A 144,179-nucleotide genomic window follows, 5' to 3' on the forward strand; every position below is an offset into this window, starting at 1 on the left:
AAAGAAGCATCTGCGGGAGAGCTGGTGGGGTTAAGGGGGAGGAGAGGAATGGCCAGCTTTAAAGGCAATCTTTTGTAGGCAACTATTTCTGTGATTTCTATCTGAACAGCTGGAGGACAGTTTCTTTCCCCTTGTTCTCCCAGCCTGACAAGTATTTGGAGCCCTGGGACTTTGAGAGAATCACTCCGCAGCTGTCCCTGACATTTGAAAATCTGTTCCCAGTTTGAATTAAGTGGAATCTTCAGTCTTGGTTATGAAAGCTATTGCCAAAAAAAAAAAAAAAAAAAAAAAAAAAAAAAAAAAAAAAAAAAAAAAGTGGTAGAGAGCAGTTTATTTAAACTTTTCTTTCTTGTTGCAACGCAATCCAAACAGACCACTCCATCTCCGGGGCGGGGGGGGGGGGGGGGGGGTTGGGGGGAAAGATCCAGAGCCAGATAAAGTTCAGTAGCTTCGTATCTAACTCTGACTTTTTCCCTAAAGGACCAATGCCATGGTCACACTTGAGGTTAAGCTAATAATGTATGAGTCCTGCTTCCTAAAGCTCCATCCTTAAGGAAAATGCAAATGCTAGGATATGCTCAGGAAAGGTGTATTTCTTCTGTTCAATAAAGGAATTGGTATTTATGTAGTTCTACAATTTACATTTTAACAAAGATGTGTTGATTTATTTGAGTATTTTTCTGACCAGTTTTAACATCTTATGTTCATCTTCCAAGGACAAATCACTACAGCAGCAAAACATCCTCCTCTTAACAGAAATCAGAAAAAAAATTGATCACTTTCAAAGCTCCTCTTGTTACTGAAAGCATGAAAATTAGAGAAACAATACTGGCGCTTCTACAACAGGAAGCTCACTTTGAAGACCCTGTAGATATTCTCTTTGCTTAGAGGAAATCATAGTAAAAGTGAAAGTAACAAACTCTACTTGCAATGACTAGTCAAACACAGTTGTAGAATGGTCTTCTTAAATTACACTAGTGCTGTGGGGTCACTGTAAAAGACATAAATGTGTATATGGACCACATCTTCCTTATCCATTTGTCCGTTGAAGGGCATCTTGGTTCTTTCCACTGTTTGGCGACCGTGGCCATTGCTGCTATAAACATTGGGGTAGAGATGGCCCTTCTTTTCACTACATCTGTATCTTTGGGGTAAATACCCAGGAGTGCAATTGCAGGGTCATAGGGAAGCTTTATTTTTAATTTCTTGAGGAATCTCCACAGTGTTCCCCAAAGAGGCTGCACCAACTTGCATTCCCTCCAAAGGGTAAGAGGGTTCCCCTTTCTCCACATCCCCTCCAACACATGTTGTTTCCTGTCGTGCTAATTTTGGCCATTCTAACTGGTGTAAGGTGATATCTCAATGTGGCTTTAATTTGAATCTCCCTGAGAGCTAGTGATGATGAACATTTTTTCATGTGTCTGATAGCCATTTGTATGTCTTCATTGGATAAGTGTCTGCTCATATCTTCTGCCCATTTTTGATATGATTGTCTGTTTTGTGTGTGTTGAGTTTGAGGGGTTCTTTATAGATCCTGGATATCAACCTTTTGTCTGTACTGTCATTTGCAAATATCTTCTACCATTCCATAGGTTGCCTCTTTGTTTTCTTGACTGTTTCCTTTGCTGTGCAGAAGCTTTTTATTTTGATGAAGTCCCAAAAGTTCATTTTCACTTTTGTTTCCTTTGCCTTTGGAGACATATCTTGAAAGAAGTTGCTGTGGCTGATATCGAAGAGATTACTGCCTATGTTCTCCTCTAGGATTCTGATGGATTCCTGTCTCACGTTGAGGTCTTTTATCCATTTTGAGTTTATCTTTGTGTACGGTGTAAGAGAATGGTCGAGTTTCATTCTTCTACATATAGCTGCCCAGTTTTCCCAGCACCATTTATTGAAGAGACTTTTTCCCACTGTATATTTTTTCCTGTTTTGTCGAAGATTATTTGCCCATAGAGTTGAGGGTCCATATCTGGGCTCTCTACTCTGTTCCACTGGTCTATGTGTCTGTTTTTATGCCAGTACCATGCTGTCTTGGTGATCACAGCTTTGTAGTAAAGCTTGAAATCAGGTAGCATGATGCCCCATTTGTTGTTGTTGTTGTTGTTTTTCAACATTTCATTAGCGATTCGGGGTCTCTTCTGGTTCCATTTTTGTTTTTCAACATTTCATTAGCGATTCAGGGTCTCTTCTGGTTCCATACAAATTTTTGGATTATTTGCTCTAGCTCTTTGAAGAATACCAGGATGAATACCCAACTTTTGTAGCAACGTGGACGGGACTGGAAGAGATTATGCTGAGTGAAATAAGTCAAGCAGAGAGAGTCAATTATCATATGATTTCATTTATTTGTGGAGCATAACAAATAGCATGGAGGACATGGGGAGTTAGAGAAGAGAAGGGAGTTGGGGGAAATTGGGGGGGGAGGTGAACCATGAGAGACTATGGACTCTGAAAAACAATCTGAGGGTTTTGAAGGGGCGGGGGGTGCGAGGTTGGGGTACCAGGGTGGTGGGTATTATAGAGGGCACAGATTGCATGGAGCACTAGGTGTGGTGCAAAAATAATGAATACTGTTATGATGAAAATAAATAAAAAATAAATTTTTAAAAAAGACATAAATGTTATGGAAATATACTTCTAGAATATTCCTTCCTTCACTGCCTATCATAGTTAATCAGACTGTTTTGAAAATCACATATAAACATTTCAACATAAAATGTATAATATATATTCCAGAGTTAATGTAAGGAATTTTGGATGGTGTTGGCTCTGGACCACTATAACATCACCCTGGTGTTATCAGCTCTGCTCAGAAAACCTTTCTGAGGGGTGCCTGGGTGGGTCAGTGGGTTAAGCCTCTGCCTTCTGCTCAGGTCATGATCTCAGGCTCCTGGGATCAAGTCCTGCATCAGGCTCTCTACTCAGTGGAGAGCCTGCTTCCCCCCTCGCTGCCTGCCTCAGTCTGATTGTGATTTCTCTCTGTCAAGTAAGTCAATAAAATCTTGAAAAAAGAAAAAGAAAACCTTTCTGAGGTGATGGGTAATGATTTTGATATATCTGACCACAAACATGAAGAGGTACAAAAAGGAAAGAATTTTTTTTAGACCCCAGCAGAATAAAAATAATATAAAATCAGTGTGAGGTTGTCAACTGTTTTGATTGTAAAGAGCTCTGTTTTAATCTGAGAATGTGTTTTTCTTTTCATTTTCTTGTTGTTAAAATTTCCATTCTTAAAAAACAATTTATAACAACAATAGGTGATTATTTGAGATTTGTTTCTAATATCATTTATTACAAAGTAGAAAGTTAGCAATAGTAGTTTAGTTTTTTAAACCATTTTTAATCTTTTAAGTGTACAGTTAAGTGGCATTAAGTACATTTAACAATGTTGTGCAACCATCATCACCATTCCCAGAATTCTTCATCCCCCCAACAAGACAGTCTGTACCCATTAAATGGTGGCTCCCCATTTCCCCCTTCCCAGGGCCCGGTAACCTCTGTTCAATGTTCAGTCTCCATGAATTTGCCTATCTAGGAGACTCATATTAAAGATTTTATTTATTTATTTGACAGAGATCACAAGTAGGCAGAGAGGCAGGCAGAGAGAGACGGGGAAGCAGGCTCCCTGCCCAGCAAAGAGCCCGATGTGAGGCTCAATCCCAAGACCCTGGGATCATGAACTGAGCCAAAGTCAGAGGCTTAACCCACTGAGCCACCAAGGCACCCCTAGGAGACTCATATTAGATAAATCACATACTTGTCCTTTTGTGCCTGGCTTATTTTACTGAGCATAATGTTTTCAAGGTTTGTCCATGTTCTAGCCAATGCCAGAGTTTCCTTCCTTCTTAAGGCTAAATTACTCTATCCTATGGATGTGCTTGTTGATCTCAGTATTCATTTGTTAATAAACATGTGGGCTGCTGCTCACTTTTGGCTTTTGCAAACAATGGTGCTCCAATCCTTAAATCTTAATTAATTACATTTACAACAGTATAAAAAGAAAAAAATACTTAGAAATAAATTTGACCAAGGAAATGCAAGACTTATATGCTGAAAACTCCACAACATTTTGAAAAGAAACTAAAGAAGACATAAGTAAATGGAGAGACATCCCATGTTCATGGATTAAAAGACTCAATGTTGCTAAGACGTCAGTCCTATTCAAAAGGAGCTACAGAGTCCATGCAATCAATCCCTATCAAAATCCCAATGACATATTTGGCAGAAATTGCTCATCCTAAAATCTGTATGGAATCTCAAGAGACCTAAATAGACAAAACAATCTTAAAAAGGAAGACCAAAACCAAAGGACTCAAGTTTTCTGATTTTAAAACCTTATTTCAAAGCTACAGTCATCAAGACAATGTGGTACTGGCATAAAGTCAGACATATAGACCAGTTGCAATAGGATAGAGAGTGCAGAAATAAACCCTCCCATACCCAGTGAATTTTGACAGGAATGCCAACACCGATCATAGGGAAATGACAGGGTTTTCATCACATGGGGCTGTAAAAAGTAGTTATCCACATGTAAAAGGATAAATTCAGACCTCTACCTTATATCATATGCAAAAATCAAGTCAAAGTGGATCAAAGACTTAAATGTAGGCATGTAAACTATAAAACTCTTAGAAGAAAACATGAGGGGAAATCTTCATGACGTAGGATTTGACAATGGTTTCTTGGATATAACACCAAAAGCACAAGTAAGAAAATAAAAATTAGACAAATACAGTTCATCAGAATTTTTAAAAAGGTGCATCAAGTTATGCTAACAATAGAATGAAACACTGAATGGGAGAAAATATTTGCAAATTGTATATCTGATGAGGGATTAATATCTAAAATATATAACGAACTTCTGCAATTCAACAACAAAACAAACCAACTCCAAAAAGGACAAAGGATTCGAAAAGGTGTTTCTCCAAAGAAGATCTATGATACATGAAAAGAGGCTTATCATCACAGTCATTAGGAAAATTTAGGTCAAAACTACAGTGAATTACCACTTCACCCACATTAGGAGGACTATTATGTTTGTATTAAATGGCACAGGGGAAAATAACAAGAGTTGGTGAGAATGTGGAGTAATTTGAGCCCTTGGGCGCACCGTTGAGAATGTCATGATGCAGCTGCTGCAGAAAGCAGTTGGGCAGTTCTTCGAAAAGTTAAACGTGCAATTACCCAAGGATCCAGCAAAGCCACTCCTAGATGTGCAGCCAAGTGAATCAGAAGCAGAGAGTCTAGGGCACCTGGGTGGCTCAGTCAGTCAAGTGACTGCCTTCAGCTCAGGTCACGATCCCGGAATCCCAGGATGGAGCCCCGACTAGGGCTCCCAGCTCCACAGACAGTCTTCTCCCCCTGACATTCTTACCCTCTCATGCTCTCTCTTACTTGCTCTCTCTCTTAAATAAATAAATAAAATCCTTAAAAAAAAAAAAAAAGAAAAGAAAAAAGAAAGCAGACAGTCAGACAAACACTTCAGGACACACTAAAAGAAGTTCTTCAGTTTGAAGGGAAATAGTAATAGATGTAATTTAGGATTCTCACAAAAGAAAGAAAAGCACCAAAAATGGTAAATATGTGGATAAATGTGAAAGATCACTTTGTCTCTCATTTCTTCATTTCTTTCAAAAACAACTGACTGCCACAGAAAGAGGCAGTCGGCTGTGGGCCTTGAGCTTCCATGCATGTGCCAGATTGCAAGGCTAATCTGTCCTCTGAGAAGGAGTAGCCAATGTAGCTAATCAAAAAGGCAAGTAAGTCAGTCACAGCAGTGGCAGTGAATACTGGAGAATTGCTCTCTTACTAGAAATAGGAAGACTGGCTTGTTCTCTGTTGTCTATGTTTTCTGCAATGTTTACCTCTTGCTCAGAAAGTCTAGATCCTTGACCATGGACCTCCTAGCTGCATCACAAACCTTCTGGACATGCCACATCCATCTGGGCCCACCACACTGCTCAGGTTAGACTCGAAGGCAGGAGGAACAATGCAAATATGCTGATGTCCTTAGTACTCCTTACACTGTGAGTGATAAAGCCTTCCATCTCTGGCCCAGAAGTTTCATGGCTTCTACCAGTATTCATGAACCAATAACAGGTTAATTTATTAACTTGCAAGCAGGGTGATATCTCTGGAACTTCAGAGTTCTTAACATGGGTTCGGGCACAAAATAATGATAATATATTAAGAGATTTATAGCATACATAGAAGTTAAATGTTATAAAGAATGGAAGGGATCGAATGGAAATGCATTAGTGCAAGTTTCCTACAGATGCGTGCTAGAATCCCTCGAGCAGCACACCGTCTAAATAGAAATACAATAATATGCAAGCCATGTATGTAATTGTAAATTTCTGAGAGGCCACATTAAACACATATGATAAATCAAGAAAATTAATTTTGATATTTCATTTAACTCAGTATCCTTAAAATACTACAATTTCAACATGTGGTTCAACATCAAAATCATTAGCGAGATGTTTTACATCTTTATCCTATGCTCATTTTTCAGAGGCTTAGTGTGTATCTTAAACCATCAGCACATCTCAGTGTGGCCACACATCAGGTATGAAAACACACATCACTGCTTTAGAAAAACCATTAACAACATAAACAAGAAGGAAGAGCTGAAAAGCCAATAGATGAGATAAAATGAAGTACTAAAGAAATGCTGTTTTAATCCAGGAGAAGGCAGGAAAGAAGACAAAAATGTCAAAAAATAGGTAGAACAAAAAACATTTCTAGATACGGTGGATTAGTCTCTCATTACCTCCAGCTGGAATAGTGCACAGGAAAGGTAAGCACGAAAGCTCAAGTTGTGCAAACAGTTTTGTCCCAAAGCCACCATAATAAACTTTTAAAATTTATTCCTTTACTATATAGTTTATTTACCTATTTACCATAGCCACAGAGTGTTGTAGTTAAGAAGGTTGATTTGAGTACTAGCCCTGGATTTGAGTGTTGGCTCTACCACTATGTAAATCTTGGACAAATTACTTCATGGTTTCTTTATCTGCACAATGGATATTATATGATAACTACCTTAAATCCATGTCAAAAGGTGCCTGCCATCTTGGAATCCCTCAAAAATATTAGTTGTACATTATTATTATCCAGTCAACTAATTGTAAGGACCAATAACTATGGGCTTGACACCATTCAAGGCAGCAAGGATTCAAGGGTGAATGGCAAAATTCTTTTCTTCAACACAGAAGTGAGACATGTAATTTCTGACTGCCTACTTAAGTGGCCATCATGAAATGGAAATAAGAGGTACAGAGAAACAGTAGAGTAAATATACAAATGTTGCTATGTCAGTGTTCACATTACGATGTGTAATCTGTTTTCCTTGACAAAACTCAGTAACCAAGGAACCTGGAAAAACCACAAGTAGAGTTCTCTTCCAGTCATTCTTTCCAAAAATTAATCAGCTTTATTCTACTAGTGAATGGAAACGAAATCACTCTCATTTAACTTAGAAGAACAGTTTATACTTTTTCACCAAAAAGTTCAAGTCTTTTTACTCCTAATACTATTAGAAACTAGTATTTTATTGACAGTTGTCTCCACTAGCATCTTTTCTCAAAAGAATTTTGTTTGTTCACCCATATGACCCAACTTCTAATTCAGAGTTTTTGCCTAATGAGGACCACCAGGTTTTTAGTGACAACAATATAGCAAGCACTTTCCATACACATTTAATCTCACTCTGTGTTCAAGCCTGAAACATGGCGTTAGAAAGCTGCATTTTGCAAATGAGAGTCTGTGAGAAGCCAAGGTCACAGAGTGGTCCGTGCTGGGGACAGAATGTGGATGGTCAGTGACTCTGCCCACATCATGGAATCTCTTCCTTACATAGTTTCCTCTTCTGGTGGGTACTTAGGAGAGATGCTAAGTTATTGAGTTGCAGTATTTCCCATTTGTTCAAAGTATAAGGAATTGGTCACCCCTTTCTGACTGCTCTTACACAATATTCAGAGGCTTCCCAAGGAGACCACGCATTCCAAATGGGAGCAGCAGCCTGGCATCATGTATTTGCTGCCGAGAGTGGCAGCCAAAGCAAGGTGCCTGGGAACTCCCCTTTTCCCACACGACTTCTCCGTTAATCATCTACAAATATGAAGAAGTTTTCTCAGTTAATACAACACCTTATATCAAGACTCTTTTTCTTATTTGTGTTTTTTTTTTAAGATTTATTTGTTTGAGAGAGAGAACACAAGCAAGGGGAGGGAGGAGCACAGGGAGAGGGAGAAGCAGGCCCCCCGCTGAGCAGGGAGCCCGATGCGGGACTGGGTCCCAGGACCCTGAGATCATGACCTGAGCTGAAGGCTGATGCTTAACCCACTGAGCCACCCAGAGGCTCCTGTATTTCTATATTATAAGCACTGTTTATTTTACTAATAGTCTGTATCATCCTCTGAGTAAACTTAAGTCTCAAACAAATCTCACAGCAAAATCTTCTTCACCTATACCATCTCCTAACACAGTCTATCCAAGGATAAAGAGCACCATGGAAAAAGTTAACAATAAATGTTTGTCAGTTGGGTTTTCATGAAGGCCTACACTCAGCAGTCTCTTACTTGTTGTTTCTTTTGTTTCAATTTGAAATCATAGTAGAAAAATAGGCAATAGTCAGGTGCAGGGATTTACAAAATGACCAATAATAATGTGAAAAATGTTCAGCTGTATGAACTGAAGGAAAGAAAAATAAATACAAGGGGAAACCAGAATTTATCTACTCAATTGACAAAAACAATTTTAAGTAATAATGCCTACCTGCTGATGAGATCGTTACATTGTTCAATATATCTGAAAAACAATATATCTGAAAAACAATACCAAAAAATTTGGTAATTCTTTTCACCCAGCATTTAACTTTCAGGAATTTACTTTAGGAAAATAATCATGGCTGCACAAATAGAGAGCAATAAGGAAATTCACTATAGCATTTTCTCTTATTACATAGCTATTAATAGTCTAAATGTCTAAAATATAAATTAGTTAAATAAATCATAGTCAATCCATAGAGTAGAATACAATACAGTTATTAAAAGTTGTGTCTTGGAAGAACTCTAGATGATTAGTATTAGTGTAGTATGTGACAGTAGGTGTTGATTTGTACAATACAACCCTGGGGGGGGTGGACTCAAAGAAGATCTCACAAAATATCAGTAGTGGTTACCTCTGGGTATTGAGATTATGTATGATTATTTTTCCTTCTTTCCCAGCTTCCCTGTCCTATCTCCTACAAGGGACTATTATCCTAAATATCCTTAAAGTCCTTCAGTTAGCACATATTCCTTGAAGAATGAGAAGCAAAAAGAGAGAAAAAGGAAATTGTGAGGTACTTTTGGAAAAAGATGATATCACACTTTGCTAACTTCTTAAGGATCATAGACTCTCAGGGGAGGGACAGAGCTCCTCGCTTTGCCTTACTTATGAGAGCCCACCAAATCCAGAAGCCCAGCCACCAAGGCTAAAAAGACAAGATTTCTGGACCATCCCCATTCTCCACATTTCATCCATTTAGTCTAAAATATTTTACCGAGTCCCTATTATGTGCTAGGCACTGGACGTATTATAGTCAGGGGAAAAAGAGAAAGATGGAGGAATGGGAAGGAGGGAGGGACAAAGAAAGCTTCCCTAATATATTATGAGGGAATCTGACATTCACTGAGTGATGACCTATAAGCAGTGCTATGAAGAGGTGAGGTCCACTGGCTGCACAAGCCTATTTCAGGGACTTGCCAGGAGCTGAGCAGCTGTTTCTGGGAAGCCAGCATTAAGTCGAGCTCTAAAGGAAGCCTAGATATTAATTAATTAATTTAGTTTTTAGTGGGGCAAAGCACAGAGAGAGAGGCAGAGAGAATCTCAGGCAGACTCTTCACTGAACATGGAGTCCAAGATGAAGCTCAATGTCAGTACCCTGAGATCTGAGATCATGACCTAAGCTGAAATCAAGAGTCGGCCACTTAACCGACTGAGCCGTCCAGGCAGCCTGGAAGCACAGGTATCAAGTACAGGAAGGGGTTAAGAGAATTCCAGGGCAAGGTAAGAATTCCATGTGCTGGAGATGCCGGGCAGGAAAGAGCCAGATTGCTATAGGAGCTGAGGGAGAGCAGGAGCTGGAGAAAAGACCAAAGCAGGCAAGGCTTCATGGACATGTCCAGGGGGCACCACCAAAGGATCTTGGCAGGGAGTCTCTTCACAGAACTGCATCTCAGCAGGAAAACTGGGTGCCAACTGGAGCATGGATTTGAGAGAGGGCTGGGTGGATCCTGGGAGACCATGAGGGGCCTGTCTAGGGTCATAGCAGTCAGGATAGACAGATACAAATGGGATGAAAGCTTCTCTTGGTGATGGACAGACTATTTTTAAGTGACTTCATCTCTGAATCCCTGATGGGGAGTCTCCAATCTTACGGTTCAAAAGCTCGAGCAAAGGAAAGACCGGCTTTTTGAACAAAAAGTGACGACTCAGGGCCATGGCTTTTTAACACAATTAAATTCCAGGTGAGCAGAGGCCATAGCCATGGAAAGCACTGTTTTGCCTGAAAAGTACAAAGTGCCTTTTTCCCCTGCTTTATTCATCAATAACCTTACAATTGGAGCTGATATATCTAGTCTTCAAAGAAACAGCAAAGACCTCAATTTCTGATTATTAAGGGACTTGCCATGAAATCATCTGACCCTTTGTTTCAGCAGTGTTCAGAGAGGAAAGGTGCCATTCATTAGACTCCTTTGGGGGCTCATCATTTCACTGGCCACCTTCCATGGCCTCTCTCTTCTGGACTTTGAAAGTCCTGCTTTCTATTGTCACGTCACATTTCTAATGGGAAGATACTCTTCTAATGAGAAGATATTTGTGTCCTATATAGGTCTGTCCACTTAGTCACTAGTCATGAGGGATAGGGCCTGGCATTGGCTGAAGAGCAAAGTCTACAAGCAGTTTCCAAGTAGTGGAGGGTCATTTACTTTGATATCCCTAGAGGGGAAGATAAGTGAGCATAAAGAGACAGTAGTTAAGAGACCTTTTCCCAATGGTCAGGAACTTGGGTTCTGGATACTAACTGTCTGGCTTTCAACTCGGTCCTACCACATGTGTGATTCTGAACTAGTTACTAACTATGCCTCAGTTTCTTCTCTGGAGAACAAGGATCTTCACAGAATGAATCCGGAAATCCTTAACTAAAATCTTCGTGCACAGATGTATTTTAAAATTCAGAATTTCTTGATTTTAGAAAGGTAATAGGATTTATATTTTGTACCCACTTTCAGTGGGTCTAGTGCCTGTCCCCATCTCCCACTAATCAATCACATTAATGTTTCTGCAGCGAAACCCAGGTAGGTTAAATTAAAACTTTAAATTAAGAACAATGAGACTATGAACTCTCAGTTAGATTGATTTTTTTTTTAACCAAGAGTTAAAAAGAAAAAACTTTTCCTTTTTCAAGACTTAGGGATTTCTAAGTTGTGAATGGGGGATCATGGAGCTATAGGTACCCCCCAAAGAGGTTTTAAGGATTAAATAAATGAGAGGGAATATATATTCAAGTACTTAGAAGAGAGAGAGGAGACCAGCCAGAGTTGAATCCAAGAGTTGATGAAGACCATTTGCCATTGGAGGCAGCATGCGTCATCAGGGCGCCATGGTGAAGGGGGCTCTCTGCCATCGGCTGGCACATGAAATGTAGACAAAATTGGCCTGTGGACATGCAAAACCCACCCAAGACTGAGTCACTTTCCCAAGGGAGCTGTATTCCTGTGTCCTCAGAGTCTCAAATTTCATTCTTCAACATCAAGAGTTTTCTTCTTAACATCACTTTCAGTGTTCAGTGCTCTCAGCCAATAATGTTTAACTCTGCAAGAAAAGAAAGGCACCATCCCTAGGCAAACCTCGATGACAAAAAGCAACTTGAAACAAAGAGAAAGAATATTATCAAAAAAAGTCTAGCTTCTTTAGCTACAGTTGATGAGGCGTTGGAAGTCAATATGAGAGCCTGACAGTATCTTTGGTTACCATTTACTCATATTAAACCATATTTTATTTAACTATCATAAACGGGTCCTCATTTTATTTTATAGTTAGGAAACAGGACATTGCTAATGAACTATTTCGCTGTCTTTAAAAAGCTTCTAGTTAAAGAACTCTTCAAGACATTTTGGATTGCTTGAATTCAGCAAGCCATCATTGACGATTTCAGGCAAATCCTGGTTCTCCATAAGCAGAACTCGGTAGCGACAGTGGCTGATTCGACACTCCCATTTTGGGTGTACTATGAGTTATACAAAATGTAGTCTGCCCTTTAGCAGAAGAGTATTTGGATAAGGACCAAAATGATTTTAAAACAACACAAAACTGCATAGTTTGCAACAAATTAAATCTTAGAATCGGGAGTAGCAGAGTTCTCAGACCCCTGGACCAGAAGAAGCACTGGCATCCCCTGGGAACTTGTCAGAAATGCAGACTCTCAGGTCCCACCCGAGACTTCCTGGACCTATAACCTAGAAGCTCTGGGTTTGGAGCCTGGCAATCTTAAGCCCCCTCACTGATGCTAATGCCCTGAAGTCTGGCCTTCATTGCTCCAACCTTACCATGCCTCCAGAATCTCGCAGTACTCCATTTTGAATATATCCAAATTCCAGTGCAGTTCCTGAATCACGCTTCTTTTCACCACTAGGTCCTTTGGTTCACAATCTATGGCTTGGTCCTCATATGACATGGTTTCCTGTTGGCAGCCACTCACAGCTGATATTCTACCAGAATATCTGCTCTCTGTTTGGCCCTCCTGGGTCCTTCCAATGGTGTGCTGGTCGTGCCGGGCTCCGCAGGGGTGCAAAGGGATAACTTCAATTGCTCTGCTCATTTGCATTTCTAAAAAGCTCCTAGTTGAAGTTGTTGCTGTTGCCTGGGGACCACATTTTGGGAATCACTTGAAAGCCAGCATCACTAAATTATTTGTAGGGGAGTGCCTAAAAAGAAGAAGGAGGAGGAGGAGGAGAACCACCAACCCAGACCTTTGCCTTCCCCAAATGATTGCTCTGACATGTTTCCCAAGAAATCCTAAGTATTCATCAATTAAGTCAGTGTATTTGTTTTCACTGGTAATTAAATTCCACTTACTTCGAAAAAAGTCTGAGGTAACTGAAGTTAACCTATCAGCAGAAACAGTCAATTTACCCAGTGAGCTCAGAGAAGTGCTTTACCTCTTGCAGGGGAAATGGCATACTCTGTTGCTCCTCCAATCTGCTGGCCGTGGCCCTGACCCTGGTTCTCTCAAGCTAAGGTGGAGTGGAGTAGAGGTGGGAAACCAGGGCTGAGCAGATCAGCAAAGGTCGTGGAATAGGGGATAGACTCTAAGCTTTGGAAAGAAACTGGGATGTGACGTTAATAATCCTGCCAATGACCAACACAGTTAATGCCTTCACACACACACACACATCATCTTAAAAGGGAGGCTCTCACTTCCCCATCCTTCCCCACCGTTGGCCAAGCCAAGCCGGAAATAGAACACAGCTCACCTCTCAGGGACATCCCCTCCACTTCATCTCCAGAGACCGCATCTGCTGCTCCCAGAACAAGCTCTGTTCTCACAGCCACACAATTCACTGCTAAAACCCTAATCCTGAGAGTGGGGCTAGAGCCAGATGAGAGAAAATGCCAACAGGGCAAAAGCCTCATTCCAGATCCCAGATATGACTCTGCCACCTTCAAAATGGCAAGTGCTGCCTGCTGGCCCCAGCCAGGTCCACAGCCCACATCAGGAGCTTACGGAGACATTGGAGGGCTGTTGATGAAAACCACACCGTGGCCTGTGGCTTTTGCTTTCCTGAGTCCATTACTCCATCCGGGGGTGGGAGGCTCTAGGGAGGCTGTTTGGAGGGGCCACAGCATAAGGTCATGCATCACTTGCTGACTCCTCCCTGTGAAAGCAGAGAGTCAACATCCAGCCCACCGGAGACATGGGCCATTCTCACCCTGCTGATTAAAAAGGGTCAAAGGTCCTGGGGGAACAGGGCCTCAGTGAACTGCCTTTTGCATCTCACAGTGGTTCCTCAGGAGCGTAAAATAGGAGAAGTGAAACCGAACATTCACCGCTGTAGCAGAGGAGAGGAAGAGCCCAGAGGCCCCTTGTTTGGGGCCCGTTATTTTCCAGTAGGTCACATGCAGGGCCTGGCCATGAAGGGTCTCACGGTGGCCGTCGTCTTCTGGACTCTGATATCTCCCAGCAGCGGCAGCAAGGCCTGGCCCACGCACACGGTCTGCCGGAAGGGGAACCTGGAAGTGCTCTACCGGAGTTGTGGTAAGGTCTTTCAAAATATGCTATTTTGTGTTTACGGGGGAAATGGAGGCCCTCAGATGAGGGCTGTTGTAGTGTTGGGTTGGGATTGGGAAGGGGTGAGAGAACCAGGACCCAGAGGCTTTCTCCACTTGCAGTGGGTCTGCAAGGCCATCGAGAGCCCTTGGGAGAAGGAGGAATGCAGGGTGGGGAGGGGGAATGAGCTTGAAAGAGCCACAAAGAGGACAAGACAAAGGCATTGAGTCTGAATAGACCAATTCACTAAAATGGCAGAGCCCGAAATGACCAAGGAGTCTACCAGATCATGAAACCCCATTAGCTCAAAATTGAGAAAAGATGCTTCTATGAGTCACCTCCACCCCAAAATGTACACCCCGACTACCTTCCAGGTTATTGAGTTTGCAAACTGAGTGAAATGATCTCGTATGTCAAAAGAGAAGATTCCTGCCTTCCAGTGACCCTCCTCAGCGTCACTGCTCACTAATTCAGCACGTACTCAATGCCAAGGTTTTCTCTAGGGCCAGATATAACCAAAGAGCATACGCCATGGTTATTACCCCAATGGGGCCAACATCTTTACCAACAAACCGTGCAAGCTAATGAGTAGAATTCAGGAAACAGCAGCCGTAGGTATTTGAACCAACACTTTTGATTATATAATGGTCTACAAAGGCTGTTAGAGCAGAGTACCACAGACTGAAGTCTTAAACGGCAGATATTTATTTTATCACAACTCTGGAGGCTGGAAGTCCAAGATCAATGTGTTGGCAGGGTTGGTGTCTCCTGAGGCCTCTCTCCTTGGTTTGTAGGTGGCTGTCTTTTCCCTGTGTCCTCACACAGTCTGTCCTCTGTGCCTGACTGGATCCTGATCTCCTCTTCTTATGAGAACGCCACTCCTACTGGATTAGGGCTCACCCACAGGACATCATTTAACCTTAATCACCTCTTGAAAGACCCTATCTTCAAATAAAATCATATTCTAAGGTACTAAGGGGTAAGACTTCAACATATCAGTTTGGTGGGGACAGAGGTATGCTTCCGTCCACAAGGGGGGCCTGAGTGCAGGAAAGTGAGTTCAGCATCAGATCACATCTTGAATGAGGATGAGAGGGACAGCCTCATGGAAAAGCGTGCCAGTGTGAAATATGACACTTCGAGGTAGACAGGAAGCAAAATGCAGTTTGGACGGAAGGAGCTGGAAAAGTGATGCTCTTTCAGTATTTAAATTGGCCTCATGGTAAGCTGGGGATCAGAGGAGATGTTAAGCCTTGGACCCGATAGCTGACCTGGCAGCTGCTACCCAGGGAGTTGCCGTGGAGAGGTTGGGATGGTCAGGCTGGTCTCCGGGGCCATTTGTCTGACTTGATTTCACTCTTTGAAAAAGAAGGAACACTGAACGTTGAAATGCACAAAAACCTTTTTTCTGATGTACAAGCGAATGAATGGCGAAATGCTGTAGGTGCTGATCTCATTACTCTCGCTCTTCCATGGGGATGGGCCGCTTTCTGCTGGCATCTACGCATTGTAGGTGCAGCATGAGAAGCAAGAGTTGAAATGAATGGACTGCTCAGGATTTGTTTTTCCAATTCAACCTCCCATAAAAGGTTGCCATGGCTGGTCCCTCCCCCAGACCAGCCTGCAGCCTGCAGCCAAGCCTGGCACAGCCTTTCAAGTCACTGCCAAGAAAGACCAGAGAAGCGGATGCATCAGGAGAACAAAGCTTATCACCGGCCTCTGGGTATAACTCCACCCTCCCTGTAGCTGCTCTAGTCACCAAATGTCAACAAGCCCTGCTCCGGGCACTCAGAGGAAAGGGATGGAGGAAATGCAGCTCTCACTGAAGAGTAGTGGGAGGATCAGACCATTCAACAACAGGGTAAATGCTCTGTGTTTAGAGGGACAAAGGCATGTATCATGCACCAGGGGTCATGGTAGTTGGAAAGGGTTAGTTTGGGGGTCTAAACACTCCAAGGGAAGGGACATCAAGCTTGACCTCAACCTCGAAGAATGACAAAAATGGTAATTATAACGCCTTATGTCCGTGGGAGGTTTACAGGTATTCAGGACTTCCTATGCGTTCCTACTCTACCGATGTCTAAATCAGAGTTAGAGATGCCAGGGAACTCTTCCAAGGTCACACAGGTAATTGGGCAGAATTGTTTCCGGAGAGCACAGAGGAGGCAGGAAGTAAATATCTGCGGAATCAAAATGACTTGATCCCAGGCCCGGCTGACTCTGGAGCTTGTGTTTTAATCTCCTGCTGTCTGGAGTTTCGTCAAAAGGCAGGTGGATGGAAGTGGGGCATGGGAAGGATAACTTGGCACAGAGAATGGCATATTGACAGCAGGGAGAGGTGACCAGGCATAGAGTTCAGGTGGCTGCAGTAGGGCTGGAACACAAGGGGTAAAGTAGGAAGGGTGGGGAGAGCCCAGGTGTGATGGTGAATTTTATGTGTCACATTGATTGGGCCACAGGAGGCCCAGAGAACTGGTTAAACACTTTCTGGGTATGACTGTGAGAGTGTTTCTAACCATTAGCGCTGAAATCACTGACCTGTGTGAAAGCAGATCACCTTCCCCAGTGAGGGTGGTCACCATCCAATCTGTTGAGGGCCTGAAGAGAACAAAAAGGTGGAGGAAGGAAGGATTCACTCTCCGTCAGCCTGATTGTAAGCTGGGACTTTGACCTCCTGCTTGGAGCGCTCCTGGCTTTCAGGCTCGCCCTGGGATCTTCAGACACACCACCAGCCTTCCTGGGCTTCCAGTTTGCAAATAGCAGACCATAGGGCTTCTCAGCCTCCATAACCACATGAGCCAGTATCTTATGATAAATCTCTCTGATTATAAATATTTTTTTCTAGTATATATTTCCACTGGTTCTGTTTCTCTGGAGAACCCTAATACAATACGAGACAAGGTTGGGCTGCGTCCCCTTGGCAATGAGGAGATTACATTTGGAAAGATTCCCTCAGGGAATGGATGGAAGTTTGAATATTAGCTTGAAAGTTATTCGAGACCACAGCCAAGGTTTGTAGCCTATAGAATCAATAATCGAGGGGGTGCCTGGGTGGCTCAGTCAGTTAAGCCTTCAGCTCAGGTCATGATCCCAGTGTCCTGGGATCAAGCCCCATGTCCAGCTCTCTGCTCAACAGGGAGCCTGCTTTTCCCTCTCCCTCTGCCCCTCCCTCCTTTTTGTGCTCATGCACACATGTGCTTACTCTCTCTCTCTCTCTCTCTCTCTGTCAAATAAATCAATAAAATCTTTTAAAAATAATAATAATCCCGGAAAGAAGTATGACAGGTCAAACTAGTATCCTATCGAAAGCCTCAACATCAGAGGAAATCTTTGGTATACTCTGGTGTCAGCAGAGAAGAAAGAAAGCAGTGCCCTGAATTTTCTCCAAAAAGTGGGTCCTGGCTCATCTCCTGAAAGCCACTGAGCCATCAGAGACTGAATAATCGAATACCCTTCCCCAGATGGAGATGGTCCTCCCTGTAGCTGCTGGATTCACAGCAGGGCAACCCCCCCACCCCTGCTCCCTAGACTTTCACGCTGATAACACAGAACAAAGGCCATGTGTTTAGACCCTCTATCCAACCCTGGTGTTCAGATCTCTTCAGTGTGTGTCAGGGGCTTCTAGAGTCTCAACATACACACAGATGTGGGGGCATCATCTGGCAAAAATAGAGGATTTACTGTTTTCTGGGTTTAGTGCTTCATTTTTTCCTTCTTGTTTCATTTAATAATTTTAGTGGGAGGGGCAGCTCTTAGGCCAGACACTGTTCTAAATAATACAAAAATCCTTGAGGAAAAAGAAAGAAACTCACAGAAAGTTGCTGGGCTCTGAACACTGACCAGGAAGTGAGCATAATTTTCTGAGAAAGCGGATGTCCTGCTCTGTCCAACTGTTAATGCCACAGTAAAGACTGACAGAAGGGGGAACCAAAGCATCCTTTTATTAGATCATAAGACAATCCCCAGGGCTAGCAAAAGCCCAGGGACTTCACGCATTCCCATGCCACAAGTGTCCACCAGTGTATTTATTTATATTCTGTCTCTATCACACCAGCTCAGGAGATGGATTACAAAAGTCCACAGGTTTGGAGGATGAAGCAGGTTGTGGGAAAACAGGTTGGATGTCCTGGAGACATCAGGAAACATACAACAGATGAGGCAGTGTGAGGAGTAAGATCCGTGGGTCTGAGCTCAGCAAACCTCATTCCAGCCATTGGGCAATATTCTCTGTCTCCTTGATTGCAAAGTGGGCATATCAGTTTCCTATGGTGTACTAGTACTTACCACTTGGTGGCTTAAAATGACACACATGTATTCTTTTAGTGTCCCAGAGGTGAGAAATCCAAAGTCAACTTCACTTCGTGAAGGGCCACACTCCCTTGGAAACTCTAGGGGAGAATCTCTTTCTTGGACTTTTCTAGCTTCTACAACTATATTCCTTGGCTCATGGACCCTTCCTCCATCTTCAAAGCCAAAAGGCCAGCATCTTGCTTCAACATCTTGTTCTCATATTGCTTTCTTCTATGCCAAATCTCTCTCCACCTCCCTCTCTGAAGGGAACACTGAGATTAGGATAATCTCCCCATCTCAAGATCCTTAAATTAATCGCATCTACAAATTCTCTTTTGCTGTGTAAGATGACATCAGCAGATTCTGGGAATTAGGACATGGATATCTTTGGGAGCCCTCATATATCCCACTACAATAGAGATTATAATTTTACCTACCTCTCAGGGCCATGGGAGGATTAAGTAAAAGGATTGTATGAAAAGTGCTTAGTACATACTTAGTACATAATTCTTTGCTGCTAATGACTTGCAAGACATTTTCTAGTCAATAGAGGTGTATTTGATTATGACCTTCCTTGAAACCATATCAAACAAGGAAATTACATCACTTGCAAAATAAAATCCATTTTTAAGAAGTCTAGCCTTTCCTGATACTGGGATGAACTCTGAGAGGAATTTCTACCTGGAGCAATGTGACTCCCATCCACTGTTTCTCATGGAAACAAGGAGCAAGGATTCATCACTAAAACACCACTCAGGATCGCTTTTGCAAATGGCCCCAGTGGAAGCTTCCATGAATGGTACAATTGCAGGTCTGGATTGCTCAAGGGAAAGTTAGACTGCCTATAGGTCTGGATGAGACACATGTGCTCCAGGCAGACTTCCATGACTCGTATTGTTGCCATTGTTGTTTGCTGTTTGGGGTTTTTTAATAAGCGTTGGCAAGCAGAGATCTAGGTTGTAATTTTTGACAAGAACATTGAGTGTAAACTTAGTTTTGTCATTTAACGTACTTTGATATGCTTTCACGTGTTTTGACATCAGCCAGGCCAAGAAGAGGGTCATAAAAAGTAAAAAACCTATGACATATACCTAAATGATTTTATGTCTCCCCTTTGATATCTCTGACAGTCAACCTGGCCATTTCAGTGGTTCCTAGGAGTAATCTAGGACAGGCACTGGCAAATGAAGCCCACAGGCCAAATTCCACATGTTGCCTGCTTTTAGATGGCCTGTGAGCTAAGAATGGTTTTTACACATTTAGGTGGTTACAAGATTCAAAAGAAGAATATATGTGACATATGAAATTACATGAAATGTCAATTTCTGTGTCCATAAAATTTTATTGGAACATGAACACACTCATCTGTTTCTCCTATAAGTAGGGTGATAGTGACTATATGACCACAGATCCTGAAATATTAACTATTTGGCTTTTTGTAGAAAAACTTTCCTGCTCCCTGGTCAAGGGTAGGAAAGAATCTCTCAAGCTGTTCCCCACCTCAGAGGCTCTAGTTCTGTGTCTTCTGGATGATTTTAGCCATACAGAAGCTGTGTGGCCACGTAATCTTGACACCAAAACCACCATGAGTGAAGGAATTCATAAGATACCTTTGAGAACATCATCAGTTCCATAATAATCTCCAGCTGCTACATGGCATTTTATAATTCATAATGTCCCTTCATTTAATAAGGTCTCATTCAATCCTTACAAATAGTCCTATGAGGTGCATAGGATATTTATCTCCATGTTCCAGATATGGAAACTGAAGCACGTACACCTTAACTATCTTATCATGTAACATAGACTGAGCCATGAGACAGCCGTAAGTGTCTGACTCCATGCCCAGGGACTCAGAGCTACATTATGGAATTCCAGTAGGGAGCAACCCATGCCGTCTGATCCCAGAAGCTCAGGGTAGGGATAGGGAGAAGAGATCGCTCAAAAACTAAGTCTTTGGGTGAGGAAGTGAAAGCCCTACCCTAGCAGAAGCAGGAAGAGGAGGAAGGGTGGAGGGAGGAAAGAAGAAGAGGAGGAAGAGAGCGATTTGCTTTCTGATTCGATTCCTCCAGCCTCCCCTCTCTGCAGGCACTCAGAGCTGGATCTGTTTGGCTCTTCCCAAGTATCCATCAGGGGCCTGTAACAGCCGTAGAAGAGAAGGAGCACCCACATTGGCATTCATCAACCCATGTACCAAGTTCACATTCATTGCAAGATGTTCGGAAATGACATCTACCAAAGCTTTTTAAAAAGCAAGTGAAAGTTCATTCTCTTACCAGCAAGATCAGCGTATTTTTCAGATGGAGCCCCCCGCCCCGCCGTGAGGTTGGCTTACTTATTTTATAGGAAACCTTATTTCCCTCACATCCGACAGCAATTTTCAGGGTGGAGAAGCTGGTGAGTCGGGAGGGGAGGGGAGTGGTGAGGGAGCTCTATCTCCAGCAGTAAGTTGAGGGCAGTGGGTGGTTCCTAAGGGTCAGCCACCTGGGAGGTTCCAGGGTCAGGGGACCATGGCCTCTGGTCACCATGCTTCACACTTAACACCTGCTGTTCTCTCCCTGAAGGCAGGCAGCCTGGTCCCTATCTGCCCAAATAGGTTTTGCATGTGTGCTGAAGTTTGCAGCAGGGCAGGCACTCTATCTGACCTCCAAAAAAAAATCTTTAATTACAAAGTCAGAATCAGGTCACGTGCATCTGAGTAATCCGTCAAGATAGTCAAACAGGACAATTAATCAGACCTTAAAAATGCAAAGCAATGCTGGCAACAACTCCTCCAAAATAAGGGTAAACCACAAATGACCTGGCTGAAGAGCAAAGCATGTTGAAAAAATGTTGGTAAGAAAGTTATTTTAAAACTGCCCTGGAAGGAAAGGCGGCGGGGAGGGAGGGGGGCCTGCTTTCCTCAAAGTCTAGTAATTGTGAAGTAAATGGAGCATAAAACAACACAAAAGAAGCAACACTATCAAAAAATATATCATAATAATGGAAAATATCACCCCCCACATAGTCATTTAACAGTACTTTAAAATATTACACACAGAAAGCAATTTCTCTCTTCCTTTATTTTCCTGGATTAATAGGGATATAAATACTGTACAATTAGAGAAGAGCAGACAAGTGGGCGGGGAGACAATGATGCCATTTCAAAGGGATAAATGGGCACGCAAGATGAAACAGTTGGTGTAGCCACTTTGGAAAACAGTGTGGAGATTCCTCAAGAAATTAAAAATCGAGCTTCCCTATGACCCTGCCATTGCACCTTTGGGTATTTACCCCAAAGATACAGATGTCGTGAAAAGAAGGGCCATCTGTACCCCAATGTTTATAGCAGCAATGGCCACGGTCGCCAAACTGTGGAAAGAACCAAGATGCCCTTCAACGGACGAATGGATAAGGAAGATGTGGTCCATATACACTATGGAGTATTATGCCGCCATCAGAAAGGATGAATACCCAACTTTTGTAACAACATGGACGGGACTGGAAGAGATTACGCTGAGTGAAATAAGTCAAGCAGAGAGAGTCAATGGTCACATGGTTTCACTTATTTGTGGAGCATAACAAATAGCATGGAGGACATGGGGAGCTGGAGAGGAGAAGGGAATTGAGGGAAATTGGAAGGGGAGGTGAACCATGAGAGACTATGGACTCTGAAAAACAGCTTGAGGGTTCTGAAGGGGTGGAGGGTGGGAGGTTGGGGGAGCCCGGTGGTGGGTATTAGAGAGGGCATGGATGGCATGGAGCACTGGGTGTGGTGCAGAAACAATGAATCCTGTTAGGCTGAAAAGAAATTAAAAAAAAAAAAAAAGATGAAACAGTAAGCTGCCAGGAGCATTGCGAGGTCTTTTTGCTCAAACATAAAGTCAGAAAGTTGATATTAGTCATGATAGTAGCTATATGCCATAAAATTACTATCATTTTTAATGTATATTTATTAAATATATATAAATATGAGTGTCAACATTGAGGTGCAGACTTTTAAAGATGGGGAAAATATTTTTAAATAGATATTTATATATATATGAGTGTCAACATTGAGATGCAGACTTAAAGATGGCACAAGGAAAAAGTTGAAAGTGAAAAGTGAAGAGGAGCTGGAGGAGAACTAATCTTGTAGGTGAGCTCTGGTCACCAAGCCACTGAGTTCCTTCTGGCTTCTGTAAGGTCCTTTCAGCCAGACCTCCAAGGCACTGTGAATTCTCCCAAGTATTTTTTAAATGAACATGCAATGTATTATTTGTTTCCGGGGTACAGGTCTGTGATTCATCAGTCTGACACAATTCACAGCACATACCATAGCCCATATTCCCAAGCACTTTTTTAAAGAGATACTAAGAGATGCTAAGTCCCTTAGGGGCTAGGGACCTAAGGGGGGTGGGGGCAGCCAAGAGGGAGTCCAAGAGGCTCTTTGGTGCAGACAGGAAACGTCTTCCTAGGTGCTGTTCACTGTTCTTTCCATCCTCAAGCAAATTCATGAGAAGCAGATTTGCTCACGTTTTTGGAGTAGAATCTTTGAAGAGGTAGAGATGAGGGAGGACGGTTGTCCAGCTCTGCCACTCTTTTTGGGCAAACGACAACACAGACAATCTATTCCCGAAGCTGCCACAGTGTGAGGTCCAGGGCAAGGCTTCAGACACTGGACTACAGGAGGGGGAGCACGGGGGACCAAAGCAGCTTTTCTCCAGGCCAAGGAAAGTGCAGGTGAAAGAGCCCCTTTCCGGCCCCAAACTGTGCAGTTGGTGAACCTGACAGAGGCCATCAGGGGCCAGGCCCTTGGTGAAGAGGGAGCCCCCAGCTGGCAGAGGCCCCTGCAACATAAGAGCAAGCTGGAAGGCACAACATAGGAGCAGTGCTGCTCACACATACTGGGCTGGCGGGGGCAGGGCGGGGGGAGATGCTCCCCTCCAAACCCCAAACAACAGGACTGGCATTTTAATGCAAAGAGAAGGGTGACGCACGCAGGAACCGTGTGCCGTGTGAGTCGATGTTCAGTCCTTTCTGGGATGCCTTGTAAAAGTGATATCCCAGTGTCCTGATGCAGCAGCTCTATCCTGGGGCCCTAGAGAGCCCAGTGAGCTTTGGAAGAGGGGCTCTAGGGTCTACCAGAAACAACTTTGACCACCGGTCTGGGTGCAGCCGATGGATTACTCATGCGCAGTGGGCAATGTGCGAGTCACATCCGCCAGCCTCCTCACGGGATTCAAGAAGGCATCATTGTGCGTCCCTTCTTGAAATTCTGTACCACTTCCCTCCACTCCTCTCTGCCTTCAGGACAGAAGGGAGTGGTGACCAACCCAGTGGCGGGCAGAAGAAAAGATCCTCAGCCCAGAAAATGCTGCTTCCAAGCACAATTTACAATTGAAGAAGCGCTGCCAAGGGACTCCCTTATTCGAAGCCTGACATATCCCCTTATGGCCAGGTGGGAACTGTGCCAGCCCCAGTGAGAAAATCCAGAACAGAGTGATCAGCGTTCCCTCTGCCTGTTAGCCGTTAGAATCTTGTCCCATAGCTGAGATCTTTCCTATTCAAGGGTCCTCCATATATTTTAGTGCTGTGTTTAATTTTCCTGTAGCATATTATAAAATCCCCTTAAACAATTAAATACGACTTGCACGATTAAGTCAAAATTTTGTAAATCAAATAAATTAATTTTATTACAGGCATACATACATTGGTCACACCTTTATTAATAGAATTGTCTTGAGCATTTAACCTAAAACACCAGATTTCCTTAAATGCTTTAAAATCTTTAAAAGCAGTCAAAGCAGATAAAAATTATCACAATGATTATTCCACTTACTACCCTTTTTGTTAAACTACAGTATCTTTCAAAATGTCTGTGATAGGGGTTTACATTTATGTCTTTAACAAGGTTACAGTGGCATTTACTCTTCCCTATAGTCTTACATCTTCCTGGGGTTATAGTCATGCTTAGTTCAGTATTTTCCTAGGTGTCTAGGATGCCCCAGACCAAAGATATCACCTCAGACTAGCTGAAGATCCAGGTTCCAAGTTACCGATTCTTTGATTGTGGGATCGATGGCTGGTCAGTAAGCTGGCTTAAACTACTTCAACCTGAAGACCTGACGCCCCTTCCTTGCACATGTTGCTCACTGTCTTAGCATTATTATACATTAACCTGGTCTCTCAGCATTTCAGGAAACTTACACCGCCCGTGGTAATGTCAAAGGTATATTTAGAGGGGTTTTTTTAGAGGAAATGATGGACTTTGTTTGCACAGTTGACACTCATCTGCACAACATTTAGCTGACTCATCAGCTTTGAAGACAGCACTGAATTGTTCTTCTACTTGTATCTTCTGTGTGACTGCTAGTGCTGATTGGATTGTCGTCTAGCTTTCTAACCAAATTGTATATGAGACCTCTCTAGCTCATCAGTCCTTCTGTTTCTTTCTTATCTTTTTTTCCCCCTTGCTCAGTCACAACTCTTGGTCCTTACTCTTACTTACTTCCAAAAGTAGAGAAAAGTGCATTGTTCTCCCTGGTCTATCCATAGGGGTGGAAACACTCTGAATCTTCTAAGGTCTAAGAATGAGGCTACGTGCTCGTCTAGTGCTTGGGATGTGACCCGACTTCCTTCCTGCCATTGTTACGGCTGCAGCTCCCAGACATGCTTGCTAAGTAATTCTCAAAGACAGAGTCATGAGAGATGAGGTCTTCAAGAGCTCAAAACAACAGGCCCTGTCTTTCTGCCTCCTCCCAGCAACTGTCTGATATTGCCAATTGTGTTTCCCCAACCAACAGAGAGCAAGTTCCCAGGCGTGTCCTCCTGCCCTACACCTTCTCTGTCAGGGATGGGCATGACAGGCCACACTAGCATTTCCTGGCTGTCTGTTTACAGGTCTGAGGCAATGGTTGCTAATCAGAATTCACAGTGGCTGGGCAGCTACAAATGGAGGAGAGGGACGCCCGGGGTGAGGTTCCTGGAGCAAGTCTACTGCTCTGTGAGGCCAAGGATCAGTTTCTGACAGTCTGCCTTATGTTATCTATTGTGGTCATGGGTGCCACATGACCATCTATTTCTCCACATGCCTGGCATTTGCAGGCACATGGAGAGGGATCAGTATTCTGCCACTCCTTGTCCATAGGCTCAGGGCAAACTGGGGACCTCTTATAAAATTGGGAAGTGTCCTAGACAGACAGAACTTCAGGGCTTTCATCCAATTGCCTCCTTGTTGGGAACAACTTGAGACAGAGAGGAAATCAATGTGTCCTAACCATAGCCACAAATCTTCATGGAAGCTGAACCCAGTGGGATCTCCCACACCAGCGCTGCTTCTTCTCACAGCATAAAAGCCATGATGGATAAATTAACACAATTTCAGATCAAAGACATTGTGTACAGCAAAATCAGCCCTCTCTTTCATACCTATATCCCCAAAGTGTAAAAGTTCCTCTTCCTGGGCATCCCTTCTCTTAAGACAATTTTTCCACATCCTCTCTTGCCCAGGATCCTATCAAACAAAAGCCATTGCATATACAGAAGACCTATGGAGACTCACTTATAATACTGAGAGGAACAGTGGCTCCATAAATATAGTCTGATTGCAGATCTTACATAGAAATGACTTGGTTTTATAAAGCAGTGAAAGCAAGAGCATGTTTAGAATAGAGTTGCCTTGTTCTGTGGTGTGAACCTCATAAGTAAACAGTAGCTAGTAAACAGATCACCAGGGCAGGAGACACTTAATTAGCATATGATAGGTGACTTGGACCCCTAAAGCCCTAAAGGTTAATGCCAGCTTCCTACTTCCTCTGGTCTTTTCTCCATATGTAGAAAAGCTTGCTAAATATAGCCAACTTCAGCCATCCAACAAATGCCTAAATGCCCAAAACCTTCAGCCCTCACTCCATTGGAGTCAGCTGTCTTGGGTCTGAATCCTGGGCTATTCCAAAAGGGAAGTACTAGGAGCTTCGATTCCCCGCAGAGACTCTAATTTCAAACCTGACCTACACTGAGCTGTTTGGGATTCAAGTAGAGTGGAGTGTGGGCAGGAAGATAGTTTTTCCAGGGTAGACAATAGCTTTTCTGCCTCACACTTGGCTTTGGTTTTAACTAAATTAAAGAGCAGTACTTAAGTGAGTGTGTTTGTTTAAAAAAAAAAGAAAAACTGAAGAAAAATTACCAGTGGCTCTTGGTTTATTTGAATCAGTGGTTGAACAAAGCACAGGCTTGCTAGCAGGTATCAAGTGTCCTGATTTTTGGATGCATAGCTCATCTTGTAATAAAATGTAGGAAGTCTCCAGGAACCAAAACAAAGAGAAAGCCCAGAGGTAGAGGAAAACCAGCACTGAAGTCTTGTCCACTCTCAGAAAATTTGCCTGTCTCCAAGCACCAGAACTCAGTGACGGTGTGGGAGTCTGGCAGCATCGTCTTGTGCTATGCAAGTTGGGAAATTGACTCCTTCAGGAAGTTCGGTCCTTCAAAACATTATAGCCACAATTTTAAAAAGTGAATAAGAAGAAAAAAATAATAAGTCAGCAAAAGTAAAAGACAAGGAAACTTATCTAACTTTCCTGGCCTCTGGAGAAATAAGTTTTCCCCAAGAATTAGCTGCAGACCAGAAAGCCCATAGGTTTGGGGTCCAAATGTGTATTATCTTCATGATCCAGGAAACCCCAAGCCTAGAAATTAAATCACAGATTTTTTTTGAACCAACATAATCCGGAGTTTGCCTACAAAAGATTCCCAGTAAAGACACTTTCCAAGCGATACTTCAGAAAGAAATAAAATGATCTCTCCGAAGCTGGTTTGGACATGCAAGATGGAATGGCAAGCAAAGAATTAGAAAACTCAAATAAGCAATGAATGTAAGGATGATAATAATGTCTAATTTGAAAAGGGAATGTATTTGCTTTCCACTGTTGCATAACCAATTACTGTAAAACCTAGCAGCTTCAAACCATAGATATTACCATCTCACAGGTGTTCCCTGCAGGAGTAGTTGGGTGTCCCTGACATGGGGTCTCTTGAGAGCCTGGTCAAGGGGTTGGTCTAGGTGCAGCCGTCTTGAAGCTTGACTGGGATAAGATCTGCTCCCAAACTCCTATGACTACGTGGCTAGAGTCAGGCCCCAGAAGGTCACTCCGAGCTCACTCACATGGCTGTTAGCAGGATTCAGGTCCTCCATGGCTGTTGGTTGGAAGCCATTGGTTCTTTGCCATGATAGCCTCTCTACAGGGCCACTCACAACATGGCGCCCTGCTCCCACAGAGCAAAGGCTCTAAGCAAGAGAGCATAAGAGGGCGAGAAAGGCCTTTGTTTGTTTGTTTGTAGCCTAATTTCAGAAGCAACGTCCTACCACCTTTGCCATGCTCTACTGCTTAGAAGCAAGTCACTAGGTCTCAGGGGGAAGTTTTGCATAAGGGTGTGAATTAGGAGCAGGGACCACTGGGAGCCATACTGGAGGCTGCCTACCAGAAAGCAATAATTCAGCACAAACTACAGGATAATAATAGCACCTGAAGGAAGGAGCTGGTGAGGGGACATAAAGCATTCTGATGACCTTGTCCTTGTAATTTTCGGGGAGAGGGTTAAATTCATGTTTACTTCAGCAAAACAAAAAACTTCTATTGTCATATGGTTATACAACAGTGTGACTATACTTAACATTACCAAACTGTATGCTTAAAAATCATTAACATGATAAATGTAATGCTGTGTGTTTTTTACCACAATAATAAATAAATAAATACATACCAGGAGAAAAGCACAAAAAAAGTAATGTTTCATTTTATGCTTTATTAAGTAAAATTTTCAGGTTAGAAATTCAAGGGTAACTACTTAAAAACTAGCAATGTTGTATATTACTTTCAAATTAGTAAAAAGGAAAAAAAACACTTGAATCAAAATGTTAGAAAGAAGGGGACAAAGGAGCATATAAACATCAGGGCATTAAGGAAAGAAAACCTAATAAGAAATAAGAAATAATTACAAATGTATTAGAGATTCTCATATGTAAAAATTGACTAAGGTAAACCGATTTTTTTAAAGAATACTAGATTGAACTTTTAAAATCAGCTCTCCGGGGGCACCTGAGTGGCTCAGTCAGTTAAGAGTCTGGCTCTTGATCTCAGCTCAGGTCTTGATCTCAGGGTTGTGAGTTCAGTCTCCATGTTGGGCTCCATGGTGGGTGCGGGGAGCCTACATAAAAATATATAAAAAATATAGACCTGGGGCACCTGGGTGGCTCAGTGGGCTAAAGACTGCCTTCAGCTCAGGTCACGATCCTGGTTTCCTGGGATCGAGCCCTGCATCGGGCTCTCTGCTCAGCAGGGAGCCTGCTTCCTCCTCTCTCTCTGCCTGCCTCTCTGCCTACTTGTGTTCTCTGTCAAATAAATAAATTAAATCTTTAAAACTATATATATAGACCTAGAACATACCTAAAATACAGACCCACAGTGAACGTCAGATTTAATGGCAAAACACTGGAACTATTTCCTTTTTTTTTTTTTGGATTTTTAATTTTTTTATTTTTTATAAACATATATTTTTATCCCCAGGGGTACAGGTCTGTGAATCACCAGGTTTACACACTTCACAGCACTCACCAAATCACATACCCTCCCCAATGTCCATAATCCCACCCCCTTCTCCCAAACCCCCTCCCCCCAGCAATCCTCAGTTTGTTTTGTGAGATTAAGAGTCACTTATGGTTTGTCTCCCTCCCAATCCCATCTTGTTTCATTGATTCTTCTTCTACCCACTTAAGCCCCCTTGTTGCATCACCACTTCCTCATATCAGGGAGATCATATGATAGTTGTCTTTCTCTGCTTGACTTATTTTGCTAAGCATGATACGCTCTAGTTCCATCCATGTTGTTGCAAATGGCAAGATTTCATTTCTTTTATTGGGATTTCATCAAGATCAAAAGCTTTTGCACAGCAAAGGAAACAGTTAACAAAATCAAAAGACAACTGACAGAATGGGAGAAGATATTTGCAAACGACATATCAGATAAAGGACTAGTGTCCAGAATCTATAAAGAACTTAGCAAACTCAACACCCAAAGAACAAATAATCCAATCAAGAAGTGGGCAGAGGACATGAACAGACATTTCTGCAAAGAAGACATCCAGATGGCCAACAGACACATGAAAAAGTGTTCCATATCACTCGGCATCAGGGAAATACAAATCAAAACCACAATGAGATATCACCTCACACCAGTCAGAATGGCTAAAATCAACAAGTCAGGAAATGACAGATGCTGGCGAGGATGTGGAGAAAGGGGAACCCTCCTACACTGTTGGTGGGAATGCAAGCTGGTGCAGCCACTCTGGAAAACAGCATGGAGGTTCCTCAAAATGTTGAAAATAGAACTGCCCTATGACCCAGCAATTGCACTATTGGGTATTTACCCTAAAGATACAAATGTAGTGATCCAAAGGGACACATGCACCCGAATGTTTATAGCAGCAATGTCCACAATAGCCAAACTATGGAAAGAACCTAGATGTCCATCAACAGATGAATGGATCAAGAAGATGTGGTATATATACACAATGGAATACTATGCAGCCATCAAAGGAACTATTTCCTTTAAAAGCAAGGAGGAGATAAGCCTGCCCACCAGCCTCACTCCTATCCAGTCCTGCACTGAAGGCCCCAGCCAGCCTTCTAATCAGTAAGACAAGAAAAATAAAATATTTAAGGACTTAAAAGGAGGGAACAAAAATGTTATTATACACATGCAATAAGACTGGCCATGCAGAAAAAAACCTAATTTAAAATTATTGGAATTGATAAGAGAGTTGCCTGAATAATTTCTTTGGGGACCAATGTCTGACAGAATTCCTGGCGATAGCTAGCGCGGGTAGCTTTGGTGAATTCATTTTCACAGCTGCCGCGTAGATAATTAGTCGTATTGACTACAATTGTATCCATTCTCCTTTTGATTAATATTTCGGTTGCTTCCAATTTTTTATGATTACACACTGTTGGCAGCACTTATTATTTATATCTCTTTGTATCAGAAAAGGTTTCCCAGCCCAGGACTTTTCTTTCCACTTCTCCCAGGTTTAAGCCCCGAACAAATTCCAAAAATTTGGAATTGCTCTAGGTTCACCAGCCTTGTCTAGTGATGTTTCCACACAACAACAGTTTTTTAAATGTCATGTTCTGAAAACACATGAACAGATGGCAAGAAAAGGCTGAACAATATCCACATGGTTACAGCCATGACGTGAAAGAGACAGGTGAAGAGCTGAGTCAGGGGTCTACGTAAAACTTCACTGCGGTTAACATGTGCTTCATTTAACCTGAGTGTGGGCGGGGGGAGGGGGAAGCAGGAAGGCCGTGGGCATTCGGCATGTGCGCTATTCTCATTTATCAATTTGAAATCAGGTTTCCCGTCTTATTTTTTCTGTCAGTTTGCTATCTTCCAGTATAATTTTTTTTTTTTTTTTTTTTTTTAGCAGCAGTATTTTTAATCTTCTAATCAGGAGGGAAGTAGTAGGCTTGTGTTGATTTGGGAAGCAGAGAAATGAGCCCTTTCTTTGCTTAGGGGTTTATTTTGCTGGTAGATGGGCTGCCAAGCCAAAGGCAGCGGGTCCCTTTCTCCTCTGGCATTGACCTCTAGCTTGTAGTCCTATGTTATTCATGCTATGGGGTCTTATTTCCAGGGTGGTCTATCACACAAGTGGCAGAGTGCTAACGAGAAGTTTCCCATAGAAACATCTCCCTCCTCCCCAACAGGGAGAGATCTATTGCAGATCTGGGACATCCAGAAAACCTATTCTGTCTCCGTCTCACAATGTGGGGGAAACAGGAAGACATGGTGAACTGGTTTGGAGAATGTGGAATTCTGCTTCCCTGATTTCAGTACAAGACCCTATGGCAGAAACTCTGGTACCCACCTCACCATTTCAGGAAATCTCCATGGTACCTTTAGGAAGTATTAATGCATGCCCTGGAGATTCTGTACCTCTTATTCTCTAATAAAAAAAGGAGTCGGTGACTGTCCTTGAACACTTCCTCTTCCTTCAAAGGCCTCTCTATGAGGGTGCCCTGCTCTTCATTCTATATCAGGGTGGTCACATCTAGAGACAGGGCCCCTGAATGGCCCCTTGGTCAACTTGCTAACAGTGATGAGGAGGATCTTAACACATGTTATAGACTGAATGTTTGTATCCCCTCAAAATTCATGTGTTGAAGCCCTAAACCACAATGGTGTTAGGAGGTGATTAGCATTGGATGAGGTCATGCAAGGGGCCCCATGCTAGAACTAGGGTCTTTTTTTTTTTTTAAGATTTTATTTATTTATTTGACAGACAGAGATCACAAGTAGGCAGAGAGCCAGGCAGAGAGAAAGGAAGGGAAGCAGGCTCCCTGCTGAGCAGAGAGCCCGATGCGGGGCTTGATCCTAGGACCCCAGGATCATGACCTGAGACGAAGGCAGAGACTAGGGTCTTTAGAAGAGGAAGAGACCAGAGAAAGCTCACTCTCTCTCTCTGCTACACAAACACACTTTGAGAAGGAGGCCATCTCTACCGCAGGAAGAGGGCCCTCACCACAAACCACATCAGCCCACACCTTGAACATCCAACCTACAGAACTGTGAGAAATCAATGTCTTTTGTTGAAGCCCCCGATCTGTGGTATTTTGTCATACCCACCCGACAGACTGAGACAACACGTCAGCTCTGTCAATAGGCTTGCTTCCTAGGAAAAGTGTAAATTTATTTTTTTTTCCTCTTGTGAGTCTGATGGGGGATTGGAGGCAGCATGGACAATTCATTACCATGCGTGGGGAGAGCAGTACCCGAGGGGGATGAAAAATACATCAAGTTGATCTCATACCAGAAAGCATTAGGGAAACAAATCTCAAGAATTAACACTTGCTCTGCAGGCCTCCGTATGATGGAGTGTGGCCAAGATCGCCTCCCAAGCCCTGCGGGCAGCATTGGGAAGGAAGTCTGGTGGCTAAGGAAGGAGCTCCCTGCCACAGTCATCCAAGCCTACCCACCCAGTATGAGCATCAGCAATAATCAGCCATGGCTGCCTGTGCACATCACGGCTTCTAGTGTTTGAATCATTCCTGGGAACATTCTTCTCATGTCACAGAGGGAGTCTCGTCCCAATCCCCAAGGCTGAGCAGGTGCAGAAGTTACGTGACCCCTGCCCAGCACGATGAGCTCCTCCTGTGATTTTTCTCCAGGGAACACGCTTCTCCATCAAGAATTTTTCTTTAAGAGGACCTGCCTACATGGCTGGAGAGAGTGTAAAATGTATAGCCACTCTGGAAAACAGGGAGGGTTCTTTCTTAGAAAACTAAACATACATTTACCATAGGACACAGCCATCCCGGGGCTGGGCATTTATCCCAGAGAAATGGAAACAACATAGTTCATAAAACCTGTATGTGAAAGATCACAAGGGCTTTATTTGTGATTGCCTTAAACGGGCCAAATGTCCTTCAGCAGGTGAATAGTTAAACAAACCATGATCCATCCATACAGCAGAATACCGCTCAGCAACCAACACGAATGAGCTATTGATACACACCACCACCTGAATGATCTCAAGGACATTACACCAAATGAGAAAAAAAAGAATCCTATCTCAAAAGGAAGATCCGCTTATAGAACATTCTCAAGATGACAAATTATATTGATGGAGAACAGATCAGTGGTTGCTAGGGGTAGGGAAGGGGATAATTATCAAAGGGAGCACTAGAAAGATCCTTTGTGTCTGCTTTTTGACTGTGGTGGTGTTTATAGGTGATACAATTACATAGAACCACGCATGCACGTGTGTGCACAGACACACACACACGCATGCGTGTAAAAACTGTTTAAATCTGCAAGTGGTCTGTAGATGGTACCCGGGCTGAGGCCTTGGCTCTGAGATCCAGTTGTGTAAGAAGTCACCATGAGTGGCGGCAGGTCAAGGATACACAGGACCCCTCTGTACTCTTTTTTTTGCAACTTCTTGTAACTCTATCATTATTGCAAAAAAAAAAAAAAAAAAAAAAAAGTTTAAAAAAAAAGGCCTGGCCTTTTTGAGCCCAAGGCCCCGCATCTCACTTTCGGGGGTTTTGTCGACGGTACAGGCGCTGAGCCCCACAGTGTGGGCTCCACAGCCCCTGCCTCCAGGACATCTGAGAGACAGGCACCAGAAGGAAGTGTGAAGCTTAACGTGGTGCTAAGTAGCTCCTTCTACAGGTGAGGAAAGGGAACTCGGTGAGGTGGGGTGATGGCTAGCTGTCACCTTGACTTAAATTCTGAGTAGAAGTAGCTACTCCTAGTGCTCCTACTAAGAGTCCCCTCAGATGGTTTGCCTAGAAGGCCAAAGTGAGACAAGGCTGGAGTTTTTGTTTTTATAGAGTATGTGCATGTGGGGGGGGGGCAGGGAGGGGTATTTAAGAGCTACAAAGGGTAAGGTGGTGTGTGCACCCGCACATCAGCAATACAGTCGTGCAATTCCCCCACGACAGTCAGATGTTCCCCGGAGCCAGACAAAATGTGAGAACTCAGAGCTCACCAGCAAGACACAGGCCAGGGACTGATGGCAGAGGCCCTTCTTCTTCTTCTCCTTCTCCTTCTCCTTCTCCTTCTCCTTCTCCTTCTTCTTCTTCTTTTAAGATTTTATTTATTTATTTGACAGACAGAGATCACAAGTAGGCAGAGAAGCAGGCAGAGAGAGAGCAGGTGAAGAAGGCCCCCCGCTGAACCTGATGCGGGGCTCGAATTCAGGATCCTGAGATCATGACCTGAGCTGAAGGCAGAGGCTTAACCCACTGAGCCACCCAGGCACTCCCACAGACTGAAGACAGACAGAAGAACCTACAGAGGTTCTTCTTAACCCCACAGAAACTGGTGCTCCATCAAGATTGGCTGCTTCTTGGGAAATACACAGGAAGAAGGCAGAAATCGATCTTTCTGGTACCATTCTAAACAACAGAAGAAAGAAAATGAAGTCTTCCGGACTTTCCAGGATCCTTCCAGAGGTGACTCTAGGATCTTTAGGGTCTGTGTATGTTCAAACACAAACCACCCACTTGTGACCTCAAGTCTTTGAAGAACTTGAACTGGCTGCCCTATTTTAAAGAATTTATGTATTTATTTAAGAGAGAGACAGAGAGTGGGGGAGTTGGGGGAAAAGCAGAGGGAATGGGACAAGAAGACTCCACGCAGAGTGAGGAAAACCTGACATGGCACTCGATCCCACAATCCGGGGATCATGACCTGAGCCTAAACCAAGAGTCAGATGTTCAATGGACTGAGCCACCAGGTGCCCTGAACTGGCTGCATTTATAATATTCAAGGTGAACCTTACAAATGCAGAACGGACTTGATAACACAAAGGGCTTTGTTGACGTTCCCAGCAATTACAAGCTCTCTGGGACTTCAGAGTTTCTTCAGAGTTTCTGTGTATGCTGTTTCTGCCCCGAGTTTCCTGGCAAAGAGTTCCTGGAGACAGACGGTCTGCCTGGGTTCGTACTCCAGCCCCTTCCAGAGGTTCAGATGACCCTGTCCACTTTCTTTAAACCCCCCTTGCCTCAGTTCTCGGGACTCAAACATAGAGATGATAAGCCTCGTACGACTTTTGCAAGGATTTGAGCTAATACACATATAGTGTTTCAAACAGCCCCTGCCTATGGTCAGAGCTACAAGGGTGACCCCCAGGGACCCTCCCCTGTAGACTGTGACTGGTTATCCATGACCACCCACGCGGGATTACACACACCTCCGTTGTTCCTCACCGTGCCTTGTAGCTACGCAGTGTGGAGACTGTCTTTTACCGTTCCTTTGTCCTTCTACGCTCTGTGTTCCAAAACGTCAGGGGTTATGCCTAAAACAAACCTGCCTGTCTATCCTCACACCTTACACGGTGCTCAGTCCGTGGTGGGAGCTCCGAACATGTTTGTGATTGGATCAATAAACAAGCAGTATTTGGCTTCTTGTCTCCCCTGTTGAAGTAACATCTTTACCCCATTTTCTGGGCATCCACCAAAAATGGAAAAGTCCAATTGTTAGCAGGTTCCACTAGCTGCTCTGGCTTCAAATTTATGTCCCAAACACAGCCGCACTGGAGGAACATTTACGCCCCAGTCCGAATACTGAGAATGTGGGGAAAACATGATCTTTTTTTGTTTTGTTTTTGTTTTGTTTTGTTTTTGTTTGTGTTTTTTAATTTTTTATTTTTTATAAACATATATTTTTATCCCCAGGGGTACAGGTCTGTGAATCACCAGGTTTACACACTTCACAGCACTCACCAAAGCACATACCCTCCCCAATGTCCATAACCCCACCCCCCTTCTCCCAACCCCGCTCCCCCCCATAAGTGACTCTTAATCTTACAAAACAAACTGAGGGTTGCTGGGGGGAGCGGGGAAAACATGATCTTTATGGCCCCTTGTATTAGGAGAAGACAAATTGAGATGGAGACTTATTAAAAGGGAAATGTGTTAGCCAAACACTGGAGGAGGTAAATGAGCAGGTGAATCGTTTCCAAAATCACGTTACTCCCTTACTTCCCGCTGTCTGTCTGGTTGTTTGTCAACATTTCCTGAGTCGCCCAACCCACAATTATCCAGTAAGTATTACATAGCATAATCAGAAGAACAAGAGGTTATCAGAGTGGAGAATTTCGAAATAGGAAAGAGACTGTATGTTGTTGTTGTTTTGGTTTGGTTTTTTTTTTTTTTTTTCATTCTCAAATTCTTACAGTGATCTTGTCTGTAGAGTTTATAGCTTAAACCCTACCTCTCTTCTGAAAATGAAGAAATTGTTCTTTCTGTGTAGCCTGTATTTAAGCCTATGTCCTGGAACACAGGTAGCCGCCAAAGAAGAAAAAAAAATGCTCAGTACAAAGTAGATGGGCAAGTTGACATTCCATCCCCAAAGGTCATGGAGGTTTATGGGTAGACATCAAACATACACAATATGACACACTTTGCCAAGAATGACACCCAACAATGCTCCTGAGACTAACTGCAGACCTTGGTCACCTTTATGGACACAGAGGGCAGAGGAAAGTAAATCCAATTAGGCCACAAAAGACACAGCTGATCTCTTAATCTCCTCCTTAATTAAAACCTTTAATGTACAATCACAAGCTGGTTTTTGGTTTTTAACTTCAGGGATCACTTGGTTCCCTACCCCAAGGGACTGCTCCTGTCTCAGCGCAGAGGTCTGAGTGAGCCCGTGCAGGCTTCCCACCTGTCCTCATGGCCAGGCTGCTCCCAGCCCACACCTCCCACTTCCCCTCACGTACCCTCCACCTTATGCTCCCTCTTCCCCCAACAGCCCTCAGTATCTACCTTTTTAGCTCTATCCTCTTGGTCCCTGAGCCCGTATCTCAAACCTTTTCATGCCTGGGTAAGTGTTTGGCATTGAGTCAATGTTCCTGAAATAAAATAGAAAAAAATCTCTCAGGGGCTGTTCCAAGAATTCTAACTAAGCAGGAGCCCTGCCTTTCTTGCAAGATTCCTTTACAAGTCAGTGGGGTAGCTGCTAAGGCCCTGGGGTGCCTGGTGTGCGTCCAAGTCCTCAGTACTGAGACAATGAGAAAATATTTCATTGTTTCTCCAGAGAAAGAAGCTAGAGGTGGGGGAAGGAGCCAGGAATAGAGTGAACCCTCCCCCTCCCCCTACCCCAGCAATCTCAATAAAATCTATAAGATTTGTGAGAAGGTTTGTGAGGACATTTCTTGGGAAATTCATGAAGGGATTAAACTTTTAGCCTGGAATGATCCCTGGTAGATCTAGAAGCCCACCCAATGTGATCCTAAGCTCAGGGAATGAGTACACTACTTGGTGTGGCTTATGGCAGTGGTTTTCTAAACGAGGCTAGACAATAGAAGTATTTAAGAATCGCGATGCCCAGGTAGTATCCAGAATGTCTAGGATGGGAGCCAGGTATCGGTATCTTGACTGAACTCCCCAGGGGACCCCAGTATGTGGCAAAGTTTGAGAATCAGTGCTGAAGAACATCCCCCCACACTGGTTATGTTCAACGCGATTCTATTTATATCTCAAGGACTGAGAGCCCCTAGCTGACATCCAGGTTTTATTTAAGAAATAATCTATTGAACTTTACTAAATTATTTTAATCCTAGAGTGTTCTTAACGTGAAAAAGAAAATTTTAAAAAGAAGTTGGTTTCATTTTGTATGGCCACAAGAAGTAGAGTCTATGCTGCCCTTCCACAGAATCAATCCTTTCTTTGCCCCGTGATTGAATATCCATAATGCAGATGCTTCATGAATTATTTTTCTTGATTCCTGCAAAAACCTTCTAACACCCCTGCTTTTTCATTTGTGCTTTACCAGTGTCCTTTATGATGAGAAATGGCTTTGCAGAGTGAGTGATCTACGCAATCCTAGCCAACGGTCCTCACAGGCGAGCCTAGCCAGCAAGCCTAGCAAAACTGGGGAGCTGGGCCAGCTTGCCTTGTCCCTCCTTGTGATCACCCTGAGACATAAGAGGAATACAGTCTTGGTGCATGTGTTTGAACTCATTTTGCCTCTGTCCAAAGCTCTGTTTCCTTCTCTCATTCGGTTGACCTCCCTTGCTATTTGTCTCTCGCATACAGCAGTCTAGGGGCAGAGCCACAGCAGGCTGAGTCTAGAGGCTGAAATCAGTCATTTCGCTGCCCTAGATCTCAGCCTCTTCAATCACAAAATGGGGATATTAATACCTGATGTCCTGGTCACCCACAAGACAGGGGACAGAGTCAATGATTCATATATATCTTAGAACCACCTGGTTCTTTGGCTTCGAATCCAGTTCTATAAATGAGCAAAGACGGGCTGGTGTCAGATATTACCTCTCAGCCCGTTTACCGACCCCTACTCACTCATGCTTCGTATTCCATAACACCAGCAGCCAAGGACATACTCCTTAGCTTTTCCTTTTAAACTGAACCTAGTTCACGGCTTTCAGAAGCAGGAGAGAATTGCTTTTCAGCATGCCCAGCATTTAAAGAACAGTCCCAGAGTTCATCTTCATAGCCACACACTTAGGAAACCACCTGTGCATCATGGCCTGGTTCTCGTCCCCCATCAGAAAACAGACATATTTGCAGGAAATGCAGACATGAAATGTGATGGGTGTATCCTGGTTGTGCCTCCATGTCAGCAAACACTGCCATGGTTCCTGACATTCCTAAGCCAAGAAGCGTGAAGCCTTCCAGAGGATCCTGCCCAGGGAAGAGGTTTATCTGCTGGCAAATCCTTACCCTTGAATTATAGTTGAGATGCAGGAGATGCATGTTTGGAGGTCTTATTTTCCATTAAAAACAAAAGAAACAGAACGATCTAACTTTTCTCCAGTTTTCTATTCCGTATGGGTTGGCTCCAGATTAGTAACAGAAAGTTAAATAATTATCCATACCAAACAGAACAGGCAAGTTCCTTGGATGCTTCCAGATTTTCAGGAAACCCTGCTAATTTGGACACTAGTCAATCAGCAGTAGGGCCCTGGGTAAACCGGCCTAGTCTAAAGGCTTCTACCCCACCCCGGTCCCACAGCAGCTAGCAGTGTCTGGCAGGTATTAAACAGTTAATAAATGCTCTTGAAAGAATGAATGGCAACACTATCGGGAAGACTGAGTTTTCAATGAAGAGGGACTGGGTAAGGTAGTTTGGAGTGTGTCCATGGGAGATGTGCCTTGCACACAGAAGACTGCAAAATGTTGACTATACTTTGACCTTAAAATAAGAGATTAAGAGCATAAATGTATCTTATATTCAGTGTCTTTGATCTTGTAGGATTATAATTAGATGCTGGAAGTTTTATCATCCAGATGAGAGCAGAAGCATTTTCTTTTCTTTTTTAATTTTTTTTAATTTTTATTTTTTATAAACATATAATGTATTTTTATCCCCAGGGGTACAGGTCTGTGAATCGCCAGGTTTACACACTTCACAGCACTCACCAAAGCACATACCCTCCCCAATGTCCATAACCCCACCCCCCTTCTCCCAACACCCCTCCCCCCAGCAACCCTCAGTTTGTTTTGTGAGATTAAGAGTCATTTATGGTTTGTCTCCCTCCCGATGCCATCTTGTTTCATTTATTCCAGAAGCATTTTCTGATTTGCTTTATGCCTCCAAGGTCAGGGGCTCCTCCGAGAGCCCATGTCAGGTATGCAGTCAAATGAATGAGAAGCTGAGTAGGAATTCCTGTTCTCGAGCCACTAAGATGCACTCTCTGCCAGCTAGGAGACAAGTTCAAGTTCCTCTCATCCTCATTGTAAGATTCTGCACTGTGGGGCATCCTGGATAACACAGGATGAATCTGCGCATTTAGAATTCATTGTTGATCTACTCCTAAGATGCAAAAGGTCAAGCAGAACAGCCTCCAATGGGTCATTATTTTGGGTGAGACATTTGTCTAGGTCTTTTGGATCGAAGCTCAGCTTCATTACCATTTCTCTCTTTATGGTCTTTAACATTTCTGTTATGGCTCAAAAACCATGGCCTCCTAATCTGACAGAAGCCAACTTCGGGTCATTCCAGGGGACTGTGACTCAGATGTCAAGGGGGCAGCCCATGTTCCCACACTTTTTTTTTTTTTTTTTTTTTTTTTTTTTTTTGTCAATAATGAATTCCCATGGAGTCCATGTGTTTCCCAGTTAGAAGCAACCCAAGAACGCATTCATCAATGTTACCAGGCAGCTGCAGGGTGTTGTAGTTCTTGGCCTCATATATTACAAACAGGTGGCATTCCAAGGTGACGGTGTTCCTTCCATTTTTGTTATGTTTGATATCAAGAGCCATGTTGAAGCAGTTTGAATCCACCATCTGCATGCCCAAGATAAAACGAGAATAAAGTCATAGATAGATCTGACTTCGGCATGTGGGTCACTTTCCAAGGAAATGCTACCAAAGACAGGGGAATCAGGGTGGAGCTGCTGTTACTTGAAACCCTGTCCCATCAGGAGGCCTCCCCTGTGCAGTCCTATAGTAACAGGATTTGAAAGGCAGAGACTAGAGGAGATCAGGAAATAACAGAGCAACATAGCTAGAATACCTTCACCACGTTGTAAGTCAACACTTTATCTTCAAAGGCAGGGAAGGAGTCTGAGGGAAGGGGCAAGAGGAAGACACCACAGTGCCATCAAGGACAGAAGAAGAAAGTTAATTTCATGTTGCCATGGTAATGAATTTCCAGCAAAGACATCTCATTTACTCATGGAGCCTGACATACCATCCTCTTTTTAGGGATTCAGTGACCCTTGAAAGCTGTCCTGGGAATCACACAAACAAATAAGACACCCCAATCAAAAGATGGCCATGCAAGAAAAGGGACTTTCAGATCCGGGTAAAAGTGGGTGTGTGTGGTAAATGAAATAGAAACTTGCAGAATTGATAATCATCCAATTTAAGGGAAAAGGAAGTTCTGTTTGTTATTTTGGGAAAAGATTTCCGAAAAATGACTAAGGAGTATCTGCCACTATTTGACCGGGCCCTAGATTTTCAACCACACTCAGAAAATCCATCCTAAGTGCCACAGCAAAATTTCCATGATGATGACGACAACGTCAATGCACTAGCCCCTTCCAAGAGAGCCTTCCTGGTGTTGGCAGGGAGAGAGATTGATACCACTGGCCTCACAACTCAGACTTCTCCAATAACTGCCAGCTCCCACCAAAGCTGGAAGTGAAAGCTCATCTGATCTTCTGTGTCAAGCTATCTGACCTTCTCTCTTTTCCATCTACGTATCCAGCCATCTGATATATTGGAGCGTGGCCCCTAGACTAGATGCTGGTTATCGGATGGTGCATAAACACAGCATAGTTCCTAACCACTCACAGCTTATGCCCTGGTGTAACCTAAGGAAACAGACTAGTGATCATTGCCACAGTCACAATGATGGAGCTATACACGGGTGCCATGGGAGACGGGGGGAAAGACAGGGGAGTGAACCCCCACTGGAATCCTGGGGTGGGGTGGTTGAGCTGGACTGTGAAGGTGCAGAAGACCAAAAGAGAAGGCAATCAAAGTTTTCCTATGAGAGGTCTAAACCTCTTTGAAGACATCTACAGGAAATTGGCCTGATTGGTTTTTACACTGCAGATAGAGGTAAACATGTTTTCAGAAAGCCAGAGCCACTAATCCAGAAAACACTGAGTTAGCACCTGCCATTGGAGGTGTGTGTTAGATATGATGAGAAGGGAGTTGTAATCAAACTATAAAAGAATAGAATATGATATAATAACATATAATAATAGCAAGGTCCTGGCCCCAGGGATCTGACACTGTTTAAGGAGGCAAGGCATTATCACATAAAGCTTTGAGTAACTACACAATGTTGCCCATGTTACCTGCTAAATAATCAGTATAGATCATAAATTCATAGGAAATAAAAAAGAGAAAGAGCTGGTGGAATGCAATAACAGTTCCCATAGAGGTCAGGGTTTGGATAGAAGGGAGAGAAATTATTGCACGTAAGGAAAATACAGATTAGATCATATCACCTTTTCCCTCTACAATCATCAATGACACCCAAGCACAGTTACTGGCTCACTCTTTGTGATTCCATGGGCCAGAACATCTCTGTTTGTATACTCCTGAAAATTCAGAGGGCTTCTTCAAATCTCCATAGCCCAAGCACTCAGCATAGTGCCTGCCATTGGTGGGGGCCTCCGTATATCCATCCCAGAACATTTGGAAGCACTCAGAGACATTTGATTCCCAAGTTAACTGTGGACCATATAAGAGCAAGTAGGCTTGTGAACGCCCAGTTGAAAGGGCTCCTGGGGGTTCCAGCAATATAGCACAAAATGCACCCTGTGGTGATGAATTCTATGCATCAACTTGGCTAGGCTCTGGTGCCCATCTGTTTGGTCAAGATGTTTCTGTGAAGGCATTACATGGGTGTGATTAACATTCGCAGTCCATAAACTTTGATTAAAGCTGGTGATCCTTCATAATGTGCATGGGACTCCTCCAATCAGCTAAAGGCCTTCAGAGAAAATACTAGAGTTTCCAGAAAAAGCAACTCAGTTCCAAGACTGTTAGAAATGCAGCCTGAGTTTCTAGCATGTTGGCCTGCCCTGCAGGTTTCAGACTTGTCAGCCCACACCCACCCACAGTCACACAAGGGAGAGAGAGGGAGAGAGGTAGAGAAAGAGAGAGAGCCATTGCCTTCCTGCAGCAGGAAGAACATGGACAAGCCCAGGGATGGATTTGGCAGAGATGTGGAGGGCCAGTGGAGGTGGGGCTTAAGGAGCATCTGTTCTGCTTCAGGGCAACAACAGATTGTAAAGTGTAAGCAATCAAATTGTAAAGGCATGCACATGCCCCTGCATGCCTATACACATGTGCACACACACACACACACACAAATGTATATAAAACCTGGTACAATCTGAATATGCTCAGTTCATCGGACCAACATCAGTGTCTTGCTTTTGACATTGTACTATATTATATGTAAGATGTTACAGTGAGGGAAAGCAGAGTGAAGGGTAGGTGAAATCTCTCTGTACTTTTCTGAATTTTCCGTGAGAATATAATTATTCAAAATATAAGGTTAAAAAAGAAAAGCCCTTAAGCAGACCCATGAGCTATGAAAAATAGTAGCATGAGAGTTGTCCCTCCTATAACTCTCCAACCACCCAGCAAACAGGCTGCAGGGTGCCTGCCAGGTGCTGCCCATAGACCCCAGGTCTCAGCAGCCCAAGCCCAAGAACACACCAGCAGGGAACCCAGCAGGGGCACCGCCCTCCGCCTCCGCCCCCTCCCAGACCCATCAGCCTTATGTGCCCACTGCCCTCCAGTGAGGAATTGCATATCCAGAGCCTGTGCCCTTGGGTTCGGTGTCCTATTTGCTGGTTCTAGCTGAGGCCCAGAACTGGCTAGAAACCGTCAAGGCAAGTTTGTCCTCTCCTGGACAACTGGCCAGCTCCGTCCAGACCAAGAGAGCAGAGCCCACCAGCAGAGAATAAGGGACAAAAATGGTTCTGGAGCTGAGATTTGTTAAGATCCTGCCCACACTTAGCCCACCTGTTTATCTGAATCTCTTCTACCCTATGAATGAGCACGAAAATAGCCCCCAGATGCCTTGGACTGTCACTGCCCTTAATATGTAAGGCAGACACAGCTGGCTGCTCTTCCCCAATTTCCTCTCAGCTGTTCAGAGGAGCCTGTCTTCCACACACATGCGCCCCAGAGGCCAGAGACAGTGGGGACAGTTTGGGAGCATGCTGGGCTCACTCACTGCAACCACTATCCTCCCTTGGTCAGAAGCCATAGATGTCCACGGAACACACGAGGCCGGGGGCGGGGGGGACATCGCACAGAGGCTAAGGGAAAAATACTTAAAATGGAAAGATTGTATATTGCATGACGAAGCTTTTGGCCTCTTTGCTCAGCTCATTTGCTGTTCTACAATGAAGTGTCTAGAGGAAACATTTATCTCTGCCCTCACAGCCCAGGAACACTAACTCTCATTAACTTTCCAATTTCATTCCTTCAGAAGATCCAAGTTCAGATAATCCAATTTATATGTATTAAAAATTACTTGAGGCAAGTGTCCAAGGGAGTCCCCCCTCCTGCCCTCCGCCCCACCTGGTAGTTCTCATATTACATAAGAAGGACTACTTAAAAAATGCAACCCACCATCTTTTGTTTTGGTACATGAGTCTGAGGCACTTGTCTGGTAACTGAGAAAGCAATTCTTGAAAGCAGTGGTTCTCCACCAGAGGTGTTTGTCCTCCAGGGGACATTTGACAGTGTCTGGAGATACCTTTGGTTGTTACAACTGGATTGGGGGGGGTGCTGGGTGGGGGAGCCTGCTGGTATCCTCAGGGTAGAGGCCAAAGATGCTGTTAACATCCTATAACCCCACAAAGAAGGATTATCTGATCCAAAATGTCAGTAGTGCCAAGGTTGAGGAAACCCGCCTTCAAGTTCTGCACAAGTTTACTACATGTATAACCTTTATCACTCATTCAGCAAACAATCACTTGGAACCCAGCATAATCTTCAGACAGTGTGCTAGGCCCTGAGGCTGGGAGCTGCCTTCCAGTGTCTAGTAGAAGAACGGCGAAGGTCTAAGGAAAATACAACGCAATACGGATTCTGAGTGAAAATACATATTACCAGGGGGAAGGACGTGCGTCTGTGAGGCTGGGACTAGGGGACAGGAGGAAATGATGTCACTTCCCCCAAGACAGCTGCAAACTGCATATTCAATCTCAGATATAAAATTCGATCTCAAATATAGAATAAATATAACTGCTAAGAAAGATTACCAAGCCCCAAAGCATTTTTGAAGCAACGGCCTTAATGTTTTTAGATACATATGCATCCTCAGAGAGAAACAACCTACTGTTTTCTCTGTGACTTTGTTCCCTATTAAGATTATTTTCCTTCTCCTGCCCTTAAGTTTATCCTTTCCATCTATACTTTTAAAATGTCCATAAACACACCGTGTAATTCTGTAACTGCCCGTCAGCTGAGGGATACATATGTAGACCCTCACATCTGTCCTTAGACAGCAGTTTGATTTGATTCACAATTCTGAGGATGCACGTTCCTGAACATCTGTCCTTTGGCCTCTCTTTTTTGATACTGAGTGCCAACTGTGTAGCAGGGACAACTGTCTCCATAATTCCTGCTCCCTTTCCCCAAGCCAAGAGAAGCCCAGGATGGCACAAACGGGCTGATGGAGAAGGAAAATGAACCTAAGAGAAAATGGCCTTTCCCCAGGAGAATGAACGGCCAGATCCAAGACAGTTTGCTCAAATGAAACAGCACCATAGATTAGATCTGCAAGGCAGAATAGCCTAGCGATCATTTCCATGGCAGATACCGCAGACAATTACATATCTTCCAGGTCAGCAATGTGAATGATAAAACTGTCTGGAACACCATCACTGACAAATGTGAGCTCATAGCTAAGCTGAAATTAAAACCAGTTATAAAACAGAATTATCACATGCCATATGCCCATGCACAAAATATTCCAGGCCATCTTACAAATTAAATCATTAACATACAGCTTGGAAGCTCCACTTCGCGAATACTTGTACACCATCCAGGGCTGTCATTTTTTGTTTGTTCTTTAAGCCTGGGTTCGAATCTTGACTCTACCCCGCTTATAGTCCTGGGACCCGGGTAACTTAATAAAAACCTCTCTGAGTCTCTATTTTTTCCATTTGTGAAAGGGGGACAATCATAGCTATCTCTCAAGATTGTCATTTGTCATAGGAGTCTGGGTCTCATGGGGAAAATACAGACCATGTCAGTTATTGTAACTGGACAGGGAGGAAGCAGTGACCACGCTGACAGTTGGGAGAACAGAGGGCAGACGTTGGAGTTATCAGAACTTGGAGGCTTCAAAGAAGGTCCCTGTGGAGTTGGAGCACAGACTGCTGGGGATGGGGGGAAAGGGTCTGCAGCCGAAACTGCCATAAGAGAAGCTTAGGAGCCCATGCAGCTGAGCCTCTGCTGATTCTGGGAAGGTGCAGAAGAAAGCAGGACACTGGAACCAATGGCCACTGCCAGGGTGACAGGCCATCTCCAAGTGACACCCTCAAGGACCAGCAAGTGTGGAAGAAGGAGCAGCTTGCTTCCCCGGCTCAGCCTCAGTCTCCCTCTGGTACCTCTGCTGGCAGATGGCAAAGGAGAAGAGTGAATGCGGAGAGCCCCGACTTTGCACAGTGGAACTCGGAAGGCTAGATTTTGAGCTGAGGGACACATGGCTCCTTTATCCACTCGTTACCTATACGCTGGGGGTGCTGTCCATGCGTCTGACTGAGGGGCTCTGCGCTATGCACTGGGGAGTCTGGAGGATTCAGCAGAAACTGCTTATAAGGGCCCCTGGGTGGCTCAGTTGGTTGAGCAACTGCCTTCGGCTCAGGTCACGGTCCTGGAGTCCCGGGATCGAGTCCCGCATCGGGCTCCCAGCTCCATGGGGAGTCTGCTTCTCCCTCTGACCTTCTCACCACTCATGCTCTCTCTCACTGTCTCTCTCTCAAATAAATAAATAAAATCTTTAAAAAAAAAAAAAAAGAAAATGCTTATGAAGTGCGTAGCTCAGTGACAAGGACAACTCAGTTATGATCCGTTCTCTCTCAGACCCAGTGAGAAACATAAAGGAACAGGAACCAGAAACCAAACCAAAACAAGAATCCAGCTCCTGCCTTTCAGAAGTTTCGTTTTTAGGTTAAGTGATATAGGATGAGTCCCAATAGCAGAGTACAGAATAAACCACATTCATACGCCTTGAAAAAAATATTTCACGCAGAACTATTTTAAGAATTCAGAGAAGCCAAAAAAATATTTGGGGGATGGTCAGGGAAACCCTCATTAAAAAAAAAAAAAAAAAGATGGGAATGAACAAGACTTCACTTAGACCACAGCCAAAAAGATAGGACCATTACACATTAGAGAAAGCATGTGAACAAGTAGCCTTGGTGGGAATTTGCAGGGTAACCTGACCTCAAAAAATGGAGGATGGATTCCTGATGTGGAGTATGGAAGGAGGGGCCAGTAGGACATTTCCTGACTTTATTCTGAGGCCTAGATGAGCCTCTGGGACTTTCTGAATGACCAGAAGGTATGTATGAAAGATATTATCTTTGCAGTCTAGGTTCCCTCTATCATATCTAGCACAAGACCTTGCATATAATGGAATGTTTGGGGAAAAAATTATGACATTGACTGAGATAGGATGGGGAAAAATTATAAAGGCAGGTCCTAACTGAAAATCTGCATGTATTTCCCTCTTTCGATTCTGTAATAAATGCTTAGTGAAACGTTTCAAATAATCAATGAGCAATTTCAAAGCCAAAAGTTCAGGAACTGCAAGAAGTCAAGCAATGACAAAAAACCTAAGTAAGGGTGTAACCCCCCACCCCACACCAAGACCTATGCTCAGATTGAGAGTCTGCCATAGGAACATGGCATTGACCAACATCAACTATGGGGAGACTGGGGAGGATTACTGATGGCATCATGAATTCATACAAAGAAAAAAAAAGTGTGGGACAATATGTTTTTGAATCAATTTTGGTGATTCATGTAGAAAAAAAATGATATCGCTGGTGTGACTCTGTAATGGAAGTTTGCAGAGCATACAATGTACTCAGGCCTAATCTGTTGTGTTCTTCTTGGCAGATCCATTACAAGATTTTGGCTTTTCTGTTGACCAGTGTTCAAAACATTTAAAGTCAAATCTCAACATTAGATTTGGAATGATTCTGAGTAAGTAAAGAGTATCGACATGAGATAAAACGTTGCACAATCTCTTCCTGGTCCACGCATTCCGATTACTTCCATTAACGACAGGAGCTAAGTGGCCGGCTAAGCCACTGCCCCCACCGCTGGAATCGGGTCTATTTCCATCTCCGTTTTTACTTCTCTCTCTGGGTAACATCCATATATAGTGGAACTCTCACTGAATGCTGTGTTTTTTCATTGAAAAGACTTGAAGCATTCGTTTTGATGAAATGAGCACCTGGAATCAGTATATCCAACAACAAAAAGAGATAACATCAGTATGTAGGCTTGACGTCTATGTGGGAGAGAGAGGGCTTTTGCTTTGTTATCTTGGCAATGAACAAGTTTACCACCAGCAGTACGGCTTGTCATTTGATTTATTTCATTTCCCAAATAGCTGATGCAAGTTCTTAAACCTTTGACAAAGGGAAAGTTATGTAATATCTCTCCTTCCACCCCAATCCATGAGCTGGGGTACTCTCTGATTGTTTCTGTTTATTTGGCTGTGCCTTTACAGTTAGTCATTCTATTGCTATAGCTGCTAGAGTATCTCCCTTTAAAGCAGTTTTATCAAAACCAGAACTTAGCGTGTGGAATCATTCCAGGGAAACGGAGGGAACATCTCTGGGGACCCAGAACTCTTGTGCATCTTTGTATTTCCAGAACCTTACCCAATATCTGGATTCTATAGCCGCAGCTGAGTAATAAAAGAGGAATGAAAAGAGGAGTAGGGGGAACATAAAAAGGAGGAATGGAGAAAAAGACAGAGCCCTAAAGCCTCCTGTGTCATATGATACAATACCTACCTAAAAACTGGGGGGGGGGGGGGATGACGCCACCCCACCACTCTCAGGGGAGACACGTGATACTATGCAGCTGGGAAGTTGTAGAAGCCAGGCCTGCAGCCATCACCTTGAGGGGGTGCGGCATCAGGGCAGGGGAGCACAGCAGAGTGCCTACCTTGCTCTGAACAGATCAAGCTCGCTGAAGGGCCACATCCATACCTAGGGCTGCTGTCATTGTGCTTCTGTGCTGTTTTACCAAAAAGAAGGCAGGCAGGCAGGCAGGAAGGAAGAAAGAAAGTGGGAAAGGGAGGAAGAAACCTGTTCCCACACAGGGCAGGCTTCTGGAAATAAAAGGCCCTTTGGTTCATGCTTCTATAAATGTTGAATGCTTTGATACGCAGCGAAACCCACGCTAATAGTAAAGCCGATCTTCTCTTTCCCTTTAGGAGAGGACATCAAAGAGCTGTTTCTTGACATAGCTCTCTTCACTAAAGGATCGTCCATTTTGAATTTCTCCTATCCCATCTGTGAAGAGGATCTACCCAAGTTTTCTTTCTGCGGAAGAAGGAAAGGGGGTAAGTTGTCTGCCTTGCCGACTGCTCGCTGTGGTCGAGAGAGGGATGAACCATGGCTTCCCGTTGAGGCCACAGCCCCGGTTCTGACCCTCACCTTTGGACCAGCTTAACCTTGCTTATCAGCATGTGTCCTATAAAAATAACCATGAAGCCCATTTCACACAACCTACCTTATACACTGAGTATAAAAACCAAGTGAAACATGCCTATTATGAGACACTTTACAAACAGAAAAATGTTACTGTTCGTTGTGGCACCTTGTAAAAAAAAAGAAAAAGAAGAAGAAAAGAGGCTGGCATCAGAAAGAACCAAGAGCTTCCCCAAATCCACTGAGATTCAAAGTATCTTCAGGTTTCTCCTCAGCGATCTCTTTAGTGACAGGGTCTCCGTGATATGGGAATGGACTCTGAAAAAAAGAAAAACAAAGTGAAGCTTTCTAAATGTCACTGTTGTATTGTGTTCTTGCCCAGTTGAGTCCTTGACTGACGGGGGCATTAGGTAGCTAGATTCGAAGTGCACAGCGTAAAACCATGACACCATCTGCTCCTTATTGCAAATCACTAACTGCCTACCTCCCTGCTGTACATACCCCAAGGAGCACAAGAACCCAGTTCCAGCCAGCCCGCACCTCCCTCTGAGTCTTGTCTTCCCGCAACATCTTCACCACGGCCCTGAGAGGCCTCCGTTTATTTAACTAAAACGTCGATGGGATCTCTGACCATCCTCCCGGAAGTCACTCTCCTCTTCCTTCCTTGAGGGGAGCGCACCCTTAACCTCACACCCCAGAAACCTCCACCTGTTTATTTCCTCATTCAAGGAAGCCTGAGTATAATCACCCAATTATGCTTTCCAAACAAAGAATCTAGAATCTAGAAACTGGGGTTCCCGTCCCATAACAAAGAGGTGTGGACAGAGGAAGTTTGTGCAGGAAAAGAAAACAGGGAATTTGAGAAAGTTGCAGGCCCCCTGAAGCTGGGTGGGCGTCCGTTCAGCCTTCCCTCCTCATCCTCTTCTCTGTTCCCCCAAGTGTGGGGTGCATAACTGTATTGGCACAATCATTTATTACCACTTGTCATCCGTGGTAGAGAATGAGCTTCTTGGTCTTTAAGCCCAGGACTTCAAATGTGCCTGCTCCACGGGGGGTACCCAGCACTGCGCACTCCTGAAGACAGAAAGAGCTCGCATCAGTTAGCACTTGTGCCAGGCACTGTCCTAAGAGCTTCACAACCAGTCAGTAAATTTACTTTCTACCCCAACCCTATGAGCTAGGACTTATAATGCTCTAATACCGAGCCCAGAGCTAGTGAGAGAGCCATGGCTCGAACCCAGATGAGCTGGCTCCAGGACCCATAGTCTTAGTGGCTAAGGAACGAATCAACCAAAGAAGAAACAAGGAATTGTGCCTTTTGGCCAGGACTTTATTTGAAGTCATCATTCAAGAACTCTTTCTGGCCTGGGATCTGACTTTGTTTCAAATAGGGACATTTTTTTCTTCCTAGCTAACCTACCATAGACTGGTGAGTCAGTTTTCCTCTCTGAACTTACTAGAAATATTTTTGATTGATTGGGTGCATTCGTATCATTCCCCAGCATGGTGAGCTCCTCGTGAGTTGATCCCTCTTCTATAGCCGGTGTCTACAGTTTTATTGGCCTTTATTTTGCTTCTCTTTCCCATTTTACCCCCACATAAGTGTCCTTGCACCCAAGTGTGGAAACAAATATGCTTGGAAGCACTATGAGTTTAGTTAGAAAGAATGCATGCTGTGTCACCTTCATTCGTACTTCCTTCTAGTCCCAGAATCAAGTCTCCCTTGCTCCCTCCTGAAAGATGGAAATGGGGTCTGGTCTGATTTTCCTGCCTCCTTACTGCTGGCAGGGTAGTCTTCTCAAATACAGCTTTGATGAGGCTGGAGAAAGAGGCTACGTTCAGCCAAATGAATCACTCCCTCTGGATGTTCCTGGAGCATCTCATTCCTACTTATCTCAGCTAGAATCATATCCTATCGTGTGGGTTTCTCCCTCCTTAAACTGTGAACTCCTTGAAGGCAGGAATATTTCTTGCTCCCCTCTGTCTCTGGAGACTTGGCAAAGAGAGCCTGACACAGAATAAAGATACAATAAATACTTGTTTTATTGTATTTTTATATGATGGATTGAATGCAATATACCAGCTCATCTTAAAAGCGACTGTCTAATGATGCTTATACATGCCACTAAGATACAAGTGCATCAAATCCTAGCAAACAGTGAATTATCTTGGCCCTCCATGTTTAATAAAACCTGTTTTTCCCCCATATGAATAGTTTTAATAGAATTACTAAAACAGGAGAGATATTGTTCCCCCAAACTGAGATGTCCAATTCAGCTCAGCATCTCAGAAGGCTGGTGCTTGCCTTATCTGAATGCAGCCCTATAGCCATTTTTTTTCCTTTATTGCTGCAGGGCTAAAACCTGCATAGGCAGCCTGAGAAGCCGGCACTCAGGGAATTACCAGGAAATTTCATACCGTATAAAACAATCACAAAACTGATATACAAATGCTGCATGAACAAATAACTAGGTACATTATATATGCCAGAAAAACTAACATCTTAAATGTAGTGGCTTCTTGGGTTATTATGCTTTGCTTTAACCCACCCACAAACCGACTGCAGGAATGATTCTACGGGAAGCAGTGATTAATTTTAAGACCAGAGGGAGGGGGGAAGTAAAGAGCTGAAGCCAATTCAAACCCAAGCACAAGCTGCTGTTGACATATTAGGCAGGAAACAGAGTCCCTCTGGGGTTTGCAGGTCCTTCTTAGCAGAGCAGTGAGAAAACTTGGTGTCTACTGCAGGTGGCACGGGAAGGTGTTTGATATCATTTGTTTGATATCATTTCCAAGGCATTAGTATGCATTCCTCAGCTCCCTACACCCTGCTGGCTGTTCTCCAAGCCAGATAAACTACAAAGTGGTTCAGGTTTAGTGAAACTATGTGGATAAAATGCATCCTTCCCTTCTGCATCTTCCCCAGCTGGCTCTAAGGCAAGAGCTCATTTTAGTTTTTATGGTGTGATTAGCCATTTGAGGGGGGATAGCCTATGTGTCCAGTTATAGGGGATTGATCAAGCAGATCACTGTTCAGCCAAATGCAGGTTCGATGTGCTGTGTTTTTAAATGATGTTGCAGGAAACTATTAAATTACTTGAAAATATACTCACAAATTTTGTGAAGTGACAAAAAAGCTTGCATGAAAGAGTATTCACTGTTGGATACTGTTTTTAGTAAAACATGTGTAAGTGTATGCACCATTGAGCTCTGAAATAGCATACACTTAGGTACGAATGGTGGTCAGCCCTCAGTGGTAGAACTGCTGATCTTTTTCTCATCTTTTTGGAAATCTCTTCTGCTTTCATAATAAATTTACAAGGTTATTCTTTTCAATGTGAATGAGCACTGTAGGAAAGAACAGAGAGGATGAATTCTCTTCTTCCTCATCCTCTTTTCAAAAAGAATCAACCTACTTAATAGTCAATGATATTTGGAGTTAGAAAGTTCTGAGTCCACGTGTGGCATGCAATGTCCAAGGATCTTTCAATATTCATTCTGGGTTACTCACTTTCCCCTTTACCCAGCTGTAGGTTCATTGAGAAGGAACCAAAACCGGTCACTGTTTCACTTTGTTCATTGTTAATGTTCCCTTATTTCCTTTCTTGCCCCTGGTGGCATTGGGTTATGCAGATCCATTGGCTTTACTTGATCTTGATGCTTTCCAAAATGGCATCAGTTTTTAAGAATAAACTGGGATTAAATCGAATGTCCTAATGACCACAACTGATGACTACTCCTAAGGAGAGAACAGTAATGTCAGCAGAAGCTCCATAGCTTTGGGCGGGTCCACAATGTGCCAACTGTGCCCTTACCCCAGTGGATCTCAATCTTGGCTGTACATTAGTTAGACCCACATGTGGCTTCTCAGCCATGGAAATGTAGCCAGTCTGAACTGAGAGGAGTTACAAATGCAAAGTCCAAACTTGACTTCAAAGACTCTGTATGGAAACAAAGAATGTGAAAGATCTCAACCATTGTTATATTGTTTATATACTGAAAATATAATATTTGTTATGTACTATGTTAACTTAAATTTATAAATATTATATCATATACTAATTATTTATCAACAAAAAGGATTATTATTGACATGTTAAAATTAATTTCACCTTCTTAAACATAGTTACTAAAAACATGTAAAATTATACATGCGAGCGTCATTATAATTTTATTGTCAATGCTCCATTATAATTTCCCTTTACTATTTTGGACATCCCAACACCCCACACCCCAGACCAGTTAAATCAGCATCTTGAGAGGAGTGACCCCCACCAGGTGATTCCAGTGCTCTGCCAAGGTTGAGGTGTCCTACCTTAGCCCCAGATAGGGATAGTTCAGTAACAACTCCCATTATCACAGCATCTAATAAGTGCCAGGAACCTTGGCAGGTAAGTTCTACATATTAACCAATTTATGGCTTGCACCAACCTTGTGAAGGATAGAAACTATTGTTATTATCCTCGTGCAGCAGATGAGGAAACTGAGTCCCAAAGGGGTTAAGAAACTTACCCAAGGTCACAAAACCACAAGGTGGTAGACCTGAATTTCTCTCTCCAGGAAGCTGAACTCCAGGAACTTGCTCTAAACCTTTCCGTTACATATTCTCTTTGAACATCAAGAAGATACTGCTGGAAAAGTATGACTCTTTTCAGCTTTCCACTAGAATTGGAAACAAGGATTTAAAAGGTACAACAAAATTATAAGAATCAAATAATCATTTTGGGCATAACCAGCCGTTAGGTAAGGTGGTGGTTCCCGAAGTGTATTTCTGAGACCAGCAACATCAGCATCATCTCAGGAATTACCAGAAATGTGCATTTTTGGCCATCACCCAAAATTATTAAATTAGTAACTCTAGGGTCAGGGCTTAGCACTCTGTCTTTTAACAAGCCCCTTGGGTCACAGATCAGCAAATTTGTTCTGTGAAGAGTAAGGTAGTAAATATTTTAGGCTTTGCAAGCCACATATTCATGTGGTTTTTGCAGCACAAAAGTAGATAGAGACAATATGGAAATGAATGGACATGGATGTGTACCAATAAAACTTTGTTGACACTGAAATGTAAATTCTACTTAATTTTTCTGTTGTTAAATATTATTCTCCTTTTGATTTTTTGGAACCATTTCAAATGTAAAAACCATTCTTAACTCATGGCTGCTGAAAAAGATGCATTAGGGGTATTTGGCCCACAGACCACAGCCTGTCAGCCCTGCTCTAGATGGTTCTGTCGCATACTAAGGCTTGAGAACGACTGCTATAAGGAAAATGAGGACTCAGGGCTCTTAGCCAGAATTCCTGAGCATAAGTACTCCCTGGCTTTCACCAGGGTGAGCACTCACCTAAGGTTCAGGATAAATTCAGATTAGGTTACTTTGGAAAATGTTAACAACTTCGCTCTAACCTATGCTTTGCCAGGGCCAGCAAACCAGATCTGGGGCTTCACATAAAGACTGGTGCATGAGCCGGTGGCAGGGGGAAAAGAGACCTGTTTGAAAACACCAGAAAGCAGGATTGATGGTCTCCATCCCTCCCATAGCTGCCATTTACAGGCTGGGGACAGAGGGCTCCTCTTTCTGGAGGATCGTTTGATCTGTCTGGTTCTCAGTTGCTTCATCTATAGAAAAGAGAAACCATAATTCTTTTTCAAGTAATAGTGAATACTAAAAAAAAAAAGTGTCACATGCCTGGCACATTAGAAAACAATAAAGATGGCAGTGACATGTCTCTCTGCCTCCTCCCCTACCTGAGGGACCTGGAGGCAGGGGTGAAGCAGCTTGAGGGACATGCAGTGGCTTATATATCGGGCGAGGGTCTCCCACGCAAACAGGGTGGGGGCAGGTGAACTAACACTGTGCCACGTGCTCCGGGTCCCAGGATTTCCTGAGGAGTAAATGAATAAGTCTCTTCTTGTGTCTTCCTATTCCATTTTGTTCTTTTATCTCAGTCTAAGGTCAGCCTCTAACGTTCTCATTTTATGCTCCCAGCTTGACTTCTTTCCAGAATGAGTAGAAGTGGAAATGCCCACTTCCATCCTGGAAATGTGACATCTATCCACAGAAGTGTGGTTTGTCCCTGTGGCCCCAACAAGACTAACCCACAATCGCTGACGTAAAAACTTCTACCAAAAATGTGGATTTGTTAGCACTAACCTCCACCACAAATAAGACCCCATAGCTCTGCCTTGGAAATGAGTTGGGTTCACTAAAGTCCCTTTCATTCCCTTCTGGTTTATCAAGCGAAGAACATACTTTGATATCCATTCTTGACAAATTGGGGTTCACTTTGTTCAGTGACTTTCCTAGAATATCCTGTCTCTGGAAGATGAAGATGAAATGAAAAGTAGAGTGTAAAACTGGTAGTGGGATGTACTATTGGACATGAAACTGAAGGATCAATGTGGGAAGTAGGAAGAGATCCTTCCCGGACACATTCTACCCAAATAGAAAGTGGGGTAGGGGGACTCAGAGGCACAGAGAGGCAAAGGTTTTGGCTCTCCAGAATATAGCATGGAGGGCTATGTAGATCCTCTAATGTAATGAACCTGGAGATTTGGGCAAAAACCTAGATTAATACCCTAAAATAAAAAGAAAGAAAAAGGATTTTCACTTGTGATGGCAAAGACACATCAGGTGTCGGACTTGATTCTGCCCAAACCTCTTTGAGTACAACCCAGGCGAAGATCATTGGTTTCACAGCACTAAGTAATAATTGGTTTTCAAAAATGATTTGCTTATTGCTTCATAGGATTAACAGGTGAATATTAGCTGAACCCAACCCCTTGCCAAAACCAACTAAAATTAAAATAAATGCTTGAAAGAGCTAAATAAGAGCATCTCATAGGTGTGTGTGTGTGTGTGCGCGCGCACGCGTGCACGCGTGCCTGTGTACACTAGGTATATATGATTTTAAAGTAGGAAACCCACAGGTCAAGGGCTTCTCTCTGAGACCTTGGCTGCCATGACCGACATGGCTGAGGCACAATGAAAAACTGGGAAGACTTGATGTCATATGCACGTCAGAATCCCAGGGAGGTAGAGAAATCAACAGTCCCTACAAGAACTGCTAGTGCACGGTGCATCTGTCTCACTCTGGATAGGCTAACCACCTTCCAGGAAGAGCAAAATCTGCCAGCAGTTACATACAATGGATATTGACACACTTCAGGCAATATGTGGGCCACAGCAACAAATCAGCTGCGGATTTAATCTTAACTGCATCTGGAAAGCTTGTAATTAAAATAAATATTACGGTGACACCTTTTACAAGCTGGAGAACCCTTTAGTCAAGGAAATAATTGCTCCCTGGTTTATCTTTTATGTAAAGCTGAATGTTCCTACTTTAAGTGTTTGTCCAAAGTGGGGAATGCATGGTAATTAGATGAATTTCAATATGCAGCAGAGTAGATCCCATGAGAACTGTACATAAAGTCTGACATGACATTTCCCACAAGGCAGATATTATCTCTGACAGCAGCTAAGGGATCCTGCTATAATATTCATTGATTTTACCTATACAAATAAGACCAAGGCAGAAGCATAGGGGATGTTCATGTTGGCTACCTGTCCTCCCTCCCCTTTGTTAGCTCGGGTGTCTGTCATCTGTCCTGGTGTTATGCTGGATGAGTGCATCCGGCCATCGTCTGAGCTTCATTAATATTAATTGCAGAAACGTCTCAACTTCAATGTCTGTAACGATTCAGAATTGGGTCTGAACAGTTCTATCTAGATGAGCAATTCAGATCTCATCAGCTAGATTTCTACTGCCCTAGCCCTCTCTGTTTCTCTATGCTCCTTTTCACGGGTCTGTGAAATGGAGGAAGTTTAGAAATTGCCTAGATTTGGAGAAAAATCCCATAGATGCTTTTCGCAAAATGTCTATGCCTTGCACTGCTGTAGTAAAACACAGGACAAAAACACCTTCCAGGCAAGTGCTCCCTTCAAGAGTCTCCACCATTAATCTACACCGACGGTCCTGACAATCTCTATAAAGCACGCCCACAGCCAGGCACCCCCACCGTGAGCCCCACTTTTCAACTGTTTCACATTCACTGCACACACACTAACGAATGCAAGCCCCAGGATTATGGTCATTGATTTCTGCTCTGAGAGAAGGGGAACAAGCGGCTTTATCTGAGGCCTCGATTTTAAAATACGGCTTCTCTGGATTGTCACCTCTGTCCCACTTGTTTGCTTACCTTTGGTTTCTAGGCCATTTTAGGCCACCTGCTTCTGCAAACTGCTTTGCTTCGGGCTTTCTGCTCTGCTGTCCCTGTAACTTCCTTCTCAATCTCTCCGGATCCCAGCTTCTCAGCCTTTTTCCCCTAGATGACAAGAGGGCTTAGATGGTGACTCATGTGCTTGGTTCCACTTTCCTTGGATGAATCAATAGACCCATGAGCGGGGGGGTGATGGTTCTCAGCTACGTGGAAAATTTCAGTTTCTCCTGCCATTACGAACACCACTGTCATTCTATCTCTGCAGGAGCATGCTACCAATCTGGTTTTATTCTCCAAGACTTTTCTGGGGCCTGCCTCATCCCACTACAGGGATGCCTTGGAGAGCAAGAGGCTTGGCCCGGCCCAGTGGTTCTCAAACTCACACATACATCTCATCACCTGGAGGACTTGTCAACTGCACCCCCAATTTTCAATTTAGTACATCCACAAGTCCCTGAACAAGGAGCCCCCACCTTGAGAACCACTAGCTTAGTTAGGGATATGCACAGGGTTTGAAGCTGCACAGAGGTAGACCATCACTGCCACCCATGTTTATGTGACTGCAAGCAAACTACTCCATCTCTCTGAAAAGCATCCCTTTTTTCCTGTGTACAATAAGGAAAATACAAGTGACCTCATGGGACTGTTAGAAGGAGAAGACGTGGTAATACATGCAAAGCCCTTAGAGCAGAGTCCGGCACAGAGTAAGCACTCCGCGCATGATAAATGGAAGCTACTTCAAGCAGCTGATTAGGGATTTCTCAAGCAAGGGCTCTGGGCCCCTGAAGTCATCCATCTCAGAGTGGAAGTCTGCATTTTAACAAGGCCTTCAGGGGCAGTAGAGCTTTCGAGGTAAGAGGAACAGGACTCCAGTCCAAGCTGCATACCCTCTGGTGGCTGACACAGGGGAGTCTCCGTAGGCCCTTCGTGTCTTGAGAGAGAGTTCATTTGCATTTTTCCTGGCACTGGACATTTGAAGCATCATCTTCACCTTCAGACTTCCTTCTCTTCATGTTTTATTCTTTGCCTGCTTCCTTTGAGCTGCTGTGGGTTTGCTGGTCAGTGGTCACTCTTGCAAAGTGATGGAGAAAGTCAACAAAAGCAGAGGTGTGTGATGTACTAGCAGAAAACTCATGCTCTTAAACTGCAAAAAACAGAAGTCAGAACGATGTCACCCTGGAGAGGGTACAGCAACGACCAAGCAAAAGAGGACTTTTTGTTGCAAAAAAAAAAAAAAAAAAAAGAAAGAAAGAAAGAAAGAAAGAAAAAAGGGAAACATATTGCCTATTAAGGAATCCTACAGCCCTGAGAAATTTCTATCTATAAACAAATTCGAGCCCATCTGTAAGAGCCAATAATGTGTTGGAACGGTCCTCTGCCATCAGTCACAGTTTCAGTTTAGCTGAACCCAGCATATTTCGACTAATGATGACCTAGGAACAAAGCATTTTTTAATTTTCTAAGATAATACAAGCTCCTTTATGAATTCCCAGCCTGTTGTAGATTTTCAAAAGTCTGGCTCAACAGCTCCTACACTTCCATGTAATAATCATTTATGAAGCCAATTAAGAAGGCCAACTCCCAGCTCCCTGGACCTCTCCAAAACTCTGATCTCACAGTTGCTGGTATTTGCATTTTAACAAACATCCGGAGAGCCCCGATATGCATGGACCTCAGAGACCCCCCAATCTGAAAAAAGCCATCCTCTGCAATGTCTATTCCATTATTTCCCATCGCATTGCTGTTTCCTGTGTCTGTCCCGGGTTTCTGGAGATCAATTCAATTTCTCTTCTTTCTCTCCAGCAATGTCTTCTTCATTTCCATTTCTGGAAATCCAATCAGCCCACCAATTCACAAGTTATATTTTGAGAGTTGCATTAAGTATTTATCCACTGAAATTCAGAAATAAGTTGGTAGGGGAAAAAGAAAACTTAAATTTTCTTTCCCTTCTCACTGCCAGAAGTTATGTATCTCTTGGAGGGAAACTGATCAGCCTACAAGACCAAAATGTCTTGTAGGAGGAATAAACTCGGAAACAAATCATTTCACCTTCTAGGCCCCAATTCTTCATCAATGACTTAATAATTGGCACTGTCTGGGGGTACGGTACCTGAGTGGCTCAGTCAGGCAAGTATCTAACTCTTGAATTTGGCTCAGGTCGTGATCTAAGCGTTGTGGGATTGAGCCCCACATCGGGCTCGGTGCTCAATGAGGAGTCTGCTTGGGATTCTGTCTCTCCCTCTGCCTCCGTCCCTCCCGCAATGTGCGCTTACTCTCTCTCTTAAATAAATAAATAAATCTTTTTAAAAAATAGATAATTGGCAGCATTTGGTAACGGAGCCACTAGCCACAAGTGGCTATGAAGCACCAGAAATGTGGCCAGCCCAGAATGAAATGTGTTTTAAGTGTAGAATACACACTAAAGTTTGAAGATTTTGTGCCAAAAAAAAAAAAAGGTATAAACAAGACTTCCAAATAGCTCTTTAATATTTTTATATTGGTTACATATTGAAATTATAATATTTTAAGATGTGGATTAAAATATATATTCTTAAATTAATTTTACTTCCTTTTTCCTTTCTATAAAATGTAACTACAAAAAATTTTAAATTATGTATGTGGCTCACTATCCAATATGATAGCCACTAGTCACATGTGGCTATTTAAATCATTTACATTTAAATTAAATTAAAAAATTGAGGCCATCAGTCACACTAGCTGCATTTAGCTAGAGGCTACCATATTTGATGATGAAGATATGGAATATTTCCATCTTTGCAGATCATCATTAGACATCACTGACCTAGTAGTTTCTATATTGCTCTAATTTTTTTTAACAGTCTATCCTGAATGAAAGAATGTGAGATATAATGAAAATTTCAGTCCCCAGCCTAAACTGTAATCCCAAGTGCCTTCTCTTTTGCTGAAATCTTGGGTTATGCTGGTGTCATGGTTCTGAAGCGCCCTTTGTTGAGGTCCCAGATTAAAAAAAGCCATCTTTCATGGCCCTTTCGCTGGTCAGTAATCTGGAGCCTCCTCTCTTAATCCAAGACTACTATGTTTCCTACTGCTGTTGTAACAAATGACCACAGACTTAGAAACTTGTAACACAAATGTATTCTCTTGTAGTTTTGGAGGTCAGAAGTACAAAACCAAAGTGTAAGCAGGACTGTGTTCCTTCTGGAGGCTTCAGGAGAGAATCCATTTCCTTGACTTTTCCAGTTTCTAGAAGTTTCCTTGGCTTGTAACCACTTTATAATCTTACTGAACTCAGTAAGATAATCCAGGTTCACCTCTCCATCTCTAAATCCTTAGCATAATTATATCCACAAAGTCACTTTTGCCATGGAAGGTAACATACTCACAGGCTCTGGGGATACGGTCACAGACATCTTGAAGGCTGGGCACTAACAGCCTGCACAACCCCCAGATGGAAAACCAGTCCATCTTGCCTGACCTCTTCGTACCACCTAAAAAGGCCAACTGATTGTGCATAATCCAAGGAGAACCCAAACTCTATGTTTTCAATGAAAATGCCCTCACAGAAGTCAAACCATTTGGAGAACTTCACAGATGGCACGGTCACTCATTTACCGGAGCAGAGATACAAGTTCTCTGTTAAGGGATCATGGGGCACCTGGGTGGCTCATTGGGTTAAAGCCTCTGCCTTTGGCTCAGGTCATGATCCCAGAGTTGTGGTACTGAGCCCAACATCGGGCTCTCTGCTCGGCGGGGTGCCTCCTTCCTCCTCTCTCTCTGCCTGCCTTTCTGCCTATTGTGATCTCTGTATGTCAAATAAATAATCACTGCTCAGAAACGGTTGGCCTTGTTGGGCCATTATTGTCACCTTGTCTGAGACCCCATAAAACTTCCACCTGCCATGGACCCTACTCATAAAGAAAGCTATTTGGTTGGAAGTCAGTTCCATGACTGGAATCATGCCAGCAGAGAAAGAGGGTGAGATAGAAATGAGTCCCTTGTAAGAGTTTATTATTAATTATTTATTATTAAGAGGAAGCAGGCATGTGATTGGGGGAAAAAAGAATAAGGATAACAAAGGTCTCTTTGAATCACCAGAGAAGTGCAAGAAGTACCATGAACAAGGAAGCCCTGGGAAGATTCTCGCTTTGTAGTTTTAAAAATGATCCATTGCAAGGACACAGTGAATGCATTTGAGTTGTAAATAACATTAAGTTTCTCTAGTAGTAAAAGGCCAAAACAAAGCTCTCATAAACCCGTTTGAATGAACAGTGAAAGATACTGAAGTAAAAAAAGAAAAAAAGAAAGAAAGAGAGATATCAAAGTAGTACAGACAAAGCTAAACTGTAGTAATCCAAACTCTAATCAGATACTTATGAGCTGCAAAGTACAGTTACAATTTTGAAAGCACCAGAGCTAAGATGCCTAGAACTGACCAAAGGGAACCAGCAGCATGATGGACATCTCAAGATAGGTTTGGAAATAAAACTGAACATTTTCTGGGGCGCCTGGGTGGCTCAGTGGGTTAAAGCCTCTGCTTTCGGTTCAGGTCATGATCCCAGGGTATTGGGATCGAGCCCCGCATCGGGCTCTCTGCTCAGCAGGGAACCTGCTTCCCTTCCTCTCTCTCTGCCTGCCTCTCTGCCTACTTGCGATCTCTGTCAAATAAATAAATAATAAAATCTTAAAAAAAAAAAAAAAAATGAACATTTTCTAACGACTGAGCTCCCAGTAGTGACAGGAAAAATTCTCCCAGTTAAAGGGTCATCTGATAGGTCCAGGAATCTCAAAGCCTCAAATCAGTTTATAGAACACACTTCACTTATTACAGGTTACACCACATTGGGCCAAAGTTGCCTGCTGCTTAGGGCCAGTAAGAGTCCATGCAACCGAATGAAGACACTAGAAACCGAGAGGCCAGTGTGCACCTCTCCCCCTCCCTCTGCTCCCTCTTTCCCGAGATTGCCAGCTCCTTCTCAGCCACACCCCCCACCTGCCCACCCAGCATGGTCTTCACCTCCTTGTCCCTCTCTCTCAACTCCTGCCTTCTCCAAAGTGTGAGGGTCTGAGCCTTCTCAGGGACGATCCGGAACATTCCTTCTTCCTCCTGCTCTTCCGTGTGGAAGTCAGAGAGCAGCTTTGAGGCTGCTCGGATTTAGCTTCTAGGCTGGTGGCTCCCACATCACAGGCCCAAATATATCAACAGCCAGCTTTCTGAGGCCATCACTAGCTCATATGGTACGAATTAGGAAAAAGTTCACCTTCTGCCAGGAGACGTTGTTGGTTTGGGGCTCCCCCGCAAAGCCAGAGACAGGGACTCGGGGCTGGGGAGTTACTAGGAAGCAATGCCAGAAAGCAGCCATGTGCGAGGTGCTCGGGGGATTCAGGGCAGGAGGAAAAGCCAGGAAAGGATAAATGGGCAACTGATTACTGGGATGGGAACCAGGGCTCAGCCCCACTGGGATCCTTGGGCAACTGCAGGGTGCTTGTCAGGATTGTCCCTCGGAGGTTGGGGAGGTTGTGGAATTTATCCCCAGATTCCAGTCCTCCTGGGTTGAGAGCTTGCAGAGGATAATGCCCTTGTGGTTGTCCTATGCAGGCCGTTGTACAGAGGGAAAGTATGGAGAGGTGCCAGGCTCTTGACCCGGGACAATGTCAGAGGCATGGCTGATGCTACCTAGGCTGCCCTGATTTCAAAACTGGTTAGGGGAGTGGCCAGGACAGCAGAAGGATCTGCGGGTGGGACCCAGCCCAGACCAGGCTGCAGAGCCTGGGCCCATGGAGCAGGAGCTGGATTTGGGCTCCCACTCAGGCCCTCGGCTGGCAGCCTGTGCAACTGCACATGGACACTCAGATCACTTCTGAGGTGATACAGGCGTGCTTACCACACTGAAGTCCTCTGGTGGCCACCCTCAGCAAAGACATAAAGAAAGCACATGGGCACCCGGTGGCTCAGTTGGTTAAGTGACTGACTTCAGCTCAGGTAATGATCCTGGAGTCGCAGGATCGGGTCCCACATTGGGCTCCCTGCTTGGCAGGGAGTCTGATTCCCCTCTGACCCTCCCGCTTCTCATAGTCTCATTCTCTCTCTCTCTCATTCTCTTTCTCTCTTTCAAATAAATAAATAAATAATCTTATTAAATTTAAGGGAAAAAAAAAGACATAAAGAAGGCACAGATTCTGGGGAATAAAAGGCAAAATGGCCTAGGAGATCAAGAGGCTGACAAAGTCAGCACACCAAATTAATTAATTAATTAATTAACTAATTAATTAACATAAAACATAAAAAATGAAAACTGGGCCTGGAGCTACCCGCCCACACCGCCTGGACCCCATCCGTTGAAACCTCAAGGCTTTCAGGTCCACGAGGAATCTGTCTACAGCCACAGTCGCCACCCCACCCCCACCTTCCAGAGGCAGGGGACACTCCAAGTCCCCAGGCATGCAAGCGTATTATGAATTTAAACGAGAGCCCTGAACAGCAGCTAGTTCAGCGCCCTGTGGGACCAGAAAGCATTTTTACACCCTGCAGGGTCAGAGACTGAAAAAAAGCAGAGCTAAAATCTGGGAGGAGATGAGGAGCAGCGCCCGGGTCTTAGCCATCTGCCAGACTTGAGTGTCTTAAAGGAAATGCCCAGAGGCAGGGAGAAGAGGGAAGATTATATTTAGAGCTTACTAAGATGAAGTAATGTGTTCGTTCCCTCTCGCTCCAGGGACAAGGCTCCTAGTCTGCTTGGAACAGTCTCCCGCCTCCCTCTTTGCTCTGGGACCACTACCCACAGGAGCCCCCCCGCCCCGCCACAGGGGCCTCCTCAGCTCCTGAGGTGCCCCCACTCACTGCAAGGCAGGCTGAAGCCTGTGTCCTCCTAGTCGAGCACAGCTCCCCCCAAAATTCCCTTCCACTGGGCCTGGCTGGTAGGAAAAAGACTTGAACCTGGAGTAAATAAATAAATGATGTTTTTTAAAATCTTTGCTCTGAATATACTAATTGCCCTATTTATGACAAATTACAACTCAAGTATTTTTACATTTTGTCAAGCATCCTCCTGGTGCTTCAGTATTGATGACATTTAGGTAATAAATTTGGAAGACTGGAGGCAATTGCAGGAAGATACCAGGAAGGGCTAGGAAATGAGGAGAATGCATCCCACAGAATCCACATGTTCAGGGAGCGTTTCCAGCGGGCCTCCGTGCTGCCTGCAGAGGACTAAAGGCTGTAGAGCAGGGGGCAGCCCAGAACCTTGTGCCCATTGAATCCAAAACCCTTTGGGACCTTTTGTTTCCACAATTTAAAAATCTATTTCCTTTCTGAAAAAGACACTATGTGCCAACCACACGAAGATCTGGGTCAAAAACAAAGCCAATTTGCAGAAATGACTTCATGTGTTCCGAACCGGTGAGATGGGTTTCTGTAATCCACAGCCCCGAAAACTGATAAAGATTTCAAATGGAGGAAAGGAAGGAGTGGGTACAGATATACTGGGGCTCTTTTTATAGTCCTGCAGTGTGAGAATGTTAATTAAAGGAATCTCAGAATCGGGGAGGATCTAAGAATGGAAGGGGCGAGAATTTAATTTTAGGTGTTGTTTCATTAGATTTAAAAAAAAAAAAAAAAAAAAGACAGTTTCATGAGCTACCTGCAGTCATTCTCAAAAACTTCATGGACCCCCCAAAAGCTCCAAATGAAACTGTAAAGTATGAGAGACAGAGTTCATGAAAACCTCCCAGCCCAATTTGGTTGTGGATATAAGCATGTGAAACACACACTCGAAAACCTTGGAGCAGAAAATTAGCATAACAGGATAATAGATATCATTCTAATGTGATTCTTCAAAGAGCAGTCCTCACCCATATTTTTAAAACAAAAGACGCGAACAGATCTTACGAGCTGTTGCCTCTGCCGAAAGGTTCCCAAACCTAGGCTTGATGTGTTTCTCAGCATCCAAGTAAGTCTTGATGACGTTTCCTTTCTTCTCATCCAGTGGGTAATAACACAACTAATAAGTAAAGGCTCTAGCCTTCCTGGGGATCTCACTCTTCTCAGCAAGTTTACATACAGTTCTCTGGTCCACCCAATACACTGCAGGGGAGAAATTCCCATTTCCATCTTGCAAGTGTAGAAATTAACAGGCAGGACGGACACTGAGCTGGCCAATAGGAGAGCTGCATCCTAAAGTCAGTTCTGTCTGTCTCCAAGGCCAACCCATTTGCCCTGTGCCACCTGAGAACAATCAGTAGAAGCATACAGCAGGGGTAAAATGTGTCCGAGGGAACCCAGCCAGGCCGGACGTGCACAGACATCCTCACTCCCTGTTCTTGGGTTCTGGTCCTGTTCCCGTGTCCCATACTTTAAGGGTCAGTGTGAGTGATCTGGACTGATTCATGCCCATAGCATTCACAGTCCTTGCGTTGTGAGCAGCAGAAATCCGTTCCTGCCAATAAAAGCAAAGGGATTTTCTGGAAGGCTATCTCGGAGTCACAGAAGGAGAGCAAAGGCTGCAACACCAGGCAGAAAGCGACCAGCCCCGGATGCTGGTGAGCCGGAGTAAAACAAATCATCTCTTGCCAGAATAGATTGGCCCTGGGTCTCTTCTTTGTCTTCTTGCTCAGACTGCTCTGGCTTTGGTCAGAGAACATCCACTGGGGAAGAGAGAATTTCCTAAAAAGGAATGTTGTACGAGTAGCTGGGCTACTGCATAGCACAACTGCAGGGGGCACCACTCACATAGATTATAACGTGAACGCTATGCCCTTGAATGCCAGCACTACAACTGAATCTCAGGCAGCTCCCTCTGAACGGTCTGCACTTGTCAGAATCACCACCCGCATATAACTCTCACTTCTCACACCGTTAACTTTCTGTGGAGCTCGTCATTGTATCTTTCCCAGTTACACTGGAAGATTCTTAAGGATGAAATCCAGAATTTCAACATCTCTATTTCTAAAACCACACCATACAGAGAAGTAGTTTCCAATTAAACTTTTGCTTATATCCACAACCAAATATATATTTCCTTTCAAATATAAGTAGATCAGGGGCACCTGGGTGGCTCAGCCAGTTAAGCATCTGCCTTCAGCTCAGGTCACGATCCCAGGATCCCAGGATCCAGTCCTGAATTGGGCTCCTTGCTCAGCTGAACGCTGCTTCTCCCTCTCCCTCAGCTTGCCTCTCCCCCTACTTGTGCTCGTTCTCTCTCTTTCTCTTTCTCTGTCAAATAAATAAATAAATAAATAAATAAATAAATAAAAATCTTTTAAAAGATGAATAAATGGCTCATTTAGTGTAATGAAATAGGAATTTTGTCCATCTGGCACCCAACATGTTTGCACAGTATCCTTGCAAGGTACAAGAAACTGACCACGGAAAGGAGGGATGGATATGTTGGGTGCATGAGCACTTAACAGAAGCCAAAGGTTATGCTAAGAATGGGTCTTCTGGTAGAAGTTCAGGTTCAGATTCCCTGGAGAAGCCTTTTTCAAAAAGGGTTACCCTTACTCTCCTGATATGATTCCATGCGGGCAGCTGCTCACGCACCAACCATGCTGTCCCTGGCCCAAAGCCCCTTTTCATGGAGAGAGTTTAGTCAGTCTCGAAATGTTTCCTGAACAGTGATTAGGCATCAGAGGCTATGTGAGGCAGGAAGTCACTGGGCCATTAAAAGAGCTCAGTACCTTATGCCATCAGTAAACCAGTAAGCATTTATTCAACTCCATTGTCCTCCACCATCCCTCCATTCTTGCCACCGGATTGGCTGCTCTGATGGCTCATTCCCTAATCCAGTGTCCTGTGTCAGCAGAGCCCAGGCCCAGAGCTTTCCATCAAGGAGAGGATCACAGTAACAGGAGCAAGAATGAAGTTGGTTGGCAAACCCACGTCCTGACTCTGGATCTGCTCATTCAACAACTTCTCTAACAACCCTATTTTACACCCTCCTGTGTGTTAGACTTTGCAACGTACTGAGAGTCATGCAAACAAGAAGGCATAGGCTACTGAAGGAAACAGCCTATAAACAAATAAGTACAGTTCTGGGAAGCCAATGATTCAAATGGCTCACATAATATTCTCATGTACTGTTGTATTGAGCACCAGGCATAGTGCCTGGTCTGCACTGGGCGGATGCCCATGGTGTGGACTGGTTAAAGTAGTAATGGCAAACACTCACTGACTGCTTACCATGGGCCAGGTGCTATGGAAAGAGTTCTACTTGTGTTAACTCATGGGATGTTCATGACAACTCTGTAAGGTGAATATTATTATAATCCCCACCTCATTTCCTGTTGAGGAAACTGAGGCACAAAAAGATCGGTGACTTGCAGACTAATAATAAGAAAAGCCAAAAATCAAGCCCAGAACAATCTGACCCCAGAGGCTGTGCTCTTAAATATTGTGCTTATACTGTGTGAAATGCGTGGGGCTGGGGTGGGGGATGGGGAGGGGGCTGGGGTTGGGAGAGCCGTTGGGTCAGAGAGACAGCAGTAATCCCTATGAGGAACTGGGCATGGTTTCGATATTCAATATTGACATGAATTGCCCACCCACCACCATAACGTCCCAGCAGCTTGACCTCCACTAATGTTTTCCATCATTCCACCTCGACCACTGACTCCCACATCAATTCTATGTGTTGTCATCACGAGCTAACGCACCACTTCCGAAATCTCAGTGTCAAGACATCTGCCCTCTGGCTTTACCATGTCCTTCCAGCACATTCTAGGACCTTCTTCATAGCAATGATGGAAACTCCATTCAGCTGACTCTACCACTGTTTCTACAGCACCTTCATTGACTTCCTTACCCTTCCTAGCTTCCTTGACCTCTTCTTAGAAGTCTATTCCCAACAGCCTGGACTTTCTCTCCTTATCATTCTTGCTCACTAAGACTGCCTAACCATCTACCCTTCCCATTCTTGTATCAGAGCTACAGAACGTTGCCTCATTCCCTCCTCAGGGCTTAGCTCAAATATCATATCCTTAGAGATGCCTTCCCTGGCCAGCCATCCAACCAAACATGGCATTTCCTCGTTTGATATTTTAGCAAATTACTAGTTGAGTGCTTTCCAGACATTGTTATTAGCACTTTGCGTTGATTATTTGAATCCTCAGAGCTCCAGGAAGCGGACACTGTTATTGTCATTATTGTACCCATCCTGAAAAAGGAAACTGAGCCTAAAGAGGTAATGACTATCCCACGCGGTCTCAGGACTGAACCCCACACAGCCCAGCTGCAGCCGGGCCTCTTAACCATCACACCATCTGCCTTTCACACAGCCAGCATGTCTTCTAGCACTTTCTACAACCCAGGTACTGCCTTATTTAGTGATTTACATGCCATCAGTGACCTCTTCAGAATATGAGCAGCTGTGTGGACAGAGACCTTCTTCTCCATCACTGGATCCCTAGTGCACAGTGAGCACAGATAATACGAGCAAATCATTTTTGTTTAATATGATCGAGTAACATTATGTTTGTTTTGTGTATGTTTCAGAGCAGATATACTATGCTGGCCCCATCAATAATCCTGGATTTGAAATTCTCCCGGTAAGGTCTTGGTTTTCTGTTCTGCTCTGTTACTTAATTTTTATATTGAGTAGTTTCTTAGAGGAGGAGGAGGTGGAGGACAGAATTAAATTTAAATGGTTTCCACTGGCCATCACTAAGAAAACCCTTCTTCAAAAAAGCTGTTACCTCCTCCTGGGCACTTACAAACATTTAAACACTGATTTCGCCATTTTGGTATTTAACATTTTATGTTCTGATGGACCCTTGGGGATCCTCTGGGCAGACAGCTCCCGCGGAGAGGGACACCCATGTTCTATCCTGCAGGATCGCCTGTGTCTTCAGGGACTGCATGGTCTAAAGTCGCTGGGGTGCGGCATGTCAGTGAGGCTGGCTGTGCAGAGAAAAGAAGAAACATGCAAACAACCATGACGGCTTATAGGCTCTCAGATTCCGGCCTTACATTATTACTCGTGGCTGCCACAGGTGAATAAAATGTCCCCACCCGGACCATTCACCGGCAAGTCTCATAGCTAAGAGTAGAGTTTTCCACTAACTCCTTTTTAGGCAAAATAATGTGACTTTCTTAAATGGCTGAATTTAAGCACCTGTGACATAAGCAATACATTTGCAATATGCTACTCCTGAGACAATCTCATGGGCTATCATAAAAGGAATCACAAAGATGTATTAACTGTGTTTTCTGTTTCAACTTCTTCCTCTCAGTTTAAAAAACAAAACAAAACAAAAAAACAAAAAACAAAAAACAGTTCCTGACTCTGGGAAAGGTTCTCCTTCTGCATAATGAATTTGTTTAACTTTGTTTCATTTCTTGTGTGTGTGTGTGTGTGTGTGTTTCCTTTTTGTTTACAGCCTCTGAGTTCCTCAGGTGCAATCCTTTCTGTCTAGAACATTCTCTAGTGTTGCTCTTGCAGATGGGAAGTTTCCAGCTTCCCCTTCCCCTCCAGGGTTCTCCAATCTTCTCTGCAGACCTTTCAGTAAAAAAAAATATGAAAGTCTTGCAAACTTCCTTACCTTCTAGAATGTAGGACCAAAATTCTCCCAGCTAGTTTTTTTCTTGAAATCTTTATTTTTTGGAATTCTTTTTCCTTCCCTATTTTCCTTCCGAATCTTCTCATCCCCCCTTCCATGGGAGATTGACTTGAAATTTGCCAACAATTGGTTTTCATCTTGCATTATTGGCTTAAAATAAAAACAGTGCTCTTTAGGAGTTGCTATGAAATAGGAGGGAAAAGAACTTCTTAAAGGCACAGAATCCATTTGAAAGAAAATCTGGCAGAGATGTAAAAGCAGTTTTACTGCTTTCCCCTAGGACACTTGGGTGAGGGCAGGACCTGCATTCTTCAACCAATGATGGTGCTCCGAGATGTTGCCCAGTGGAAGGGCCAACCCAGGCTCAGGTGTCCCCGCTGTAGGCATGATTGCTTAAGGATGCATCGGTCCTCTTCCCCTTTTGAGGTTTAGGGTTCGGAAGCAGAAACCTAGCCAGCCCTGACTGCACCCAACCTGCTGACAGCTAGCCAAAACTGACAGGGGACAGAACCCAAGTGGGACACATGCAACCTGTCACGTATGCTGGAGAGGCCGCCGCCCGCCTTAATCTCAACAGGAGCTCCCACGCTGGCTGAGAACCAGCTGCAGCCAGCCCAGCTTCCTTGGCGGACAGCCAGCCAGCAAGACTCAGAAACTTTGCTTCCTAATATGGGACAGAGACAGTATGAAGCCTTCTGGTTTTAAAAGACCTGCCCCGGATCCCCTCCTCCCACCAAATCCCCCAGAGAAGGGCTCTGTGCTAATTCCATCCTTGCTTGGCTGGAAACTTTTCCACTCAGCAGTCAATCTTGCTCAGCAGTGTCTTGGTGTCACTTTCTTTTTAACACAGCCAGTCCCTTGGCCCAGGGACTGAAGTCCTGCCCAGAGCCCTGCATCTCTATGACTGCTGTTTTCTGAATTAGAATTTAGAGATCCTTTGGGCTTCTAAAATGTGTGGACAATCACTTGTAGGTAGAGCCTAATCTGCCTCAACGCCAAGGATACGACTGTAGATTCCTGACCCACGCATGCAGAGCTCTCCTCAACAGTGAAGAGTCTGCTGCTCTCTGTCCCTTGTCCCTAGTCTATTCCCCCCCGTCCTCCTAGTATGTCCCTCCACTTTCCTGCAGGTGAGCACAGTTGCCCAAATCTTGCATTCTAAACCAGAGTCTGCGTATCTTGTACATAGGTAGGTATGTGTGCGCGTACAGAATGTAAGTATGGGAGTCATGATCTAGAAACCTTCCTGCAAATACATCTTTTCTTAGGCTTTATAAGGCTATATTGAAAAATTCATTTGCTTTTCGAATTGGGGAGTGTGTGCGCGCTTGAAGGCACATGGACACGAAACGTAAGGTGATGGCGAAGGGGACACGAGCAGGTGCACGTCTGAACTGCTCTTGACTCCTACTGAGTTCTCTAACTTCCATACTGCTTCGGTTAAATCCCTGTGCTGCTTCTGAAATCACAGCTGCTCATATCTGAGCGGGCAACCTCACGGGAGCCTATGCTGTCATAGATGCTCAAGCGGAACAGCGCCCTAAGGGACGCTCCAAGCAGCCCTCTCGCCTCAGCCGCCATCCAGAGAACAGCCTGGCCCTGGCAAACGCAGCTTCCACTGTTGGGGAACCCGCTCGCTCCTGGACCTCTGCTAATTGCTAGAAAGTTGTTCTTCTCCAAGAAAAACTGCCTCTCCTGCAACCTCCATCCAGTGTTCTGATTTATTCCTTCCCTCCGGCCGTATACAGATTAAACCCCTTTTCTTCTTTGGGCGACGGGCACTTCAAAGATGTGCCAGGAACCTCTTGGGAACCTTCCCTTTTGGGCCCTTTGCCCTGCTTACCAGCACCTCCCATGGCCCAGAGCATCTCTTTCCGGACTGGTGAACCTACAGACATGTCCCCACTACGTGGCCTCTGGGGCCTGGGGTGGGACTTTGGCACTGAACAGACACACGGGCTCAATTTCACATTCAGCCCAACCACTAACGACGGACGAAGAGAGTCCTCTGTGGAGTGTCATTGCCAGAAAAGAGCCCTAAAATGTGGCCATACTTCCTCTCATAGAGCATTCTGGTTTCGTGCAGTTGAATTTTGATCCCCGAGAGGCCTTCTCTGTCTCAGCAAATGGCACTTGATCGTTCCAGTGGCTCAGACCAGGATCTTTGGCGTCACCCTCTGCCCCTCTCTTTCTCTGCCACCTGCATGAGTTTTCCCGGTAAAGCATTATGGGCTCTTTCTTCAAAATCTGTCCAGAATCCAGTCTAGATTCCTTTCCTCATCTCTGCATCCGCTCCAGCTTGGGTAGACTCCCACCTGGTTTTAAGGGCTTCCACTCTCTGCCCCTACAGGCTCTGTGGGCGGCCGGAAGGATCCTATTACCCTACAATTGTGATCAGGCCAGTCCCCGGGAGAAGTGCTCTCATGACCCGTGTCCCTGTCAGAGTAGGAGCCAGCATCCTCACTATGGCCCGCGAGACCATCCCTGTCTCATGACCTCGCTCTCCTCCCGTGCTTCCCTCTCCCAGCAGTTCCGTGGGGGTCCTCTTTGTTCCTCACACACAGAGTGCCAGCCCTCTGAGCAGCAGGGGTGCCCCCCCTTCTGCGGGTCTTTACCCATTGATCCCCTTTGCAGCTCAACCTGCTTGAACCACCCTGCCTAAAACTGCCCACCAGCACTAGCCCACCCCCACCCTGCCCTGCCCGGCCCAGTACCGCTGCCTCTCCCCTTCCCTGCCTGTGTTCTGTCCCCAACACCGGCATAGGCAGAGCGCCCATAGTGAAGCATCGGGGACATGGTCTGTCTGTCCCAGGGAGCCCGTAAGTGCCTCGAAGTGAGTTTGGTTTGCCTGGTTCTACTTTATCCCCAGTGTCTAAACCAGAGCTGGCTCCTAGGAGGTGCTTGCTGACCACCGGTGGAATGATGGATTGCTTTGCGAGTCACACATCTCATGCTTTCCCTGCGTCCCTTCCAGGGAGAATACCAGGTTTTGCTGGAACTGTATAATGGAGACCGTTCCACGGTGGCCTGCGCCAATGCCACCGTCATTTCTTCCTGAGCAGCTGAAACTTGGGGCATGGTGTGTCTGCTGGAAACGGCAAGCCACTGAAGTTGGACCTGCTCTGAAGAAAAACCAGTCGACGACAGAGAGGCAGGCACAGGTTCTAGCCCCCGGACCAGACATCCTCAGACTCCACGTGCCTACATGCTTCTAGGTCACCTCCTGGTAGTCACGATGTTATCCTGTGGGTCTGCCCTCCTCCCCAGCTCCTTAGGAGTATTTCCCCTGTGACCCCAAATAAAGAAAGCTGGTCCACTGTGGTTCCTCGTGGTCTGTTCAAAGTCTCAGTGCAATGCCGTAGTTACAAGGTGATCTCCTCCAGACAAAGTGCCAGGTGCTGGCGAAACATAAGGAGTTCTAAGAGATTGAGAAGGCTGGGCACCTAGGTGGCTCTGTTGGTGAAGCAACTGCCCTCGGCTCAGGTCATGATCCCAGAGTCCCGGGATTGAGTCCTGCATTGGGTTTCCTGCTCGGTGGGGAGTCTGCTCCTCCCTCTGACCCTCTCCCTTCTCATCCACTCTCTCAAAGAAATAAATAAAATAAAATAAATAAAATAAAATAAAAGAGATTGAGAAGGTTGACCGCCTGGCTGGAAATCGAGAGCGGGCCAAAGGTGTCCCTTTTCCTCCTCTTTGCCTGAGTTTGCCTGAGCAAACTCCAGGCACTTTGGCTACAAAGGTCAAGTTGAAGATAAAAGCTTACAAAGAGTGACCTTCAAATCCTGCCTGGCCGAACCTCATTATAGCATCGTCCCCCAAGCATGGCTGTCCCTGGCCTCAGCATGCTATGGCTCTCTCTGATGCATTCATTATTCTCAATATACACCTGCTGAACTCTTACGTGCTGGGCCCTATGCTCAGCCCCGAAGCTACTCCAGGGAGCAAAACAGACAGTGTGGAGCTTATGGTTGCCTGAATTATTAAAAAGGCATGTCAATCAGCAGACATATTCATTTGCATTAAAAAACACCTTCCAGGGCCTCCATAAATAAGCAGAGCCATTCTGGAAGCTCCGTCTTTTTCTGTCCCAGGATGTGGCTGGGACACAGGATGTGGCTGGGTGGCTGTGGACACCCAGGGGGCTCCACAGCCCTGACATTATCCCGTGCCCCTCTCCCCACTCTGACCCTTCCAGTGTCCCTGGGCCCAACATCTGGCCCTCTTGCACCTACTGCGGGGCTGGTATCAGGGGACTGGGTTGACTTCAGCATTTGTAGGTCTTAGATATCCACAAAAGGGCCACGATGTTAGAGATTAAAAGGGGAAGAATCCAGAGTTTAAAAATGTTCATTGCTATTAATTACCATCTGTACATAATTAAACTACCCAGAATAGCAGGCTGTAAATGTCTGGTGAATTAAAACTTTAAAACCAGCATCTGAAGGTTTTGGGTTATGGAGAAACAAAATTATAGCAGTGCCCTTACTTACACCCATTAACATTCGAGAAAGAAAACATACTGTGGTTATGCCCGGCCAGGGAGCAGACCTCTGAACACACACGGGGCTGATCCTGTTATGTACACAAACAGCAGACTGAATTTCTGACCCTCTGCCGTTCCCTCTAGAGAGACATTCCCTTGCGCCCCTTCCCAAAAGCATCCTTATGTGTGGAGTAAAGGCCATGCTGAAGTTCTGAGTACTCACGTGTTCCAACAGCTCAGGCCAGTGGCCAGAGCCTTCCAGAGGCAGGGACAAGGGATCCCAAACTAGCTCACTTTTCATTTTTCTGCAGTTCATCTGTTCCCTTTCCCCTTCTCCGTTCTTTGTTGTCTTCTTAGAATTCATTGACTGTGTGTGTGTGTGTGTGTGTGTGTGTGTGTGTGTGTGTGTGAGAGAGAGAGAGAGAGAGAGAATGAGAGAGAGAGAGAGAGGTTCAGACCTATGAGTTTGGATGAAACAGAGATTTCCATGTACAGGTTTGGCCCCAGCTATGATGGAGTACACTCAAACACACAGCAGCTGTGCTCAAGGATTGATTTGAAAAGGGAAAGAGAGTGTTTCTCTGCCGCAAAGTGTGTGTGGCTTAAATTTTGCTATGAGTTCTTCTCCTGCAAGCTGAGAACGATTTTCCACTGGCTCCGTCTTGGCAGGAGAAATGCCGAAATCGTTATTGCTACATGACTTGTTGGCCGGACACAAGAATGAAGATGAAGCTTGAAACTGCTGTCCCAGGAAGCCGGGGGCATCGAGGGGGAGGTGGGCATCCTGAGGCAAGCTCTCTGGGGCCTGCTTGGAGGGCAAGTGTGGAGGGCACACTGACAAAGAACTTGAGGTATACCTCATTTTCTTATTAACAGAGTTGTTGCTGTTTCAAAATCACTACAAAGCATTCTCAACATTTCTTCTCAATAAACTTCCCTGAAAAGAAAAAAGAAAAAAAAAAAAACACACCTCAGTTTGATTCAAGATGATGCTATGTTCCCAAAAAATTCCTGTGGCAATCAGACAGCTCCCACCATCTGGGCATCCAGAGGTCCCTCCTTATATTTTAAGGGACACTCTCTGTATCCACTTAACCCTTGAATAGCACGGACATTAGAGGCACCAAACCCTCATGCGTTTGAAAATTCACGTATGACTTCTGACTCCAAAACCTCAACGACTAAGAGCCTACGGTTGACCAGAAGCTTTATGGATCACACAGTCAAGTAACACATATCTTGTATGTTCTCTGTGTTAAATATTGAACTCTTACAACAAAGTAAGCTTAGAGGAAAGAAGATGTTAAGAGAACATAGGGAAAGAGAAAATACATTCACAACGCTGCAGTGTATTGAAAAAAAAACCATACGTATATATGTGGACCCTCACAGTTCAAGCCCATGCATTTGATAATCAAGTGTGTGTGCGTGTGTGTGTGTGTGTGTAAATATAGGGTATATATGCATATCTTTTGGTGGGAAGGGAATGCCAGTGCCCAAAACGGGTCCAGAGAGAAAGCTGAAGATCATTTGGGCAGCGTGACTATATTGCTTATGTTTGGGCATAAGGACCAGACGCTCAGCTCAGTCTGGCTGACACATACAGGACCCCGTTGGCCCCTGTGGTTGCTGAACCCTCACGTGTTCCTGCATCAGCCGCATTTTGCTGCGAGGTTCACACTTGTCATCAGCGCTTCACCTCTATTTCTCCATGGTTCTTGCACCTCGGGTCTCTCTAACTATCGGTGTCACCCTTGGACAGTCTTTCCTGTAAGAACAAATAGTTTCACACCTGTCCAATGTATAAAGGCAGAGAGACAGCTCTCTCCGGAAGCCCTGCATTCATTCTGAGGGCTCGGTCATGCGACCCGACCCGGCGCTGGATTGGAGTTAGACCCACTGGAACCACCCTTGTCCCTAAGGGAAAACTGGGGGAGTCGGCAAGGGGGAAAGGGAGAAAATGGGAGGAAAGACAGGGTAGGCAGGAGCTTGTCTAGAATCAGGCCGGCAGCACTGTGATTCTAACTCGCCCCTACCCGCTAACGGAGTGAGTGACTTAATTCTCTAACTTTGGCTGGCTTTCCCACAAGTGTCAGCAATAATACCACCTTACAGAGGTACCGAGAACTAAGAGAGAGAATGCATGGCAAGCTCTTAAAATAGTGTCTGGCGGGGACGCCTGGGTGGCTCAGTTGGTTAAGCAGCTGCCTTTGGCTCAGGTCATGATCCCAGCGTCCTGGGATCGAGTCCCACATCGGGCTCCTTGCTCAGCAGGGAGCCTGCTTCTCCCTCTGCCTCTGCCTGCCATTCTGTCTGCCTGTGCTTGCTCTCTCCCCCTCTGTCTCTCTGATAAATAAATAAAAAAATCTTAAAAAAAAAAAAAAAAAATAGTGTCTGGCGTGTAACTCAATAAAAGGGAGTTATTATTCTGCTAAGGTGGTGCCTAGTCCCTCTAGGCTGCTGTCACAAGAATCCCGTAGCCTGCATGCTTTATAAACAACAGATATTTATTTGTCACGGTTTTGGAGTTTGGAAGTCCAAGATCAAGGTTGCGGGCAGATTCAATGTGTGATGAGACCCTGCTTCCCGGTCTATAGGAGCTGTGTCTTCCTTGCACACGCAGGCAATGCCAGGTAACCTTCCCGGACCTTTGTCATGAGGCTTCACGCACATGTCCTAGTCACCTCCTAAAGGCCCCACCTTCACATACCATCACACTGGGAGTTAAGATTTCAGCCTGTGACTTTGGAAGGGCACAAACCATTCTGTCCATAAGAGGTAAGTATCCGCCTTGGAACCAAAGCCCTGTTCCCTAATTGCCTCTCCTGTCCCTCTTACCCTGTTGAGGCTAACGGTCTTTGAGCCCTGCCTTCACCCATAAGCCCACATTCCTTTCTAAGTGCCGAAGTGTTCCCTTGGCACCTTGATTTCTTTCTTCTGAGAAAGAAAGGGTGGCGCATGTTCACCGAGCCATCTGCTGGAACCCTGAACTCTGAAGAGAATGTAAGAGAAATATTCAGGTACGAGTCCCCCCACCCCCAAACAGAAAGAAATATTATAACCAGGCCAAACAGGCCCGAGGAAAGAAACTGTGAGTCATCCTTAATTAAACTTGTTTCTCCCAAAAGAAAAAAAAAAAAAAGGCAAAGAGCTACACATGCAAGATGTAATTTAACAATTACATCTGCCTTCAGCAAAGATAACCCAAAATAGCTGGTGAGAGAAGGAAGGGCCACATCCTGATTTTAACCGGGGTTTGTTAGGGAGGAGGTCATCATCTCAGCCGTTCCATTTCAGATTTGAATCAGCTGCATTTTTCTCGGTCAGCAAAATGAGTTCCTCTGTCTAATTTCCTGCTCATTCTCTCTGGTGACACGCGGGGATTCTAGGGGGATTGGGAAGGCGCTATTTTATCTCCAGTGGCTGTGTTTGGACCTGAAACTTTCAGTGGCCTCCAGATGCACCAGCCTCAACCCCGCCTCCCTTTTTTCCCTCTCGGCCCTCTCATCCCGCTTTCCTTTCAAATGTGCAACAAAACCAAATTCTTTCCTCCAGGAGCTTGGTCTCCTCACTCCTTCCGAAAAGAATGTGTGCACTGATGTTATTTCAGCTGAAAACAATGATTCCCACCCATCTACCCCTCCCCCCACCAGCTGATATTTCTGTGGATTCCCTCCTCTCCAGCCAAGGTCTGCAAAGAGAAAACATCTATGCCGTGGAAGCTATACCACTCAATTATGGCTTCTCCTCCTTTCCTCTATTCAGAAAGGGTGGAAGAAAATTTGAGAAGGGGCCAGAGAACATTATTGAAATGATCAGAGGACAGGATTCGTTTTCCAGGTAAAGATGAACTACAACTGATTAAAATGGATGGGTGGAGAAAGACAACATCTGAGAATTGGAACAACGACAAAGACAACGATAATAATAGGGTTGTTGAAAGGTAACAATTAGCTGAGCATTTGCTATGTCCCAGGCATTGATTCACACACAGGTACTTTCCCGGCGTCAGTCACAGCCAGTGGGGCCAGTGATAGGAGCATCCAAGCCATGCAAGAGAAAGCTGGTGTGACGGAAGGGAGCTAACTGACCACACACCCCCCACCCCCGCTCCATTCATGAGCTCAACCATCTGGGATTCAAGTCCGTCTGACTCCAAACCCAATGCTTGCTGCCTGATGCTGCCCCCGGTTCCTTGGTTGGAGGTCACATAATAGGGGGCATGTTTTGGATTTAGTTGTGGGCTTGCAGGATTTGTTAATCCAAGCAGCAAACAGGCTACAAACAAAGGTGGGCTAATAATGGGTTCAATTAATTCACTGATGAGAGCATAGGAGAAAAGAAAAGAAAAAAATAAAGACCATGAGAGTTGAAGGCATATAGTGAACTACTGAGTTTCATAATTTGGAGGAGCTCCACTCTGCTCTTCAGCAACAGCCAAAAATAAGTAAGTAAATAAATAAATAAATAAATAAAAATTGTTCATTTTTAAATCCATCTGGATGAATTGGATGAGTAGTACAGGACAGCCTGGCTTTTTTGCTTTCTCTATTCCTCCCTTCCTTCCTCCCTTCCTTCCATCAGTAAATATCTTTCCAGCACCAACTACTTGCCGACAACTGTATTAAGCACAATATGTAAAATACTGATGTATTTATGTATGTATGTAAAAATGAATAATACATAATTCCTGCATATTTTAGGAAAAGGAAAGAAGGGAGGTATCAAAATCTTTTATGTTGGGCAGCCCATGGTAGGTAATTGGAGAGAGGAGTAAAACACGGTGGCTTCACAGGAAGAATGTACAGGTTGGTGGAAGGGGCCATGAGCTGGCCTTCTAGGGTTGGATGGGATTAGAGATCTTGGTGCCCATGAAGGAAGCAGTTTCGGCGCTGGCTTTCTGCCTATCTGCCTGGTATTTCATTCCTAAGGGCTGGGACATACTTTATTTCTTCAGTCATTAGGCAGTGAGTTCAATTTTAGACGAAATAGGATATATACTAAAAGAGACTTTCACCCAAATGCAGGCTTTTCTGTTAATGCTTGGTTGTGATCCCTGAAAAAATCAATGAATCTGCAAGAGTTTATTGAACTTATTGTGGACCCAGATCCTAGTCTGAGCCTATCCTCCGGCCAAAGGATCCCCTTGTCACTCTCTTGAGCAACTCCTTTCTATCCATCCATCCCCGGCAAGAAGTTATTCTCTTCAGCAAGTGTGCTCTCACCCCTTTGATGTTTGACTTGTTTTCTGAGTCCCGATCCATGGCGAGAGGTATGGCACTGACCCAGTACGGGAGGATTCTGTGCAAGGTTCCCATGGATAGGATGGATGACAGAAGGAGAGAGAGAGGATGGCTCTGAACAAGAGGCAGCATGGAAACCTGAACAAACAGTGAGAAGGGGACCAGGGACTGGAGAGGCAGGGGACAGGGGCTGGGGAGCAGCTGTTTTGAGGGTGATGAGCCGCCTGTACTAGGATATTTGGGGCTGACATAGTGCCTGTAGCAGCCAGGAGGCCCAGACAGGCAGAGCCCAAAGCCACCTGGCCGCATGCCCTGCAGCTTTCTTCCCACATTTGCTTCCCAGAACCCACACAGTCACACTCATGCTCCACAATGCTCAGCAGCCAAGATCATGTTCTTTGTAACTTCTCCTCCAGTTTCCATTCCTTTGGACTTCTGTTACAAAAATATCATAGAATAAGGAGATTTGAAACAACAGAAATGTATTGCTCACCGTTCTGGAGGCTGGGAATTCCAAGATCAAGGTGCTGGCACATTCAGTGTCTGGTGAGAACCTGCTTCCTGGATCACCGACAAATGTCCCCTTGCTGCATCCTCACAGTGTGGAGGGACCGTGGCTCTCTCTGGCATTTCTAGAAGGGCCTTAATCCTATTCAGGAGGGCTCCATTCTTATGACCTAATTATCTCCCAAACGTTCCCCTCCAAATACCATCAGCCTAGGGTTACATTTCGACATGAATTTGGAAGCGACACAGACTTTCAGACCATAGCACATCTTTTCTTTCTTTTTCTCGCCTCATTTTTGGTGATGAAATGGAAATAATTGAAAGACAGCTTAAGGCAGAAACTCCTTCTACTAATGCTTAGCTATCCCAGACACTTAGAAGAAAAGATAATTATATAATGTGATAGAGGTGCTAAATATCACTACAATGGCAATCATATTACAGTCTATAAATACATCAAATTAACACATTGTACACATTAAATTTATACCATGTTGTGTTAATATATTCAATAAGAAAGAATGAAAGAAAGAAAGAGAAAGAGAGAGAGAGGACAGAAGGAAGAAAAAAGAAAGAAAGAAGGAAAGAAAAGGAAGGAAGAAAGAAAGAGAAGTTCCCTTATTGGTCATCTGGTGTCAAGCCCAACCTGGCCTATATCTGCAGGTCTTCAGAATGATTCTTTCCACCAACCTAATGGCAAATCTCCTATGTAGAGTCATTGAGAAGAGAAAGGTGCTTACACACCTGCCTTATTCCCTGGCCATTTTTCATAATCTTACTGGGTTTGTCCACTGTCACCCCCTGAGGTAACACACAATTTATTTGTATTTGTGGGTTATTCTTTTTCCATCACAATCATATCCTGAAGGCCGTCTATCTGCAGTCATTTGTTTTGTTAAATTCCTTAATTGGATTTCATTATCCAATATTTTATGGGTTTTGACTTCAATATTTCACAGCTATGTGTAGGGCACCCAGAATGTTGGAATTGGAAAGAAGTCACTAAAGCCGTCTGCTGAGAGCCAGGGCACGGGTGTTCTTGCTCTCAGGGAGCTTATTCCCAGAGGCCTTTCAAGGCTGGGAAAGGAGCGCTTTAAAAAAAAAAAAAAAAAAAAAAAAAAAAGGTAATTAAAAAATCAGCACAGCTTCAGAAAGAAACCAATTGTCTCCTTTCCAAAGGATACCATGTTGTCTCTTCCAGATATTTTCAGGGTGGAAATGATGATGTTGACACCAAGCTCCTGAGGGCAAAGACAGAGACAAAAGGAGGTCCAGGTGCCCCGTCTCCACACCCAGCCTCTTGGATTTGTGGCAAAGTCCCGAGGAGAGAGAAGCTGAACCAGAAACTGGCTTTATAAGGGATTCGGGTCACCCATGGCATTTTGTAGGGCCCAATGATCTTCTAGTACACAGACAAGTGGGTAGAACACAGCATGGCTTGCTTCACAAACATGAAGGACCCAGCACAAAGTAGGGGAAGAGAGAACCAGGGCTTGGGCATAGGCACCATGCTGGTCTGAAACGCACAACAGTAGCTTTAACAGCTTGGACAACAGTGTCAGAGGAGAATGGTAAAGAATGAAATAGGAAAGAGCTGCTCTTGAGCTGACACGAGGCACCCAGAGGTAAGCAGGCCAGGAAAGGGGAGAGTCTGGAGAGCTTCTGTAACATGCAAGTGGAATGCAAAGTCACTGATATTTAATTAAGTCATATTTATTAGAGTATCTTCATATGAATCCACAGATGGACCCAAGAAATTCCAATCTTACTGGTGGGCAGCATTTCCCTTCCCCAGAACCACGTGGGAATGGGTGTCCCATTTCCTTAGCCCGTGATCCCACCTTATTTCCTGCTGTTTCCCCCCTGACATCTGGAACTCCATTTGGACCTACTCGTAACCTTTGTACTATTCCTGTAATATTGTTTTTCCATCTGCTGAAAGACAGATAGGTGTACTGTTCCCATCATGAGTAGAGTTTCATCCTCACCATCCTTCTGACAATAGCATCAGAGCCTATTGTCTGTTTATATTCTGGCCTCGAGCACACCACTCAACCCCCACAGCAACCCTTTTACCTTACCCCGCAAGAAAATATGCCATGGGGTCTGGAGGAGAAGAAATTCCAAAGTCAGGGAAATTTACAAAGTATTATACAGTTACATGTATGGCAAGACTGAAATTTGTGGAGAACATTGTCTTAACTGTGCAGATCATATTTATAATTAACGTTCATTAGCCAAGCGCTTAGAGGTTTATTATGTCCCTTCCTTTCTAAACTCCACAAAAATCAGATATGGTCTGAATGTTAGGCGCAGGAGCCAGAAGCCATCTAGTGAAGATTCAGACTACCAAGATAACTGTAGTTAATTTAGCTAATGAGACTGGAAGAAAGAATTGCTGTGAATCTAGTCTCTAACTGCATACCAAGGACTCCTTGGACAGCCTTCCAGCACGTGGGATACATTTTGTTTCAAAGGAACAGGAACAGATGCCTTGTCACGAAGCAAGATCAAATGCCATGCTTGGGACTACCATTGGGATGGATGGCATCCATTATACGTGATTATAAAAAATTATATGTGATTATAAAATGGTGCCCACTCTGGTGAAACCAGAATTAGTGTCCTATGTCTTGAAAAGATGATACTTCTGTGCAAAGCAAAGGAATGCTTGTCTTTTGGCAAAACATAAGCCTCTGCCCAGATACATGACTTGGTTAGGGGGCATACACTGGATTTCAGTCCTTTGTCTCCTTTTGTACAGTCCACCACCTATACAACCTTACCAGGGGCCCAGGCCAAGCTTTGGAATCTTGTCTTACTACATGGCATGCACTGAAGAAAGAGAGCCAAATAAAAGAAATATTCTGTCTCATAGAGACATTGGTCTCTGCCTATTGATTAATGGTCCCTGATCTCATTATCAGTCTACCCTCACCCAGTACCCACTCATCACTTCCAATAACTACACTTAATAAGGAGCCACACAAGCTGAAAAGTATTCTGGAAACAAAACTGCTAAATGAGACAAATACTTGGGCTTCTCTTTAGTCTTGCTTGTCCTTGCCATTTTTCCAGTGAACTTGGAACTGAACTTGTACCATTGTAACAACAACAAACTTGTTAACATTCTTGTTCCGTGACAGACTTGTCCCTATTCAAAATGCTACTACTTCATCATTTTTGAGATATCACTTCCTCCAAGAAGCTTTCCATCACTGGCACCCAGGCTGGGTTAAAAGGGCTCCTTTAGCACCCTCCCCTTGCCTTCACCATTCTAATCACGTTCTACAATTAATTCTTTATTTTCTGTCCGCCCTATGGAGGTATAAGCAATTTGAGAGCAGAAACAAGGACTCCATCACCTTTACTCAACTAACAGACACTAGGCTCTGATGCTATTGTCATAAGGATGGTGAGGAAATCCTTAAATATTGTGGAATGAATGGCGTAAGGAAGGAAAATATGTTGATTGTGCACTGTATTAGTTTGCGAGGCCTGCTGTAACAAAAGTACCATCAACTGGCTTAGAACAACAGCAATGTATTGTCTCACAGTTCTAGAGGCCAGAAATCCAAAATCAAGGTATTGTCAGCACCATGATCCTTCTGAAGGTGCTGGGCCTCTGAAGGTGAAGTCTATGCTTCTCCTAGCTTCTGGTAGCCACAGGCATTCTTTGGGTTATAGATGGATTAGTTCAATTCTCTGTGTTCATATGGCCCCCTCCCTTTGCATCTTTCTATCATCTTCCCTCTGTACATGTCTGTCTCTATATCTAAATTTCCCTTTGTATAAGAATGCCAACCATATTGGATTTAGGCCTGCTCTAGTGATCTCATTTCAATTTTATTATCTCTGTAAACCCCCTACTTCCAAGTAAGGTCATATACTAAGGTCCTGGGGGTTAGGACTTCAACACATCCTTGGAGAGGATACAGTTCAATCCTGTTTATTTAGCCAAATTTCCATGTGGGTAATTTTTCTTAATCCTCCTAGAAATCCCATGCAGTAGGTTGTATAGTTCCCGTTATTGATGATATTGCAAACTGAGACCATTGGGAGAGCAATTAGTGAAGCCTTGTTGAGTACCCATGTGTAGGCAGCTTCAAAGCCAGACGGAATGTCATGGTGAAGACAAGCATGGACTTGGGGTACAGATGGACCTCAGCTGAATTTCTGCCCATGCTACTTCTGGGCCATGTGGCCTTCTTCCTCTCACCTGTTACATAGAGATGATGACAAAACCAAAGTGTTTGTGTCATTTAGAGATGTGGTACAAGTAAAATGATTACCATATATGTGTCTAATAGAAACTGACAAAAATTAGCTAATACCATGTCCTGCATGATATTACTCTAACTACACCTTCTTGAGAAGCAACCTGAGAGACAGCACCAGGTTTCAGTTAGAAATGAGGCATGAGTCTCCAGTTCATCTGTGAAGGGTGAAACTTTTCTAGCAAAGTCCACCCATCTTTGTATTCATGAAGAAGTCATCTGTTCCCCTTCCAGCAACCCCCTCCTCCAACTCTGATATGATATCCTGAGGAGAACAGGAATGTCCAGGAGCAGCCGCCTAGCCCAACATCCTCCGCTCTGACATACTATTGCACTGCCACTAGCTCCCTAACCTGTCCTTTCCCCATCTTTGTCCCTTTTGTTACCATTTCATATCTGACACGTAACAGTGGGATACATTAAGCAAACACAAGCCACAGAGATTTTCAAAGGAGGAGTCAAGGGAGGAGAAGAGCTGCATCTTGAATCCTGAAAAATCTCCAACAAAGCAAAACCCGCACTTTTCTGGAAGGTGTGTGTGTGTGTGTGTGTGTGTGTGTGTGTGTGTGTGTGTTTAATTCTTTATTTTTTTAATTTTAGAGAGAGGTGGGGAGAGGCGGAGCAAAGGAGAATCTTAAGCAGGCTCCACCCATGTGTGTGGAGCCTGACATGGGGCTTGGTCTCACAACAATGAAATCACGACCTGAGCCAAAATCAAGACTCAGTCCTTAACCAGCTGAGCCACCCAGGAGCTCCTAGAATGTTCTTTCAATAACTGGCAACCTAACAGTCCTAAAGTCTGCATCTTACCCAATCCTCATTCCTTCTTTCCTTTGTGCTTAAGGGGGTCTAAATTTGAAAGCATGGTGCCATTGAGAACAGATCGGAGTTGAGAACCAGCAACACCACTTCCCAGGTATGTGACCATGAGCAAGCTACTTAATTTTTCCCTGTCTCCCCTTTTGTAAAGTGGGATAATAGTTTCTGCTTCATGGGATCCCCACAATATATAACATGTAGGGCTTAGTAGTCTTCCTTTGAGTCATTTGTAGCTGCACATGCACAAGCACATATGTCTACGTGTCTATATTTATATAGAACATTAGAACAATTCTACATACAGGCTGAGAGATAAAATGGACTTTAAATCCACTGATGCAACTTGTATCTTAAAATGCAAAGGTTTGTTTGGTGAAAAAAGTCTGGAGATGGACAGCAGTAATGGCCATACAGCAAAGTAAAGGTGATTAATGTCCCTAAAAACTTAAACATGGCTAAAAGTGCATGTTATGTATCGCTTTACCAAATTTTTTTTAATTTGAAAAAAAATTAAAATGAGTTCATTCTATTTTTCCTTAGTGGGCAAGAAAAAGAGAATGGAATCATAAATGTTTAATATTTGACATGATCTCCCCATTAATCTAACACTTTTCACAAAGGGTTCACTATTGTATAAATCTTTTCAGATTTCTTTGATCCTGAAATTTTGGCAGACATTAGCACTATAATAAAAACGTGTTCAAAGGCATTGTTTAAATTTTTTCTCAAGATGCTTTGTTCTTTGTTAAGGGTAGCAGTCCCTTTAACTAAAGCTGGGAACAGAGTCAAACTCTGGAAATGGGACAGGAAAATATCTCTTATCAGAGAAATGCAGAGAGGGAAGATCTTGGGCCTCTTGAACTTCATACTCCTAAGATGATTCCCCACCCCCCAACCCATTCTCCCTCTCCCTCTCTTTCTCTTTTTCCAAAGAAAAGAAAAGAAAGAAGGTTTCTGACTGATGCAAAACAAGCAAATAAATGTGTCCAAATATCCCAGAAAGAGTGAAAAAGGAAGAACACTTCACTGAGAACCAGTGGCCTTGAGCACATTGACTTTGGATTTACCTGAAATGGCTTTTTTCAGTCCTTATTACGATCTTGCTTTTAAGATCACTGGGCTAGATACTTTCTTACAAATTATATAATTTAAAGTCACCACTACCCTACAAACTAATACTATCCCCCTTTAAACAACTTTCTAAATCAAGTTCAAAGAGGTTAAAATTAATTCCGCAATTAAACATGATTGAAACTGGTACCCAGTCAGTAATTTAAGTAGAGTTATTCTTAGCAGAACTACATTTTCTTTAAAGATTTTATTTCTTTATTTGACACAGAGAGAGAGAGAGAGCACAAGCAGGGAAAGTGGCAGGCAGAGGGAGAAGCAGGCTCCCCAGGATTGTGTTCCTTCTGCAGATTCTAGGGAAGAATCTAGTCTCTTATTCTTCAGCCGTACACATCCTCTGGCTCACAATCTGTCCCTCCATCTTCAAAATGTTGCCTCTGTGTTTTTCTTCCAAAGTCACATCTTCCTTGGAGTCTCTCCTACTACCCTCGTCTACATTTAGGGACTCTTGTGATTGCACTGGACCCAACTGGATAATCCAGGATGATCTCTACATCTCAAAGTCCTTAATTATACTTACAAAGTTCTTTTTACTATAACACAACAGATTCTGGGCATTAAGACAGAAACATCTTTGGGGGCCTTTATTCTGTCTTCCTCATCAAACCAGACTGAGGGATACACCCAGGCTCCCAAAGGAGGGGCCGACTTCATTAAAAAAAAGAAAGAAAGAAAGAAAAGAAATAAACCCCTTGCTAAATCAAAATATTCAAATGCAGTGCTTCCAAGTAACAGCAAACCCTTAATAACCTTGCATCATTCATAGTTACAGAAAGGTAACAGGTTTGTCTGAACTAGCGGAATCAGTGAAAAAGTATTTGTGCATGTTGGAGCAGTCCCTCAAAAATTAAAAACAAGGGCACCTGGGAGTCTCAGTGGGTTAAGCCTCTGCCTTTGGCTCAGGTCATGATCTTAGGGTCCTGGGATGGAGCCCCACATCGGGCTCCCTGCTCAGCGGGGAGCCTGCTTCCCCCTCTCCTCTCTTTCCTGCCTATTTGTGATTGCTCTCTCTCTCTCAAATAAATAAAAAGATTTTAAAAAATTAAAAACAGAATTACCATATGATCCAGCAATTTTATTCCTAGATGTGTATTGAAAAAAAAATTGAAAACAGGAGTTCAAACAGATATTCATACACCTATGTTCACAGCAATGCTATTCACAATAGCTGAAAGGTGGAAAAAACCCAAGTGTCCATTGATGGATGAAAGAATGAAAACATGGTGGTCTATACATACAATGGACTACGATTCAACCTCAGAAAGAAGGGAATCCTGCACAGGCTATAACATGGATGAACCTTGAAGATATGAGAAGTGAAATAAGCCGTCACAAAAGAATGAATACTACATGATTCCACTTATATGCAGTACTTAGAGTCCTCAAATTCACAGAGACAGAAAAAGGAATGGTGGTGTCCAGGGGCTGGTGGTGGGTGAAATGAGGAGTTATGGTTAAACACAGACAGTGTTAGTTTCAGAGAAGGTGACAAAGTTCTGGAGATGGACACTGGTGATGGCTGCCCAATGGTGTGAAGGAACTTGATGCCATGAATAAGTGGTTAAGATGATAAATTTTATGTTATGTCTATTTTCCCACAATTTAAAATAAAGGTCTTTGTGGATTTTTCTAAAGTTCTTATCACTAAAAATGAAACAGAAATGCCAAAAAGAGAAGATTTGATGAAGTGTACAGTGTTTTGCTCAATTCCTTGTATTCATCAGCTCTTCTACTCCCCAAGTTTTTATTGATCTAAATGGTCAGACCTGGTAGAGATGGCACAGAGGGGCCAGGTTATTCCCAGCATGCTGTCCTCTGCCTTGCAGCCCAAGCCAGGTTGTCCTTCTTTTTTATTTTGTCATATTCCCATCTCCCATTTCGGTCAGCTCATCAGGAGCTCTTTGACGGCCGGCTGCCCCACAAGTATCTGTTGCCATAACTTTCCCACACCACAAGCCTGCCTCCCTCTGAGTCCAGGGCTGCACAAGGGGATTTGCTCACCATTTGTTCCTGCGAAGGGACCACATGGGTGTGGACCATAAAACTCAACCGCGTACATGCACTTTTCTGTACTATGTTTGTATCTCTAGAAGATTACATTTATCTGAAACATTTCTAATTTTCAGTCAGTGCCTTTATTCCTCCCTTCTTGTGGCAAACATAACACAGGTCTCTCTCAAGCAATTCACCAACCTTGCACACAAGCCAACACGGAAATTCAAACCCATGTAAAAGAGAAAGTATGTGCTTGGCAGAACCCAGGTCTCCCCCCAAGAGTTCTCAAGGCTCTCAGAGCCCTCCAGGACACAGACGTTTGGGACCCCCAAAGTGCGAGAGAGAAAAGATGACATACTGAAGCAGCCACATGAACCATGGCCACTAATGGGGCCCATCAGCCACAGAGTTCCACACAGACCGTGGAGGCCCACACAGGCCATGGGGATATGTGGGGGTTGGGGGACATATTCTGAGTTAGAAGCTAGTAGACCCTTAGAGTTGTTTTTAAGTCTGTCAATAACAAACTAACATATATAAAGTGCTCAATGCCCATACTTGACATATATACAAATGCCCAGTAATGAGACCACCACCTACTATTATTTTTACTATGTGACTTGGGACACATTTTGATCTAATCAAAGATGTGTGTCAGGCTTAGAATATTATTCCAATATAATATGCCCTAACTAACCATTTATGGCTTGAGGAAAGACTCAGGGATCTTTACTCATGGAGTTTAGAAAAAAAGAAACAGAGAATCAGCATCTGTGTATCTGAAGGATGGACCCAGGGGAGATTCCCACATGTTTGGCAAGTGGAATGAAGCTGTTGGACTGTTAAACAGGCTTGCAGCTCTGATGTGATTCCTCACATAGACTCCCCTTCAAAGATAGAGGTGAGGTAGAAACCTAAGTCCTTACATAAAATGGGAGTGGGGTCAGAGTTTGAGTTCCAGCCTGGCCATGGACGATGGATGAGCTGCCAAACTTTGAGCATGTGTTTTCACCTTCCTGGGTCTCAGCTGCCTGGACTAAATGATCTCAGCTATCCTTTTGGTCCTAATATCCTTTATTTTTAAGTATTCCAGCCTACTGGCAGTTTCATTTTTCACTGCAACTAAATAAACTCAATATTCTTTATCAATTCACTTCTGCTGAGTTTAAAATGAATCACTTCCTCTAATCCTGGATTAGGATGGTTATTCCAGGGATAAGTGATAAAAACTTAGTTCTGGACTTACCAGTCTGAGAGCAAAGCCCCACATCATGGAGAGGCATCCAAGGTGTAGTCTTTCTGTCTTCAAATCCCTCAAATGCAATATGCTCCAGTCTCTTTTCCATCTGCATAATAGAGGTGAAGTCAAACCTCTGTTTGCAAAGAATGATTGAGCTCTAAAAATAAGAAATAAAAAAAAAAATCATGAATTATACATTTGGATAAACATAAGCTATGCTATTTATTTATTTTCCAAGTGTTGCTGGGTAGCAAATTTACACTACCAGTCAAAAAGGAAGAAAAAATGTGGTCTGTTTAGTTTGGATCTATACCTGATCTGTTTTCCTCCTGAGCTCCCACTATCATGTAGCATAGGAAAGATAATTAATTATAGACTGATTTTCCATCTGAGTTAGATGCAGTGACTTAAACAGACCCTTTGGTATTCATGTATAGGAGAATTATATCTCAGCTCCCTTCCTTCCACGCCCATCTCCTCTAGGTGGTACCTGGTATATGGGGAGAAGGTCTCCTGTGAATTCATGGTGGTGGAAAAAGGGATTGGGGGAGCCAGGAATTATCCGCAGTCCCATCTTATCTTGGCCAGTCTGGCACTAAGGTGGTCTGATCTTGTCTGTTGGATCCACCAGTCTGCTGATGATATCTGTATCTCAGGGCCCTGTGGCCAATTCCATTTCTGTGAATCCTCCCACTGACTCAGCCCTCTTTCAGTTCTCACTGGTCAACAGATAGCTGAGTCTGAGTTCCTGACCAGGCTTTGTGGTGAGGATCTTCACCTTACCACAGTGGGCCCATGGCTTTCAGTCCAGCACTTTCTCTATTTGAGAAACTAGGTAGGGTTGAGAGTGTTAACCAGATTTGCTCTCTGTCCAACCATGTCATACTACCATGCTTGATCACACTTTGTTAGTATAGTTCCTGCATAGCATTGTCCTCCAAGGTTCCAAATGGTGAAGAGAGAAAGCATGCCCCACTCTCTGCCCTCTACATTCCCTTTGATCTATTTGCCACAGTTCTATGCTGGTGATTTAACAACAGACTCTCCAAGAGTTTGAAGTGTTTTCCAGTTATCATGGTGCAAATATCTCCACCACGTCCAATTTTAAGTTGCAAAGTATTTTAACAATGAGCTTGCAAAATTCTTGAAATTTTAACAGTTGGCTCCACACAGCTGATACAAGTCAACTCCAACACTCCTCAAACAATCTGACACTCTTAATCTTCCTCACATAACTAGAGAAAATTGCCACACACTTCCAACCAGCTACCTCTCCTGCCTCTTTTTCATGATTTTTTCTCTCATCATCTTCCAGGATGGAAAGGGATGGATTTCCCCTTGTTCTGCTACTCAGAGCAGCAAGCTGCCCAAATAAGGCATCTGCTCAATACTGTGGAATGAATGAAACCCCTCCCCCTGCCAGGCATGGTTCTTGAGATGCTAAATAAGAGCTAAAAATATTATAAGATGTTTTCCTTTACCAAAACCTATTGTCAGGTTGGAAAAATTAATTTTGAATGTCAGAAGCTGAACATTCAGTTATTCATATTAGATCATTTCTATCAACCTATCTTCAAGTTCATTGGCTCTTTTTTTTATCACTTCGCTGAAGCCCACTCAGGTTTTAAAATATTGGTTGCTGTATTTTTCACTTTTACAGTTCCCATGTGGTTCTTTTCACCATTTAGTGTTTTTGTTTGCTGAGGGATTCTATCCTCTCATTCATTTCAATAAGGTTTGCCATTACTTCTTGGAGCATTCTTATAACTGCTGCTTTAAAGTCTGTCAGATAGGGAGGGAAATCTGGGTTGTTCAATCACTTAAGTGTCTGTCTTCAGCTCAAGTCATGAGCCCAGGGTCCTGGGATTGAGCCCCACATGGGCTCCTTGCTTAGTGGGGAGCCTGCTTCTCCCTCTGCCCGCCTCTCCCCCTGCTTGTGCTCTCTTTCTCTCTCTCTCTGAAAAATAAATGAATAAAATCTTTAAAAAAAAATCTTTCAGATAATTCCAACATCTGTAATATCATGGCTTTGGCATTTGTTGACTCTTTTTCCATGCAAGTTAAAATTCTCCTGGTTCTTTGTATGCTCAGCAATTTTAGATTAGTTCATGGATATTTTAGATATTGTAAGTCTCCAAGTATTATTTCAAACCTATAGGGAATGTTGATGGTTTTGTTTAAGCAGGGAAACTTTGTTTAGCAGCCTCTGTTGGGTTCAGGCTGTAAGTTCAGAGAAGCCATGAAGCCATCTGCCCATGTGGTTTAACATCAGTACCACTGTCAAAAACTTTTGCAGCACTATTCAGATGTGTCCCACTTGTGTGTCACTTAGTGCGTGGTCTGGGTGGTGGGTTGTGGTCTATCCAATGGGTCAGTTCTCAAAGTCTATGACATTCTGTTATGACATGTTGTTCAGGTTTCAGATCCATTCATGTACAATTCAGAGGTGAGCCCAGCCACTCAAAAACAACTTTACTTTCAAAAATAAGATTGCTTTTCTGAGTTCCTCCCTCTCCATGATTTCCCCAATATTTTATGGTCTTATCAGTCTCCAGCCAAAATGAGGGGACTTACTCAATCTGACACACACTTGGTGCATCTGAGCCCATGCCTGGGACCAAGCAATGAAAGAAAGTTCAATAAATAAATAAATAAATAACAAGAGTTCAGCCCATCTTCTAGGGACCACAGCTTTTGCATTTGGGCCCCCATTGCTCCCAATGCTCCTGCTGCCACCAAAGGATTGCTTAGGGGCTGAAATGAAAGAGAATGGAGAAAATAGGAAAAATGGGGATTTTCCAACTTTCTATTAACATTAGAAGATCCCTTATCCACTCTTTGAGTCTGAACCAGAGAGCATCTCCTGGATCTTTCTTTGTTTGTGCTCATCACTTTCCAGGTCTCAGGCCATGTGCTGAGTCCAGGACATACAGGAAGGGAAAAAAAAAAAACGTGAACCTTCTACTGGCTTAGTGGTACTTCAACTGTTGATCTTCTCTGATCCATTTGCTACTATTTACCTTCAGAGTCCTTAAATACCTGCTCCATGCATTCTGTCCAAGTTTCATTCCTGATTTAAGAGGGAGAGACTGGATGGGGTGTGTTTAATTCATCTTTTCCAGAACTAGAACCCTCACAATGAAGTCAGAGAAAACTTTCTAAAGCACAAATGTGGCCATAACACTCCTGAGCTTAAAGTTCTACAAATCCCCCTGCCTTGTGCCCTCAGAGCCCTTCAACTGTGACGCCACACACTCCCCTCCTCTCTCCAGCTTCCAGCCACTCCCTTCTTTCAATCTGCTCTGAGGCAACTTGCCACTCGTGGAGTGCAGGGTGCTTTCCTTACCCAGCCTTTGCCCATGTTGCTCCCTTATCTAGAATGTGCTTATGCTTACCCCTTCTTTCCTGGCTATTTCCCCATACATCTTAGTTGAGTGGTTGCTTTCTCTAGGAAAATGTCTCTTCCCCACAAGAATGGATTATTTTTCTCCTCAATGAGCTCCCACTGTATTCTTTCACAGTATTTCATCACTTTGTGCTACAATTATTTATTTATCTGTCTTTCTCACCACTGTGAGCACCTTTTAGGCAAGCATAGTGCTTTCATGAGTTTCTAATAAAGGGTCTGGCATATAGTAGGTTCTAATCAATATCTGTGAAATGAATTCTGTCTGTACCAACAATGCCCCTGAGAAGTGGATTTTCTACCCCTGAACTACTGCCTCCTTCGTTCAGGCCCTTGATCATTCCTTGCCATTTGGTGCTCTGTCATCACTATGTTCCCCCTTGGACTCCATGTCAGATCCTGGTTTGCACCTCTCCAAACTTCCATTGTCAGAACCCCCAAATTTGGGGGCCTATCTTTAGACTCAGGTGACTGAGTGCTGCTCATTCAAGACCACCACTTGACCTCAGTCAGTATCTATAGAATTGATTAGTACAAGTATTCCACATGCCCTAGGAAATAGATTTCCTCCACTGGACTTTTGTTCAGGTTTCTGTTAGCCACCATATACTAACCACAAAAACCATGATTTGGGGGTTCACTTTACCATCCCACCCAACTGCCTACTAGACCTGCACTGCACAAAAGAAATTTGATGTACAAGTCATAAATATAATTTTAATTTTTCTAGTAACCACATTTTTAAAAAGATAAAGGAACACTTGAAATTACCTTTAATAATATATTTTATTTCACAATATATCCAAAATTTCTCATTCCAACATGTAATCAATATTTCTAAAATTATCCAGGAAATATTTTTACATTCTTATGTTCACACTAAGACTTCAAAATCTAGTTTGTATTTTATACTCACAGCACATCTCAATTTGGATAGCCCTCATTTTGAGTGCTTAAATGCTACATGTGACCAGTGGATGCTATATGGGACAACCTGTGCCTGGGGACTGGGCATCAAATTGTTAGCTAGACTTACAACACAACCAACACTCTGTACTGAGTCTCTATGATTTTTTTGTGCATTGTCTAATATAATTCTTACAACAATCTTATAATTAGTGACTATCACAAATGAGGAAAATCTCAGAAATTAAGCCCAAGATGACACAAGTAATTCAGTGGCAGAACAAATGCTAGAATCAGATTGGTGTGTCTCCAGGTCCTTGTATTAGCTTCTCTTCTACTGCCTTCTAACCTGTAGGGCACTTAGTAAACAGAATATGCTAACCTTCAGATGTCACACATTGAAAATACACATACAGTTTAAAAATGATACAGGTAACATAGTTAAATAGTTTGGATGGGTAAATTCATGTTTTGAAAGTCATCAGAGAGAAGAGCCATATCCTTCCAGAAAACAGCCCATGTGCCATTGTCAAAGAGTGGTACTAGATTGAATAATGACAAACCTGAAGAAGGGTAACAGTTATTAAGTTCTCAAGCTCTGAAAGCTTCTAAAGGAATTAGTTTAGAAAAAGTTAATTTTCAACAGATTTAACAAACAATTAAAGTCAAGCTGGTTTCCTTCTTGGTCCCTTCATTCAGCAAACTCTATGAACCTGGCACACAGTGGGGTGGGGGAGGATTTAAGCTCTTTTTTCACACACTGTTTTCAAAGACTTCTCCATAATAAACATCAGTGGTTTTCTTCTCTTGCCCTTGCTAACTAAGAGGGATGCTGTCCTAGCAACAGAAGGGTGGGATCTGCTAGTATTCTTAGCCCATGGGATAAATATCATATCCCAATCACAGTCCTGGGTGATTAAGCTTTTCTTTGTGTCATCATTTATTCCATGGGAAATATTTACTCCTTTAGGCTTCAGGCTTTACATGCAAAATGTAGATCTTTTTCAGTTAAGATTAACTTCTGTTTCAAGTGACAGAAAATCAGTGATTTATACAAGTTAGACGTTTATTTTTCTCTCCCATGAACCTAAACTGTCCATGATCACTGGGGCTTGGGTTTGTTTCATTATGTGGCTTCATCATCCTCCCACAGCGGGCTTCTGCCTCATGGTCCAAAATAGCTATTCAGGTCTAGTCATCTGATCAAGAGAGGAGAAAGGGCAGGAAAGGAGTACATAGTCCTCTTCTTTTATGAGTCATTTCTGAAAGTTGTTTATGAGCTTATGCATATACCTTATTGGCCAGAACTCAACACAAGACCATCAAACTTCAAGAGAGGATGAGAAGTGTAATCTTTGCTCTGTGTATCTGCAGCCGCAATAAGAATGTGCCTCTTGGATCTGGGATGCCAGAAAGTGTCATTGTCTAAGGGCCCCAGCTGCTGCACTCTAAAATCCATTATGGCAGTTGTGGTGGGGAAGGAGCTGCAGTCACATAGAAGGGCCAGAGACTGACGAAAACACAGGACAGCACATAGGAAATAGGAAAAATGAATCCCCAGTAGCAACTGGTTTAGAAAATCAAAGACCTGAATTTTGTGAGTTCTAGCAAGCCATGCAGTTTAAGTCTGGAGTTTTAAAGGTCAGCATGTTTGGCTCTGGGAGAGCTGAAAGGACATTGGAGCTAGTCTTGGAGAAAAAGCAGGGTAAGCAACCCTTGCCCATACGGTGGAAATAGCAATCTGAACAGCAGCCAGAGCACACAGTATAGAGGTTAGTTCCTCATCTTAGAACATGTCCCAGAGAGGCAGCATTCACAGAGACCCTTCTGGGGGGTGGGAAGGAAGTGGAAGTTGCCATTTCTCTCCTCCAACCCTTAGCATAAGCACTGGGCCACCTGTGGGAACAATTAAAGCACCATCACTTACTAGCTAACTTGCTTACACCAAGCCCAACACCCCTGTACTCCCATATAACCGTCCTTCTCAGTCATGCTTGCCTCATTCCCAGTCTGCCAGGCCCTTTCCCCTAGAAGACCAGCCCAAACCCCTGCCAACACTGTATCTCCCAACCCAGTCTTTGTTCCAGTGGTGGCAGCAACAGGCCTTATTTCACAAGCAGACTGGAGCATGTCTAGTTAAAACACATTCAGGCCAGTGAGCAAACACTCCCCACTACAGGCAAAAAGAACATGTATAGATGACTGGCCAGGACACAAGGGCAGAATGCATGCAGCACCCATTGAGACTCTCCCAAAAGTGCCAGGCCCAGGGGAACAGGGGGCACTACATTTTAGGGTATTGCAGGAACTCTTCTTCAAAAGCCATCAGTCTCAAGAACAGAAAATGGAACTGACTTACCCAACACAAAGAAACAGGCACAGAGACTTAGATGAAATGAGAAGACAGAGGAATTTAGCCCAAATGAAAGAATAGGACAAGGCCATGGCCAGAAATCTAAGCAAAACAGATATAAGTAGCATGCCTAATGGATAATTTATACCAATGATCATAAGGATACTCACTGGATTTGAGAAAAGAGTAGAGGACCTCAGTAAGGCCATTAGCACAGATATAAGAAATAACATAGCAGAGATAAAAGGCTCAATAAGTGAAATGAGAAGTGCAGTTGATGGAATGAACAGCAGAGTGGAAGAAGCAGAGGAATGAACTAATGAACTAGAAGACAGAGTAATGAAAAGTAATCAAGCTGAACAAAATAGTGAAAAAAATAACTATGTAAAATGAGAAAACACCTAGGGAACTCAGTGACTCCATCAAAGGTAATAACATTTGTATTATAAGAGCCCAGAAGAGAAGAGGCAGAAAAGGGGGCAGAGAATTTAATCATTTCAATTTAATAGCTGAAAACTCCCCTAATATTGGGGAAGGAAACAGATGTCCGGGTCCAGGACGCACAGAGAACCCCAACAGAATCAACAAGAGCAGATCCACATCAAGACATATGGTAATTAAAATGGCAAAATGTGGGGTGCCTGGGTGGCTCAGTGGGTTAAGCCTCTGCCTTCGGCTCAGGTCATGATCTCAGGATCCTGGGATCGAGTCCCTCATCAGGCTCTCTGCTCAGCGGGGAGCCTGCTTCCGTCCCACCCACCTGCCTCTGCCTGCTTGTGATCTCTCTCTGTCAGATAAATAAATAAAATCTTTTAAAAAATAAATAAATAAAATGGCGAAATGTAGTGATATAGAAAAAATATTAAAACCAGCAAAACAAAATAAGTCAATTACATACAAAGGAAAAACCATAGGCTATTGGGGGATTTTTCAGCAGAAACTTTCCAAGCCAGAAAGGAGTGGCATGATACTTTCAAAGTGCTGAATTCAAAGGACAAAAACCTGCAGTCGTGGATACTCTATCCAGCAAGGCTACCATTCAGAATAGAAGGAGAGATAACAAGTTTCCCAAACAAACGAAACTAAAGGAGTTCCTGACCACTAACCAGTCCTGCAAAAAATATGAAAGGGGACTATTTGAGTGGAAAGGAAAGATCAAAAATGATAGTATGAAGGTAAGAAACATAAAGGCAGTAAAAGTTAATACTTCTATAAAAACAAATCAGTCAAGGAACTCACAGCATAAAATGATGTAAAATATGACACCATATACATAAACACGGGGAGGGGGAGTAAAGGATGGGCTCAAACTTAAACACCATCGACTTAACATAGACTGCTATATGCAGAAAAGGGCATGTACAAACATAATTATAACCACAAATTAAAAAACCACTAATAGGCCACCTGGGTGGCTCAGTGGGTTGGACAACTGCCTTCGGCTCAGGTCATGATCCTGGAGTCCCGGGATCGAGTCCCGCATCGGTCTCCCAGCTCTCTGGGGAGTCTGCTTCTCCCTCTGACCTTCTCCTCGCTCATGTTCTCTCTCAAATAAATAAATAAAATCTTTTAAAAAAAAAACACTAATAAATTTGCAAAGAAAAAAGAGGAAGAATTTCAAACATGTCATTTAAAAACCCAGCAAACCATGGAAGAGAGAAAGACAAGAAAGGATCAGAGAAAAATCTTCCGAAACAACCACAAAACAGGTAATAAAAAGTCAATAGATACATATCTATTATAATTACTTTGAATTAAATGGATTAAACACTCCATACAAAAGAAAGTGGGTGACAGAATGGATTAAAACAAAAACAAAAAACAAGACCCATCTATATGCTGCCTAGAAAAGAATCAGTTTAGACCTAAAATCACCTGCAGATTAAAAGTAAGAGGATGAAGAAACATCTAGCATGCCAATGAATGTCAAAAGAAAGATAGAGTGACAATACTTACATCAGACAAAATAGACTTTAAAACAAAGACTACAGCAGGGGCACCTAGGTGGCTCAGTGGATTAGGCCTCTGCCTTCGGCTCAGGTCATGGTCTCAGGGTCCGGGGATCGAGCCCTGCATTGGGTTCTCTGCTCAGCAGGGAACCTGCCTCCACCTCTCTCTCTGCCTGCCTCTCTGCCTACTTGTGATCTCTGTCTGTCAAATAAATAAATAAAATCTTTAAAAAAAAAAAAAGACTGCAGCAAAAGACAAAGAAAGACATTATATAATAATAGACGGGACGATTCAACAAGAAGATATAACCATTGCAAATATTTATGCTCCCAACATGGGAGCACCCAAATACATAAAACAGTTAATAACAAACATAAAGGAATAAATCAATAATAACACAATGGTAGTAGGGGCCTTCAATACCCCACCTACATCATGGACAGATTATCTAAACAGAGTATCAATAAGGAAATGATGGCTTTGAATGATACCCTGGGCCAGATGGATTTAACAGACACATTCAGAATATTCCATCCTAAAACAGCAGAAGACACATTATTTTCAAGTGCACATGGAACATTCTCCAGAAGAGATAACATTTTGGGCCACAAAGCAAGCCTCAATAAATTAAAAAAGATCAAAATCATACCACGCATCTTTTCTAACCCTAAGGCTATGAAACTAGAAATCAACCACAAGAAAAAAAGTCTGGAAAGACCACAAATGCAGGGAGGTTAAGTAGCATGCTACTAAGCAATGAATGTGTCAACCAGAAAATAAAAGAAGAAATTGGAAACAAATGAAAATGAAAACACAATGGTTCAAAATCTTTGGGATAAATCAAAAGCAGTTCAGAGAGGGAAGTTTCTAGCATACAGGCTTACCTCAAAAAGCATGAAAAATCTCAAACAACCTAACCTTACACCTGAAGGAGCTAGAGAAAGAACCACAGAAGGAAGGAAATAATAAAGAGTAGAACAGAGATAAATGATACAGAAACAAACAAACAAACCAATTAAAAAAATAGAACAGATTAATGAAACCAGGAGGTGTTTCTTTGGAAAAAATCAATAAAAATCAATAAACCTCTAGTCAGACTTAACAAGAAAAAATAAGAGGAAAGGACCCTAATAAATAAAATTGCAAATGAGAAAGGAGAAATAACCATTACAGAAATACAAGCAGTGATAAGAGAATATTATGAAAAACTATCTGCCAACAAATTGGACAATGTAGAAGAAATAGACAAACTCCCAGAAATATCTAAACTACCAAAACTGAAACAGGAAGAAACAGAAAACTTAAAGAGACTCAATACCAGCAAAGAAATTGAATCACTGACCAAAAAACCCCCAACAAAGAAAAGTCCGGGCCAGATGGCTTCCCAGGCAAATTCTACCAAACATTTAAAGAATAGTTAATACCTATCCTTCTCAAAGTATTCCAAAAACTAGATGAGGGAAGAAAATTTCCAAATTCATTCTATGAGGACAAATTACCCTAATGCCTAAACCAGATAAATACATTATCTAAAAAGAGAGAGAGACACACACAGAGACAGAGAGAGAACTACAGGCCAATATCTCTGATGAACAGAGATGTAAAAATCTCCAACAAAATACCAGCAAACCGAATCCAGCAATACATTTTTTTTTTTTAAATCATTCACCACAATCATTCCTGGGTTGCCAATGTGGTTCAATATTAACAAATCAATCAGTGTGAAATATCATGTCAATAAGAGATAGGATAAGAACCATATGATCATTTCAATAGATGCAGAAAAACCATTTGGCAAAGTATGACATTCATTCATGATACAAAGCAGCAAAGTAAAGTAGGTTTAGAGGAGACATATCTCAATATCACAAAGGTCATATATGAAAAACCCACAGCTAAAATAATCTTTAATGGGGATGAGAACCTACAGAATGGGAGAATATATGTGCAAATGATATATCTGATAAACGGTTATAATCCAAAAAATATAAAGAATTTATATATAATTTATATATAATCCAATTAAAAATGGTCATAAGTAATGAACAAACAATTCTCTAAAGACATTCGGATGACCAATAGACATATGAAAAGATGCTCAATATCACTGATCATCAGGGAAATGCAAATCAAAACTATAATGAGATAACACTTCACATTTGTCAGAATAGCTAAAATCAAAAACACAAGGAACAACAAGTATTGGCAAGGGTGTGTAGAAAAGGAACCCTCTCACACTGTTGGTGGGAATGCAAACTGGTTCAGCAACTGTGGAAAACAGTGCGGAGGTTTCTCAAAAAGTTAAAAATAGAACCACCCAGATCCAGCAATTGCATGATTGAGTTTTTACTCAAAGAATACAAAAACACTAACTCAAATGGATACATGCACCCCAATGTTTATAGCAGCAAGATTCACAATAGCCAAAGTATGGAAAGAGCCCAGATGCCTGAGGATGGATGAAAGAATAAAAAAAGGTGTGGCATATATATTTTATATACATATATATATTTTTATATACATATATATGCATGCATGCAATGGAATATTACTCAGCCCTCAAAAAGAATGAAATCTTGCCATTTGCAATGACATGGTTGGAGCTAGAGAGTATAATACTAAATGAATAAGTGAGTCAGAGAAAGGCAAATACCATATGACTTCACTCATCTATGAAATTTAAGAAATAAAACAAATGAGCAAAGGGGGAAAAAAGAGAGAAAGAGAGGCAAACCAACAGACTCTTAACCATAGAGAACAAACCGATGGTTAGCAGAGAGGAGTGGGAGGGTGGCTGAGTTAAAGAGGTGATGGGGATTAATGAGTGCCGTTGTCATGAGGAGCATCAACTGATCATGATAAAAACTTTTAGAAGACTGACATTTGTCATTGCATGATTAAAGACCTATTTTAAACCCAATAATTTTTTTGTAGGTAACAATTTTCACCTAAGTTCCTAATCTTGGACTGATTTTCCAAAACGAGTGGATAGAGTAGCATAAATTTGTTAAGAAATCAGGTTTAGGGCGCCTGGGTGGCTCAGTGGGTTAAGCCGCTGCCTTCGGCTCAGGTCATGATCTCAGGGTCATGAGATCGAGGCCCGCATCAGGCTCTCTGCTCAGCGGGGAGCCTGCTTCCTCCTCTCTCTCTGCCTGCCTCTCTGCCTGCTTGTGATCTCTCTGTCAAATAAATAAATAAAATCTTTAAAAAAAAAAAAAAAGAAATCAGGTTTAGAGAGTGGGCAGGAGGTCTTAGAAACTCATATAAGGTCTAACCACCTATTTTGGACAAAGCTGATGAACGCTGAGGCAGAAGGTATAGCAAACTGCTCTCACTGATTCTTTTCCCCATTGCCTCAAACGCAAACATTCCACTATATATTTTATTTTTATGTCGCTATTCTGTCTGCTTTATAATTCTTGCTAATATGAAATCTACCAATAAATACTCTATTTAAAGAATAATTTTTCTATTTCCCCCTTGCGCCACACAGAGCTTATAAAAACGGAATACTGGGATAAGGAAGCTTTCCTTACAGTCCCTACTATGTAGTTCACAAAATCAGCCAGAAGGTGGCAGTAATGACCAATGAGAAAATCTGGACGCTGGGCCTCATCAGCTTTTCATTGTCCTTTGGATGCTTCCTGGATCTAATCTGATGCTTATGAAAGCGATTTCCTTCTTACAAAACACCAGGCCCAAAAGAAACTAACCTCATCCTGCAGATAAAGAATGTTTGTGCCTTACGAGTTGTCAAACTCTCTCAGCGACAGCCAGACCTTCAATAAATATTTTCCCAGCAGCAAAAGGCAGCTGTGCATTTTAGGAAGCCACGAGGGACACAGGCTACGCAGAAGCCCCAGCCCTTATCAGATCGGCCCTCTGGGTGGTGGGAAGGTGCATAAAGAGGAGGACCCAGCCAAGCAGCCAGACCCATTCCAGCTCCATGCGGGCTGAGCCGGCTCAAGGATTTTGCAGGAAATAACCAGAAGCTGAATGACTATTCTGTTGAGGTAGGAGTGCCGTTCCCAAGTTCCAAATCACTCACATGAAGGGTTTTCCCACCAGCAATACCCAGGGTGTCTTTCTTGTACAAATACAGGTCTGCTAGTTTTCCTGGTAGATGCTTAACGGAAATGGCGTGGTGCCTCTCTTATAATGTACAGATCTAGTCTGGCTGCTCATGCGGCCACCGGTTCCGAAGGACTTGGAAAGACACTTAAAGGTTTGAGATCCGACCCCTGTGGGCAACAGGTGCCATTCAAACTTCTTAAGCAGGGCAGGAGGGTGGCTCATTGAATTTAGAAGTGGCAGTGAGAAGAAGCCAGAAAACAGGTTTTGTGTCCCTGAGTCTCAACATCCAGCCATTCTTACTGCATTTCTGGTAACACGTTTTGAAGAATGCTGAGGAAGAATTCTGGCAATGAGGTGGTCATTTCCTGTCTTTGCTGCATCCTTGGAAGCCAAGCGGTGCCCATTTCTGTATAATCCCGCAGTAAACAAATGATGGCCGGAGAGCTCCTGGGCCATGGCATCGGAGGACCCAGCTTCCAGATATGGAACAGCAAAATAAGCTCTCTAACTTGTTTCCTCGTGTGTTAAACGGAGATATGAATCCTGCCAGGGTCGTTAAGAGGATGAAACGAGGGCATACATGCAAATCCTTAGGACACTGATTGAACTACATTACTAAGTTCTTGATTCCCCACTAGCGATCATGGACATAGACTTGGCCTGGGGAATGGTCATGAAATAGAGCCAGCTTGCTTACCAGCAGATGCCAGCAAGCTTTGCGATTCCCCATATCCAACAATCTATAAAGGTCTTTGCACGCACACACACATGTGCACATGTACACACACACACACACACACACACCAGGTCTGCCTAAGTCCCTGCTTTCTTCAGCCACGATGTCCTGGACTTTTTCCTTCCTCCACCTGCATGAAGATCCTTCCAGAAGGCCCACCCTACAGCTCAGCCCCCTCAGATTCTACACGTGGCCCACCCCCCAGGGCTTACTTGAGCGAGGCCTCGACTATCACTGTGGCCAGAGAAAAGTCACCTGCTGCTTTTGACAAGAATCACAGAAATGTTGGCTGATATGCCATCAGAAGTCTTGACACCAAGCCAAGGCTCTCGCACAGATCTGGACTCCGGGGAGGGGAAGGTGTCCTGCTGAGCTCCAAAAGGAGGTGGGAACTCACAGAATCACGCAAGGAAAAGGCCGCTGTGATAAATACTGATTTCACACCTATTAACCTCTGAGAATGAGCTTGCGGGAGCCCCGGGTACTTTTTACAAGTGAGCTAGCTATGCCCCCTTCCCATCCTGGTGAGGCCCTCAGGTAGAGCTCTCCTGGCCCCACTGTCCCCTTGCCCCTGGACTGTTTACCAGAGCTGCCTTGGTGCCCAGCATTCTATTCTCGCCAGTTCTATTCTGGGCACCTTTACGTGCCTCACAAGGCAGGAACCCAATGGCTCAGCCTTCCGAGTGGAAGCTTCCAAAGCTCTAAAAGGGCTTCTTCCTGGAGGAGGGGGTTCATCCCCAGGCCCTACTCTTCTGATATAACTTGATTGGCTAATGAAGCCTGTGCAGCGCCTGCTTCCAGCCACCTGTGCTCCACACACTGGTTTCCAAATTGGCTTAGAATGTGTTTTCCCATGAAAATAAGGAGATTTGCAGCAATGCATTTGCAGGACTCCCTAAGACCAGTCAAACCCTCTCTAGGCCTCAGGCAGAGGCCAAGGAGCCAGGGAGAGTATAGCAAACTGGGGCGGGGGTTACCGGACCACTGTCAGAGTCGGGGAGCATTGGGGCAGAAGGCCAGAAATGCGGGGCAACACAGTGGCAATGCCCTGAAGCCCAGGAGATGACGAAGGATTTCTGAAGCCACCTTAGGAGTTTGGACATTATTTTGAAGGCAGTGGGCACCATCCAAAGGTTTAAAACAGGGAGCCCACTGATCAGAAGAGCTGAAACCCTTCTCCCCCGCAGGATATTTCAACCGTGGGAGCAAACTCTGGCCCCAAATCTGGAGCCACAAAAGCTCCAGGACCACAGGTTGGAGAGCACACGTGGAAGGAACACGCCGGACCCCCACTAGGGTGGGCAGGCAGGGGGACACTGACATCTTAGCTTCAGTGTTGGGGGACACAGAGAGGGAGGATTGTTCCTTCAAAAGGCCAACAGGGCACCAAATCCCGAATCAGGAGCCTGGGCCTGGGGTGAGCTTCATGCACATGGACATAACCCAGGGGATGTCCGCATTCTGGGACATAACCCAGGGATGTCCGCATCCCTGAAAACGCAATTTCCTCCAAGCCTAGAAACTGCCGTCAGCCCAGACATGATGACCTGGCAGAGCCAGGCCGGAAAGAATGGTGCAAAATGGAAAAAGACTGGGCCTGCTTTCTGTGAAGCATTTGTTATCTGAAAGTGTGACAAGAACCAAAGTCCGGTGCCCTTCAAACCAGAGTGTATCGATTTCTTTTTACGCCCAGATAGGAGTTGCAGGAAACTTGAGGCTTGTGGGAAGTAATTTAAGGTTAAAATATTTTATGATAGAATAGTGTTTTCCTAAAAGCAAGATAATATAAATAAATACACCTGTGGCACCAATGATAAGGTTACATTTTTCGATTTAAATGTACCAAGAAATAAATTCATAGGGCACCACCAAGGGAACTCAAAGACACACATATCCCTAATTATAGTGAACCAGTGCGGGAGCAGAAAAGCAAGCCTTCCAAACTGAAATGTTATACAACCCAAACAATGACTTTGTGTTCTCCGGATTACACGTTTTGTATAGTGAAAGCAGGTTGATGTAGCTCATCTTCATTTTTTATGATGTTTTTTTTTTTTTTTTTTTTTTTTTTGCTTTAGAAAAATGCCAGGATTAACAAAAACCCGACTAAAATTTTATCTAGAAACATAACCCTACAGTATTGGAACTTCCCCCTTCCAAAAGCAAAAGAGTATCTTAGCTAGATAGCAAAAGTATTGGCAGTTTTCCATGAGAGTTTGAAAATAGTTTAAAGGCAAGATGGCTCACATATTTTTCCATGAATACATTACAAACAGATTGATGAGTATTAAAATATAAAACGTAAATACTACCGTATACCATGGAATCTGAAATGGTTGACAGCACATACACTGAGGAAGCACCAAGAGAGGAAAAACACTCAGATCTAACTGTACATGCCACAAGACTTTCTTAGGAGTTCGAGTTTTTAAAGAAATTTTTAAAAGTCCTCCTAGAGCTCTTTGGACATAGAATTTTTTAAAATCTTGTATCACTATTCTTCATACGCAAAAAGGGAACTATAAGCTAAATACATTGGTTTAAGTCATGCCTAAAACTTTTTCCACAGACAGCATTTACCTCTTTGGAATCACTCTTTGATGCAGAACCTTGGAAATCCCTATTCCCCCAACCGCAATTGTCCCGTGAGCCATCCAGAGCTTTCTGGAGAGTTCTGGGTAGGGCTGTCTTCCTTCTAAGAGTGCTCCACGATTGTCTGGGATTTTCCTCTAAGTCTTGGACACCTGCCGTCTGAGCTTTGATGCTCGTACGCTGGGCCACACGCTGCCTGGCCAACAGTGATCATTAGGCACAGGGCTCTCAGACGGCTGACGCATGAAAAAGTGCTCATTTTAGAATCAATGAAATGGGGTGCCGATGTCCGCCTGCGGTTCATGTGTGAAATCTAACCCCCAAGGGGATGGCATTAGGAGGTGGGCCTTCGGGAGGTGACTAGGTCTTAAGGGTGGAGCCGTCTTGAATGGGGTTAGTGCCCCTGTAACAGGGACTTTGGGGAGCTCCCTCACTCCTTCCATTGGGTGATGGTTCAGCAAGAAGCTGCTGGCTCAGCCTGGTCAGGAACTGGACTCTCACCAGACGTCAGATCTGTCGGTGTTCAGTCCCTTGATTGTGGGCTTCTGAACCGTGAGAAATAAATATCTGTTGTTTATAAGTCACCCGGTCTGTGACATGTTTTTCTGGAAAAAACTTAACGTGTACTTTTACTGTCTCCCATCTCTGCTTCCCCCTACCCAGATACTGTGTGTGTGTGTGTGTGTGTGTGTGTGTGTTGGGTGTGTGTGTGTGTGTGTGAAGATAACTATTAGGGAAGGAGGAGAATCTGACATCCATAATAAAAAAAAATGGGAAAATCCACAACTGTAAAAAACCACAACAAACCCAGGATTTGGGCTTACTGTGTCAGTGGGCTATCCAGAATGCCACTAGTTCGTCCGCACTGTGAATGAGCTGTGCGGGGAGGGAGGCTGTGTGTGGCAGAAACAGCACAGGCTTTGGAGTTGGGCACAGCCGGGCTTGGATGCTGGTTTTCTCATCTAACCCGGTCAGTCATGCTCATGGCTTGGGACCTCTCTAAGCTCCGATGTGCTCTTCTGCAAAGAGGACAATTATAGTCCTTGTCTCACAGGGCTGCCATAAGGAGGAAATAGCGTAACCTATGTAAATTCTGTTAATAAATGCCAATTATGTTTTGGTCCCCTTCATCTCTCCCTTAATATCTCGAAATCTCTCAAAATATCCCTCCCTCATATCTCAAAATAAATGAGAACTACCATTAAAAAAAAAAAAAGTTGAAACACATTTTTGTCTGTATTTCAACTGAGAAATACAGTGGAAATAATTTCTCCTGAAACTCATATTTGTTCACAAGCACATGAAAAAACAGTAAAATATTGGGGACAATTTTTTTTTTTTTTTTTTTTTTTTTTGCATTCAACTACAAATGGTGATCTTTCAAAGAATATCCGTTGGCATGACTCAAGCCTGTAGAGAAATGAGTTCTGTTGTGTCCTTTGGTGTTCATGGATGGAGTCAGAGAGACTCTTCTCCGGCACTGGCAAGTCCGGTCAAGTGCATATGGTTGGTGATGACCTAGCCCAATCCCAAGACTGGCTTGCACAGAATGCTTTCTCTCCCCCACCCTTTCCTTAGGCATACCAACTTCTACATTCTCCTGGCTGCGCCCAGTCAAATGCCCCAGCACGGGGCATGCAAACGCAAACCTCTGCCTTCCAGGAAACCCAACAAACCTTCTTCCCTGGGGTTGGTTCCTGTAAAAGGTAGGGCTCAGCGGCAATGGGGAGGAAATCCAAAACGGAATCCCAAACTCAGCAGCAGCTTTCTTTTATGGCTTTGGGAGATGATTAATCACTTTGCCTTAGTTTCCCATCTGTATAATGAAAATAATAGTCTCACCTCCTTTACAGATCTGTTCTGATAACTAAAGAATTTGAGAAACATGACTGTTTTGTCTCTTCTACTGGGGGGAACATAGAAGGGATGCTACCACTAGATGCTACCACGAAACTTTCAGAAATACAGTTTACTAAATGGTCAGGCTGGAAGTTTATTCACAAGTAGGGCATACTTGTGAATAAACTTCCAGCCTGACCATTTAGTAAACTGTATTTCTGAAAGTTTCGTTTCTATTGCTACTCAAGGCCATAATATAGATAGTGGGTAATCCTTTCTTTCGTGCTTTCTTTTACCTGTTTTTGGTCTCTGCAACTTATTTCCTCCCTTCTTTTGGAAACAACGCCCCTTTCCACTGGGCATCCGCAGTCTCCCCACCTCCCTACCACACCCCATCCCATCGCATCCCAGTGCTATTTGGGGATCCAAGCAAAGACCCAGGATCGAGTCTGGTTAGTTAGAAGACCCCATCTGCGTTAGCCTGGATTTTCCCAAAGGCAGAGCATGACATGCAATTACATGCAAAGAGGGCCCGGGAGCAGGAATAAGGGAAGGAGGAAATGTCAGTGCAAGGATGTGTTATCAAGTTAACCCCCAAGATGGATGCCTGGACAAAGATCTTGCTAGGGTTTTTGGAGAAACCCATGCAGTACATCTCAGAATCATCTACCTGACGGATGAGAGACAAAAGCATTTATCCTATGATCTCTGCCCCCAACAACATTCACCTCTATTTCCAGGTTGAGCAGATGTGAGTGTTGGGGGAGGTCCTACAGATGTCTCTCACCATGTTTAGAACTCTGATTGGAAGCTAGAGGCATCCAAAGTTGAAATGAGATACACATGCCACCCAAAGAATCCTGAGTGTTGGGGGGCATAGATTTAGCAAGGAACCCGGCAGAGTAAGGAACGGCACAAGAGGTAGGGCTCACCCCCCAACACTGGAAAGAACCATTTTGCAACTGACAGCAACTAAGGAGCCCCTCTTAAACTGGCACTTGGAGGCCAAGAGTTTAAATCTCTGATGATTGTGATAAATTTTCTATACACATATTTAGACAGTCAGGAAACCCAAAACAAAATCTTTTAGTAGATACCTTTCTCTAGATCATACAAAAATGCATGAGTTGTTTCCTAGTGTCTCTTTACCAGCCAGCTTTGACAACTTGTATTACATGTGATCAATAGAACACAAGCTCAATGAGATGATTGATGTAAGAAGTGTGTCAGTGTCGAATAAATTTAACAAATACTGTATACACATTTCCTTGATCCTAACACTCACTTTTACCAACTTTTCTACATTTCTAAACTCAGTATTCATCTCATCATTAATGTACAGTGCTTCCGTATATAGTTTTGCTATGATTAAAATTCTTCTTTTACATTTATGGCCAACAATAAGAAAGACCTTAACGTTTTGACAAAAATATTGCAGGTCATGAAAATATCTCACTGATGATTGATGATGGGTTATTCTCGTTGATTACTGAGATTGCTTTGCATGGTTTCAGCTTGCTTGGTCATTCCTAGAGTCTCACAGTACTGGGCAAAGCAAAGACTACATGTAAAATTCTGATGTTAAGAAGAAAATTCATGTGGCCCTATTCTTCATCATTTGAAAAACATTATGGATCCTACCATTACGGAGTCATGTAAGAGATCCAAATATCAAGGTGACACAAAGCCTTCCCTTGCATAGCTTATAGCTGAGTAAGAAAGGTAGGAAGAGTATGACGATAATGGTTAATGGTAACATGCATTGATTGCTCTAATCATTGAGCAATGCATTGAGCGCTGGGCACTGCCCTAAGTCCCTTTCTTACTGTGCCTCCTACTAACCTCAGCAGTGGAAGAAATTTGCAAGGACTTAGGATGAGCTCTGATGGCTCAAAGGAGAAGGAGGAGCAGTGAGGCCTTCAGGGACAATGAAGATGTCACCCTTTTGAGCTCAGTGTCTGCACGTGTTCATGTGTCAAGATAGGCCTGGCCAGTAGCTCAGCACCCATATTTCCTTTCCATATTTAGAGGCCCCCACAGCATGCCCCCAGGAGGGTGGGAGGCACAAGTCGGGGCACTTTGGATGGGCACAATCACCACAGCAGTCCCCATCAGGATGAGGAAGGAAGATGGCAACCACTACGCTTTCATCGGTAAATGTCTGACTCTTGATTTCGGCTCAGGTCGTGAGATCAAGCCCCGTGTCAGGCTCCACACTCAGCAAGGAGTCGGCTTGAGATTTTCCCTGCCTTTTCCTCTGCCACTTCTCCCATTCGAGCTATAAATAAATAAATAAATAAAATCTTAGAAAAAGAAAATAATCGGTGCTAATATGATGTGTCCTTGTTCGATCACTTGTCTCCCGGCAGTCCCTCCAGACTGTGCTATTTGGTATCCTTTCCAACTATACTACTAGGTGGTCTTGTTTTGCTGTAGGCAAAAAAGATTTTCTAGGGGCGCCTGGGTGGCTCAGAGGGTTAAGCCTCTGCCTTCGGCTCAGGTCATGATCTCAGGGTCCTGGGGTCGAGCCAGCAGGGAGCCTGCTTCCTCCTCTCTTTCTGCCTGCCTCTCTGCCTACTTGTGATCTCTGTCTGTCAAATAAATAAATAAAATCTTTAAAAAAATAAAAAGTTTTTCTAGATATATACATACATGCACACACATGGATATGGGTATAAATGACATTCACTTTCTCAGGCGGTCATAACAAACACCACAGACAGAGTGGCCTGAAAATAGACACTGATCTCCTTAGAGTTCTGGGGGCTGGGAGTCCAAGACCAAGGCGTGGGCAAGGTTGGTGTCTTCTAAGGCCTCTCTCCTTGATTTGCAGATTCCTCTTTCCTGTGTCTTCATGCAGTCTTCCCTCTGGGCAATGTGCTCCTAGTGTCTCTTTGCTCATCCAAAGTTTCCTTTCTCATAAGGACACAAGTAATCTAGATTGGGGCCCACTCTAACAGCTTCCCATTAATTTAAGTATGTTTTTAGGACCCCATCTCTAAATATGGTCACATTCTGAGTCTATAGGGGTCAGGAGTCCATCATATGAATTTGACAGGGGACACAATTCAGCTCAAAACAGATTAGATATATGGATAGATATCCAACAAATGAAATCTGTAGCTTAAGACACCGATCTATGTCCCATAAATGAAAATGTCAAGATGGATTTCAGAGATCCAAATTTTGTAGTTAATCGTGATCCCTCAAGGGTCTATTTTCCTCTTACAATCATCGTCATCACCTCTAAGCTGATGTCCCATGTATGTGCATCTTAAATCTACATCCCTCTGACCCGCATTTGCCATGACAGACTGGATGTTTCCTCCAAGGCATTCTGCAGACACTTTCAACTCTGTGTGTCCAAAATAAAACTCATCCCCATCTGCACAAAATCTCTTCCTCCCCATGACCTTCCTCCTTCCCCAAGGTCCTGCCACCTTCCAGACCTCACTCTCCTGACTCCAGAGGGTCCATCTCTGTCTCCTTCCTATTCCTTGACTCCTGATCCAATCAGTGGGTGTGCACAGACCTCTGAAGTGTCCTTCTCCTCTAGCTGATCTGCAGCATTCCTGCTGTACACCCACCCACAGTACAAGCCTATCTGCCTTTGAGTGAGGAATTCCAACAGCCGCCCATGAACCTCCCACACCCAAGCTCCTTCTGCTCTAGTCCAGTCTGCACATGGCACTCCCTGGCACACAAGGCTTCAATTGCTCTTCACTATCCTTTAAAAGCAAACCTCTCATCCTGCCATTCAGAGTCCTCCATAACTGGACAACTCTACTCTCCACATAGCCAAATGGCCATACCTGCCTATTCCAACAAAGTTCTGCCTTAGAAAATCCTGCCCAGGTTGCTTCATTCATAAGAAGCACCAGAAGTTACCAGCCCAGCAGGGATTGTGCCCTATTTCTTGCTCTATATTTGCCTTCCTTTCTTCCTTCCCTTCCCTTCCCAACACATACACACAAACACATGTGTCACATGCACATGCAAAACATTTACATCTTTAAATACAGAAGGGCACTTATCTGAAATAATCATCAAAAATCAAGAATAACGCACGTGTTGTACTGGGAGCACAGGGGGAAAAAAAAAGAAACGTAAGGAAAATATGGAAATCCCAAGGTTGAACCAATAACCATCCTGACCTCTTACAGCCTACACTAACAGAGGCATCCGTAACACATTCTCCCTCAGAGGGATGCATCTGGGCCAGCAAGAGACTTTCATGAGGCTGTCCAAAGGCAAGAAAGATTCTTCTTCAAGGGCAACAGGCCTAGAGACAGAAGTGTATATGCTTTAAATGTATGAAGGTTCTCTTTCTTTGACACCAAGGAGTTCAACTGAAAAAAATGTACTTGAAGACAGTAATTAGAGGAAAGAAAAAGGGAAGGGAGTATGGCCCATATTCTCACTCAGGCAAAAAGAAAAAAATTAAATAGAACACTGAGAAGATGGGGTCATCACCAGATGCTGAGTGTGTGTATGGCTGGTAAGCTATTAGCACACAGAGCAGGGAGGAGCTTTGCTGACCACGGAAATATGTACAGGCTCCTTGTAGCTGAGCCTCTCGTGTGAACACCATTGAAGGCATCAGTGGTGAGCATGTGAGTGAGCGTATGTCTCAGCAGAACCCAGCACAGCGGCTTCGAGGAGAATCCATTTCCACTGCACCTGGAGCTGCCCAAGGGAAGCCTGATTAGTTGGGAGAGTGAAAGAGAAAGCAGCAGACCCATTGTCACTCTTCCCTCTGCTCCTAAATACTGGAGACTTTGGAGTTGAACATGTGATACAGTATTTCCTGTCATTCAGTTGACACAGACCTGTGACCCCATGGGGGCCCTCGGAGAAGCCCACGCCTTCACCCACACCCCATAGAGAAGTTCGCCCTTTACAACACATGCCTCAAGCCCCACCCACTCTATTTCTGCGCACACACCCATCCAGCTCTCTTCCCTCCTCTCTTCACCATGGTTACAGGAGCCTCCACCCTCAACTTCCCTAAACTGAAAACTGGCAAAGAACCCAAGGAAATGAATGTCCTCCTCATGAGCCAGAGTTTTGCTATGCACTATTTGGATAATAGTATTCTAACAGAATACCTGGAAGTTACAGAGCATGCTCTTTAAACACAACTACCAGTTAATAAGCCCTAGAAATGTCTTAGGACTCCCATGGAAGAGTGAGTTTTCTCTTCAATGGGGACAGAGCAGTCAGGTCAGTGTCTAGGTCTTGTCTGGGAACAAAATTTCATAAGAGACCATTTGCTATATTGTACTGAGAGTGAATGCTTAAGGAGCTGAACCAGGCCCCCTGGAGGAAGAAAATGCTAGCGAGAATCTGCACTGGGTATGGGAAGGGAAGGGGCATGTGTTTGGCATCCTGGATGGGGTACATCTCAGGAATTCTTTTATTCCATCCTCACAGTTTCCTGTACAATAGATGTCAGTCTCATTGCATAAACAAGGCATCTGGGTGGCTTGCACTCGGGGGGGGGGGGGATGCCTTGTTTTGGGGGAGGCATGGATTCCTCTAATTTCAGATGAATGACTCTGACCTTGAAACTCCCCATTGGCCCTGCCAGAACTTTCTTAAATCTGCACCACATGTGATTTCCTTCCTTCTGTCTTCCACTGGGGTCACACCTGCCTCTCGTCCAGAGGTTCTCCTGCTGTCTCTTGCAGGGAATCTGTGTCCTTTGGGAACCCTCTCCTCTCCTCTTCCCTCCTAGGTGCTAACTACAGTCAAGTCCAGCATAACCTGGTTGGGGAATATGCTGGTCCTGATAAGGAAATAAATAAATTACACACCAAAGTTGCTGTAAGAATTAGCCATACTTACTAGCAAGTGCTAGGGGCCTTGGCCAGAAGGATCAGAGTGTAGGACTCAACAAAGCAGGAGTCATTGACTCAAAGGCAATTTCTCTAGAGTCAGGATTTAACATCCTGGCAAGGATCCCAGGGAATGGACAAATTTTCTCTTGCAGAAATGCTGGGTGGAGTAAAAATACCCAAGCTGCCCTGACAGGCAGCCAAGGGAGGGATGAAGAAGCAGTGTGCATGTTGGAATGGGTATATATATAAGGTGAGGCAAAAACCCACCAGAAGATGATGCCCCACCAAAGGCGCAGATGGCACACCTTTCATCAAAGCCATTGGAGCTGTGCTGGTGAGGGCTGCCAGCATCACCAATAGGCCCAGTGGTGGCTCTGCTCTGCAGGCCAGGGCTGACCACAGGAGGAGTGGATGGTTTATGAAGATCCATGGTTAGCATGAGGGAAAGCCTGGAAAAACTCACAACCAGGAGTCTGTGATTAGCCACCAGAAGACATGGGGCCACAACCACCCTACTGACTGGGGAAGTCAGAGAGGCAGCCAAAGAGGCATGCCTGTCAGGGAGCTGGTTTGCACAATGTGGTGTCCCAAGGGCAAAATAAACAAGCAACCGAGAAGGGTGGTGCTTAATATCTACAACAACAAAGGTAGGAATAGAGGTGGGGAGGGCTGCGGGGCTGTCTCATTATTGAGCTTCTAGATCTGAGCCAACTTTCAGATTTGGAATTCATTCGCCAAAGAGGCAGAAGCCTGCAATGCCATAGCAAGCTATGCTGTGGAGATAGTTCTATCTATTTCCTGGGGCTGCCATAGCAAAGTGTAATGAGTAGGTGGCGTAACTCAATAGAAATTCAGTCTCTCACAGTTCTGGATTCCAGAAGTCCGAAATCAAGGTGTTGGTAGGGCTGGGCTCCCTCCAAAACCTGGAGGGCAATCCTTCTTTGCCTCCTCCTGTCTGGTGATTGTTGCAATCTCTAGTATTTCTTGGCTTGTACATGTGTCACTCCAATGCTTGCTTTATATGGCTGTCTTCTCCCTGTGTCTTCATATTGCCTCTCTTCTGCGCCTGTCTCTGTGTTCAAATTTCCCCATTTTGCAAAGACTTCAGTCATATCGGGGTAAGATCCACCCTAATGAACTAAACTCATCTTAATGTGGATAAATCTGCAAAGATCCTATGCTTAAGTAAGCCCACATTCACAGATAATGGGGGATAGGACTTCAACATATGTTCTTTTGGGGGAACACAATTCATCTCTTAACAATATTTCTTCTCAGAAGGTCACGTACTAGGTGACTAATCACTGGGGAAATGGGAAAACCCAAACCATTCAAGGATTACTGGGCACAGGGTCTGAGTTGACATTGATACCTGGAGACCTGAAGTACCATCATGCCCCCACTCCTTAGAATAGGGACCTGTAAGTCCTATAAGTAAGTGGAATCCTCATTAATGCCCAGCTCACAGTGGCCCTACTGGCTCCACTGACATGTCTGTGGTCATTTCCTTACTTCCTAAGTGCACAATTCTAGTTGGCTTACCTGGGAGTTGAATTAGCTTCAACACTGGCCCTTGGGACAAAACCTTTCACTGCACAACACCACATCTAAAAATACCTCCACTGGCCAAAGTAGTAAGTCAAAAACAATATGACATTCTGAAAATGATGGTGGAAATTTGTACCACTATTAATGTTCTCAAGGATACAAAGTCATAGCACCAATCATACCTCCATTTAATTCAGTCTGGCCCCTGTGGAAACTGACTAGATATTGGGAAATGACTATAATCTACAAAAATGAGACAAATAGTAACCCTGATCACAGGTGCTGTGCTGGACATGGTCTATGGCATGCGGTCACTGACCTGGAAGTTGCATTCTTTTCATCTCCAATCAAGAAAGAGGATTAGAAACAGTTCATACTAACGTAGGATGGAAAAAATATTCCATTAGAACTTTGCCTCAGGGCTAGATGAATTCTCCTGCCTTCTGTCATAAAACGGTCTACAGATAATGGGGATGATCTGAACATCCTACAGAACATAATGACACCATAGTGACTGGACAGAAGAAATAGTAGGTGGACAGTTGACTGGATAAAATGCAGGCACTAGAGAGGATAGGAAGTAAAGAAGGTCCCTATGGAGTTTCAAGGACCTGCCATCTGAGCAGGAGCTAGTGATCCTGACCAGTAGGAAGAGGAAGGGCTCCTTTTACACAGTGCGGCAGGAGAATTTGTGTGGAGCCCAGGGATCCCCTCAGGTGGCTCCGGGCAACCTCTTCCCCATAGTAACTGTGAATAGGCACTCCCAACAACCCCACATTGTAAAGGTGATCAGGCCCCTTCAGGAATGAGGTCTGGGTCATACCACCGGGTAAATCACCACACTCTACCCAGATGAGAGATGAAGGGAGAAAGCCCTCAGACGGAGAGTAGAAGAAAGGGAGAATGAACACGAATCGTGGTCCTGATGCGCTCCTCCTTGGAGAAGAGGCCACGGGATACTGAGGAGCTGTTCTCAGAATATTTGTGGGATTTAATACATCGCACAGTATGGGGGCCGTGGGCCAGCCCCAACCCTCTGAAATCTACCTCTCCCAGTCAGGGACAGCACAGCAGGGACAGCAGTCAGGGCTCCTCTCTCAAGCAACTTGAGCTCAAGGACCTGTCATCCTCCTGCCAAAACTTCCTTAAAACGGTTTCCTCCCAGCCCTCCAGCCATCCTCTCTTCTTGGAAGAGTTAGACCTGCTTCCCCAAAACTCCCCAGCCTCCTGTGGCTTCCTACTGATCTTAACTTCCTGTAGCTGCTGCAACAAATCGGCCATAAGCTTATGGGCTCAAAACAACACAAATTCATTATCTTACAGTCCTGGAAGTCAGAAGTCTGAAATGGCCCCTCAGGGCTGCATTCATTCTGTATGCTCTAAGACAGAATCTATACTCTCTGTATACTCTTCTGTAGCTTGGAGAGGCCACCCATAGTCCTTGGCTCCTGGCCCCTTCCTAATGTCACTCAGACCCCTGCTTTGTCATCATGACTCCTTCTCTGACTCTGCCTTCCTGTCTTCCTCTTAGAACATAGTATCTGTGATCACGGTGGGTCCAACCCATCAATCCAGGATAATCTTCCCATCTCTCAATTCTTTTTTTTTTTTTTAAGATTTTATTTATTTATTTGACAGACAGAGATCACAAGTAGGCAGAGAGGCAGGCAGAGAGAGAGAGAGCAGGAAGCAGGCTCCCCGCCGAGCAGAGAGCCCCATGCGGGGCTTGATCCCAGGATCTGGGATCATGGCCCAAGCTGAAGGCAGAGGCTTTAACTCACTGAGCCACCTAGGTGCCCCCTATCTCTCAATTCTTAACTTAATCACATATCTAAACTGCTTTTTGTCCCATGTGGTAACATGTTCACAAGTTCTGGGGAGTAGGACATAGACATCTTTGTGGCATTATTTAGCCTATATACTTCCCATTTTCCCTACCAGCATATGCCCTGAGTGTTTCTCACACATCTAATCTCTCTAATTCATCTTGATATCCTTCTAGGAGAATGTGAGCTGGCACCTGGGTCATCCACTAGTACCCCTTAAAGCTAGGCAAGCAGAGTTCTTGGCCCCGGCCCTACACCTCAGGGGGCCCTGTGCTTTGGAGAGCCTTCCCCAAACTCTCCAAGCCCCTCTCTGGTGCCTGGAATGGTCCAGACTGATGGTGCCACTCAGGTGGGGTTCTGACCTGACTGAGACCTGGGTGCATGCCAGTCTCTATCTCCCCTTTAGAAATGTTCTCCAACCCCAGCCTGTGCACAGATTCAAGCAAATGCTCTGAAGACCTCTTAGACAAGTGCCCTTGAGGTTGTTCTGGGGCCCCTAATTCAGCCACAGTTCTAGCAGGGAATTGCCAGAGTAGGCTCCAGCTGGCCTCCATGTTATTTCTTCTGGATTGCATGAGATTGAGCCATCAGGGTAATGCTCAGATGCTGACTTTGGATGACGCTTTCTCATTTCAGATATGAGAGAAGTTCAGTGCTCTTAGCTATGTTGCTTCAATCCAAACACATCCACGAGAGCTGTGACATTATGAATAATAATGACAATGCATGGGAAATATACAATTAGCCAAGATTTAAAAGACACACCCACATGCGTACAAAGGGATGGTTTCAGGACCTGAACAGAAAGAAATGGCACCTGGACACCATGCTTGTTCTACTTTCAGAATCTGGATGCAACAATTATAGCCTATGAAAGAATGCTCCCTAACTACACAACATAGATCACAGAGGAAATACCGTCTAGAAATGGAGTTCTTTCGATAGAAGTTACAAAGGGGGAAAGATGAAGACACTGGGTTCTTCTGGGTTTTTTCCTTTGGTTTCTGGTCAGAATCAGCTGGGCATCTTCACGACCATGGGATTTCCATCCCGCGTCTTGTCCTTGGTCATATAAATCCCCAGATTCTCATCATCAGGTAAAACCTGAGGAATAGTGGGCTACAGGGCTGTATGAAACACACAAGACTGCCCCAAAATGGGCACCGAGAGCCCATTTTTACTTTAAGAATTGCCTAGCATCCTACTTGTATGAGGTTACCTAGAGTAGTCAAAATCGTGAAGAAAGTGGAAGGGTGGTTGCCAGGGGCTGGCGTTAAAGGACTGGGAAGTCAGCCTTTAACAGAATTTCTGTTGTACAAAATGGTAAGACTTATGGAGATGGGGAATGGGGGTGGTTGCCATTACAAATGCATTTAATACCCTTGAACTGGACACTTAAAAGTAATTTAGATGGCAAATTTTTATGTTTATTTCACTTCCGTGAAAATATTTGAGAGTATCAAAAAAAAAAAAAAAGAGAGAGAGAGAAAAAGAGGAATGAAGCATGTGTTCCTACATGCTATAGCACGGATGAACCTTGAAAACATTCCACTAAGGGGAAGAAGCCAGTCGCAAAGGTCACACATTGTATGACTTCACCTACATAAAACATCCGGAATGGATAAATCTGTAGTTGCCATGGCTTCGGGGAGGTGGAATTAAGGAAAAAACAGATTAATGGGCTTCCTTCTGGAGCGATGAAAATGTTTCGGAACTAGATAGGGTCGTGTTTGCACAGCACCACGAACGTGTTAAATACTACAGAATGGTTCACTCTAAAATGGTTAAGTTTATGTTATGTGAATTTCGCCTGTAATCACTTTTTTTGAAGTCCAAAAAAAAAAAAAAAAAATTGCCTATCAGGCTGGCGGGTACAGGTAGGAGTAAAAATAATCAGTCTCACGTACCCGGAGCCTATCTGGAGGTGCCATTTGGCCCAGATTCCCCCCAGCTCCAGAGGGTCTTCTCTCTGGACCACAGTCTGTGCGAAGAAACCCACCTGTGGGCCTCAGCAACTTTCCATCTGCCAGATCAATGCACAGCAGCCGTACAGCCAGCTCTATGCAGAGGCCCTATGCATCTGCAGGGAAACACCCAAGATGTGGACTTGGATCAGAGCAGCTGTGGGGAGAGCAAAATCCATGTGGCCGTTCAGTCTAAGGGTGAGCCAGGGCTCCTCCGTTTTCTCACCGTAATCTCACCTTAGGAGATACAGCCGCACCACCCCCGCTCTGGCTTTAAACCGGAGGCCTCACAAAGGCCCTAACCACACAATGCAGGGCACTCAGTGAGGCCAGAGAGAGGAGAAGGGGAAGAATGAGCAGCCGGGACATTTCACATGGGCCGTGAGGCAACAGCCATGGGGGGGGTACTGGGGGATGAGCTTGAGATTAAGTAAAGTTACTGTGAGATAGTTTGTGTCTTAAGGAGAAGACAAGAAGTCCCACTCAACAAAACAAAACAAAACCAAAAAATTCTCTTTGGCGAGGGCCATACTAAATGTACAGGAGGGGGGGATGATGATGGGCCACATGCCAGAGGACATGGACAAGGAGGTGCCCAGACCCAGAGAGAGAAGTAGCCACAGGACGGCGTCTCTTCCCTCAGAGACCAGAGAGAAAGGGAAAGGAAATGTGGAGTCTGTTGGAAGGTGGAGGGAGAGCGACTCAGGAAGCACAGAGCAGATGGCCTTAATCTTCTAAGTGGGAAGGGAGGCAACATCGGACTTGGCTGGGTGGTGATGGGAGGCAGGGCTGAGCAGGGAGGCTGGACAATTCCCCTGTGGCCACAGAGGGGCCAAGAATAGGGCATCCTGGGTGAATAACAGCAGTGGTTCTCAAGCTTGCCTTGGGAGAAGAATCTCAGGAAGGGAGTGTCAAAAGGCAAATTCCCCAGCTCCTCCCCTGGAGGCTGATTCAGTGGACCTGGGCTGGGACCAAAAATCTACATCGTTAGGACAGCCTGCCTACACACTTAACACCACGGAAGTTCGGAAAAACAATGGATGAAAGCTCTGTTGAGCAGCGTGGAGAGCGCGTGAGAGGCTGGATAACATGGCGTTATCAATTTAGCATCCTTTTCACAGCAAAACACTGCTGCCCCCAAGTCCATGGGGATAAAACTGAGAGTGGGGTTTTGCACAGTGATTGAGTCCATCCAGGAGGACGGGCTTTATCCAGAAGGTTCAGGTTTATCCAGAGGGAAAGGGTTTATCCAGGTAGGTGTGGTGGGAGGTCCAGGGCGTGGGGATTTATTGAACACAATTGAAATGCTTGACCTTCAACCTGTACTTGGCAGAGACCAGAATGATGGCCAGAGGGAACTGGTATACCCTGAGAAAAGAGTAGGGAACAGGCTCAAGTTCAGGCAGTCAGAGAGGGTGAGGAGATGGGAGTGGTTTGAGGGGGAGATGGGAATTTCAGAACTGGACAAGGGGTCTTTGGGTCTAGGCAGAGCTGCTCACCTGGGAGAGGCATATTCCCAGCTCACCCATTAGACTGAGTACAACTTCCTGATACAGCAGTTTTGCACATTTATTTGGGGAGGAAATGATTTTTATACTACAATGAACACATTCCATTAATGTGCATGGAATAGTAAGATTAAAAAAAGAAATACTTCAAAGACTTTTCTCGGGCTGCCTCGGGCTGCACGCCCAGGGTTGGTGCCCCTCTGGGTTTGGGGGATGTTTGAGAAAGACGGCTGAGGAATCTGTACACTTAAAAGCTCCAGGACCATCCCTGTAAGGAGGATCTCCCAGTAGGGACAGGCAGTCAAACTTTCTGGAACTTCAAGAAATTGCTAATCGTTGACAATTTTTGCTTATGTGAATGACTACTTCATGGGATTCAACCTAATTCGGAGATTCACGTGGTAGGTGTTTCTCCCTCACCACCGTGTGGCCTCAAGGGGGCACTGCTCCTCCTTCTAAAGTCTGCCCCAAGGGGTAAAGGCCTCTTCCTTAGCTTCCTGAAACACCACCAAGTCAGGGTTGGAACAGAGAAGCCTATTTTAGAAGGAAGCAACCACAGAGAGCCACACAAATCTGAACAGTGCAGCTCCCTGTCCCCTAAAATGTGGCCCCCAGACCAGTAGCATCAATGTCACCTGGGAACACAGATGATTCCCTGCCCCCATTCAGACCTACTGAATCGGAATCAGCATTTTACAAGATGCCTCAGGTGATTTAAATGCACACTGGCTATTTGAGGGGCAGTGGTCTAGTTGGCAAGGTTCTACTTATTGGACACCTGTCTTCCTCGCCTTGGCCACCTGGATCTGTCTGCTCAACACCCACCTCCAGAAACCCTCTCCTAGAGCCCTTCACTCCCAGCCATCCCCGTGATACAGCTTCCTGTTTGTGGATCCACACTTCTTCTTTCAGGGAGTGTATTAACTACTATGGCTGTGTAACAAATGACCCTCAATGTTAGTTTAAAGCCATTAACATTTGTTATCTTGTGGTTTCTGTGCACTAGGTATCCGGACATGGTTTAGCTCCGTAACTGTGACATATAAGGTCTCTCTCACACTGCTGTAAAGTGTCAGTGGTCATCACAAGGCTCCACTGGGGGGTATTTTCACTTTCAAGCTCATTCCTATCAGCGCGTCAGCAGGTCTCCAGTCCCTGCTGGCTGACGACCAGAGCCATTAACTTCCTGCCACATGGTTCTCTCCATAGGGTTAATCACAACATATCAGCTTGCTCCCCTCAGAGCAAGAGCTTGGTAAGGGGAAAAGGAGGGGGCAGAGAGAGACAGACAGACAGACAGGACAAGCAAGGCGATTCACCATCTTTCATAACCAAACCTTGGAAGTGACATTTCATCGCTTTTGCCACTTTATACTGCTGGCTGGAAGGCAAGTCCCCTAGATTGCCCCAGGCTTTATGGGAAGGGATTACACAAGAGTGTGAATACCAGGAAGTGGGGACCATTGGGGATAATCCTAGAGGTTGCCAACCTCACATCTAGAGGGCATGCCCTCACAGGGCAACCATATCAGAACACAAGAAAAAAAAAACCTCCAAGGTCAAATGGTAAAGATGACTGACACCTGACAGCAGGAGGTCTGTTCCCTTTTAACAATAGTTTTAAAAGTGATTCGTATCAGCCTCACTTATGAAACATTACAAAATACCAATAAAGATCAATGGAGTCAGAATCTCCAGGATCGATTTTTTTTTTTTTTAACTTCTCAGCTGGTTCCATTGCAGAGATGGTTTGAAATTTCTGTCTCAGATGAAACAATTTCAAATGCCACAATACCAGGGCTGGGGTCAAGGTCACTGGGACGAAAGAAGGCGTGGGGCCCCATAGTTTAGAACTCTGATGGCTGACCTGCTGGGGAATGGGTTGACAGGAAAAGTGAGCCTGGGGATCTAGGCCTTAAGGAGTGCTGCGGCTATCTTAGAGATGAAGAGATAAGACTGACAGAGATAAATGAGTTTCTACAGCCACTACCTTAACAAAACTTCCATCAAATCATGAGGCTACCATGACACTTGCAAGAAGAGCCTCATAATCTTTTATTCTACAGTCTACAGATACACAGAAATTCAGAACTGGAGATGTCCTGTAGGTTCCCTCCCCACCTTCACTCGTGTGTGAGGAAGCAAGAGGCACAGAGAGGTCACGTGAAGGCTCATAACATTGCCAGGATTTGAACTCACACCTTTGAACCTGAGCCTAGTGCTTAAATCACCGGCTTCCCAGAAACAGTCGATCTCTCTGGTTGGGGTGGGTTTTATTCCTCCTCCTTTACACGGGTGTGTAAAGAGAGTCACTCAGGAATTGCCCAACCGGAAAGAACGTGCATTCTTTTATGGGACTCCACGTCGTTGGACAGCATCTTTCACAAAAAGGTTTCAACAAGGGTGAGCCCACAGTAGGTCAATGGCATATCACCAGCATATAATCTACTCCATTTGATGAGAACAAGACACTGGGGTGATTAGAGTTTCTGAATCTCCCAGATCTCAGCTTGAGCTACACCTGCTCTTTGGAGGGAAGGAGTGTGCATCTGAGCTACTATCGGAGTCTCATACGGACCTTAAGCACTACCGTACACAGGGGCTTTAAACACAACCAGAAAATGGCTCCATTCTTCAGGCAAGTCCAACCTTAACCTCACCTCCTAGCCTCTCCTGCCTGATTCATATCTCATCTTTATCCGCTGTTCTCATTCTCAAGGACCGCGTCTCTCCCGTCCTGTTGCTATGGCCACAAGCCTCGCCCAGAGCATACCAGCACAGTGGTTTCTACAGATGTTGGCCGACATCCAGACAGATGCAGATCCGTTGGGGAAGAAAATGTTCTTCTCTGAGAGCTGGTCCAAGGCTGTTCCTTGTTCTCTCTCTCCACTGTGGGCTGAGACTTTCAGAGCTGTCCATTGGCTGTCATGTGTGACCGAGAAGCAATTGTTCATTTCTCTGCCCACACCAGCTTCTTGGGAGCCTCTAACCCAAATTTTAAAGAGCTAAATAAGGCTGTTCCCAGAGCTCAGGACCCTGGCTGTTTACCAAATATTAAAAACTCTACCAGTTGCCTCCAGTTCCAAATCTCTTAGCTCTTAAGAGAATCGTGAGGAATGTTGCCCCAAGAGGTCCAGCCCTGGCCCAGTCCTGATGCTCTTGAGTGTCCCAAGACCTGAACCAGCCATCCCAGAAAAAAGTAATCCATGGTAGGGGAGGCGAAGAAGCATGCAGAGACTAGAGATGTAATTGCTTTAACAACAAAAGAAAACCTTTCCATGTGTGACGTCCTAAATGCACAGCTGTTCCCTGGGTGATAGTGTTGGCCTAATGCTTGTGTTCACTGTAATTACAAATGAGGAGAATATCTTAAGGGTTCGTAGTGAATTCCAACACTACCAAGTAACATCCGTCCCTTAGTGGTGGACAACCTGCTTTATCCTGCTAGGGATTCTACCTGGAATCCTCCAGTGGGGAAAATTCATACAGGGCACTCTAGAGGTCAGAAAACAGCACAAAAATGTAGAATGTTGTTTTCCTTTTCCACTACTCACAAAGCAAGGAAGATAGGCTGGCCCCCAGCCCAAGATTTGTGCCCCATTGTTAGCGAGCCCTGCCTGGGGGTGGGTGGGGTTGCAGGGCGGTGCTAACGGTGTTCACCAGTGAGAAGGGATGGGAAGGGGGGGGGTGGGCAGAGGCCACTTCTGCTGGTCAAACCCTAGCTGTCACAGCCACCTTCCGATGTCCTGGGCAACTGAGCCACCGCTACCATTCCCACCCCCAGCCTAAATCTCATTTTTGGCATTAATGGATCCAGAAGTACTTTGCTGAGAGTTGCCATGTCTCTCCTATGGAGTTGCTAAAAAAGAATGGAATATTCTGGTGGGGCTGCCTCGGGGAGCAAGGTGGTTCATTCTTCTTTATAAGGAGTATAGAAAATTATCTCTTCATACGGGAAAGAACATGATCATAAGTTAATCACGAGTTAAACATGAATGAGAAAGGTGTCAAAAGATGCTGTGGAGGGGCGCCTGGGTGGCTCAGTGGGTTAGAGCCTCTGCCTTAGACTGGGGTCGTGATCCCAGGGTCCTGGGATCGAGCCCCACGTCGGGCTCTCTGCTCTGTGGGGAGCCTGCTTCCTCCTCTCTCTCTGCCTGCCTCTCTGCCTACTTGGGATATCTGTCAAATAAATAAATAAAATATTAAAAAAAAAAAAAGATGCTGTGGTTTTCATTCCTTCAAAACTTTTGTGCTCATTTGGAATACTTTATTCCGCTTATTATTTATGTTCAAACTTTTTCATAAAGATTTATAATTTTTAAATTAAGGGACAGTGCATTTACCTACCTAGCTTGCAAAGCAAACCTCGAGCACAAGCTTTAAAAGTCAAGCCACATGGCCATGTCCAATTTCCCACCAAGCCATTACCGCCAACAACTTTTTACAGCATCCTATAAGAGCAGGGAAAAAAGATCCTGGTTACCAGGCTGGAAAGGCCAGCATTCAAAGGGTTGACAGCCACCACATTTCCAAGTATCGACAGCACAACCCCTATGCTTCCTTCCCATCCTTTTTCCAACAGCCTCTCCCCTGCCAGCATCCAGTCAATTATTCAAAATGACTCCTGGTCTCTCCAAAAAATATTCGGAGTTGCAGAGGCTGGACAGAGTAGAGCAGGAAGAAACCTCAAAAAGAACCAAACAAAAAAGGCCTGAAACATCTTCAGAAGTTGCTGGCACTCTATTGAGACACACTGTCTTTTGAAAGACAGGGACAGTTAGGAACATCTTACACCACCAAAGGTCCCCCGCCCCCCTGCCTTGAAGGCAAACACTTTCTTGCTCCACAGTTCATGACTGTTAGGGCCCCGTCACTCACAAGCACCACACTCGCCTCGCCCCTGCCCAGATCCCGAGGGACAGCTGCTCCGAGACCCACCCTGGAGCTGAGCAGCGAAATGAGCAATGTTTTCCACTGCGAGCAGGAGACAGGCTAAGCTGCATGGGGGTGAATCATGAGAGCCTGAATGGAGACGGATTAGGACTAGAAGGGAACTCCACTTAATAAAGGCTGTGTCCCCCACGTCCCCTCAAGAGCAGTCCTGGAAAGGAGACCTACCACTTCTCAGATAGGTAAGGGAAAACTCAAGTTGTTCTTTCTCTCCCTCTCTCTCTCTCTTTTCTTTTTGCTGAGTTTCAAGTATCTGGAAGGCTCCCATGCAGCTGGCAGCTGCTGACTTCCTGAGCTTGTAAAAACACACACTCACACCAAGTATAAGGACGCGCTAAGGCCCGGCACAGCAGATGCGGAGTTCAACAGATGTCAGCTCAGACATAAAGTTGCCACTTCCTCGTCGTGCTACCCGTCTGTCACGTCCGCTCTCCACGGCCCCGGCTGCCTCAATGGGCGGCTTCAAGCAAAGAGTCCATCCATGGGGCGGGCAGGGGTGGGATCTGGGCCAAGTGGTGGGCACAGAAGAGAGGCCCCATCATTCTGCTCTGAGAGAACAAATGTATGTCTTCTCAGTGTCTGGTAAACAGTCGTCACTTGATAAGTGTTGATTTTGTCCCTCCCCTTTTTCAAAGGACCGGCTGCCATGACGCTGGTTCCGATAGCTCGGTCTTCCTATCGAGCCGAAAAGACAGCTTGTTGGAGGGGCCAAGGCCATCCCCAGCCAGTGCTGCAGCCCTGCTTCGGTCACTAACTAGTTGTGCAGCTTTGTATGGGACTATTAGAGTCTCTTTTTCCTTCCTTCTGAACCTCCATGTTCGCCACATTGAAAAGGAGAAAGTTAAGTAGATCCAGAGTTGAAAGCCATTTTGTAGCATCAAACCCCTTTCTTCATAAGAAACTTTACACAGAACCTCAACTAAATAAAATAACTCAGGGGAGGGGACAAAGGCCTAACCTGAGTCTGCTCAGGTCCCCAGCTCACCTGCCATCAAAGGTTGAAGGGGAGGCACCCCCACCCCCACCCCACCAAAGACCCCTAGGGCTCTGTGGAGCACAGTTAGAGAATCACATTTTATGTTCTAAATAAATCCCAGGTATATTCTAAATATGACCTTTTGTGACCATGCCCAGAGTAACTCAGGCACATTGTTGAGCCTGACAAAGTCAGATCAAGGCTGATCTGTAACATATAACAGAAGGAACACAACCGAGACTCCCCCAAACCCAGCTGCTCAGACCTGAGCACGAGGAATCGGTCACTGGGCAGGAAGTCCCTCTTAACTGGTTTCAGCTGGAGACTCCGCAGTGGTGACTTTACAGCCCTGGGGGAGAGGAGAGAGCATGGGGAAGTAACGTGGAAAAAAGTGTAATCTTATCCTGAAGAGAGCGTCCTGTGAACGTAAAGCATTTAGAAGAGAGGGGAGAAATAGAGCCAGCAGTAAATTAGCAAGCAATAAGAGAGGGGTGGGGCTCAGGGGAAAAGAGCACGAGACAGGAAATCAAAACCCCCAGTCCCAGGTACGCATCAACTGCTGACCTTGAGCAAGTCACACCTGTGTCTCAATTACCTCCATGGTAGGGCTAGACCGGGTCACCTCTAGGGGACTTTTCCAGCCATAAACTCCTGCAAAGAATTGCAGGCACTTAAGAGTGTTGATAACAATGTTGTCATTGTTAGCATTTTCCATCTACTTGTGTTCGATACCCCTAGTCTTCAACCGTGACACCAGTAACCCGTCTGAGGCCACCGTCAGGGCTTGGGGTCTGCATGTAAAGAAAAGGGGATGGCTTTGAATCTGTAGGACCCATCTGTACAACACCTCTGAGAGGCCTTGGCATTACGGGTCAAGCGATCTTGGCATACGTGGGCACTTACCGCGTCCAGGAAAGGCAGATAAACCCATGCAGGCTGTGAGAATTGTCTAATTATGTCCAAGGATTTGCTATGGTTCTGTTGCTTGGCTATTGTTTTCTGAGGTCATACTCTGAGGGTCTCAGATTTGTTATGTTTATACTATTACTCTTTTTTTCTCTCTCTTTTCTTTTTTTTCTTTCTTTCTTTCTTTTTAACCTCCTAACCCAAATGATTGAAAAGTTGAAAGAAAGAGGATCCAACACATAGAGGCAGGAAAAGTCAATGCCCTCACTTAACCCCGGGTGGGACAGGACGAAGCTTCTTCAGGTCACAGGAGACTCACAAGTTGATCACTTACCCCAGGGAGGCAGTAAAGGTACAGGCAGTATCTTTAAGGAGAGCATGTGTCTTGGCTAGGTAATTGTTTGGAATGGCATTCCATCTGGAATCTGATGGCCAGCTTGGTCCCTTTCATCTCCTTCAGCTTTTCAGTTCCAAGCCTTTATCAGGACTAACAAGGGGGCCCCCAGTTTCATGTATCCAGCTTTGTCAACAGTGGGGAGCAGAGACATGCAGCCCTGAAAGAAGGGAATAAGGCAGTCCCGCACTCACTCCTTATGGACGGAATGCACCCCTTATACGTTAGCATACTTTCAACTGCTCAGCTCAAACCAGCTTTAAAAACAAGGATATTTTTATCTCAGAAGATAAGAAGCCCGGCAAGCTCTAAGGGGATTAAAGCTGTGGCTTGGCAATGTCATCGGGAACCCTGGGTCCTTCCAGCTCGTGGCTCTACTGTCCTTGGGGTGTTGATGTTGGCCTCAGGCAGCTCGTCTCATGGTTTCAAGACACTTCAGCAGTCCTGGCTTCACATCACACCACAGGGCCATCAGTCTGTGATGCTGCCCAGGAACCTGGACTCTGACGGGCCCCACGCTTGCTTTACGCTTTGCTGTCGCCATTTTTGAAAATCTTACTAATTTCATCTTTGAACTCGGATTCTGTGAGTGAAGCCCTGTAGGGCAGTGGAGCATGCCCAAGGGCAGAGGAGACACAGTATGCACACACACACACACCCCACTGCCCTATCCACATGTGGCGTCTGTGATGCCCGTGAGCAGAAAATCCCGGGGGACCCACATGTGTGGGAGTCCAGTGAGACTCAAAACCAGTGTCAGGTAAACATGATAAGCCCATGGGCACCTTGGAGACCAGGCTTTCTGTACAAACCAGAACTTGCTTTGAACACAGAAAGAAGACAGCAGAGTTCTAAGAAAACACGAAAGGCCAAGGAACCCTAGGCAATCCTTCTGACTCACGTGACTTCCCTGTACTGGTCGACCACTTACTCTGAAAATGATGACATAGAAAGGAAGACAGAAGTGGTTGGCTAATATACCTGTGCAGACTATCCCAGAAGAAAACCCAGTAAAACCCCATCCTGTAACTCCAAAAGCCTCAATTTATTGCCTTGTTCCTATCCCTTGACTCCCCTCACCACAGCCCACTTTCTTTTATCAACAAGCAGCAGGGAAACTACCTGAGTTGTGTACAATTGTTTATTGCCCCGGAGATGTCTGTCCAGAATAGACTATCCTCCTCCTAGAAGCAGTTCCATCCCCCCACTGGCTGGCTGGCTGGCTGGGGTCCTTGTTCTTCCCTGAAACAACAGCTAGGGCGACTGCCCTCCAATTCTTTCTGTTCCCCAAAGATCATTTTGTGACGAAAACAGGAGCATCTGCCCCAAGCTGGAAGGAAGACTTATTTTTCACTGTATGCCCTTTGTAACATTTAAATGTCTTACCACGTGCATGGATCGCCTACAAAATGAATTTAAAAATGTGTATTTTTAAAAAGCACCTGCTCTTACTTGCTTCTGAAAACAAAACAAAAGCACAAAAGCAAACCTTTCATTAAAATTAAAGAAAAATATTAGCTTCTGGAATTATTCTAATAAGAAATACCATAAGTGAGATAGAATGCATCCTGGAAAAAAAAATACAGTTTTTTTCTTTTTTTCAAAGATTTATTTAGGTATTTAAGAGAGAGAGAGAGCAGGCATGAGCAGAAGGGACAAAGAAAGAGGGAGAGAGAATCTCAAGCAGACTGCCCACTGAGCTCAGATGCTGGGCTCAATCTCACAACCCTGAGATCTTGACCTGAGCTGAAACCAAGAGTCGGGCACTTAAAGCTTTTGCAACGAGTGACATTGCAATGTCCAAGGCTGGTCACCACTTCTCTGAGAGTTTCTTTGAAAATACTGGCAAGCAACTTCTTCACCAGCACCTGCTGTGAACACAAGCACCAGAGTTACCTCTGTCCAGCCCATTGTCACATGACCAGTCCCCAAGCGGGGAACTCACCCCTGGTCAGCCTTCCTGCCTGCCTGACCTCCTCCTTTCTCTGCACAAGAGAGGAAGCAGGTCACAGGGGAAGCACATGCTGGGAGTGGTGAGACAGCACGGAAATCCTTCCTTCTTCCTTCTGCCTTCTTCCATTGAATGCTGTTGTGCTTCTGCACCCCTCCCAACCGGCTCCTGCATCAACTTGCTGGAGAGTAAAGACTGGACCCAGAGGGAGAGCTGAAGATGTGCTAGCCACCCCCGACAGCAGCACAGAGCAGGTGCATGCAGGACCAAAGCTAGAGCCCAGGGCACTGTCAATGCCAAGTTCTCTTCCAACACATTTGCTAACTTCCCAGAGTCACCCTTCATGTATTTGTCCAAGACCAGCTTTTGTCCAGAAACAAGACCACTATTCTGTTTCTATTTCCACATTACAGTTTCTATAACATTTAAAGACAGAACACAACTGTAAGAATCAACTTCCATCATGGAAGCAAGTTTTTATTTCTTAGATAAGGTTGAAGGACATCCTAGAAGGAGTGTGGTCTGCATTCGGGCTTCTCAGCCTCAGCACTGCTGACAGTTTGAGAAGGATAATCCTTCGCTGTGGGGGCTGGCCTGGGCTCTGCAGGACACGGATCAACCTTCATCCCTGGCTTCTGCCCACTAGATGCCAGCAGCATCCTCTCCCCTCACCTGTGGCATCCAAAAGGGTCTCCTGACATTGGCAGATGTCCTCAAAAAGGCACAATGACCCCTTATTAAGAACCACAAATCTAGAGGAAACCTCATTATTGGTTGTCATTAGAAAACACTTATCAAGAAAAAAAAAAATACTCAGAATTACTCTGGCTCCATAGCCAAATATTATGAGAAAGTGAGAGAAACTGAAGCATTCTCCATTCCGGCTTAGTGGTTTCATCAGATCTACAGAGCTACAACAACAGCCAGAGCCCAGGAGAGCATGCAAGGTGGCCCCTGGAACATCTGTTCCTTCAGCCTTGTGTCCTCTGCCTGGAGCAGATGGAGTGGCCACTGGCTTCCCCCTTCAGAGCCAAGCCTCTGTGCCCAGGGGTGCTCAGATGCTGGCTCTATAGTCAAAACTGGGCCCAGATTCATGTGATTTGGGACAGGTGCCCCTTTGTGTCTGTGTCTGTGTGTATGTCTGTGTTTTTCTTTTTTTTCGTTTTTTAAACCAGTATACAAACAATACATACATACTATTATAAAGACCCAATAATACAGAGTGAACATATATTTATTGGGAGGGAAAAGCTCCTTTCATCTTGCTCCTTCACCCTTGAGTGGCCTTCACTTAACATTTTGTTGCGATTTTTCTGGATCCTTTCCCATGTGTTTACATAGGTAACATTATAAATAATAATAAATAAATAATAACATTGTATTACTTTTTAATGTAATTCTAGGCTTATATTTCTGTGACTTATTTTTAAAGTATTCCATGTCAGCATGTATGATATTTTCTTTTTTGCTTTTAAACCTGTATCAGTATTTTTAAGATTTATTTATTTATTTGAGAGAGAGAGAGAAAGCGCGTGCATGAGCGAGTGCTGGGTGGGGGAGGAGCAGAGGGGAAAGGAGACTGAATCTCAAGCAGGGTCCATGTTGAGCATGGAGCCTGCCACAGGGCTCAATCTCAGGACCCTGAGATCATAGCCTGAGATGAAACCAAGAGCCGGAGGCTCACTGCACCACCCAGGTGCCCCTGCATTTATATCCATTTCATTGAAATATAATCCACATAGGACAGAATGCTCGTCCGTGACAAGTGTGTGTACTTAGCTCCTGATCTGATTTCTGTCACTACAGATTAGATTTGTCTTTTTTAAGAGTTTGTTATAAACAAAATCGCGCTGTCTGTGCTCTCTTTGTGTCTGGCTTCTTTCTCTTAATATAATGCTTTTGCAATTCATCCCCAGTGGCTGCTTATATCAGTAGGCCATGCCTTTCTCATTGCAGAGTAGTGACCCTTGCATGGCTATGTTCTGGCTCGTTTATCCATCACCTATTCATGGGCGATTGGGTATTTGCCAACGTGGTGCTTCTCTGCATGATACTGTTATGAACGCTAGCGAGCAAGTGTCTGTATGGATGTGTTTTCACTTCTCTTAGAGAGAACCAGTTCCTCAGAGAGCAAATTCTAGGGTTTATGGTAAGTGCATGTTTGCCCTTATAAAAAATGCTCGACCGTTTCCAAAGGCAGTTGTACCAGTTGGTATTCGCACAGGCAGCATATGGATGAGAGTTCCGGGGGCTCCACATCCCTCGAGTTCCAGTTAACCTCTCTGAGCTTCACTCTCCTCGTCCATAATACAGAGACGGCTACGGTATCCACTTCGCAGGATCCGGGGAGGGGTCAAATAACGCTGAGCTCAGCCCAGTACCTGGAAAAGAGTAAAGCTCGATACCTGCTACTGTGGCTTACAGATGTCACCATGCTATGTGTGTTTTAAGCACTTGCCTGACCCTGCTGGCCCTTCAATTGTTTTTATATTTTCTCCATTTTTTTCGCCACTACACTTCTTGAAAAAGTGTTTGATACTTTCTGACTTTTCCTGCTACCTCATCAACAGACAGCCATGCGACCACTAGCCCCACTGACACTCAGAAAAACTTCTCTCAATGCCCCCAGCAGTCCCACGTGGATGATTCCTAAACCTGCAGCTTGGTTCCAAAAAAGCTCACCTGAGTCCCGACCCTGATTTGTTGTTTCTTGAACAAGAGCCTGTTCATGGCCTGCAGCATCCTTTCTCCATCCCTGCTCAACAAAGGCTTTTCCAGACTTCCTTATGATGCTCACATGCCACCTTCTTAGAAGCCTTCCTCCATCTCTTAATTACTGGCTTTGCAGAGCACTGTCGGTTTCTATCACTAGTATGGCAGAACGAGTGTGTATCTAATGCATGAGAACTCATAGCTGTAGCTCAGACTGTAAAGAAAGAATGCTGGCATTGAACCTCAAATCTGCCATTTTCTTTCATGGGACACAAGGCCAGTTATGTAACTTTGCTTCCTCCTTCTGAAAACCGGGGGGGGACATAATACCTTCCTCACAGAATTGTTGTGAGGGTTAGATGAGGCAATATACCCCTCAGAAGAGTGCCTTACCCATGCTAAGTGCTCAATAAAAGTTAGTTCCTCATTGCAGTAGGGAGAGCACCCCAGGTCCACAGACCAGGGTAGTGTCTCAGCAGTGGTTTTGTCCACATGTTTATAGGGAGGAGTTGACAAGTCACACGTGGGTCATTTCATAGTGAGGATGGTTTTGTAATCAGAAGTCAGTCAGTCAGCTGAATAAGAGAGGTCTATCTCTGTGTCCACCTGGTTTTGGAAGACAAAGAGTTCGGTAATCATTTATAAGAAAAAGATGGAATTTGGAGGGCCTGTGTCTGGCCTGGTCACCGGCAAATTATGTGGTCACCCGTGATTCTTGTGGGGTCACAAAGACAAGTGGACAACGGTTTTATCTAAGTCATGGAGCAGGGCTGTTTTTTGCAATAAGCTGTTTCCCAGAACACAAAAGGATAGGGTAGGAGATTTTGGAGAACAAAAGGTTAGGGGATTAACCTTCACTGTTTTCTGGAACCACCACGGCTCAGGTAAAGTTCAACATTGCCGCCAGTCCCTCCTCTTACTCAACACCATCATGAGGTTGTGCTGGAAAAACTCTGTCTGGAAATGAGGCAATGGGGATGCCCAGATCTGTGCCACCGTTAGTCCACATGTAAAGTTGTTGGCTCAGATTTGACCCTGTGCACAAATTCAGCTGGAGGCAGTTTTTCCTGGGGCTGCTGGATCACGTTCTACGAGTGAATCATTTGTTAAGTCAATGGCTGCAGAGTAACATTTACAGACCAATCTAAGAGACGGGGTGAGTTCAGGGTCAGGCCACTGCAATAAACCGAGTATCACGAAAAGCAAGGCAACTGAAAATTTCCTCCCCAGTGCATATAAAAGTTATGTATACACTATGTTAAGTATGGCATAGCATTATGTCTTTAAAAAAGTCATATCTTAATTTAAAAAATACCTTATTGCTAAGAAATGGTAAACACCATCTGAGCTTTTAGAATCTTATCACTGACCACATATCATCATAACAAATATAATAGCAATGAAAAAGTTTGAACTATCCTGAGAATGACCAAAATGGGATGCAGAGACAAAGTAAGCAAATGTATTAGAAAAATGACACCCATAGACTTGCTCAATGAAAGGTTGTTACTAACCTTCAATCTGTAAAAAATTGCATTATTTGAGAGCACAGTAAAACAAGGTCTACCTGTGAGACTCTGGACAGGATGCACACCCAACACATGGTGATGTCATTTACCTGTTCTGAGTCTTGTGAAAGCAGTATCCTTTTGGTGTCATCTGCTTCTGGGGGTTTTCATGGACCCTCAGTTTAAAACCTCCCACTAGAATGGATTTCCATTCAGAACAAGGCTTTTAATTTTTTTAGTTGTGAAACATAAACCCAAGGTTGTACTCCATGTAGTTTTGCGGCGATATGGTGGTTCAGAGAGCAGTATAAGGTCTGTTTCTCCTGGTTTAAGATCAGTGTTCAGTGCTATCTTTCCAGAAAATTAGGTCTCAAATCTGAAGATCAGAAAAGGGATGCCATTGAGCCTCTGGGAGAAAAGTAGATGTAGCCTGTTAGTAATAAGTATGAGAGCATTTAATAAGACCTTGGCAGTATTTAAGGACATTGGATTATGTCAGGTTAGGATCCTCTAAGGTCCAGGAGGAGCAAGGGGACCTTCATTGGGCTGGTAATTGTTTCATAAGGAGGAGGAAAGAATCATCAGGACTCAAGACAAGACTTTGGGCCAAAGCATGTTGACTTCCTCAGTGAGCTTGATGAATTCAAGTTTTAGAGTGCCATCAACCCATTTCATTTTTCCAGAAAATTGAAGGTGATAAGGACAGCGCAATTTTTGTGAGAAAGGGAATATTCATTGAATGTCCCACATGACCTCAGCAATGAAATGAGTTCTTCTATCACTGGAGAAGAACAAAGGGATTCCGCCAAATGACCAATATTCTTTGTAGAAGCTACTATGGTACAGTAGCTCAGTAGTTTGGAAACAAAAACAGTTTAAAAAAAAACACTTCTAATTATCTTAAAAACATAAGGCTAAGGTTAGAATATGTTCATGCTCATGAAACTTTGGGAACTGGATACGACCCATTTGTCAATGAAGACTGGGACAGAGGGACCTGGTTCTTATCTTTGTCCTACATTTACATTTTCACCACAATTATGTTTCTGACCCATGGGACAATTTGATGTTACGTGCTCAATGTGAAGGTTGCAGAAGCCACCTCACCAATATGGAGGAGACCTTTAAAATTACCTTTGCCATGATGTGCAATGTTATGGAGGCTGTGGTCATCTAAGGGACAGAAAAGAGACCCAGTAACCATCTGGGCCTCTCCAAAGCTCATCTGAGTGGATCAAATATCCAACATATTTCCAATTAGTTTTATTATGCTGTGGTGTTAGCAGTCGATGTGCCCTAAGCTTCTTAAGTAGAGTTTCCATCTCTATAGAAGGTTGAGCAATGGGAAATATGCAGGTAACCAAGGAAATTTTTCTTGGGAAGCAGCTATTATAGCGTATTTGTCACATGAGGAGTTTCCTTTAATGTTGAAGGTGCAGCTACTATTATGAGCTTCAATTTTGAGACTATTTAACTCCCTGGGTAAAGCTTCCAATTGGCCAGTGACTTGGGCTGCAGTTTTGGTAGGTGAACCACTTTATTTCCATGATATGACACAATCATGGACAACTCCAAAAGCACATTGATTATAAGCACATAGGGTGAAGACCCCAAAGCATGTTCTTTCCCTTTGTTTATAAAAAGGTAAAAGGAAAATGAGTCCAAAACAGGGAATCCAAACGTGGGAAGGGAAGATAGAGATGATGTGAAATGCAGGTATGGAAGGAGAGTAACTAAAGGGTTTGGGGGACAATCTCCTTATCCACGGCACATAAAGGAGATACTATAGTGGAAAAATTAGGAGTCCGGTTTCTGGAATAGTCAACTAACTATGGAAACACTTGGAGTCATCTTTTGGTCTCAGGAAGAAGGAAATTGATAAAATTCTTAATTCATTTAGGAAATAAAATCTTCCTTTTAAAAATCTCATGCCCTAAGATAATGCACTTGAGGACTGCATCACTGCATTCTGTTTTTGGAGAGCTTATGACCTTTTCAGGCAAGAGCTTGGAATAAGAGATGGGTGGTGATAAATGAGCTGTCAAAATCAGGTGAGCAGAAAAAAATGTCATCTACATACTGGATAAAGACAGAACTGCAGAGAAGAGTTCACTCTCTCAAGTCTGTATTTATGGCCCTTGCCAAATAAGTAGGAATCTCAGTAAACCCCTGAGACAAGATGGGCCATGTGTATTGTTGACTTTTCTGTATGAAGTCAGAAGATACTATGCGGGACGCCTGGGTGGCTCAGTTGGTTGGATGACTGCCTTCGGCTCAGGTCATGATCCCGGAGTCCCGGGATCGAGTCCCGCATCGGTCTCCCAGATCCACAGGGAGTCTGCTTCTCTCTCTGACCTTCTCCTCACTCATGTTATCTCTTACTGTCTCTCTCTCAAATAAATAAATAAAATCTTAAAAAAAAAAGATACTATGCATCAGGGTTGAAAAAATATACTCGAAAAAACAGAACATAAGCTGATAAATATGAAGCAAGTGGGGTGGGTGGGGAGAGTGGCTGGGGTCCTTCAGAACTATAAGAAACCTGAAAGCAATTATTTTGTTGATTGGCCTCAAGTCTTGGACTAGGTGGTATCCCACTTGACTTCTTCAAGGGGAAGATAGGGTTATTATAGGAACCAGATGTGGCAGCTGAGATTCACTTGTTAAGGAGGCCTTGAGTTATAGGCTCAAGACCTTAAATCATTCTTGTTTTGGAGGGTATTATGGGAGAGGGTACTATGCTAAATTATTCTTTTTTCTACTTGGAGAGGTTCAGGTTCCTTTGGTCTATGTCAGTGGAGTGTGCAGCTCAAAGAAAAGCAAGAACATAATTGGTACTTGAGGCTTTAAATGGGGTTCAGAATTTTGACAGGAGAAAGAAAAATCTGATGGTCAATGAGAGTCATGAAAGGGAAAAGTTGTGAGCAGGGAACCAAGGACCTCAATGATGAGGTTGTTGCAGGAACTGAGAATATGGATATTCTAGTTGGAAACCTCTCCAGAAGGTTCACTGAGTAGTGAAGTTAAGCAGAAGGCCATTCTGGGTAGTGAGGGATCCTAGTAAGTCTGGAAGAGGTTCAGAGAAAGGCAGTCATGTGAACAGTTATCAAGTCCCTCCACAGGATGGTTTTTGTACAAGGGATGGGGGTGGGAAATGAGACGTGTTAATGGTAGGATGTGCTTTATGTTGTCCAACAGGAAGGGAGTGGGGTGCCCATTCATGGAAATGCCCATTCACTGTCTCCTTTTGCATGTTAGTGTAGACACAGGGGGAAGGTCCCTCAGAAAGTCATCAGAGAGATGGAATTTGGATTCTTGTTCCCTTCTACATTTTAAAGGCAGACAATCCCAAGTCCAACATCCTTTTTATTGATGTTATCTGTAAGAGTCTCTATGGGGAGTTTTGGAGGAAGCAGACTGCCCTGACTTGCTTCTCCTAATTAGTTAAGTTGTAAAGGCTTCAGTTTGCTCTGTGTTGATTTGACCTTTTCTGCAGTGGTGTCTCCATGGTGCTGAGTGAGTGTACATTTTCAGAGAGAGGACTATTTTGTTTTTTAACAATACACTTTTGGATGATATCTCTAAGTTCTGGTTGTAAGTTATTTACGAATTTAGTAACAAAGAGCAGTTAGTAGTCAGGAGCAAGACTGATGTAGTTCTTGCCAGCATTTTCTAGTCTGTGTCTATAGAGGTGGGTTCATCTCTTTGTTACCTGCAATCTTGTGTTGTTGGCTATCAATTTTTGAGAGAAAACAGTAGGAATGGATTCTAAAGTTCCTCCCCCAGTGGTTTTGGCCTGTAAGCCTCGGGGGTGTTCTGATTTTTTTGGAAGGTCCTCATGAAGCCCATTTGGCTTTTTCAAATCATACAGTGGCAGCTTTGGGACCCGCCAGCCACTCCACAAGTTGTTATAAATCAGGAATCACGGGTGAATATGCCTTAGGGGACCAGTCTGAATTAATTGTGAACTCTTCCCTACTCTTACTGTCTGGAAATTCTTTACCAAGAGCATGAAAACATGAGTAAGTCCTTGCTCAGGTGGGCATTTTGGTCGCAAGCTTTCCAAAACAGGTAGGAAGCGCCAATTGTATGGGTTATGATGGGGAGCTGGGAAGCAGAGAGCTACTCATGAGAGAGACATTGAGAGAGACGTTCTTAAGTACATTTGCTCCCCTCCTTGCAAAGCACAGTGACCTGACCATGGAGAAGGAGAGATCTTAAAGCCCTGAGATTTGAGGGTGCCTCTTATTTGGACCAGTTTGGGGAGAGTTTAGGGGCCCCAAAGAGACCACTGCAGTTCTAAGTGGTTCTCAGTAAAATCGTGCCATTTTTTGAGATAGGAAACAGAATTGTCGCCATAGCGGTGAAGCGTATAAACAGAGGAGATTTTCAGAAAGGGTGGAGAAGGAGATTCAGCGTTCCCATAGCACCAGGGTTGAACAGAAACCAGCAGAAGGACAAAAACCAAAAGAGCAACCAAACCAAGAATCAAACTTCAGTCCTTACTGTGCTACGACAGACAAATGTTCAGAGCAGAGGACCAGGAGCGGGACTCGCGTGGGATCCCTGGAAAGCCAGATGAGAAAGGAACACGACAGGCTGGAGGGGCTTCAGCATCTGGATGGAGAAGCAGGGGTCCAGATGGACTCCCAGCCCCGTCCAGCCACAGCACTGAACTGTCAAATACAAAAGACAAGGAGGGAAAGGCATTGATTTTATTCAGGCTGTTGCAGTGGGAGAAGCACCCCAGATCCAAAGACCAGAGTGTCGCACCAGTGGTCTTGTCTAGATATTTCAGGAAAGAGTACACAAGCCACAGGTGGGTCGTTTCACAGTTGGGATGATTTCGTAATCAGAAGGGGTCTGTCTGTCAGCTGAATAAGATAGGTCTACCCCTGTGTCTAGCAAGCTGGGGGAACAAACAGTTCAGCTAATCATTTATGAAATGAAGATAGGGATTTGGAGGGTGTGTGTCTGGCCTTGTCACAGGAGTCATCGTGAGTCCTATGGGGGGTTCCGAAGAAAGATTGGACATTGGGTGTCTTCGTCTGCTAAGGCTGCCATAACAAACACCACAGACTGGGGAGCTGAAACAACAGAAATGTATTTCTCACAGTTCTGGAGGCTGGAAGTCTGAGATCAAGGTGTCCTCAGGGTTGGCTCCTTCCGAGGCCCCTCTCCTGGAGTGTAGATGGCCATCTTCTCCCTGTGGACAGCTCACATGGTTGTCCTGCTGTCTAGGTCCTGTGTCTGTGTCTTGACCTTTTGTTCTTATAAGGATACAAGTCATAATGGATTAGGGCCCCATTCTTATGACCTCATTTTAAATTAATCACCTCTTTAAAACCCTGTCTCCAAATGCAGTCACATTCTGAGTTACCGGGGATTGGGAACTCAAGACTTCCACTTAGGAATTTTGAGGCGATGGATACGTTTAGCTGATAACAGTGGGTCTTATCTAAGTCATGTGCTGAAGGATGGTTCTCTGTAGTAAGTCATTTCCCAGAACAAAAAAGGATTGGGAGATTTCAGTCACAAAGTTTGGGGAGGTTAACCTTCCCCGCTCCTCAGGAGCCCGAGACTCAGGTGCCGTTCAGTACTATCAGGAAGGACCCCCTCCCTTTGCTCTGCCCCCTAACGCCTCCATTGGCTGTTGGGGAAGTGGGTGTAGAAATGGAGAGGGGCAGCGGCCAACAGAATGCAGAGACGGAGAACAGCCTCCATGGGGCTGGCCGTGGGGGGCGATGTGGTGTGAGGTAGACAAAGGAGAGGAGGAAATGAGACAGCCCCATAGCAGGAGGTCTGACTCTACGAGAGAAGAGGTTTTTAGCCATCATCATGAGATATGGAACCTGGGAAGCTGGGAAGGTAAGGGGACTTTTCCCCCATTAAGTCTTCACCGTGTTCTATGTAATACCCAGTCCCTCAGGGATTCAGGGCCCCCTCGAGCCTTTTTTAGTAAATGCATTCATCACTCTGATCTGTGTTCCTTTGTGTTGACACCCTGCTGAGAAAGGTCTTGCAGCTGAGGGACCAGGAAGGCTCCTCTCATTGTGTGTGGATGAGGATCTCCCACCTACCTGCTCTGTGGGCAGGTAGCTCACCTCCTTTCTAGACTGTGAGGGCTTTGAATGCAAGGACATTTGCTTCATCCTTCTGTCTCTTTTGTACATAACAGAGGCTGACATATAAGTAACCTCCAGATCCCTTTGAAAATTCTAAAAATTGGTCACTTATGAATCAATTGAAAACTTTTTTTTTTTTTGCACTTAATTATACTTTCCATCTGTACCACCTCTTGGGGCCACAGAAGTTCTAATTCTTCCATTCCACATGTGTCCTAAGCAGGCTGAAGCTTTCTGACCATCTGAACCCTTCTGGATTTCTGATCAGTGGCAGTGTTGAAAGAGAAAGGTAAACAGCAGCTTGCTCTCCCCTTGCCCTGCAGATGGGTGAGCAAGTGGGAGGGGTGAGAGGGAGAAGGACTCAAAGGCCCAGGCCCAGCAGGAAAGGGGGCAACTGTAAGAGATCAGCAGGGTCCAGGGTCCAGCCTCATTAGCATATGCCTTCCCAAAGCAAGGGCTCTTTGATGATCTGAATGTAGTCTCTTGTTTGGAAATCTGCTGGGAAATGAGATGCACAAGAGAGACCTGAGGGATGAGGGCAGTGGGGTAGGATGACAAAGCCATCTTCCCACACACTGGTGATGCCCTGCTTTCTGCCACTGCCCCAGGCTCTAGGGGACAATGGACGTGACAGCCAAGCAGAGGCCTAAACCGAACGGGAGAGAAAGGCCAGACTCAGCCTCTGAGTGTGTTTTCTTTTCGGGAGATGCTGCAGGAGTGAGCAGGAATGACTTGCGGTAACTCTGCCAGCGCCAGGATTCAAAAAACACTCTTCCAAAGGGAGGGGGGCGGGCGGCTGGCCGCTGCGTCCGAAGCTGAGCCACTGGACAGCACAGAACAGTTTTTATAGCTCTGTTTGGCCTGACAGTTCTCCAACATAGACAAGCTTGGGGACGGATGGTTTTAGGATCCATTTGTGCACCATTAAATCAAACTGCCTGTCTTTCTAAGGGTTTCTGAAATTCCAACTTTGTAAGCCATCATAAGGGGGGGAAAAAAAAAAACCAGAAAAATAAATGCAGTTAGAACATAAAGTTTTCCTTGTGCCCATGTCCTCATATCCTCTCCCTGAAAATGACTCCCCTGGGTACTCACCCTCCACCAAAACATTGCGTTGTCTTGTAAAATAAAAATAAAGCCAGCAGAGTGAGCAGATGGAGCAAAAAAGTGAAAAGCGGCATTCCCTTGACACCAGCCGGTCCACACCCACGGGAGGAAGCCTCGTGTCCCACTGAGAACCTGGGTCAATGGGGCTCTGAAATCACTTTAATGAAAGCACCGAAGGCGCTCATCCCTGTCCAAACATATTTTCATTCAGATTCAGCCAAGGTGATGGGCTGGGTCAGCAAACACGACCATGAAACCAGGACCTGGGTGCAAAACAACGCTTTCTCCTGTACATTTCCGTGTTTGCATCGCGACATTGACATGGGTCCTGGCATCTGTCTGCAGCGCAAAGGCGTGCAACCTGGTCCAGCTGCCGAAGCTGCCTGCCCGGGGAGGCGGTTTGCAGACAGCCCCGCGGGATCACGGAAACATGCTGTGTCCGCCACTTCCGGCCCCAGCCCAGCTGCCCCGGAGATGCTGAGGGCAATGGAGCGGCCGCCCTCCCTCCCCACACAGGGCTGGCGTTCCCGCTAATGAGAGCCGGGACTCAGGCAAGAGGAAGGCCAGTTCTTGTGAGTGATGTAGAGAAACCCACTGTCCTTCGACCAGATCCCTGGATTCTGGGCTTCATCTCATTTAAGAAAGACATCTGTGTATATTGTGCAAAATAAATAAAATCGTGGGATGAGAAAAAAGGAAAGAGAAATAGTCCTGGTTTAATTCTCTGAAGAGGGCAGCTCTCAGGGTCTGGAAAGGGCTTAGTTTGTACTTGATCTGCAGACAGAATAGTCCCCTCTCTGCGGAGGTACTGACCATGTGAGCACACTGGGCAACCACACAGGACCGGGGTGGGTACGGTGCCCTTGAAACTAGCTGCTCTGTGTGACCTGGGATTTGTCCCCACCATTGGCAGTGGGTTAAGTGGATGAATCCGTAGCCAGGTAACACACTCTCCCTCTGTTCCGAAACGATCCTCTCGTTCTCAACCCAAGTCCCAGAGCAGGGCCTGTAGTCCTAATGACCCCGCACCCAGCCCATGCCGTGGAGTTAGAGACCTCTCAATCTCCTACTGATGGCATGAGAAAAACAGGGACCACGGAAGGGGAGAAAAAGGCCCAGGACACGACCTTGGGTCAGAGGGCTGGGAAATCCCCCGTGTGATTCAGCCCCTTAACATCTGTGTCTTTGGGGGTCATACCGGGGCTCCGGGAGGGAACCACATGTGACAGTCACATGCTTCTCTGCCAATCTCATTCGAAACAGCTCTGAGCTCCTTTCTAACCACAAAATGGCAGGAGCCTGTCTGAGTGCTGTTTACTCATCCTCTACCAAGCTGGTGAGCAGCAAAAGGCAGAAAGGTGGGCAAAACCCAGCAAGAGTCTTGGAAGGAAACCCCTCACGGGAGGTACAAATGGATGCCTGGGGCTCATCAAGCTGCGGGAGTATCCAAGTGTGCTCTGGCAGGGGCTCAAGGGTTCCTGGTCGGCAGAAACATGCAGGAAGGGCGCCTTCTCCCTGTAGAGCGCGTGGACAGGCTCCAGGAGGGTGCAGAGGTCCCCGAGGCAGGAAGTGAGGTCTGACCGTCTCCAGGAGCGTGGGGCAGAGGGAAAGGGAGGTTCTCACAGGAAGCCCCTCGGCCAGGCTCAGGGCTGGGGAGGAAGGCGTCCGGGGGTTCTCCCTTCCCACGTCACTTCCCAGCGTGGAATCGGGCCATCCACAAACAAAAGTGGGAGTGCAGGGCGGGGCTGGGCGCACACAGAAGGCTGGGAGCCGCAGCACCGCCAAAGGAGGCCGAGGGTCAGGAGAGAAGGACCGTGAAAGGTGACACTTACTCAACAGGTTACTTAACCCTGAAGCAAACCGGGAGAAAGGTTAGTTTCTATCCGAAGCTGCTCTATGCAACTCATTCACTCCCTCCCTCACTCCTTCTCCCATGGGTTCGCACAGACATTCCAGCAAGTTCCCCGTCTGTGCACCTGCACGCGGTAGGACCCCAGAGGAGACAAAGGGAAAAAAAAACATGCTTGGTCATTTTACTGCTAGGCTGTGACTTCCCGTCACTGAAAAGTACTTTTGCCTGATGAGAATAAACGTTGACCCGGACATTCAGAAAACGGTCCTCTTACAGTGAAGTAAGAAATTCGATCTGATTGGAAGATGCTCCCCTCTGACACCCAGGCTCCGAGGGCCTCATCCAGAGCTGGCCCAGATCAGCTGCAGGATTCTTGCTGACCTCGGCGTTTGTCTCTTCTAGTCTTCAGGTTCCGACAAGTGTATGAATTTTCCCGAAATTTTCATGTAACTTGTCCGGGTGGGGGCCGGGGGAGGCGGTTCTTGCCTGGGGCTTGGGACCTGTTACTTGTATTCATCTGCTGAGCTGCGCTGGAGAAAGGGCTGGGGACAACAGCTACCATCACACAGCTGGAGGTGGCCGTGGGCGAGGTAGGGGACTGCCCCGGGGATGGATTGAGGGGACCTGGGTGTCATACCCTGTCCTGACACCCAGTGGCTCTTGGTGCCTCATTCTCGCTGCTGTGGGAGAAAAGCAGGGAGAAGGGATATGCTCAGACTAGGGTCTCTTGGCCTTGACACTGTGTCTTGGGTCTACGGCCATACCACCCTGAACGCGCCCGATCTCGTCTGATCTCGGAAGCTAAGCAGGCTCGGGCCTGGTTAGTACTTGGATGGGAGACACTGTGTCTTGGGACAGAACGTTCCTTGCTGTGGGGGCTGTCCTGTGCGTTGTGGGATGTCCCACAACCTCCCCAGTAGATGCCAATAGATTCCCTCCAGCTGCAACAGTCAAATGTATCTGCATTTATCGATAGGGGGGGAGGATTATCTCCAGTGGAAAACCATGGGTAGAGACCAGCACCGTCTAAGCCAGAAGCCAGACGTGATCATGGAGTACTTGAAAGGTGGCTAGTTTCAACTGAGATGCACTGTAAGTAGAAAATGTACACTGGAATTCAGACATTCCAATGAAAAACAAAAAAAGAATGTAAACTATCCCGTGGATATTTTTATAGTAATACATTTTTATATTTTGTATTGATTCTATGTTGCTGTGGTAGTATTTTTAATACACAGTGATAAAGGATAAAAATTATAAGCGTGAGTGTGCCTGGGTGGCTCAGTGGGTTAAGCCTCTGCCTTGGGCTCAGGTCATGATCCCAGGGTCCTGGAATGGAGCCCCGCATCATACTCTCTGCTCACTGGGGAGTCTGCTTCTCCCTCCCCCTCCCCACCCTGCTCATGTTCTCTCTCTCTCTTTCAAACAGATTTTTTAAAAATCTTTAAAAAAAAATTGTAAA

At 44.4% G+C, this 144,179-nt stretch overlaps 1 protein-coding gene and 1 long non-coding RNA gene across 2 annotated transcripts in view; both read left to right on the forward strand.

The window, feature by feature from the left end:
- The first annotated feature begins 14,058 nt into the window (after window positions 1–14,058).
- Window positions 14,059–73,323, forward strand: LY86 (lymphocyte antigen 86). The gene is made up of 5 exons (XM_059399388.1): window positions 14,059–14,305; window positions 47,707–47,793; window positions 49,040–49,168; window positions 68,939–68,991; window positions 72,977–73,323. Exons 1-5 carry the CDS (start codon window positions 14,167–14,169, stop codon window positions 73,058–73,060), a joined length of 492 nt encoding a protein of 163 aa, XP_059255371.1. The 5' UTR covers window positions 14,059–14,166; the 3' UTR covers window positions 73,061–73,323.
- Window positions 73,324–142,459: 69,136 nt separating this feature from the next.
- LOC132018767 (uncharacterized) overlaps window positions 142,460–144,179 on the forward strand; it is a 2,481-nt gene continuing 761 nt past the window's right edge. The window contains exons 1-3 of the long non-coding RNA XR_009404573.1: window positions 142,460–142,736; window positions 142,909–143,138; window positions 143,694–143,809. This is a non-coding gene — a long non-coding RNA (uncharacterized LOC132018767). The remainder of the gene's footprint in view (window positions 142,737–142,908; window positions 143,139–143,693; window positions 143,810–144,179) is intronic.

Source organism: Mustela nigripes, chromosome 5, assembly GCF_022355385.1.
Source record: "Mustela nigripes isolate SB6536 chromosome 5, MUSNIG.SB6536, whole genome shotgun sequence".
Classification (NCBI taxonomy): Eukaryota; Metazoa; Chordata; class Mammalia; order Carnivora; family Mustelidae; genus Mustela; species Mustela nigripes.

Bases quoted from the DNA above. Each gene is read 5' to 3' on its own strand.
- LY86 (XM_059399388.1), top strand. From the start codon at position 14,167: ATGCAGGGCCTGGCCATGAAGGGTCTCACGGTGGCCGTCGTCTTCTGG. The intron at 14,306-47,706 runs GTAAGGTCTTTC...TCTTCTTGGCAG, and splicing joins AGTGCTCTACCGGAGTTGTG to ATCCATTACAAGATTTTGGC. The intron at 49,169-68,938 runs GTAAGTTGTCTG...TGTATGTTTCAG, and splicing joins CTGCGGAAGAAGGAAAGGGG to AGCAGATATACTATGCTGGC.